We start from the raw sequence: 131,618 nt of genomic DNA on the forward strand, positions 1-131,618 counted from the left end.
CCTTGACATTGCTATTGTGCAAGTCTGACCAATCAAAAAGAATATGAGACATGGTTTCCTCTTCCTTTTTATGACACTGTGAGTTGAAGTTTAAATATGATCCAAAGTACAGTGCCTAACCTAAACTGTGCTATCATGGCTTGTTCAGCCTGGGCAGCCTCCACCACAGGGAGACCTGCTCATTGCCCCTCTTATGCTCCAAGACTCGGCTGGATTTCTGTACCTGTGTCATTTTTTCCATTTCTGTGTTCCTTCATTCCTATCAGCTATTAGTTACATCTCTATAACTGAAAGCCAAATGTCAGGATGATTTGATTTAGTTTTTTCAAAAAAAGAACAATGTTTAACAAGGTCTGTAATTTTTATCTAGGCAAGAACAATTTTCTTATGTTTTGATAATATGAACTAAAATAAATTAGTTGTTATTGGGCATATTGGCACATTTTAGGCCATGAATTGCCTATTAATCTTTTTAAGGTCTTTTCCTCTACCCAGCAAATCTTAAATGTGAAACTATAAGCGATAAATCCAAGTATTTAAATCAAATTGATTAGATGCCAATATCAAGACATTAGTCATCCTAAATGGGAAGGTAAAAACTGTAAGTTATAAATCATATGACCTTAGTTGAACAGAGCTACTACTAGTTTTTCATTTCCAGACAGAACACTTAACTCAGTACAACACAGCCATCAGTCAAAGTGTTGTAACTTCAGTGGCCGACTGATAGGGTAAATGTGTGTGCAACCTACTGAAAAACATGACTCGGGCAATTCACACAGGTCAATGGCTCAATGGACAGTACTACTGGTACTTGCAAATATGACCTTGTTATAAAAGGTCATGTGATCGAAAGCCCTCACGGACGAGAGACAATGTATAAGACAGTGAGGCAGGACTGCAGTAGAATAAGAGTCCATGAAATTGTGGCTTTATGAGTCCAGGCAGAGAGACTAGTGTGTTTAGATGGGAGTTTGGTCAAGAACAAGAAAGCATTTGAACTTATGTAGCCATTTGTGTAGTATCGAGAAGCGTGGTCGAGAGGCTAAGTGCGCTTGAACTTGGCTACCTAGAAGGGGGCTCGAGGTTCGACACCCGACTCGGGCAGAGTTGTGTTTACTGAGCGCCTAAAGGCAGCACGGAAAACCAACTCCTAGATACCACCTCCCGCCCACTGGTCCACAAATGAGATTGGACCAAAGCGCTCTGAGCATGCTATAAGCATGAAAGTAGCGCTACATAAAAGCTATAATATTATATTGGCTGTTGATGTAATAGTGATTAAACTACCACATTGCTCTTTGGGAACTCTGGTTGTCAAGTTTTTTGTGTTGGATGTGTTGTGTTGAGCAGTGTTTACAGAAGGCCTGATTAGGAGAGAGAAACATAACAATACAAATCATAGAACTAACATTTCAATTTATTTGAATCATAGCACCATTCACTATCTAAAATCAACAACTAGTAGCCTGGTATCAACATAACATTTACACTGGAGACATGTATTCTTCTTACAGGATTTTGAAATCAAAGAGACCTAATTCAATACTTGAACACACATGGCAGTGAAAATGTTGAATGAGACTAACATCTAGAACATGACAAGTGTGTGACTTACCCTAAGTAAAAGAAAAATGAAGTATACATGGAAGGTAACTCTACAAAGCTGTACAGAATATAAATATACATACTATACAAGGAGTTATGGCACATTGCCTGATAAACAGCAGTGAAATTGTATGTACAATTGACAAGAACAAAAGACATTATGTCCAACAACAAAACATAATGCATTATATCAAACAATATCAGACATTATGTCCAACAAAACATAATGCATTTATCTCTAAAACAAAGTCAAGAAGGTTATCTTAAATATAATGACAAAAGTGATAAAATGTTAATGGTTGTTTAAAAAAATATAGCAGACTTAAATTATAAATACATCTTAAAAATTCCATTATTCATTAATAGTAATAAAATATTTGTTTACAAAATAAAATTCTAAATTTTTTACACAAAAAGGTTTAAGGATTGCAGGCATTGATTTTTTTTTAAAACTAACAGAAAATATAGTTAATCAACCAAATAATTATTTAAAAATTAAAAGGCTATCACAATAGTGATGTGTAGACATGCTTCTACTGTAAGGCACTTACAATACAGAGGGTAGAAATAGATTTTGGAATAAATGCTAAAACAATGGAACAATCCGAAATATCTTGACCTGTGGCTACGACGAAGAAGAAATGGTGGACTGAGACAGAGATTTATTGTGCAGCATCTCAAAGACGAACGGCAGTTTACTCAACTTGAGCTTGACGAAGTCTGGAACTGTGTGCGACTTTTCAAACCTAAAAGAAATAAAAGGAGAAATATTTTTTTGATACAGTCGCAATGGATTAGACTTTTCAAACTCATAAATACATTTTTAAAACTTTTCATAGCACCAGAGTATACGAATTAGTGCCTAGTAAGTAGCTTTTCCATTCATTTTCCACTGCAGATGTTAAACACACCAGAAGCAAGTTTCTTCTTCTAGCCAGTTGCTGCTGAGCTTTAAGCAGTCTGTGCCAAGGAAAAAAAAGTGTGCTGTTTTCTTCAGCTGTGCGGCAGTGTCGGTTAAGTCGGGTTGCATTGGTAGTAGGACCTGTCTGAGGTGAATTAGAATAGGGCATTCAAAGAGGTTAGGGGCGAATGAAATGAAAAGGGTTTTAAACACTGCAGCCTCGGGTGATTCCTAAATGTTCAACTTGTGACTATGTAAAGGTTCCAAGGACTGTCAATGCAGATGGTGAAAGTGGATATAAGCTCCCACTTTCAAAGCAATGCTCTACAAACGTGCATCTAACTCTAAATGTCTCTGACAGTCATATCCAGCTCCTGGCCTAGTGATTTCCTCATCTTACTGGAACCTGTCCTTACAAACTAACAGGAGATAAGAAGAAAGAAGAGATTGTCTCTCAGAAAGTTGTAAAATGGCTCAAAAAACAAACAAACTATAGCTAACCTTATAACCACCCAACTCTAATGGGTACCTGACTTTAGTTGGGTAAAGTACAGGCGGTTGGTCATTGTGCTAGCCAGCCACATTAGCCGTAGACCACAGAAACAGACCCTATATATACAGCATGGTCTGAAAGGGGAACTTTATTTTACTTAACCTTACAACCATTGATGAAATGTTTTAAGAAAAGGTTCTTTGCAATAAAAACTGATCTCTAGAGGAAGACCAATCAGAAATTCCCTCACCAGGATATGTATAGATAGGACCAAAAACTGTTTAAAATTTATTGAGATGATTCAAATATTTTTAGTTTTATTCTTTAAAAAAATTCTGAGTCAACAATTGAGTTTTAAGTGAGGTTAAGATTTAGTCAGTTTGACAAGAACCTCTTGAAAATGAATGAGAATATCTAATGTTGTGACCAAACCAAGACATAAAGATTTAATAAGACACTAAATGCTATTTCAACTTATTACTGGACCCAATAAAATCTGGGATGGGTGGCTAGTGGTAATAAAAACTTGGTTACCTTACAAAGGGGCACAAGTTCAAATTTCAACTCGAGCTGAGTTGTGTTTACTGAAAGACTAAAGCAGCGGTTCTCAACCTTTTAAGCTCGGCGACCCCTCTTTACAATCCCACACTCTGCCCCCCCCCCTTCCCCGCTCAGACACACAGCAATAGAAGAATAGACAAAACTATTCATTTTTTCGATGGTCTCTGGCGACCCCTGGCAAATCTTTGCGACCCACAGGTTGAGAACCCCTGGTCTAAAGGCAGCCCCCCCAGTCCACAAATAAGATTGGAGTGTAGCGCGCTGTGAATGCTATAGACATGAAATATGCACTATACAAAAGCAATCAAAAACAAAACTTACTTGAATGTTTTGCCTTCAACATCAGTGAATAGAATATTAGTCCCAGCCTGTTTCACATTTAATTGCGTGCCATCTTGAAAACACACTGTGACCTCCCCGTTGCTGGTCTGCGTGGCCCAGCCCACGTCTGCTACAAAAACTGTAAGACTTTGCTGCTTTGGCTGAGTCCTACTGCTGCCAGACGATACAACAGAGGAGGGTGTAGAGTTGGTCTTGACTGTCTTGTCTAGAGTCACATTACCTAACGCTGTGCTGAGCATTGTGTCATCAAAAGGTGTTGACTGTGAAAATTACAAGGAGTTATGAGGCCAACAGTTCAAAACAATTTTACTAAAAAAAAAATAATATATATATATACATTGTGCTATAAATACATTATTGTAGAACTTATCCTCAAGATTATTGTTTAATTACTTAACTTCTCATAATTATTTATTATAAAATCTGTTTTCTAATGTAGGCTATTGATATATTTGAGAAAACCAACCTGAACTTTGGGTTGAGTACTTGAACAGGACTCCGTGACTCTAGTCTCACTGGATACTTTTGAACTTTTGGGGATTGTGCTTCTTTTGGGAGGTCTTAAGAAAGTAGGAAGTCAGAGTAAAGGTTTAAATTATCAAAATATTTATTTTAATATGATATAATTTTCTAAAAATGATTTTCCTTATATTTCAGTCTTGGCAGCAACATAAACAAAGATCAAGGTCACTCCTGCCAGCAGGATCCCAATCCTTCTTGTCCCATTCCTTTATAACAGTTATACAATGATACCTATACCTACTTTTTAATGACTAAATGACCTATCACAAGGTTAATATCAAAAACTTGCACAGCAAAAGTTAAGCAAAAGTTCTCTCAGAACCAGCAAGCGCTTTAAAACAGTTCATTCTATTTTATGGTCTCAATGCACTGGGAAGGGGGGGGGGGGAGATTTTAAAATCACTTAAAAAATTATGATTTCAGAGAATTCAATGAACCGAGCCTCACAGTCTTATTTTAAAAAGTCATCATAGTTTCTTAGGTAGAAATTTGTTTCACCAAGAGTCATGAGGAGCTTTGCCTTGATTCTTTATATGCAAAACTGCTCCTGGCAAATCTTCATATGCATAGAATTGAATTAAACCAGTACATTCTGAATTGTGGGTTTCTGTTTTGGGTTGTAGGTCAACAGAATAACCAGGTAAAAAAAATCACAGATGGAAAATAAAATGTGAGATAGAAAAACATTGTCCATAAAAATGCTAAAATAAAGAGATTCTACATAGCCACCAACTTCAAAATGAATTTACGCATGCAAGCATACTGGAAAAATTTTATAAGTTAAATATGCAATTACCTTCCAAGCGAAAGAGGAAAAATACTGCTATTGGAAGAAATGGTTGATTCCAGAGCTAACATATTGGCCTCAGCAGCAGAACAGTACTTGTAATGCTGAGGATGAACAAGTTTCCATGTTTTATAAATACAATGTTGTTTTAGAAATCAAATGTCGATAATATTTTTAAAAATTGGAAATCAAATGATATTTATTTATTTTATGGACAGTTAAAAAGATAATTTGAATGATAGAAGTGAGGAAAAAATGGTTTGTTTGAGTGCTGGCATGAGTCCCAAATAGCATGCCGAGTCTGGGAGCAACATGAGGCACCTCCCTTAGTGGGGGTTGGCACAGCCATGAACAAGTCATTATAGCACAGTGCAGGACGGGCCATTGTCCTCTCAGTTCAGGACATACTTCTACAGTACCCTAATTGAAGGTAGAATTAGGAAATGGTCTCATGTTCTTTTTGACTTCCCCAGGCTTGCTGATATCCATCTTAACAGATCTGGGAAGTCACAAGTTCTTGACCTGAATGGTGGTCTGTATGCAGAACAACAGGGTTTCTGTCCAGGGCTTTTGCAAGAGAGGATTTAAGCCTCTCGGTCCTAACTCAAAGGAGTTTTTCTTATGTGAACAAGGGCTGGTAAAGTAGCTAGTATTTAGAAGGTTTCGAAATATAAACTATGCGCTCCAGGCCAGAAAGGTAGAACTAAACAAAACAAATGTTGGACTCACCTTCTGTACCAAGTCCCACATTTCCAATCTGTCCTCATTCAATCTCGTAGGCACATCTTTCACCTCCAGAATCCTCGAGAGTCCATCTTTCTCTATGATTTTCAAAATGTTTTTTTCACGACTTAAATGAAACTTAACATCTGAAAAAAAAAAAGAAGTTTTTTTTAATTATATGTCCCAGTGAGTATAACATAAACTACAATAGTTTTCAGTGGGTCTAGTAATCATATTATTTCTATCATTGTAATGCAACAATCTGTGTTTGCACTAATGGGGTAGTGTTTGTACATGAGAAGATATAGTTATGATGGCTAAGCAATGTATCCAATGATATAGTCATTGTGCTATTCACATGACACCCTTGTTAACCGTCTCCCATAGAAACAAATGACCTTTACTTTAACATTTTTACTTATAATGTTTAAAACTAGCTGCACAATGTTTAACTTATTACACTGACCATCATAAAAGTCGACCCAAAAGTCTGGCTCGGGCGAGTTGTCCATCAACATGTATCTGGCCCTGTCTGTGTACATGATCACCTTGGGGGTCTTGGATCTGATGACTGCTACGGATCTACAGTGAAAGAAAGTTCAACACTTGATAGCACAAGACGGACTGCTGAATGATGCAACATTGGTGAAACGTAACTGTCGGTGAGGACAACATGATATCTGCTTCAACTATCATACTGCTGGTGAGACCAATGAGTCGCACAATTTCTCAATGAACTGGTTTCAATGAAAACTTTTAGACTATTATGTCAATCGTATAGACCTTTTTTATAACACGAAATCTACTATGATACTAGGAAGAGGACTTAAATTGATATATTGTCGACACCGACTGAAACATTGGTTTAAAAAATATGTCAATCTTATAGACCTTTTTTATAACACGATATCTACTATGATACTAGGAAGAGGACTTAAATTGATATATTGTCGACACCGACTGAAACATTGGTTTAAAAAATATGTCAATCTTATAGACCTTTTTTATAACACGATATTTACTATGATACTAGGAAGAGGACTTAGATGATATATTGTCGACACCGACTGAAGCATTGGTTTAAAAAATATGTCAATCGTATAGACCTTTTTTATAACACGATATCTACTATGATACTAGGAAGAGGACTTAGATGATATATTGTCGACACCGACTGAAGCATTGGTTTAAAAAATATGTCAATCGTATAGACCTTTTTTATAACACGATATCTACTATGATACTAGGAAGAGGACTTAAATGATATATTGTCGACACCGACTGAAACATTGGTTTAAAAAATACATCATGTTTTAACACAAAATTTGAACTAGTTTAAAAATATAGATCTAAAATCATTTCTGCCCCATAACAATGAAACAATCCATAACCAAACAAATAAACTACTGTCCCCAGATTTAGTTTTACATTGTAACAATTTCTTGATCCAATACAAGTAATTTGTGTAGATTCTAAACTTTTATACAAGTAAATAAGAGTTTAATTTACCTGGCAGCATAGCGATACTTGTCTAAATATTCTTTAGGCATGTCAGGATGTATATAGGTCTCGCAGTTGTCTGGTCCAGGGGGAGGCTGGTCCGAGACTGGAATAGCTTTTCCTCCTTTAGGTTTGTACAGTTTGACCTGCTCAGAAAATACAATGAGTTAATGTTAATTGATCATGATAATTCATGTCTCCATTTAATCTACTAGCGCAAATGGTTCCCTTGACCTCAATCAGAGCTATGTCTAAAGTAAAATTCTCCTTTCAGACCTTGAGGGCAGATGATGTAAAGTTCATCTGTTTCTGTGGCCAAGGTTAAAAGGGTGTCATGTGGCCAGCACAATGATCAACCGCCTTTACTTTTCCCCCAACTAATGTCAGGTGAGCATCAGAGCTAGGTGGACTCAGTAAAAAAAAAAAAAAAAAAAAAAAAAAAGGGGTAAAGTTTCCCTTTCCGATCTCGTGATCAATGGGGCAGATGATATTTTGTCATTTGTTTCTATGGCCAACAGTTAACAAGCAGGGTGTCATGTGGCCAGCACAATAAACAGCCGCCTTTATTTTCCCCATCTTAAGTCAAGTACCCATTAGAGTTCAGTGTACTCAGAGGAGCCCTAAAGATTCTGAAAGTAATAATCCCAGTCTTCAAACCCAGGACCTCCGGTTCAGTTGCCAAGCTCATTACCACTCAGCTAACATGCCTCCAGAGCTGGGTCTAATGACAGAATAATACTATAAAGACAGCTAGTCACACATGTGTAGCTCTAAGTGATCTATCTCAAATAGCATGAGTCTCTCTGAAATAGCTGAGTCTCTCTCAAGCAATATGAGTTGACCAATAAGAAAGAACAAAAATTCAGAAACTAAAAGAAATATGAAGTAGCATTTGAAATATACTCTGTGCTTACCTTCATTCCATCACTTGAGATAGCCATGACTTTAGACACCATTGCTTTCTGCCCTGACTTGCTTTGTTTGATAAACTCCAAGTAGACATCATGATTAGAGGTGATGTGAAACTGAAAGGATTCACAAGAACATCACAATACAATTACATTGAAGTAGTACCAGTAGGAATGTGTTCTTTTAAATAAGCTAAAATCTATTTCTCAAGCAATATCACACAGAGTCGGAGACTAATCTATTGCCTTACCACTACATTGGGTAACTCTTGGCGACAAGGAGACAGCCGTGATGTGTTGAAGGGAGCCACTGTTTCACCGCCTGGCTGTTTGTCTTTGAGAGATGATTTATAGGATTCCTTTGTTTGTCTATAAGTTTCAGTCTGTTCCTGGTTTGGGTTTGATACCTAAATTGGACCAATCAATGGCAAAATCAATAGATCCCTACTAAATTAAACTTTAAACTTTAAGTGTATAGGCAAATTTGAAGTCTGAGTAAGTATTTGATGATATAATCATAATAAAAATTTCAAGACAAGTATGGATCCCCATGTAGTGAATGAGTTTGACTTAAAGGTATTTACTTTAAATGATATCATCTAGTTCCAGAATGTAACATTTAAATAGATCCCGATGTAATAAGTGGCTATGATGAAAGAAACCAAGGTGTCATTTATTTAGATATGCTACTGAATGTTTTTGAAATAATTAAATTTTATGTACCAGGGTAATTCCCCATCATACCTTACATAGTCAAGAAATCTAAATTTTATTTTTGTAAATGACATTTTAAAATCTGAAAAACTAAATCTATCTATCTAAGTTAAGAGTCTATATCTAACTGGTTAAGTTGCAAACAAATATTGTTTTAGACTTTACAGTTTAAAGTCCATAGCTAAGCAATAAGCTGAATCTAGTTCATTCTTTTAACCCAACTCCCAAAACAGATTTCTAGATTTCTTTCGTTTACGGGAACGTCTTTTGTCTATTTTTCGCCCTATTACTTGCCAACCAAAGTTGATCAAATCCAGATCAAGATCTACATTTTGTTTTTAAATGCTGTTTTTTTTGCACTTCTTCAAGGCTGACAACTGAATGTTTATTTCAAATTACAAAAGTGAGAATTTGTTACCAGCTATGATTTTTTTTTTGGTCTGGCTTGTTGCCTTATAGCTAGCCATGTTATGTTAATGATTATGGAAATCTTGATGTGAAAATTCTTTTTAAATGCCAGGCTTCCCATACTTCCCTGCTAACACATTATGAGTATTAGGACAATACATTACTAACATTAGTCGAACACAATACCAGATAGTGTTACACAAGGTGGGGCATAAAGATCTCCCACATTTGGAGGGGGAACTGTATGGGCTGTAGTGGCAAGTAGAGAGTTGGGACAGGTTTCATTCATTATAACATTTTTTTCTTCTATTTCACAAGCCATCATAAATTGGACAGGTGAACATCGTGACTTTGTTTCAAGCCTATAATGAAAAAATCCTATCTTTAATAGCGACACTTTGCGCTCAGTCAAAATGTAGCTGTACCAGACCAGAAAACAACTTTGATAACCCACTAAAACAAAACTGTTTATATACTTTTCACAAATAATAAGCACTGTTTTCTTTTGGTAGATTCATTTATAATGTGGAAGATCTTAATGCCCCACCCTGTATTACTAAGAAATGCAAGACAAATAGTTCTTTCTACACATAATCACCTGGTGTGTAGTAGGATGTACCACTGCAGAAGATTTCAGTCTTGGATCTTCCAAAACTCCAGGTAGTAGAGGAAAGTGTTGACTTAAATAGTTCTGAACCTTGGAGACGAACTCCTGGGTCTGCATGTTGGATGGGTTTTTAAACATGTCCCTGGGTAGACTCTCATGAAGGCTACTGGCCACAGAGTCAAAGTTGAGCACTTTTTTTGTGGCGTTCAAACTGAAATCTGAGTCACTGTGACTTGACCCCGAGGAAAGTGATTGTAGAGGGTGGTATGCCCGATGGGGCCGTGCAGGGGCGGCGGGTAGAAGTGCTGGAGGGGGAAGACCTCCGCAGCTTCTCTCAGTAGCTTCATGGGACAGATACTTCCTTTCTTGAACTGAAGAGTTAGACTGTGACTCATTGGGAGGCATTCCATGCCTAGGTCTGTTTCCGTACACCTAAAAACAATGAAAAGATTCTTTATGGTCTCGTGTAAGATTCACACCAAGAATATTTACAAACTAGTTCAAAAACAACAACCTAATTTAACCTTAACAAATGCAACCGAAATCGGAGTCTTGCATCTTTGGGAGAAAGCTATAAAAGGCAAGCCATTTTATTTATAGTACACAGAACACAGGAAGAGTTGTTAAGCTATGTATTTTCAAAGATATTTTACAATGTTTGTCACTGTTAAATCAATTTTGTAAGCTCTCTAGCTTGTATCACAAAGTAATTTTTATTTTTTAAGTTGGCAACAGGGATATTTCAAAATGCCCACCTGGAAACTGCTAAGTTTATTTCTTTCAAAAGCTATCAGTCTTCCTCTTTTTTGTTTCATGTTTTTCTTAAGCTTTCCTTACAGTACCCCACCCACACACACAATTTAATTCTATGTTATTGTTTTTTATTTTGTACAATTTTATCCAGATCTTAATCAAAAACAAAACAAAAAGGAAATTATAGTGTATAATATTATAGCCAAAAAAAAATAAAAAAATTCACAAGAAATAATGATGAAGAATAATTTTCCATGGACATTTTTCAACACAGTTAAAATGCAGCATCTATTTTAACTTTTTTCGTAAAAATACAGATGTTACTTCAAAAACAAACAAGATGATTAAATCCTACCCACCTTGGCTTTATCTTGATGCAACGAGCAACTCTCACAATTTCGTTGTAACTCTTCTTCTGACCTACTGCAAAAACAAATAGTGGGTACTAGAGCTCAAAGTTCAATGACAAATTTGAGTTTATTCTAGTATATATAGGGCTTTTTTGGTGACGACACGCACCAGTATGGCATACCGGCACCTTTTTGAAATTTTTAAAAACTTTTCTTGTATATTAACGTATATTATTAATTTTTAGTAGTTAAAAGTTAGGTAATCAACTACTGAGTACCGACACCTATTTTTTTTTTTACAAACCCCCCCCCCCCCCAAAAAAAAAAACACTGAGTATTTATATATGAATCCCATAAAACCAACCTGTCTCTGACTGGAGGGCTGGTAGGATGGCTGCTGATTAGACTAGGGCTCTGACTAGCATGGCCCCTATCAGAGTCAGAATATCTCCCACTGCAATACTGCTCATTTTCATCTTCTAAAATTTGTGACTGATTGGGTAGTTGACGCCTGAGTGGGAACGCTGTCATTGGTTGATTCCTTGGAATGGAGTTTGCATTGCTGTGTTTCCCAGATGAGAAAGTTCCATGTCCACTGTCTATGGACATTTCTGTAACCTGCTAAAGATTTGCACAAGTAAGCTAACGCAACAATGAACTAACTAAACAATTATCTCTAGAACTAATAAAATTAGCTCCAGAACTAAACAATTACTTCTAGAACTAGCTAAACAATTACTTCTAGAACTAGCTAAACAATTATCTCAAGAACTAGCTAAACAATTATCTCTAGAACTGACTAAACACTAATCTCTGAGTGCATGCAATGTCAAATGATAGTTTTACAAACTTACCTGTGGGGCCTTTAGAACCAAAGGTTTAGATGTCATAAATTTATGAGCCAGGATTTCTGTAACAACATCAAACAATGTTTTTCTATATTTATATAATGGAGTCTAAATAGCAAGATCTTTCTTTTTAAATTACCAATGCACTTAGTAAACAAATGCTATATAAAAGTTACATTCATTTGATTAATAATATTTTACAGTCCAATCTTTTTTTTTTTTTTTTTGAAGGTTTAATTTATGTTTAAATCAGTTAAAAGTTAGTTTGATTGATGGTGGTACACTCAAAGTTAAATCAATAATCCTAACAACGAGTGGTATTCTGTCAGAGTGGTATTCTGTATAAACAAACGTACATAGGGGTATAAGCCTACTTATGAGTGGTACTCTTTATAAAACATACACATGAGATTTAGGCCATGTTGTGCTATCCTACCTATGAGTGGTATTAACCTACCTATGAGTGGTATTAACATACCTATGAGTAGTATTAACCTACCTATGAGTGGTATTCTGTCCTTTGGATTCTTACAAAGTAATCCTTGAATGAGATCCTTGGCTTCAGGACTTAAATGACTTGGCAGACGATATTCAGCAGAGATAACTCTGTTCAATGTGCTCTTGACAGCGTCTGTATCAAAGGGTGGTCTGCCCACCAAGAATGTGTATAACATACAGCCCAGGGACCAAACATCAGCCTCCAGACCATGGGCACTTCTCATGGCTATCTCTCTACAAAAACATGAGACACACATCTAAGCAAGGAGTACATTTTGATGTTAAGTAATAAAAAAAAAAATAAAAAAAGTAGTACCATTTTAATATAGAATAATGAGTTTAGCGTGACCATATTCATGTGGCAAGATACATTTAATGTGGTCATATTGATGGAAAAAAAGAAATTTTCTGCTTGGTGTGGCATGCTAAATATTAAAGTATTTTTATGTTTTATCAGGTGAACCTTATTTTTGTGGGGAAATCGTGGATGAATAGTAAAGTGCTTGGCTTCCAAACTGAGAAGTCCTGGGTTCGAATTCCAATGAACACTGAAATTTTGAATTTCAGGATTTTTAGAGCGCTCCTGAGTCCAACCAGCACTACTAAGAACCTGGCATCAGTTCGGGAAATGTAAAGACACCTGGTCGTTTTGCTGGCCACATAACATCCAAGTTAACCACGAGCGACAGAAACAGATAATCTGCTCCGTGGATTGCAAGGTCTTAAAGGGGGGGGGTACTTCACTTTTTTTTAAGCAGTTGAGTGAAACATTGGCAGAATTTAAGTCATTGGTTAATATGCAAGACTGAATTCATGACGCGTAGGACGTAATCATCTTCTTTTTTGAAGTAACGTCTGTATTATATAAGATAAGATATCCCAGCAGTCATGATGACTTACGGTGAAATGTAGTTGGGTGTCCCACACATTGTGAAATGTTTCTCTTCTGGTCCTTCAAGTTGGGTAGCTAAACCAAAATCTGCTATTTTCTATCAGGAAAAAAACAAAACATAATAGGATAACCAAATTACCTAAAACATCTTGGCATGGGAGACTTAAAAATTTGTATTAAAAAAAAAAATGAAAACAAATACAAACTAACCCCTATCATCTGTAAAAATTTCAACAATGATAAGTCTCTAGAGTATCAGTCAAACCAATCATGCACACTCACCACATTCATTTCTTTGTTCAATAAAAGGTTTGACAATGATAAGTCCCTGTGCAGAATCCCGTGAGAGTGTAAGTATAAAATGCCCTCCACAATCTGGCGCATGAGTCTTCGGGCTTCCTCTTCTGTGAATGGTTGTGACAAGGACTGTAAATAGCGCTGTAGCTCTCCATTGTGACAAAGTTCTAGCACCAGATAAACGTAGTTGGCATCCTCAAAAAAATTATAAAGCTGAAATACAGAGAATAGTTACCAAGTATTTAATTTAAAATACACAGCAGAAGTAAAATGTGTACATATAAAGTATACATCTTTCTTTGTTCATGTTTCAAGCTCAGTAAACTTTGGTCCAATCTCTTGTGTACATGCCAATAGCAGAGGAATTATTTGGAAGGTTTATATGCTGCCTTTAAGGAGCTCAGGGGCATGGTGGCTGAGTGGTCAAGCGTTTGGCTTCTGAACCAGAGGTCCTGGGTTCTAATATAGGTGAAGGCTTGGATTTTAAATTTCTGGATTTTTAGGGCACCTTGAGTCCATTCAACTCTAATGGGTACCTGACTTTAGTTGAGGAAAGTAAAGGCGCTTCGACCTTGTGCTGGCCAGCAAATACAACTCTGCTCAAGTTAGGATTTGAACTCACATCCCTCATATATCATAAGAATTTTTTTTCTACATATCAGAAGTTTCCAAAAATAGAACATAATTTACAAAGCATCTAGATATAGTATAAAGTTTAAAAATATAGTTTACAAACGTGCACTATTTAGTTTATAAACTAATAGTTTGGTGGTATAGCTAGCAAGTTCTAGCATACAGTAAATGATAGTTTTAAAAATACTGAGTAAGTAAATAATGTTTAGAAGTGACACAAAGGCCTTACATTAAATCATTTAAATACAAATTGCATTTAAAAAAAAAACCAAGTATAAATGAAATCTAATTTTTAAGTCCAAAATGTTTGTAAGAATCAACTAAAGGTTACTGTCTTCGAGGCTCAAAATCTGCCATTAAAACTTTCAGACTGTAAGCAAACGCAGTTTTTCTAAGTACCATTTAGCAGTCGTACAAAGCTCGAGGGGTGCTTGTTCGAAACTAAAAGATACAATATATCTCTCACCTCCAGGACGGATGGATGTTTTAGCCTGGAATGAATCTCAACTTCCTTTTTCACTCGCCCACTCATTCCGCTGGCTTTCATCCTTTTTTTATCAATCTGAAATATAGAAAAAAAAAAAAAAATTTTTTTTTTTTAAAATTATTGCTTTTATATAGCACTACTTTCATGCTTATAGCATGCTCAGAGCGCTGTGGTGTAATCTCACCTGTGTATTCATGAATACATTTAACTACTGACAAAAAACACGAGAACCAAATGTAAGTATAAAGATTTATAATAATGATAATGAACTATTTAGATATTACATATAATATACCTAATTACATATAATTATTTATGAATATAACATAAATTGAAGATAATATGTAATTATTGGCATACACAAGTACCAGACCTACCATTTTAATAGCCACTTCCTTGCCAGTCAAGTTGGATCTGGCTCTATAAACATTGGCAAAGCCACCAGTGCCAAGAAGGTTAAGCACTTGATAGTCCTGTGAGAAATAGAATGTTTGCATTTACTCTATTTAGAAACAACTTCATGTTACAGTGTTCATCTATTAGCAACCTCCTCCCCAGTGCTGAATAAGGGAATATCCTCAGATATGGTGGATACTGGAGAAATAAAATTTTAATGTAACTCTAGAATTTAGATGGATCACAATAAAAACCTTTTGTTTTTGCATAAAGTGGAATAACGGGGAAATCTACAATGCCTATAATTAGTATAATGTGCACCTTATCCATAATGAAGTATCCAGAGAGCTGCAACTCCCCCCCACCTCTGATGTTGTGTGCAATGCTAACGTTCAGGTCAAATAAAAAATATTTCACAAAATTTATAAAATATCTTGACTTTCTCTCCTAAGTGACGATACCATCGTTGATTAGACCCCATTAAATCTATAAAATATCTTGACTTTCTCTCCTAAGTGACGATACCATCGTTGATTAGACCCCGTTAAATCTATAAAATATCTTGACTTTCTCTCCTAAGTGACGATACCATCGTTGATTAGACCCCATTAAATCTATAAAATATCTTGACTTTCTCTTCTAAGTGAAGATACCATCGTTGATTAGACCCCATTAAATCTATAAAATATCTTGATTTTCTCTCCTAAGTGATGATACCATCGTTGATTAGACCCCATTAAATCTATAAAATATCTTGACTTTCTCTCCTAAGTGACGATACCATAGTTGATTAGACCCCATTAAATCTATAAAATATCTTGACTTTCTCTCCTAAGTGACGATACCATCGTTGATTAGACCCCATTAAATCTATAAAATATCTTGACTTTCTCTCCTAAGTGACGATACCATCGTTGATTAGACCCCATTAAATCTATAAAATATCTTGACTTTCTCTCCTAAGTGATACCATCATTGATTAGACCCCATTAAATTAACTTAATTTTTGAGTTTGTAAACTTGAATTTGTGCTATATAAAAAGGGCATACATTTATCTGTCAAGTACCCATTAGAATTGGGCAGACTCATGGATATCCTAAAAATCCCACAAGAATTAAAATCCCAGTCCCTAACAGAGATCCCAACCCGATTTCCCTCAGTTCAAAAGACAACCGCTTCACCACCATGCTCCAAAACTGGAAAGAAGGTTACAAGGTTGGTCAGAAAAAAAAAGTACAAATGGGGAAAAGTCCTTTCTCAATGAAGACTTATTGAGAGAAATAAACATATGAAGACTGTACAAATTAAAGATGAAAAGAGTGTATTCTAAGCAAGACCACACACATATGGTGAGCTTATCAAAACTGGAAAGATGAGCTAAATACTATGACGAGATCTGAAATTCAACCGAGAGTTACAAACTACCTTTCATAAACCATGCAACACTACATGAGACAAAAAATTATATATTGGACTACTTTAAGTTTACACAAACCAATTAACAATAAAACCTAAACTAATCAGGACTTTGAACAATCACAAAGCACCAGAACAATGGGGGAAAAGACCTTCATCCTCACATAAAAGAAAAAAAAAATGTGAGTGAAGAAGTGAATTCTTAGGGTGAAACAAAACTACACTGCCCTGTGCAGAGGCTTTTCTCTTGTAAATGTAATGTCACATTCTTTTTTGAAGAGATATATACTAGTGTTGTATCCTTTCTGAATCATCTGACATGCAGATTCAGAGATACTGTTGCTATATAAGTCAAACTGTATTAAGATACAATAAATGACACAGTGTAGATATCATTTTCTAGAGTTTAATTCTTTTAAACTGAAAATGGAAACAATAAATACAGGTACAGTACAAATAAAGGAGGCGCGGTGGCTGAGCGGTAAAGTGCTTGGCTTCTGAACCGGGGGTCCTGGGTTTGAAACCCGGGATTTTTACTTCAGGATCCTTGGGCACCTCTGAGTCCACCCAGCTCTAATGGGTACCTGACATTAGTTGGGGAAAAGTAAAGGTGGTTGGTCGTTGTGCTGGCCACATGACACCCTCATAAACCGTAGGCCACAGAATTAGATGAGCTTTACACCATCTGCCCTATAGACAAGGTCTGAAAGGGGAATTTTACTTTTTTTTACAGTACAAATAAACTAATCTATTTTGTACATTAACATTAATAAAGAAGAAAATCCAACATATCTTGGTGTAAAACTAGACCAAAGAATGTCTCTAAAACACTTTATGGCAGATTTAAAAGAAAAGGCATCACAAGGATTAAACATAATAAAACACCTAGCAGGAAAATCATGTGGAGCTGAAAAGAAAACCTTAAGACAGTTATACACTAGATATGTCAGATCTGTAATGGATAACTGTCTCTCCATACAAGTAGCTGCCAACAAAACCTATCAATCATCTTTAGATACAATCCAAAACCAAGCCTTGCGGCTAATTAGTGGAGGTATGAGAACTACTCCCACAGCAGCCTGTGAAATAGACTCCAATATTGAACCTCTCAAGTTAAGGCGCAACAGAGCAGCATTAGAAGCTATTGAGAGATACAGAAGGTTGGAGGACGATCATCCAAATAAATTACTAACACAGAGAAATAGGAAAAACAACCAAAAAAAGCAAAGGACTCTGATCCAACTTACCGACGAACTAGCCCTAAAACACCACCTACCCAATAACAGAGACAAAAATTACCAGGTTTTCAAACATTACAGCCGGACTAAACTACAAACAACTAACCATCAAAACACATTTACTAAATAACAACTTAACAAAAGAATCAAATCCACTGGAGCTCAAAGTAGGCATGCTTGAAACAATTGAAAGCTATCAAAAAACAGCTATCCATATTTATACAGATTCTATGGATCGGCTTTCAAAGCTACCATCAATGCTGGTCTTGGTGCCTTCCTGGTCTTCCCTAAAAATAAACACTTTGAGATAAGCGCACCCTGTGGCGATTACTGCTCAAACTTCCAAGCCGAAATTGAGGCAATTACCATAGTACTACAGACAGTGAAAAACAAATTATTTGAAGGAGTGCAACCACCATCAGATATTGTTGTCTTTACAGACTCCCAATCTACTCTGCAAGCACTTAACAGCAGCACCTCAAACAGCCCAAGAGAGTTGACAACACTCATTGTGATAATCCATCAGATGATATCAAAATTAAATATCAATATCACACTACAGTGGATCCCTGGACACATTGGCATCATGGGAAATGAAAAGGCAGATAAGCTATCAAAGGCAGGTTCATCTATGGAACAACCAGATAAACCTGTTAACTACCTCACCCTAAGGTCAATGTTAGTCAACAATCACAGAGAGGAGTGGCTCAACCAATGGGCATCAGGAAACACAGGCAGAGCCATGTACTAAGAAATTACTACGCCTAACAAACTGGACAGTATTAACTTCCTTCCCCGCAAAGAACAATCTACAATCTTCCAACTAAGAACAGGACACACACCACTATTAAATTACCACCTGAACAAAATAAACTCCACACAACTACCCCTTTGCAGACACTGGGCCCACCCCTTTGAAACCGTAAACCATATCCTCTTTGAATGCCCCTCCCTAATCCACCTTAGGCAGACCCTACTTCCACTACAGCCCAACATAACCAACACCCTGTACGGCAGTGCTGAACAACTGAAGAAAACAGCACACTTTTTTTCCTTGGCACAGTCTGCAAAAGAGCTCACAGCTCAGCAGCAATGAAGCTGGCTAGAAGAAGAAGTACATTAACTGGCGACAACTCGAGCTGAATCTCGAAGTCCCTAACTCTTACTCAAAAGAAAACCAACTACCTCCTTAAATAATCTGTCCCCAAAAATCTTTAGAAAATTCCTTCCATGCCGAAGCTTTCTTAACCTTCCCCCTTATTTTCTCGCCTTGTTGTAACCTCACCAAACTCATGCACCTTGCATTCATGAAACATTACATTATTGTAACTAGCCTTGACCCTGTGTTATGCCTACACATTTAAGCCTAACAGTAACTTTTAAAATAACAACAAAACTAATTACTAAGTAACTCGACAAAATATGCAGAAGAAATCTTGTTTGACAACTAATGAATACAAATTATTATGTTATCAATCTAAAATATATATACAAGAAAAATTGTATGAATTCGCAGCTGTAGTGTACCTCTGTAGACAAAAATTTGACCTATTCAAAGCCTATTGAAGGCTATTACTATTGTTAGCATCAATAGGAAATGTAACACAATAGCCAGGATTTTGGAATATGTTATGTAAGAGATAAATTTAGGTCTAGGTCTAGGGATGCATTACGTCAAAATCTTGTACTAACAGATATATTATATATAAAATATAATTATATATATTTATATATATATATATATATATATTAAATATAAGAATATAAGAAAATGTTGAAAATTGCAATGCAATATTTACTACATTCATGTCACATGTGAGAGAATATATTTCAAGCCCTTTCCAGCCAAGGGAATCTTATAGTGGGTAGTACTCAGACACTCAGAGTAGTAGCCTAGAAAAGAAGGCTAAGGCTAAGTAGTAAGTTAACTAAGTAGGCGTATCTACTATTAGATATCTATTAGTAATTCAATTTAATTAGTAACTAGATCTATAGTAGCTTCTTATATTAGGCACAGCTCATCAAATTCTCCTTTTAGAAACACGTCGCTTTTTTTGTTTATAATTAATTTGTTTTTATGTTTGGAGCTAAAAACGATGTTTCGGGACAGTGCATGTCCAATTTAAGATAAGTTCCTGTATTTTTGTTCCGCTTTTCCAAAGCAGATGGCAGTTTTTTAGATTCTCGGTAACCAAGTATGTAAAGCTATTGTTTAAACCTCCCCCGGCAATTCATACCCATATAAGGGATGAAGGCTATATTATGAGCCTGTTTGATCGTAGGCTGGTGGATCTATCAAAATAAGCTTCCAAACATCTTTAGAAAGACATTCCAATCACATTCATACTGTTAGCTGTTAAATAAAATTAAAAAAGGAGGTGTTTCAATGAATAATAATGAATTAAACACATTCTCCTATAGTGCACAAGGCAAAATCGTAATAAGAAATATTATTGGGATTAATAAATCTATGATTTTTTTCAATAAATAAATGTGACCTAGATCGAGATATCTAGAATATATAATTTATGAATGAAAGAAAAAGTGCGGGCTGCTAATTTGAAGCCAGAGCCCATGCCCACTGCAGGTGATCACGCCAGGCGAGCGCTGGTGGTAAGGAGAGGTATACACTAAGCGTGTAGTGTCACAACCTATCATACAGGCAGTGGAGGGAAGGGGGAGAGAGTCATGAAAAGAATTATAAGCATCTATGGGAGGGAGGGGATGTAACAAAACGAACATCCAAATTATGAAAAGAAGAGGGTCCTTGGATGGGAAATAAAAGAAAGAGACAGAGAATACATGTAGCCTAGTTGAAAATATCATGTTTATTAAATTATAATAATTAATTTAAAGATCTATAATTATATAGATTTATTTCTGTTTCTACACATAGATTATATAGGTAGGCATATATATATATATATATATATATATATATATATATATATATAGAAATAGAGAGAGAGAGAGAGAGAGAGAGGCAATATACTATAAATACATATTGCAGAAGTGAATCTACTTCTTTTAATACAATCTAAATAATTTTTAATTAACACAGATATAATTTATTAGCAATAACATAGTGGTGTTTCTTAACGGTGCTCGATGTGTGCTGAAGGAGAAAGCACAAAAACTGCGTTTATTATAGGAGCATGAAGTGACCTGATTTATTTTAAAATAAAATCTTGACTATGAGTGGAATTTCAAAGAAACACAGCTATTTTTATAGTCCTTTAGTTGCAGAATAAGAATCTGCTTTCAGTTTTTTTGTAAGTTAAACCGTCACCAAATAAAAAAATAAAATAAAAATTTGACCTAGTTCCCGAATACGGTGTGCCTAATGGCCTAATATAAGAATCTACTATAGATTATAGATCTATCCTTACATCTAAAGTCAGTGAATCCTTCTCTAGCATAAATAACAACTTAAAATTTGAAACTGTACATTAGTCTTAGACAAGACACAAGTAACCAAAGTAAACAACTGGACTAGACATTTACAGTTAGATCTATAGTTTACATGTTTCAACATGAACATGTCTTCAGAATTATCTGCCCTTCCCGAATTTCAAAATCTGAAACTGATGTAGATTGAGTCTCTTAGGTACACATTTGACTCTCTAGATGTCTTACCTCAATAGTTTCTGACATTTTGTAATGAAATGTTATCCTTCTTCTAAATCATAAGACGGTATCCATGAGAAATAAAATGTAACAAAGATACAACCTAAAGACATTTTCTAATAGAAAGCTCTAAAATGTGTTGCCATATTTTTCGAAGAACGCGCCGCATCAAAACATTTATAGGACCGCACAAAAGAAGAACTTGCCTTCAACCTTTTGCTATATATCTGGATCTGCTATATTTTAATTTTGTAACGTATTATAAATATTTAACATTTTACAAAAATATTTCAATAAATAATATCAGTTTTAAATTTGTTTAAATTAAATATACGCACTGTGTTAAAAACTAGATCTAAATGGTTGATGAAACACACTTTGCCCGTATGCTTCGCATTTACCTCTGATCTATATAGATCTATGGAAACAATAATAGAAGCTACGAATATCAGTTGTTCACAGCCATCTCAGACTTCTATTCCATTGTAAAAAACTAGATCTATATGGTTGATGAAACACACTTTGCCCGTATGCTTCGCATTTACCTCTGATCTATATAGATCTTTGGAAACAATAATAGAAGCTACGAATATCAGTTGTTCACAACCTTCTCAGACTTCTGTTCCATTGTAAAAAACTAGATCTATATGGTTGATGAAACACACTTTGCCCGTATGCTTCGCATTTACCTCTGATCTATATAGATCTTTGGAAACAATAATAGAAGCTACGAATATCAGTTGTTCACAGCCTTCTCAGACTTCTGTTCCATTGTGAACGACATTTACAATTTAGAGTAAAGAACTGTATTGGCTTTTACCACCTTCGCATATCTCGTAGTCTGTTGAGCCGTTGGGGCACCACACAAGATCTGTTGACAGTCTTTCTCCATTGCTCGGATAGATCAAATCTCTTTCAATGACAGGGTACAGAGGCCTAGATCTATATCTGTTCTTGAATGTTGTCTTCACATTGCTTTCACTGTCTGCCTCTTCTTTTTTTTCCTGGTACTGTTTTCCGAAGGAAGGTCTTTGCGAGCCCTAAGGACCTTATGATAGAGCCATAGGGTTTAAGTTTGCGTTTTTTTGACAGTAGTTAGCTGGTCATCGGCGGGTCCACTTGCTGTATTAATCTTTTTATTAGGCTATCTCTTCTTTTGTGATGTGATCTTCGTAAGGGATACAGGAGCGTCATTAGGGGTGTTTGGACCGCACCGCCAGGGGGTGACTCTCAAGCGAAGAAAAAAACGCACTTTGTCAAAAGCAAAAAAAAAAAAAAAAAAATGTCTGCCTGGTCGTGAAGTATGCGAGTTGGACTATCGTTTGGACTTCTCGATGGTCCCTGGTTCATGCCCTGCCCGCTGCCGTTCCCGTCGTCCTGCGGGAGGTTTGGACTAGGAAGCTTCAACTTTGAAGGAACATCCGAAACATGTCAAACATTTTACCAGAAAAACCACTCAAGCAGGTTTATGCACGTTTAATATATGGACTTGACTTGACTGGACTTGATAATGTGTCCCCCTGGCTCTGGGGGAGCATATAGTGCCGCAGCCATACTTCTCCACCGAACTCGATTCTGATTCGGAATATTTAGGGCGCCCCTGAGTCCACTCAACTCTAATGGGTGCCTGACTTGGGGGAAAGTAAAGGCGGTTGGTCGTGATGCTGACTACGTTAACCGTTGGTCAAAGAAACAGATGACCTTAACATCATATGCCCTATAGACCGCAAGGTTTGATAGGGGAGCTTTTTTATTTCTTTTAGCGCCAAAAACGTCGGTGCCAAACCAACCACGGCGCCGAAATAAAACGGCATCGCCGTTTCGACGCGAAAGGGTTAATTTCCCACGAAGCCCACGACCAATAGTTGCCAGGACAAACAAACAAACAGTGAATTGGTATAAGCTTTTAAAAAATAATAATAATTTAGGTAAACGGTGTGAAAGTGCTATTTATAACACGTTGTTTGTTTGTTGTTGTTTTTTTTGACAATATTATTATTTTTTTAATATTCGGTATGTGATAACTTGTTTAGATACATGAATTAATGTTATGAGTCGACAGTCACTTGTACTTGATTTTTCGGTTTGATATTCTTTTGTAGCAGTCTACTAATGGATAATCGTGCTAAGTGCACATCATCCATAATCATTTCATCGTACGGGGTGCTCCCGGTGCTGTGACAGTTCGCGTAACAAAATCCCTCCACTTTTCCCGGTCGACAGCTGTTCTTAGCAGGATAACAAGAATGAGGCCGGTCCATTCTTTTACGTTGCACACAGCTTTTCATCGGACGACCCTTTCTTTGTGCTCCCTCCACCGAATGATGAATGTTACTAAGACTAACACTGCTTTATTGATCTTTACGGAAATTTGTTGTGATTACAAGGACTCTTTTCTCATATAAAGACAACACAACAGAAAAATACACATAAATACAACAGACAACATAAAGAGTAAGCCTACACACAGGTATCCTGGTGCATTTCATGTTCCCTGATCAATGAGTGGCGGTGATAGAGTCTGACCGAGTGAGGTACGAACCAGTTTTTGTACCGCTTCGTTCTTGTTTTGATTGACAGCAGTCGCCCACTTCGCGACGACCTGGCGTAGTTCTGATGGAGCGGGTGGCCATTGTCTTCCAAAATTTTTTCGATTTTTTTAGGCACATTTGTTCAAAAAGTTCCTTTAAATGTGGTAATGTTGTGAGTGTAATTTTTGATGCTTATTTAATGATGTTTTCTAGACGTCGCAACAGTTTAGATGAGGCGTTGCCTTGCCAACAACTTATTCCGTATGTTAGCAGATTTTGTATAGTCGCGCCGTAAAATGTCTCAAGGATCTTCTTGTTTAGTTTAAAGCTATTGAGTTTGTATAGAAAAAAGAGTCGCTGGGCTGTTTTCTTTGTCAGAGTTCCAAGGTGGTCTTCCCATGAAAGCTTGTTGTTGATGATAACGCCTAGATGTTTATATGCCTTTACTTGTTCTATAGATGTAGTGTTTATTTGCATTTCACGTATAGTTTGTTTTTTCTTTCTACAAGGTAATCACAATTAACTTTCTACTGAGTGGGAGAATTAACCATATTAAACAAGTGCTCTTCAAAATTATTTTTTTTGTCTCTTTATAAGTTGACATAAAACATTTGGTCATGACATAGGCGTAGCCCGGGGGAAGGGGTTTTGGGGTTCAATCCCCCCCCCCCCGGAAAAATCATGGCTACGCCCGTGGGTCATGACTTTATTTTCGTTGTCCTGGGCATTAGATAGGGCTCCATTCGGGCTCAAACACACTCGTTTACATATGAAGGGGCCCTAACGACGTTGTTTGTTTGTTTTACATAATTCGGATGTTCCTTCAGAGTTGAAGATAGTTTACTTCCTAGTCCAAACCTCCCACAAACGTTCCTTTAAAGCAGTGGTTCCCAAACTTTTTTTTTTATCTCGTAGACCCCTTGCCTTGTTTTGTGGGTTGTGATAGACCCCCTGCCTTACTTGTATTTCTTTTTTTTTTTTTTTTTTGCTCATTCATCAACTACTTTTTTTAAAATACTAATTTCTAACTGTAGTGAATCGAAGAGTGAACAAGTAATTTAAAACTTCATTTCAAGTTAGAGAGATCTTTTTTTATTCAAATTCAATTTTAAACCAATTAAAATATCAATTAATATGTAGGATAACTGGAATCACCAAACACACTGGACATTTTTTTTTTCATCCGTTGCTATGGATACTATGTATCATATAGAAATGTGTTGTTTGTTACATGAAGTAGTCCTTCAAACATAAGAGATCTTGTAAGACGATCATTAGCCACCATCTTCTCTATATGATGTTGAAGACCTCTATATGATGTTGAAGACCTCTATATAATATTGAAGACCTCTATATGATGTTGAAGACCTCTATATGATGTTGAAGACATCTATATGATGTTGAAGACCTCTATATGACGTTGAAGACATCTATATGATGTTGGAGACAGATTTTGTGGGTCTATTCTAAACTTTATTTTTAAGCGATCGAAAGTTTTTCAAACCTTTATCTTTTTATCAGGGTGGCATTGTCTCAAATCATCCTCCAGCGTCATTGGTTTCATATTGTCATAAACTAGGCTCTTAAACAAGAGCTCGTTCGACAAGGAAGAAATGAAGCCCAACTTAAGATAATCAACGCTGTACAATGTAAATTTCTTTTTGTTAAACATTAGTTACATGCAGACAAAATGAAGCTATTTAAATAAGAATTGAAATTAAATGCAATAATTTTTCGTTTGAATAGCAGGATAAATATTTATAGTTAACGCACATATCATATATTAGTTTATGAAATGAATACATTAATGGGATGTCAAAATTAAAGTCACGACCTGCTCAAATGAAATCTATTATCGTAGACCCCCGTGGATATCTCATAGACCCCCAATTTATTATTTTCTTTTCGTAGACCCCTTAGAGGTCTTCGTAGACCCCTGGGGGTCTATTTAGACCACTTTGGGAATCACTGCTTTAAAGAGTATGATAATTACGTCAAATACAAGAATTCAAGTTTTTCGTGGTTAAATTTACTTGTTAATAATAAAATTAATCGATATCTAAAACTGTAATGTTGTATGCCCCGCCTCCATCCTCTTTCCCCCCCCCCCTTCCTAATCTAAGTAGGCCTAGGCAGGGCCGGATTTAAGACAGGGAGGCGAGGCTACAGCCCAGCGTGCCTCCATAACTCTAAATCCTGCCCTTTAAGTACGTATGTCTATGTAAAAAGATCAAGGTATCCTTTTGTAAAAAATGGAAGGATGGTGTACTGTAAACAATTGTAATCGACCACTTTTCCCATTCTTCTACGAAAACCAACAATATGTCTATATTATATGTATGGTGATAATTAGAATTTAGGTCTGGGTATATATAGGCCTAATAGTGAATGCAATGGTTTGGGGAGAGGAAATGTTTTTGTATTAATTAATTGACGAGATGTCGATTTGATCGGTTTTATAAGCAAAAAAAAAAAAAAAAAAATATATATATGTAAATTTCTTCTAGCCTAAACATATTAGAAATTTTGAAAATTTAATTAGCCTCCAAGAAAATAAAAAATTGTCAATCACTCGAAAAATGTTGGTGTTTAAAATATTTTAAGGCCCTTGGAAAAAAAGTCAGTGATTATTTACGCCGCCTATATGTTTTTTTTAATGTCCTTATGTTTGAGTAGAAGAAATGGATCTACGAGTTGGCAATTTTTCAAATAACCTAAACCTTTTAGGTTGATTCATGGTTTGGCTTCAAAGTAAACACGAAAAACAAAATAGATCTAAGTGTAGTCTAGATTTCTATAGCGTCTAGATCTATTTGGTTTCAACAAAAATATTTTGTTATGAAGAGAATCTTAGGCCTACGTTTGTTTACGGAACACAGAAAAACCACGACCTCCGGAGAATTTTATCGACATCCACCGTAGGTCCGCGTGTTTTCTAGATCAGCAGTTATGTTGATTCGCATTTTTTGTGTTCAACTATTTCGTTCATTTGAAGGTTTAGAGAACCACTTTCAATTAGACAATAGCGATAAGTAAATATTTTTTTTCTCCCTTTTTAAATTGAAGGCGTGGGTGATAAAAAAGAATGTCAATGGCATCTATCCTTTTTTAAAGATAACATTTAAAAAGATCTATGTTAATTAATAAATGCTGAACATACATTATTTTCTATGATAATTAAAAATGTGTCGGTGAAGCCATTATTTTGTTGCCAATTTAAAATATGAATTGGAAAGCAAAATTGTACAGAAGTATGAAGAGTCTCATGTTTATTATCTACACATTTTTAGTAAAGACGTGGCTCTATTCGTTGTAAAACATTTTGTTTTCTTCAAGCTGTCTGTACAGGAATATTTATGGGATGCGTTTACAGATTTACCTTTGTGTAAATATAATAGCTCACAATAATTTACTCTTCAGACAGCTAGTCATCTTGATGGTCGCGAGTTCGATTCCAACCGCTTGCGCCTCCAACCCATGTTTCCGCGGGAGGTTTAGGTTTGGATGTAATAATGTTATCGTATCCTATACATTGCAGACGTTACTTCAAAAAAGAAGATAATTACGTCCCACGCATTTCATGTGCCAGTCCAGTCAATGACTTAAACCAGTGATGCCCCCCAAAAAATGTTCAAAATGTATCTTTACCTACGTTAGGGCCGTCAACTTTTTCTAATAGATTACTAACAGGGAATTTAACATTTGTGCGTTCATGAAATAGAACTATAGTGAACGGATGTTTACTTTTTTTTAGTAGAACACGTTACCATTGCTAGCCAACATGTTTGTTTTTATAAAGAAAGTCTGGCTGTTTTTAAACAAACAAGAACAACAAAATATAAACAGAACTTACGCCATTTTTAAAGTGTAAAGAGAAAATTCAAATTCCCAATAATTTAATGTACAAGATTCTCGGGTTTGAAATAAAATAGTTTCAGGTCAATTTTTTTTTAATCTTTTCCATAATGTGGCCCGCGACACTAGAGTTGGAAATTAAAATGGCCCGCAGATTGAATTAGGTTGGGCATCACTGATTTAAACTCTGCTTAGTCGTTGGTTTTCCTGGCTGATTCAGGCAACACGTTCCATTCGGGAGGTTTGGACTAGGAAGTAATTATCTTCAACTCTGAAGGAACATCCGAAACATGTAAAACATTTTACAAACATTCTCTTCTGAAGGAACATCCGAAACATGTGAAACAAACAAAACCAGGCAGCTAACTTTACGAACAATACCGGTATCAGTAACTAGGCCTACGCGGTCGAAAATGAGCACAAATCTCATTTCTTATTAACTCGAAAATGGCATGTGGTCAGTTCTTTGCTTTGAAATGTCGATTGCGCTCAAGGCGCGGGTTTAATGCAGATCTATTCAACTTCGCAAAGTATGACTTTTTTTCGCAAATATATGTTTTAATTATATTGTAGGCCCCTATATCTATTTTAAATTTATTATGTAGCCGAGGTCTATTTAAAAAGAATGATATTATGATAATGTGTGGTGCCCCAACTGTTTATCAGACTGTTAGTTTTGTACATAAATATATTGTGCATTTTAGCGACGGTAAAAGTAGTGACTTGGTCGTCTTAGTTAGACGAATGACGTTGCAGAATACGGGTACAGACAGGAGAAGAATATGACTAGGGCTTGTAGAAAGATGTATATTGAATAGATTGCTAATTAAAACGACGGATAGAGAGACAAGACGAGCCTCCCCATCTGTAAATAAACATCAGTTGAAGTCTTCACAAGTTTATTAAGTATATTTAATTGTTGTGTCCCTTGGATATGTTCGGACTCGAGTTTAGAATAGTGCCGGGGTCGGCAACCTGCGGCTCGCGAGCCACATGCGGCTCTTTGGATGTGAAGCTGCGGCTCTTTCGTTCCATACGCAAATATTATTTATTTTATCGAATTTTTTTTTCAAACGTTCTTAATCGTTTAACGAAGATTAGGCACTGATTCTATCTTCAGCCACTTGTACTCGCTTTTCACCACACCCCTCCCCCATTACACGCGTCGTCACTGTAATCAGTCCGTCGGAAGCTCTTGAATGACGCCGTCGTCTGATGCTTCTATGTACGCTTTAATTTGTTTCACGTAAATGAGTTAGAAGCGAATTATCTTCTCAAAGTTAGAAGCAATCTACAAGTAATGCTGATCTGGCAAACGTTGGGTACCAGTACGTACCACTAGAAATTGCACAAAAAGGCAAACCATTTACATCTGGTATGTCAAAGATTGCTCTATACGTGTATCTGGAAAACATTTTCATGATTTCGAAAAAAAAAAAAAAAAAAAAAAAAAAAAAAAAAAAACTCAAAGCTAAACTAGTACAAGATAGAATAGCTAAAATGTCTTCAAATGTAACATATTTGCAGGTGGAATATATTCAATATTCTTCTGTCTTGTCACTTGCTATAGATGAATTTGCAACATAAAAGACACAGATAAGTTGACCCTATTGTCATGTATGTCTTCCCAAGTTCCAAAAGAAGAACTTGGATTGCTACCGCTCTGGAGACAAACTAGAGGGGATGATAGAGCGTATGCCGAGCAAAAATATCTTGAAGACATTAAAATCGTTTAACTAACAAATAGCAATTATGATTCTTCGAAACAAAATAAATTGCGAAATTCTTATGTTTCACTGAATAATACACCAAGAAGCGCTTTTAGACCAAACGATTCAGGCCAAAATAGTTGAGGTCATAAGTTCGGTAATCAAGATTGTTAACAGCATCTTGTCAAAAGCACTTAACCATCGTCAGTTTAAAGAATTCTTAAGCGAAATGGAAACTCAGTATTCCGATCTCCTTCACAATAAAGTGAGATGGCTATCCAAAGGTAAGGTGTTGAAACGTTTTGGCTTGTGCTTGAATGAATTAAATACATTCCTAAATGAAAAAGACATTTATCACCCTGAATTAGGGAACGGCAAAAGGTTGCAACAACTTTAATTTTACATAACAGCGAAATTAAATGAGCTGAATGTTAAACCACAAAGAAATGGAAACCCAGCCGATGTTAGGGTAGAAGATTAGCCTTCTTTTGAAAAAAAAATTATTATTGCATAAGAGCGGTAAGTTACTTTTTTTACAATGTCTAAAGAAATATCGCGATAAAATCAGTGCAACTGTTGACACGAATTACTTCAGCACAGTTAGAAAAAAAAATAATTCAAAGATGAATTTGTTGACAGTTTTCTATGACAGTTATAAAGAATTACAAACTAACAAAATCATTCTAGCATTACTAGTAAATCAACACATGTAGTAACGAAATCCACATTAATCCAATTGAAATTGATACTGGATTTCTAGAAATGCCATTGATTGAAAGTAAAACTTTGTGGAGTTCAAAATTTAAAGAGTTGAAAAGCAAGTTGGAAGAGTTGAAAGTCCAGAAATGCATGTACGTAACGCAACAAGTGGACATCTTTAAAACTAATTCCGCGAGTTGATTTGGCGCAAGAAATAATCTTCCAGTTTGCAACATTGAGGTGAAGATGTTGGCATTTCGAGTGCTAGATTCGGATCTACAGATTCGTCCGAGCAAGCGTTCTCTTGCATGATATTATTAAAAGTAAGAAGCCAATAAACAAATGAAAATTTAGAGTCGTGTTTGAAACTAAAAACAACAAGTTATGAGCCAAATGTATCCAAACTTTCTAAAACTAAAGCCATCGCTCCCATTGAATTTGTTTGTTTAATTGCTTGTTATTGAAGTACAAGTTAGTGTTGTAAATAAATGTTTAACTGCTCTATGTGCTACCAACATAAACAAAACAATTATCTAATAATGTCATATATATATTATCTACTTTTGCAGTGAAAACACTACTTATATGAGTAAATACATATTTTGTCTTATGAAAAAATTCTTTTTTTTTTCATTAAAACAATAGTACTATGAGTACTACGTATTGTTGGCAAGGAAAAAAACGTGGCTCATTAAAATTTAAAAATTTTGTAAATTGTAATTTTTGGCTCTTCCGACTCAAAAGGTTGCCGACCCCTGGAATAGTGAAATAGTATCAAACAGAAAACAAACAAAATCCAAGCCAGGGCATTTTTTTTTTGGCGACCCCAGAAGGAACTTTGAACTTTAATAATTCGCCATTAGAGATCTCGCCACTTGAGAGTCGCCCACTTGCCTGATTCGCACGTCTGTCCTGCCTGATTCGCAGGTCTGTCCTGCCTGATTCGCACGTCTGTCCTGCCTGATTCGCAGGTCTGTCCTGCCTGATTCGCAGGTCTGTCCTGCCTTATTCGCAGGTCTGTCCTGCCTTATTCGCAGGTCTGTCCTGCCTGATTCGCACGTCTGTCCTGCCTGATTCGCACGCCTGTCCTGCCTGATTCGAAAGTCTGTCCTGCCTGATTCGCACGTCTGTCCTGCCTGATTCACACGTCAGCATGAATCTTTAGAGAACTAACTTGCCTGCTGGATTAGCAAAAGTTTGGACTACAGCGGTGTTACATTAATATACGTTACCCAGAAAGTGTTCTTCGCTGAACCAGAGTTAGCTCGTGAGTGTGTTCGGACTCGCGTTAAGAATAGTCAGGGCCGGTCCTAACAGTTGCGGGGCCCTATGCGAAACTGATTGCGCGGGGCCTAGTCTGAGTGGGAATAAGGATAGTAAGTGAAAATTAAGATTTTGTATTAGAAAAAAAATCGACTTTGAATTTTATTCATTCTTTACTAAGTACAAAAATTGCTATCAAATTAACTTTACTTTACGGACCTTGCAACCTATGACATATTTATATGCCAGTGACTATAAAAGTAAATAAAGTATTGGAACTTCCGATTAAGGTGAAAATTCGCCCGATTATTACATTTTATTACATGAAAGCTGACAATGATTTTTTTTCTTTTATCGATTGGCGTTTTCCGCAATGAATGAAACCCACAAATGACAATTTAGTCTATTTTTCAGGAGATGTTTATGAGTTTTCAGGAGATTTTAATAAATTCAGATTTCCAGGAATTTTTCGTATATATTTTGCAATTTAATGATTACACCTAGAATTAGCGCGGGACCTATGAAAGTGCGGGGCCCACTGCGACCGCACAGGTTGCAGTGGCCTAAGACCGGCCCTGAGAATAGTGAAATAGTATCAAACAAACAACACACAAAATCCAAGCCATGAGGATTGGTGAAGGTGAAAGCGGCAAGAATTTCAAAACTGATTTCATTCTTAGTTCATCAAATTGATTTTTAGGCCTATAAATCTTTTGCTCGTCTAAGTTGACGTCTGCTGTCAGTCCCATTGTTCAGTGCTTCAACCCATCCAATAATATTTTAATAAATCCATTTATAGTGCTACCGAGAAATATGGAGACTAAAGTTGAGTCAGAAAACATAGATGTAATTCAGATAAAAAAAAAACAAGAAAAACATACAGGTTATAATTCGTGTAATTGTAGGCCTATATTTGTATAAATTAGTTTGGGTCAGTCATGTAGGTAATTAGATTGGTACTTTCATGCTTTAAGCTTTCTCAAATCGCTATGATCATATCGCTGGGGAAAGGGTGAGGGGAAAGAAGGGTGTGTCTGCTTTAATGTTACCGTGATCGGTTTTTAAATGCATTAAAAAAAAATCTACGACTTCAATTCGAACTCGGGGCTCGAGACTCCTCAAGGGGGGTAATTCAACTTATACCACCGCATTCATCGAGTACAATTACTTACCCTTGTTTGATACTAAACAAAATAATTAATTACCAATAGTTTATTAACTAATTGGTTATTTTTACAAAGCTTATATGAATCCTGTCTATCAAAAAATTTGTACACGTTATAAAAAGTCGTTATTTCTCCCACACCCATTCTCGGATCAAAACTAACAAATTAGTTAATAAATTAATGGTAATTTATCATTATGATTGGGTATCGAACAAGGCAGATAACTTGCAGGTCGCCAATTCTGTTGAAAATAATAATTGATATTGCTTCTGTTTAGAAAGTTGTGAGTCTTCTGGCTTGAAATGATGTTATTTGTAGTTGCGAGGTCTAATTATAAACAACAATACCAACAGATTAATATGCATTAAGTAATACTGCCTCTTTAGAAATATAATATTTATTCAAACAATAAGGGCAGAGTCCACTGTTGTCAGATCTAGAAAACAAAAAGTCCTTTTCTAAGCATATTATTACTACAAGAGGTCTCTCTCTCGTCCGTTATTCTGTCTATTTCCGTTCATAGTTTTTAATGTACTGTCGCGTCACTAAGGAAATTCCCCGATAAGTCCCAACTTCTACGCGTCTAACTATTTAGTCATTAGACCACACAAGATCTTTTGACCTTCTTCTCTGTCTTTTGCCTTGGACAAAATCTCCCACAATGGCTGGCCCGATCATTCCTTTATGTTATCGTCCCATTGTTTTCTTTTTCTGATTCTTCTTCTTTTTCCTGATACTGTTCCCTGAAGGAAGGTCTTTGAGAGCCCAGGGCAGTGTAATTGGAGGCCCTAGGCGAAGTGAATATGGAGGCCCTAGGCGAAGTGAATACGGAGGCCCTAGGCGAAGTGAATACGGAGGCCCTAGGCGAAGTGAATACGGAGGCCCTAGGCGAAGTGAATACGGAGGCCCTAGGTGAAGTGAATATGGAGGCCTTAGGCGAAGTGAATATGGAGGCCATATGCGAAGCGGAGGCCCTATGCGAAGCGGAGGCCCTATGCGAAGCGAATACGGAGGCCCTAGGCGAAGTGAATATGGAGGCCCTAGGCGAAGTGAACAGGGTGGCCACAAAGGAAATAGAAAAACAAAACAAACTAAAAAATATCGAAATTTACGCAATTAATCCTGTCTAAATCAAATCTCTAAATCAACAACAAAAAAAAAAAAGTTAAATTCCCATAGCGCCGATAGCACTAATGTGCATCATGGACGATTCATAATCACCAGACTAGAAATAACGTTTCGACATTTCAACAAAAGGAAGAAACAATGGTCTTTTTACACGTGCATTCTAACAAGTAGATCTAAACATTCGCGAATAAACACTGAATCGTTGTAGATACTTAGGATAGGATAGTAGACATAGAGCCATATAGAGTTCTTCTACATTTTTTTTTAGTCCTATGCGAGGTCCCCACATTCGGATGCCCTAGGCGTCTGCCTAGTGTGCCTATGCCTAAAGCCGGCCCTGCCAGAGGACCTTGCAATAAGAGTCTATAAGACCATAGAGTTTTAATTTGCGTTTTTTGTTAGTAGTTAGCTGGTCAACGTGGGGCCCAATCGCTGTACTAATTATGCAATAGTGACGTTAAAAGAATACCAAAATAAATTCAAACTGACGGTGCAGCAAAGGACAATAGGCTTATAGAACATTTTCAGCATGGTTTTCAAGAGAGTCTCCTCAGAAAATGTAGACCTACCTAAATTTACAATTACAAGATTTACAATTAGGTCTACCTGCGCGCCACTCTTTGGATAGTTAAATGACATTGCTGTTTTCCTGAAATTCCAGTGCCGATTTAGACAACCGGCTCAACCCTGGTCACACTGGTGGCAATTTAACCGAACTATACAATGCTGAAAGTGCTTCAAAGGAAACGAACCAGGTCCACGCGCGCTCATTGTTAAGATACAACTTTATTGGTCCAAAACAAGTGGAGATAAAGTTTGACTACGATTGTCCACCCCGGCATTACTACAATAATAATAGCAATAAAAATTAGATGCAAACACAAACAGCACACACACACACATTATAACTAATACTTATAGTAGGTGTAGGTATAGTAAAAAGGCACTTCCATTCTTTCTTCTTCCTGATGCTCCTCGAGGTGTCGGACTAATATGGTTATCATATCAAATCTTTTGTGTGAAAATTGAACATTCTCCAAGATGGTCTTTATTAGTCTTGTCTAAAAAGGCAATACTGGAATGAAAAGAAAAAAAAAGTCATTAACATATAGGCCTACGTATCCATATAGAGTCTTTCAAACTGTCGTAGGCATACAATTAAATATATATATTTGCTGTACTAGAGAGAATCGGCTGCCCAAATAAGTTAAGAAAACTAGTGTCAGCTTTTCACGAAAACATGCAGGGCACCGTTCAGTTTGAAAGTTCTTCCTCCAGGCCATTCTCCATTAAGAGCGGTGTAAAACAAGGATGTGTACTAGCCCCTACACTATTTGGCATCTTCTTCTCAGTCGTACTATCCAGTGCTTTTAAATCCCTGGAAGACGGAATATATATCCATAGCAGATCCGATGGAAGGCTCTTTAACCTGGCACGTCTTAAAGCCAAAACGAAAAGGCGTCGTATATTGATAAGGGAGCTGCTGTTTGCCGATGACGCGGCACTCGTATCTCACTCACAAGGAGGTCTACAGAAGCTAGTGAACGCCTTAGCAGCTGCTTGTCAAGAGTTTAGCCTTACTATAAGTCTCTCCAAGACCGAAATCCTGGCACAAGACGTCGCAGAAATACCTAAGGGAACCACACCCTTTCAGTGGTGCAGGAATTTACCTACTTGGGTTCAACAATTGTCAGTAACCTAGACTTAGACATCGAGCTGACAAAAAGGATAGGAAAAGCTACCACAGCATTGGCAAAACTCTCCAAGCGCGTCTGGGAAAATGGTAAATTGACCACAGCGACCAAAATCCTAGTCTACAACGCCTGTGTTGTGAGCACTCTCCTTTATGGCAGTGAAAGCTGGTCAACATACATGTACCAAGAGCACAGATTGAATAGTTTCCACTTGCGCTGCCTGAGACGCATAATGGGCATCTCTTGGAGGGACCATGTCTCCAATCAGGAAGTTTTGAGATTGGCCAATATGAACAGCATGTATGCTCTCCTGACACAAAGAAGATTACGCTGGCTCGGACATGTCACCCGCATGCCAGATGGTAGAATCCCGAAAGATATCTTATATGCTGAGCTTGTGGAAGGAGTCAGACCCAAGGGCCGCCCAAGACTAACATATAGAGATGTCTGCAAGCGAGACATGAGAGCCTCAGGCATCAGTGAAAGTATGTGGGAAAACATAGCCAAAGACCGGAGTGCATGGAGACAGGCTGTGCGTGCTGGGACAACCCTTGCTGAGAACAAAAGAATTGAAGCGGCTTTAATCAAGAGGGAAAAAAAGAAAGCTGCCCTGTCTGCTAGCCCTAAATCAGAGGCATACACATGTACGAATTGTGGCAAAGTCTGCCGTTCTAGAATTGGCTTGATTAGCCACACCAGATTCTGCCCCGTTTCAAGATTAAGCCAAAACCAGTGACTCACTTGGGCGCATCCATTGCCTTTCGAGACAAAAGGAGCCATATATATATATATATAAATAATCAATATATATCAATAAAGCTTTTTAAAAAAAAAATAGGGCCTACGTGCAGATCTAGGAGAAAGAAAGCGATTTTTTTAAATTTTATTTAGGTACAAAGAATGCTGTTAAAGATACGTCATTAGGCTAATTATTTTCGCAAATCGAATGTTCATAGTTTTCAATAACTTACTGTTTTTCTTTTAAAACAAATACCTAAGAAGATAAACGTTTGCTTTATGTAACGAGTGTATATTTATGGTAAAAGATAAAAAATATAAATAACATTGAATAATTGTCTGGAAAAACCGGGTTTAAATTTAGGAACACTTTTTCTGTTGTCACCGCTAACCTAATTACTAACGGAGGCGTTGTGCTTGTCTACCGATCCTGTTCACGTGTGTTCTAGAAATTTCACACACATCGGTATCAACAATTTTTACTAACCAGCCGGCAGTTTCATTTGATTCGTGCTACGGGAAACATTATTATTCATTGTAAACAACATTGTGATACACTTCATGTAAGTAAAGTCTATAGTGTAATGACAGTATATACTTTAACTTTAACGGTCAAGAGTAGAATCTATTACAGTTTTGAGTTTACAGTCTGAGTACTCTGAGTAGACTAAGTTTTAGTCTGACTTAGACTTATAGACTTAGAGTAGAGTCTAGAAGATAGTGATAAATTTGATAAATGATAATGTCAATAATCATAATGATCATAACTGAGTACTGAGTCAGTGAGTGATAGCGATAGAATCATAGATCATTAGATCTACTGATCTACTCGGCATTAGATCTTTAATCATTATTAATCTTTAATAATTAAAGTCTTAGTTATTCTATCTCTCTATTAATTCTATTATAATTATTATATAATAGTCTAAGAATAGAATTCTTAATTTAAGTCTTAAATTAAGAATACTAAGATTAGTCAATTACTCATTAAAGTCATTAGTTATCATTAGTATACTATAAGTATAGTAGTATTAGTAGTAATAAGTTAGTACTATAGTACTGAATTACTAGTGTAACTATAGAGTAGATCTATCTAGAATAGACTCAGTCAGACTGGAGTTGTAGATCTAACAATCTAACTAAAGTTTACTAAAGTAACTAATAAACTATTAGTTAGTATTAGATGTCTATGATGATGATCTATTCTAATCTAGATATCTGGAATCTGGATTATGTCTAGACTGCTCTAGACTAGACTACACTCTATACTCTATACTATAGAACTTGAATAAATAGAACTATTACTATTCTGGTCTGTAATCACTAGATTATTACAGATCTAATTCTAAACTTAAAACTATTCTAAAGTGACTAAAGGCTAAAGTCAAGTCAAAATTAGAATCATCTTATATTTTATATTAGATCTATAATGAGGTAAATTAATTCAAACATGAGGTAATCTAAATCTAGGACTCTCTAAGTCTAAGTCTAGAATCTAGGGAGTACTCTTCACTCTAGAAGCTTATACTTATAATCTAGATATCTGGAATCTCAATATATACTATATCAACTATATATATAATGGAATTTTTAGATCTAAACGTAAACGTAAATCAGACTTACGACTTTGCTCTCTCGTCAGTAGTAGTCAGATTGATTTAGATCAATATAATATAACTAATCCATTACTCTACATTAGAAGTACATTTTAAGATTAGATTATATTATCATTGATTATGATAAGGATCTAGATCTAACTAGATTAAACTAGATGTAGAAATCTTTGACTTTTGACACATTTTATGTGCTAATTATCATTATTGAATGTGTTTCTGTTAGATAAGATTTTGATAGCTAGATTTAGTGGTATAACATTTCAAGTTGAACAATCATAGAATAAAACATAAATTAATTCTAATTCTAGATTTAAAGATAAAATTAGACTCTAGCTAGACTCTATTGAATCAATCTACTTTTGAACAATTTACTCAATATATAATATTTTATCAAGAATAAAACACAGATCGAGATTTTCTTTTCACTGTTTAGTGTATTTTAATTACTGTGTAGAGTTGCTTCATTAGTTCTAATCTAGATCTTAACTTTGTTTACTCAATATACTATATAGATTTAGTTCTATAATGCAGAGAGATTCTAGCAGACCCAATTGTGGCTATTGCAAACTGGAATTCATTGTAAATCTCTCAAATATTTTTCTATACTAATTTAATTTTTTGATGGTTAAGGTGGAACTACCAGATGTCTAAAATGTTTTGTTTTTTTATAACATTAAACATCTATCATGTCTACTCATATTTGCTTACCACATACAACATATTTTTTAGTGGTTCAACTGATAACTTGTTAATTTCTAGTTAGAAATATTAGATTTTGATCTAATTAATTTAATTTAGTTACTAAAACCAAGTCTATTTACTAGGCCAAAATAATTAGATATTGAGCCTGATAGCTTTTAATAGTATCAGTTAAAACTATTATCTTTTTATCACTTGTGATTATATATATTATATCTATATCAACTAGTCATATTTTTGTCTCTATTTGAATATATCTGTAGACATTGTAAATGTGCTTGACTATTATACATATATGTTGAACTACCTCTAACCCTAAGAAGTAAACATATGGTTCTTAATGAATGACTTTCTTAATGATACAAAGATCATTTATCTGAAATTCTGTTTTTACTTGGTTTTTGAAGCTTAGAAGATTTTGTTTTATTTTTCAGTTAAGCCTAGAATAAAATTTAGGGGATGGAAATATTGTGATAGAATGTTAGATTTATTTTTGGTTATTAGGGTAAATACAGTTCTAAGGAAAGATTTAGCATTGAAGTTTCTTACTAGATCTCAGTGTAATTTTGTGTTAAAAGTCATTTAAAGTTTACATGGTTTATTTAGGGATTTAATTAAGTTAAAACAAATAATTTATTTAGCACCAGTTTCCTTTGTTTATTGGTGAATTTTATCCAAATCTTGGCATACTAATTTATTTATTGTTTTTTTTTTTTTATATTATTAATTTAAAACTAATTTTTATTTCAGATTTCAAATCTCTCATAATGTCTGTGGTGGGTATAGACCTAGGCACATATTCTTGTTACATAGGAGTAGCCAGAGCTGGTGGCATTGAAACTATTGCCAATGAATACAGTGATCGATGTACACCGTGAGTGACACACTTTCTTTTCACTGTATCAAATTTTTTTTTTTTTGGTTAGAATTGACTCGTTAAATATTTGATTTGAATCACAATAAATTTTTATTGTATTTCAATAGTTCTATCTCAGTGTTCTAATCAGACTTCATACTAACAGTAAGAGTTCAAAGAGTTAGCTTTCTTATAAATGTTTAAATTATCCATCAACTTTTTTCTGATTATTAGAAGTAAACACAATTTAAAAATGTCTGTCTCTAGGTCCTTTAGTTCAAAGAAATAGCTTTCTTATAAATGTTTAAATTATCCATCAACTTTTTTTCTGATTATTAGAAGTAAACACAATTTAAAAATGTCTGTCTCTAGGTCCTTTAGTTCAAAGAAATAGCTTTCTTATAAATGTTTAAATTATCCATCAACTTTTTTCTGATTATTAGAAGTAAACACAATTTAAAAATCTCTGTCTTTAGGTCCTTTAGTTCAAAGAAATAGCTTTCTTATAAATGTTTAAATTATCCATCAACTTTTTTTCTGATTATTAGAAGTAAACACAATTTAAAAATCTCTGTCTTTAGGTCCTACGTGTCACTTGGAGATAAGTCTCGGGTGATTGGTGTAGCTGCGAAACAACAGGCAGTCACAAATTTCAAAAATACCATTTGCGGTTTCAAAAGAGTTCTGGGACGCAAATTTGATGACCCTGTGGTACAGACAGAGATTCTGAAAAGTTTTAAACCCAATTCTGTGGCAAAAGACAGCAAAGGAGATGTCACATTTCAGGTAATGGTAATGGTTCTGTTCCGCTAGTTAGTGGCGTAGCTAGAAATTTGCAATCCTTTGGGGGGGGGGGGGGCTTAACCTCTTTGGGGGCCCCTGCATTTTGTGTAATAATTAATATTTAATGTAAAAAAAACAGTCATTTGGGGGCCCGGTGGTTTTCCGAATTCTCCCTCTCCCCACCCTAGCTACACCTCTGTCTTTCATACCCATAGACTTAGTCTTGTGGTTGTTTTTACTTTTCTTGCTTTCAAACTCCTGGATCTAAAACTAATTTAATATTGAATTCAATGGCATGTTAGGAACAAAGAGTCTAGTAATTAATAGAATTAGTGTAAAAACTTTTTATTGCTGTTATAGTTTCAACCTTCTTCAGTCACTGTTTTAGTAAGCACACTAACACTTGTTGATGTTTGTAATGTAGATGAATTACCTCGGTGAAAACCAAGAGTTCAGTGCCACACAGTTGACCAGCATGCTACTTAACAAACTGAAATTTACAGCGGAGGCTAACCTGAAAACTAAAGTAGTCGACGTCGTCGTCTCTGTCCCAGCATTCTACACTGACATTGAGAGGAGGGCGTTGTTGGATGCATGTCAGATGTCTGGTTTGAACTGTCTCAGGATTTTAAATGATACAACTGCTGGTACGTTCTTTTAGCAATGTGGAAATGTATGTTTTATTAATTTATATATATATTTCTTTAAAATTAATATTAATATTGACAAAGACATTGAATGGTAGGCTTTTAAAAAAACTTCAATTCAAAGCATCTATATAATTTCAGCATTTTTTAATTCTTTTTTTTTTTTTATTTCAAGTCTAAAACTTGTAAATGAAAAACCTTGTAGGACATAGTGTAGATTTTATTTTGTTCTACAATCTTTCCAAAGTTCTGAATAGAACTCCCACCTTCTCAGTCTATGTGTCTAGCAATGAATTAAGTGCTCATGCAAATAATGTTTGATTTTGATTGGATTGTTTCAGTTGCACTGGCCTATGGAATATACAAAACAGATCTGCCAGCCGAAACAGAAAAACCTCGTAATATTGTGTTTGTTGACTTTGGGCATTCATCACTTCAAGTGTCTGCCTGTGCTTTTAACAAAGGGAAACTTAAGGTAATCAGAAAATCATTCATTCTCAAGTCAGTTTTTTTTACTTATCCATCTGTTTTTATCTGGTTAGTGTCCCTCTGTATTTTGCTAGCTGGGTGTCATAATAAATTCTATGTTTTCTTTTCCTTTATCCCAAACTTCTGCTGTTCTGTGCTGATAAGGTTTGGATTAAAAATAGTTTTTTTTTTTTTTTTTTTTGTTTTTATTTTGGGTGTCGTGCATAAAATTGAAAATTGATGAGGCATCAACCTTATTTTTTTTTTTGGTGGCTAAATAAAGTAAGTTATAACTTTTATATATTGCTACTTTCATGCTTATAGCATGCTCAGAGCACTATGGTCCAATCTCATTTGTGGACCAGTTGGGGGGATGGGGTATCTGGAAGAAGGTTTTCAGTGCTACCTTTAGGCGCTCAGTAAACACAACTCTGCTCGAGTCGGGTGTCAAACCTCAAGCCCCCTTCATAAGTAACAAAGCCAGTTCAAGCGTACTTAACCTCTCAGCCATGCTTCCCAGGCTACCTTTGCTTGTTGTTCTTAGTATGTCACAAATTTTTGCTTTCTGCTTTTCGATCTTCTCAATTCATCCGCCCTGGTCTAATATTTGATATAAAAAGATTTGGTCTCTTTTTAGCCTTGCGATTGTTTCAGTGATAATTTTTTTGATGCCGTTGGAGCTACGACTTTTGTTTCCTAGTCATTGCCTCTGCCATATAACTCAGTTTTCCTATTTCATTATTCATGAGTACTTGTTTCTCTTCAGGTTTTAGCAACCGCCTTTGACAACCAGCTTGGTGGCAGAGATTTAGATGAGCTCATCGTCAACTACATGTGTGAAGAGTTTAAGAAACATTACAAGATTGACCCAAAGACTAAAGCCAAGGCCTACATTCGACTGGCCCAAGAGTGTGAGAAGCTGAAGAAGCTAATGAGTGCTAATGTCCAGCCCATTCCTTTGAATATTGAATGTTTCATGGAGGACAAAGATGTGCACAGCAGCATGGACAGGTACTAGTTATACTCAATACAAGCAGTGATAAATTGATAATAAGCACTAATTTCTAGTAGACAAAGATTGTATGCTTGTGAAACAGGATCACAGTTCTAGCTATTGCGGTTAGCTCTTTCTCTCCGTAATTATTTTTCCACATTTTGCCGGAATTCTTCATTTTGCTCTTTACTATTTCACTACCCTGTTATAATAATGTTTATAATATTTAACATTAATTTAATAAGGTCAAATCGATGATATTATCTTCAATTAGGCGAGAAAGAGTTAAATTATGGCACTGAGTTAGTGCCAGTTAACTAATGCAGTGTTGCCAACCTTAAAGATGATCTTTTTTTAATCAATATTTATTTATTCATTTTTATGTATTGTTTGTTGTTTTGTTTTTAGAGCCCAGTTTGAAGAGTTGGCAGCTCCCTTATTCCAAAGATTAGAAGACACATTGCAGGCTGTACTGGATAGCGCAAGTATGTCATTGTTTGATCAATTATTTCAAAAGTTGTTTTTAATAATTTGTCAGTGAGAGATACTTAATGAGTATTTTTGGTTTCATACATTGATAGAATGTTTACTAGTGTACCTGTATCTAGTTAAGAATATATGCCAGTATCTAGTTATTAAGCTTTCAAGAAGTATATTAAAATTGACAATTAAAAGGGTTAAGTAGTTAAAATTTTACTTTTTTATTATTTTTGTTTTGGTGTATGCCATAAGGTGTTTTGATTAAAACATAAAATCAACTTTTTTTCATCCCCAGAATTAAAACCATCAGACGTGGCTGCAGTTGAAATTATTGGTGGATCATCTCGTGTACCAGCATTTAAATCTATAGTTCAGAAAGTCTTTAGCAAAGAGCCCAGTACCACCCTTAATGCTGATGAGGCAGTCGCACGTGGGTGTGCTTTAATGGTAAGCATAGCAGACAAACACATGATGAAACACCTTCAATAGCAAAATAAAACTGTAACATAAACATCTTTACATATGATAGAAGTAAAACTATGACTTAAACACTATTAAACTCGATAGAATGAAACTTCATTGTTTCGTTGAGGTAACATTTGCACATTTCTCTTTCCAGTGTGCCATCCTTTCACCTACATTCCGAGTTAGAGATTTTAACATCACTGACACCCAGCCCTTCCCCATAACTCTGTACTGGCAACCTCAAGGACAGATGGACGAGGACAGGTTAGTTTTCAACATGTACTAGTTAAATAGAAACATTAAGTCCAACATAATTTTTCTATCACCTTGTATTTTCTGTGATGTGTGTTATGGGCTGAATGTTTTCATTTTTTACCTTTCATCCACAGTTCCCTGGAAGTGTTCCCACGATTTCATGCAGTCCCATTTTCAAAAATGTTGACTTTCTTCCGTAAAGAACCATTTACCTTGACAGCTTCCTATTCACCCAACAGTGGTGTCCCTTATCCTAATCTTGAAATTGGTAAGTTTTTTTTTTTTTTATTATTTAAAAAAAAAAAAGGAAATTAATGGTTTTCAAATTTTTTTTGAACTAAACTTTTAAAACTCTTACCAGAAAATGTCCAATTGATTAATTTCACCACCTTGCACTTGCAAAACACATCTTGTTTCATTGTATTTTTTTGTTGTTCTTTGTTGGCATTTTTCTCTTTTGTCCCAGATAATGTTATTGACATGTTAACCAATTATTAACGGACAAAGAATAAGATGCAAAAAAAAAAAATAAAGAGAATAATCTAGAATAATATTGTATTATTAATTTGTCTAGTCATGGCTAAGAGCCTTGTCTAGAGATGTTGATATTATTTAGAATGGGTCAACAGTCATATTTAGTGTTGACTTAAAAATCATGATTTTTCTGTATAGATGTTTATAGTTGACTTAAGCTAGTAAAAAAATGTTTTAAAGAAATTGAGATTTAAAATAAAAAAAGCTCTATGTAGTTGACTGCATCTAAAAATGTCAGGGTTATGATTTTCATATCAAGCTGTTCATAGTTGATCTAAAATATTCTAGAATGTTCATATATTAAGATTTCAACTTAAGCTATATGTAGTATACTTTGGCTATTTATAGTTTACTTAAAGCCTGTCCAGGAGTGTCAAGGTCATGATAATCCAATATAATTGTTTATAGTGAAATGATCTAGAATGTTCTAAAAATGATTTTGAAAATTATTTTTAGTTGACCTGACGGTAAAATTTTCTGTTGCTGTTGTGTATATGGCATCTGCAATTCGAGACTCTTCCTTTATGGTCTCTCTCCATGTGGATCCATCCAGTGCCACTTTTTTCTCATCATATTCAACAATGCATGATTGAATCATATCATTAGAATAAATATACTTGATTTAAAAAAAATGGTGTTATGCTAAGCTAATGTTATCATTTTCCAGGAACATTTAAGATCAACAATGTCGCACCCCAAGCAACCGGTGAGAGCTCTAAAGTGAAGGTAAAGGTCAGGATCAACACCCATGGTATCTTCACGATCGTCTCTGCCAGTATGTATGAGAAGTATGAAGGCTCTGATGATACAGACGATGTGAAGGACAGCATGGAAGTGGACGAAGATGGTAAAAAGAAAGAAAACAGTTCAGCGCCAGACTCAGTCAATGGTGAACAGGTAATGGACTCCTCTGAGATTTCATAGCTGAGATGTTCAGATTGTTATGATTGAGATGTTCAGATTGTCATAGTTGAGATGTTCAGATTGTCATAGTTGAGATGTTCAGATTGTCATAGTTGAGATGTTCAGATTGTCATAGTTGAGATGTTCAGATTGTCATAGTTTTCTACTCTACATCTCAGAACTGTGTCACATTCAAGTTAAAATGTTAGTTTGTGACAATCATGTGTACATAGACTCAGCTTCACATTGAAGTTAGTGGATGACTATTATGTGTACATAGACTCAAAGCACAAATCTTTGGCCATATTGTTATTTAGCTTGGATGTACTTGATATATTTAAAAAAACAACTTACTTTTAAAAAAAGATTCTAAACTAGAAAGATGATTCTCTATACAGTTTGGTGTAGTGGGCTAATTCTAAAGACACATTTCCTTATGGATAATAAAGATTTCTGTTCTTCTTATTCAGCCCAGTCCTACAGAGATGGATCAGTCGTCATCCGGTGAGCAACAAAATACTGAAGACAGTCAAGAAACGACAGACAAAACTGGAGATAACCCAGTAAGTCTTTCATGTCTTATAGTAGCCTGTTAATATGTTGAACTGAAAGACAAAATGTGTGTGTTTGAAGCTTGTAAAAAATACTGGCCGGATTTTTGTTGTTTTGACATTAGCTAGAACTCAGTTCATTTCACAGTTGATAATTTTGTTTTTCCAGTTTTGTAACTGAAATCTCTAACTAGTTTATTCTTGTTTCAATTGACACTTTCAATATTTGTTTCTTTAATAATGTTTTAGTAATTGAGCTAATCCACTGTGGATTTTTTTATTTGTCATTAAATAATAATATACCTTCCAGTGGATTACCAGTATATTAAAAAAAAGTATCAAAGATGTTTCATAAACATATTAAGTACTCATTGAAGGGTAACAGAAGGAAGAATTCAAACATTTCTATTTCAATGCAAAATACAAATGAAAATATTGTGACAAAAATTAAACCTGGATTAGAATTAATTTTAAACTTTTGGATAGATGATCTGCGGTGGATGAGTTTAAAAAAAACAAAACATTTGTAGATTGGTAAGAACAACTTGGATGGGATTAAAAAATTTTGTCACAACAATTAATTACCCTTTCTTATTCTTCGCATAGCTTATGTTTTAAAATGTTTTAGTAGGTGCTAGTTCTTGTTCTTCTTTTCAGCTTCTTTTCCTTATTCTAAATTTTACTTCCTACTTTTGGTCTGCTACTAAAACATTTTAATGAAGAAAAAAAAAACAAGAAAAAGAAAAAAAAATGTTTTTTGGGGGGCGGGGAAAAAGGAAGACAACTGGAGTAAGAAACAAAATTCCCTTGCATGAAAGCTGAAAAGAAATTAGCTGCCGTCTTGAAACCAGATGTAATTACTTGACCTTTACTACCAGTATGCCAATCATCATGTGAATGGCCGCACACACAAGTCTTCTCGTGACACGTTGCATTACAACCACCATTACACTCAGGACTCCCGGGAGAGCTGGTATCTTCATGGGACTATGCATGGGACTCTGGGCTTCAAGGAGAAAATGAAGAAGAGAAAGTTGCTGGAGATAAAAACTTTTTTAACTTTCCTTCTTCAGGAAAACAACAAGAAACCAGGCAACAAAAAGAACAAGAAAACAGTCAAGTCCATCGACCTTCCCATTGAATCCCATGTCCACCAACTTACAAAAGAGCAGTTGAATCTCCTGATGGAGAAAGAAGTAAGTACATTTTAGAAAAAGTTTAAATAGTACATTTTAGAATAGGTCAAATATTTCTCAATTCAATCAGTGGGGCATCGCACACATTTTTGCATCAAATATCTCTTTATAATCAGAGGGCGAAATTGAAATTTTTTTTTATTAAATTTTTTTATTTAGTCAGAGGGAGAACTTTTGCTTCAAATATTTCTCAAATTAGTTGGTGGGAGAACATGTCGCTTTTTGCATCAAATAAATCTTCATTCAGTCAGCGGGAGAACATAAAACTTTAAAGAAAATAAAATCTTAGAAGTACAGCTTGAAACTTTTTCTAGGAAATTTTGTGTATAAAAAAGGTAATTGCTCTGTAAACTCTGTCTCCACTGAGTAGTGCAGGTAAAAATTTCATGAATAAATTTTTAAAAATTATTTCAGACACTACAATTGTTTGTTCAATCTAATATATCTTATGTGTACAATGGCTTTATAAACTCTTTTTGGGTAAGAGTTTGGAGATTGTATTATGAATAATGTTGTATTGTATTTATTTTTCTTTAGAATCAAATGGTGATGCAAGACAGATTAGAGAAAGAGAGAGCAGACGCCAAGAACGCAGTGGAAGAATATGTGTATGAGATGAGAGAAAAATTGTTTACAGTTTATGAACCTTTTATCACAGAAGATGTAAGTTTTAGAAATGGTTTAGTCTTTCAGGACATTATTTCCCTTGTCAGTTACACATTTGAAAACAATCTGGCTGATGTCAATACCAGGCTTATACATAATAAGAACCTGATGTCACCCACGACCATCCAAAATAACGTGGTGGCGAGTTTCTCATATTGAGATAATTAAAATAATCTCATGACCTCTCCGAGGAAGGTCATTTTTATTTCATGCTAGTTAACCTGGTTTTCTTGTTCAAGACTTAAAAAGTTTAACTGACGCAGAGGTCATAGTGGATGGAATTATGTGAGAATGGCCAGATCAATGCCTTTAATTCACTGGCCATTTCCAATCATCTTTTCTGATCTACAGTTACGTTATATTTGCTGAAATTGATTTGTTTCATCTGTATTTTAATAGGATCTAATGCTAAAACTAAGATTTTTTGTTTTACAATTTTATCATTTTTTTAAATTATAATTTCAGGGTAATGTTATGTTTGAAATTCTTTCACTTTTTGATTGTTCTAAAATAAAAAACAAACTAACAATCTTTTTTATAAACAGTTGGAGTATCTAAGTAAATAGGGAGATGCTGCATTTGGGGGGAGGGGGGGTATTCTAAGTAAGCATTATGACTCAGCGGCAGAGCTTAGAAGTTAAGTGCTGTGCTACTCAATTACCTTGTTATTCATCCAACATTCTGCTTGTAGATCATGTCCACCAGACGGCTAATACTTTGTGTGTGTTTCAGGACCGCAGCCAATTTTCTCTCAGGCTAGAAGATACTGAGAACTGGTTGTACGAGGAAGGGGAAGACCAGCACAAGCAAGTTTACATTGACAAGTTGATGGACCTCAAGGTGAGGGTCACTTCTGCCAGTGTAGCAAACATTTAGAGCGACAATTAAGTGTGTGTTTGTGTGGGGGGGGGGCGCTCATTTATGTGGTCATATATTCTGACATTAGTTGGGATGTGGGAAGCGTGGTCGAGAGGCTAAGTGCGCTTGAACTTGGCTTGGCTACCTAGAAGGGGGCTCGAGGTTCGACACACGACTCTGGCAGAGTTGTGTTTACTGAGTGCCTAAAGGCAGCACAGAAAACCAACTCCTAGATACCCCCTCCCCCCCACTGGTCCACAGATGAGATTGGACCAAAAGCGCTCTGAGCATGCTATAAGCATGAAAGTAGCGCTATATAAAAGCTATAATAATAATAATAATGTGGGAACAGGTTCCATTATCACACTCCTTGTTCCAATTTAAAAAATTATAAGCAGATTTTTTTTTTTTAAGTAATGAAACATGAAGTAATACATTGAAATATATATTGTTTGCTTTCAATAACTTTAGAACAGGAGGAAAAAATGATCCATTTGTGGCCTTATACAATGCATTTATTTGTAAATTATTTTATACATTCATTGGAGAAACAAACTGAAAAAAAAGCTATACTGGTATATATATCTGGTTCTCATTCAATAAAATCTAGCTAAGTCTATTTTCTTGTTCTGTATGGGATGGCTAGAGCTCTGGTACAAAAGTCTAAATACTGGTATATATATCTGGTTCTCATTCAATAAAATCTAGCTAAGTCTATTTTCTTGTTCTGTATGGGATGGCTAGAGCTCTGGTACAAAAGTCTAAGTACTGGTATATATATCTGGTTCTCATTCAATAAAATCTAGCTAAGTCTATTTTCTTGTTCTGTATGGGATGGCTAGAGCTCTGGTACAAAAGTCTAAGTACTGGTATATATATCTGGTTCTCATTCAATAAAATCTAGCTAAGTCTATTTTCTTGTTCTGTATGGGATGGCTAGAGCTCTGGTACAAAAGTCTAAGTGCTGGTATATATATCTGGTTCTCATTCAATAAAATCTAGCTAAGTCTATTTTCTTGTTCTGTATGGGATGGCTAGAGCTCTGGTACAAAAGTCTAAGTACTGGTATATATATCTGGTTCTCATTCAATAAAATCTAGCTAAGTCTATTTTCTTGTTCTGTATGGGATGGCTAGAGCTCTGGTACAAAAGTCTAAGTACTGGTATATATATCTGGTTCTCATTCAATAAAATCTAGCTAAGTCTATTTTCTTGTTCTGTATGGGATGGCTAGAGCTCTGGTACAAAAGTCTAAGTGCTGGTATATATATCTGGTTCTCATTCAATAAAATCTAGCTAAGTCTATTTTCTTGTTCTGTATGGGATGGCTAGAGCTCTGGTACAAAAGTCTAAATACTGGTATATATATCTGGTTCTCATTCAATAAAATCTAGCTAAGTCTATTTTCTTGTTCTGTATGGGATGGCTAGAGCTCTGGTACAAAAGTCTAAGTACTGGTATATATATCTGGTTCTCATTCAATAAAATCTAGCTAAGTCTATTTTCTTGTTCTGTATGGGATGGCTAGAGCTCTGGTACAAAAGTCTAAGTGCTGGTATATATATCTGGTTCTCATTCAATAAAATCTAGCTAAGTCTATTTTCTTGTTCTGTATGGGATGGCTAGAGCTCTGGTACAAAAGTCCTAAGTGTTGGTAATTTTCTGTTGAACGAAACAGTGTTAACTGTAAGCACTACAATACTATCAAACTAGGAGTGAATGTCAAAGTGACAGATTATTGGGGTCAAAGTTTTGAACTGTTTCCTACAACTCAACACCTTCATTTCATATTTCAGAAATTGGGTCAACCAGTAGTGGACAGAAACAGAGAGGCCCAGGAATGGCCAGTGGCTAGAGATGAGATGGGATCAACTGTACAACAGATTAAGAAATTCTTGGACCAGTGGGCACAAAAGGTTAGTTCTATTGTCCTAGTGCAGCGGTTCTCAACCTTTTAAGCTCGGCGACCCCTTTTTACAATCCCCCACTCTGCCGCGACCCCAACCCACCCTCACACATACAGCAATAGAAGAGTAGACAATAACATTCCACATTTTGATGGTCTTAGGCCACCCCTGGTAAATTGTCAATCGACCCCCCAAAGGGGTCGCGACCCACAGGTTGAGAACCCCTGTCCTAGTGCGTCTCAATTTACTCATGTACAATAGATCTGTTTCAGTCTCCTTCTCGTTACTGTAAATCTGATTTACACTTTGAAAACTAAACTTAACACTGTATACCTTCATGTTAACTTTAAAAAGTCATAGAGTTCAGAGTTCATGAGATAAAAACCATTAAGTTGATATCATTTAACACTTTCTCTCCGTAATTATTTACCACATTCTGGTGGAATCGTCGCTGTTAGCGTCATTTACGAGAGAAAGAGTTAAAGTTATTCTATTGAAATTTAATAAATTCTATTTTAATGTAGCCCTATGTTGAGCTGACCCTTTTGGAAAATACACTTAAATTCTTTTATTTTTCTTAATTTTAAGAAAAATATAACAAAAACATTGGAAGACAATGAATATAAAATAAAAGTCAGCTTTAAAAAAAAAAATCTTATCTCTTTAATAATCAAGAATAATTAATTCTTTCAAGGGTTAACATCTACACACTGCATTATCTCACCATAGAGAACTTGGGTTCATTTGTAAACATGATTTAATGAATTAATGGTAGTCAATGACAATGTGTATTCATCATCATCATCATCAAACTCCATTTGAGTGAGGGCTTGAGAGGCTCAAATCGTCTCTTGCAAAAGCCCTGCACAGAAACCCTGCTGTTTTGCGTAGTGCAGAAATGTCCCCATACAGGTCGAGAATTTTTGGTTTCCCAGACCTGTCGAGATGGAGATCAGTAAGTCTGGGGCAGTCAAACAGAATATGAGGCACGGTTTCCTCTTCCTCCCTGCAGCGGGGGCACTGTGTATTAAATTTACTTCATAGTTAGAGTTAAAATCCAGTATTTAATGAGTTTCCTACTAACAAAATGTAATTGTGTGTGTGTCCAGGATGAGAAATACGATCATATAGAAAAGGCAGACGTAGATAAAGTGGAGAAATTGTTGACTGAGAAGTCGAACTGGTTTGGTCAGCGCCTGACACAGATGGCTCAGCTTAAACCTCACGAGAACCCAGTGGTGCTAGCGGCTCAAGTCAGGGCCGAGAAACAGGTGGGTAAAATAGACGGGAATGTTTCTGAAATCTAAGTGGTACAAGAATTTTAAAGATCAGGCTTTAACTGTCCCTTAGCTTGTTGGACTGTTTGGGCACCACATGATCTGTTGACCATCACTCTCCATTCCTCTCTGTCTTCTTGCTGGGATTAGAGTCCATTAGAGTTGTATTCTCATTTACTTTGTCCATCACTCCTTCTTTTCCCTGGTACTTGACAAGCCCTAAGGATCTCATTATATGGCCATAAATTGCGTTTTTTTAAACACTGTCAGAAGGTCATCATGGGGTCAAATCGCTGTGGATTCAGATATCTACTTTTGTAATGTGATGCTTAGAATGCTATAAAGAGGTTGCCAGCCCAACAGTTTACATCTTTACAATTTTGCCATTCAGAGGCTCTATATGAATCCTTTAATTCTTTGTCTTTATGATAAAGTATTGGGTTGGCAAGCTACATCAATTTTTAAAATCATTCTAGGAATAAAAAAAAAAGTAAATCTTTGGAGTTAAATAAGAATCAATCCCTTTCCAAACCTGACAGTTTTTTTTAAATCGAAATATTATATATAATATAATAAGGCCTGTCTTTGAGTCCAAAGATTAATACATGGCTATACAGCCCCAGGTGTGACCTACATATTTTGCCACATCCAGGGCAAGCAAAACCATTGTCTGCCACTTTTTTATGTGGCTGTGGAACCCTATTTTTGAGAGACACTCCTGTCCACAAATATCGCAGGTTAAGGTGGCTTTCGCATAGGTAGTTTTTTTTTTTACTGTCCATAGCTTTCTTGGTCTCTGTCTTTCCTTCTTGTGTATTCTAGGGCTATGTCTTCCCAATGGTCAGTATATATATATATATACTTTATATATATGTACTTTTATTTGTTAACTGTTTGTTTTCAGATCTTAGAAAATGTCTGTCATCCAATTATGAACAAAGCCAAACCCAAGGTAGATCCACCCAAAGAAGAGAAGAAAGACAAAAGTAGCAACAAGGCCGAGGGAGACCAAAACAACAGCAAAGAAGGAAGCACTCCACAGCAAGCTAGCAAAGAACCAGAACAAGAGATGGATGTGGATTAACTCTGGGCATTTCAATGGATGTGGATCAATGTGGACATTGTTTGAAGCTAAATTATTTCCTTCACGTTACTCATCTTGTGTTATTATTTGATTGTTTAAAAATTTTTTAAAATAATAAACCATTTTAGTCTGTTTTTTTTTTTTTTTTTTCCATTTGATTTGTATGTTGTTTTTGTTTTCCATTGAAGGATTATAAGTCTTGGGATCTCTGGTGCATGTTTCCAAGACAATGGATGTTACATACATGTTTTTTACATGAAACTTATCATTGGTATATACATAGTGTAATTAGTTGGCAAACTTCATCAGGGGATTACAGACATTAAGAAATGATTGACCTCCCTTGCACTGAAGCCCACATATCATTTTCTGTGAAAATATTATCTTGTGGCATATTAAGTCTTAATAAATCTTGATAGATAGATAATTGGCTTTAACCTAAAATTGTGAATTGGCCATGTTCTTGAATTCCATGATATTGCAGGTTTGCATTGGATGAAATGTGTATCAGTAATAATAAGGGTTAGGGTTTATATTCAGTCAAATAATCTTCGTAGATGTATAATTATGTTAATTGTACTGGCAATGTTCTAGAATTGCGTGAAGTGGCAGGTTTGCACTTGCAGTGGCTGGAATGCATGTTGTAATTAGTGATGCAATGACTCCCTTTGAAATAATTTGGTTTGAGATAGGTGAGGAACTTTTGGAATATTGAAGTCTGAAGGAGTTCTACAGTCAAGAAATATTTCAGTCAACTGTGAAACATAATTAATGTGTTGAGAAAGAAAAAGGAATCTGTTGAAAGTTGAAACTTATTTGGTTCAAGAGTAGGTGGTTAGAAAGCAATGATTTGTTAAAAACCAATTTGAGATGGAATCAGATTATTTCCTGCTTGAGAAACCACTTGGTTAGAGAGTAGGTGTTAGTTGTGAAATAAAATAAATTGTTGGCACAGGTTTGGTCAGAGTGCTTAGAAATAGACACTTCCCTTTTAACAAACTGGTTCGAGAGTATTAAGTTCATTGTTATGTTTAATGAACTCACTTGATTAGTGCACTTCTTTGTTTTCTTAATGAACCATTTGGGATAGAGAGTAGAAGCAAATGTTCTGTTCTGATGGAGCTAATTTATTTAGGAAGTCATTGTACTGAAGATGGTCTTCATTGAATAAAATGTTTAGTTATTGAAGTCGTTTTGTATTTTATAATTGTGTGTAATTCCACTTGCTACTTGTACACTAATCACATGAAGTGTAATAACACCCCCATCAGCTGCTATCATAAACAAGCGAGTCAGCTTAGGGAGATTGACATTTTGAAGATGCTGTGGTTTGACTTCAACTGAATGAGGTCCTTCAGACAAAGAGTGACCTCCTATAGAAAGCCTTTCCACTTGATAAGATATTATGGAGCTGAGTATAATAATCTCAGACCCTTTACAAACTTGTATTCACCATTAAAGTTAAGCTCATCTACCATTGTCAGAAACAACCTGCGTTCTATTTTACAACGCTTAAATTGACAAAGTTAAACAGTTTTGGGTTCGTGGTGAATGGAGTTTTTCAAAAGAAATTATTTCTTATCTAAGTGAAATAAAATGCTCAAGTTGAATGCAGCACAAAGCAAACCAAGATCTTTAGAACATGCAAGCTTACTAGAGTGACAACACACATTTCATTAGAATAACATATCTTAACCTGAAACAATTATGCTTTTACATCAAATAGCAATAGTCCATCATTGACACCATTATATCAACTGCTCTTTAGTGTCTGCAGTCATACTTGACTGCTTTTTTCTTTTTTATACCTGTACTTTGTACCGATAATTCTGGACTGCTGCTTGACAGTCAGATAATGTCAAATAAAGCAAAATTAAGTTTCTTGAATGCTTACTAAGTTTCACATGTTTTTAAAGAATAGTTATATCTACTAGATAGCATTCTTGCCACCTAACAAAATGTATTACTAAGATCTAATTAACCAACGCTCCATGTCTTGAATAACTTTTCTGAGATGTATATAATAATGTTGTAATCACTTTCAGATAATACTGTCAGCTCAGTCTATTGTACTAGTCAATGTTACATTGGCAGTGTTGAGACAGTTTTAGACTGAAGGGGTTGCCATGAATAGACAAGAAAAACTACTACAAATTAAAAAAAAAAAGTTTTTTTCAATTGGCTCTAGATAAATTGTATATGTACAAGACAATAATAAAAGAACTTAATTCTAAACTGAATATTTGTTTTCTATGAATGTTGTGACCTATAGTTCGTCCATCGTGGTTCATTGATGACCGCAGGGGGCTGAGGGCTTTGCACTGGGGTTTTATGCCTCCTCTTGTGAGCCCGGAATGTTCTGCTGCACACTGGGCAGGTTATTCCAGCTTGAACTAGTGTCGTGGGCCTTGCTTTTCTTCTCTGGCGTTTTTCTTCTGTCAGTGTTGTTCTCTTGTGTTGTGAAGCATCAGTAACTCTACTGACACTTGAAGTGATGTTATTTTGAACACTGGTTTCATACTGCCATTGAGTGAGCCTGACAGAAGGTGCAAAATTTAAACATAAAATTGGCATAGCTCATGAGAAATAAGATCAAATAATTGAATGAGCTTATTAATTCATGATTATGATAAGATAATTTGTATCTTATTTGTTATGTTGAACTTTCTAGGGCAGCACTTCCTTTTGTTAACTCTTTCTCTCCTAATTGACGATACTATCGTTGATTTCAACTCATTAAATTAATGTTTGATTTTATGAACAGCACTTTGTCTCATATAAAAAGAGCATGCGTTCCCCTTTAATTCTTTACCTAATAAAACATTTTCTGAGAACAAAAGAAAACATTAAAGCTTTATCGAAAAAGTGTAGTGAAATACCACTGAGCAAAATGAAGAATTCCTTCGGAACGTGGAATATAATTACAGAGAGAAAGAGTTAAAGAGCCTCTATTCAGTCTCTTTTGAAATCAAATAATTAGGATTGTTGGATGTGTAATGTACTACAGACTATTGTAATGGAGGTCCAGGGTTTGAATCTAATTTCACTGCTGCTGTGTGACTGAATCAACTAATTCCATTTGATCTTGTGTCACTTCAAAATGTACTCAGTACAAAGTACTTACTATTGCAGTCCTAGAAGATGTACTCAGTACAATGACTTATTGACAGCAGAAGATACAGATTGGTTTTTTTTTTATTCATCATTTTTTGACATTTTTAGAATGTATTGTTTCCAATTTTAAAGTCTTGCTTGCATTCAAGTGTTAAACAGATTTTCATTGCCTACTTGTTTCTTCTAGCACTTTATTTAGCACTGAAGTTTTTGTAAGACTATTGTCTTCCTCTTCTCTATAGTCTGAACATAAAATTTTAAAAAAGTTGTCTAGACCATTTTCTCTTTAGCATTCCATGTGAAATTGACATCTGTAAGTTGAATTTTATTCATTGATTTAACTGCTAAAGGAACAAAAGAGTCCTTGATCTAGTTTTAGTTATACCATTGTTCTTTCTTTTCTGTTTGCTGTGCATATTGTCACAATTCTCTAACTTAAAAGAGACAATAATATTTGATTGAAATAAAAAAGAAACAAAACAACTTCTAGAAATATACATATTTTTTTAATTGTGAAATTTCAACACAAGACACAAACATTGTTGACCTAACATAATAGATGATACCTAAATATGCTCTATGTATGGAACATGATCTATAAATAGAACAGTACACAAACAGAAGTGAGTATCATGTGTACATGAAAGCAAAATAAAAACTTCATCTTTAGGAGAGTTATAGCAGACTTGAGACACTTAAAAACATGAACTCTTCCACTGAAATACTTTACATTAAATACTTGCATTTAAATGGCTAGTTTTTATAATCCTTCTCAGAATATGTGGACTATGGGAAATAAAAGACCGGACAAAGACCTCAGTCCTCAACATTGACCGCAGTCAAAGTAATTCAACTTTCACCATACCCTCACATTACTGCAACAGAAAAATTTTTAACTGACTTACTGATTTCTGTTTCTCTTTTATCGGAGATTTCCCCAAATTCTCCATTCTAAACAATGTCAAGGACGCTATATTAAAGGAGCCCTGCTGCCAACTAAGTAACAGAAAATAGTTTTTCAAGCAAATATACTCATCAATTTAGTTCTTCGGTGCTAAAAAAGTGCACACAATTTTTCGTATTCCTTTTAAATGACAAAGTTAATCAACACTTTATATATTGGGTACGCAAGATACACCAAACAGCTGGCTATAACTACAATAAATGTAAAATGTCCATTACACTTAGACTGCTAGTAGACAATATATTTTTTAATAACAGCTCATTGGTTTTTTAAACAACATTATGTGGCTCTGATTTCTCTTGACGCTCATGTTTCAAATATGGATGACAGCTTTCAAAAATACATGGACCAAATACAAATAGTCAAAAGTACCTTGTGTGGCCAGCACAATGTCTGTAGAGTGCATTCTGGGACACACTAAATTTCTGAATGAAAAATTGTTTCCTTCACCGGGATTTGATCTTGAGGTCACTGGTACCGGTACCTAATGCGTGTAATTTAAAACTAGCTTTGTTTTTATGATAGGCTATTTAAAAAAAACAATTTTTCAGCATTTTGCAACAAACTCGGCTATGAATAGTTGAAAGGTCATTATATAGTTGAAAGGTCACTATATAGTTGTAAGGTCAAAAACAATCAAACACTTTTCTCTTTGTCCCTACAAGTCAATAAAATAAATGTTCCATCATGTTTTCAGTGTTGTCATGACAAGAAAGTTTCACAAAACTGAATTTAGCATTCAATAAAATTTTCAATGGGTTCTTAAAAACTCTAATCCTTCTAGTGAAGCAAAGCTACAAATCAAAATGTTTCATGAAATCTTTTTTTTTTTTTTAAATCAGCTACCGGTACATACAAATGTGGTCAGTGCACATGACTCTCTAAAAAAACCCTCTAGAAACGCCTTAACAAAATCACAAAAAGGATTAGGTTGCTCAAAATTTAAGACAAAACTAGTGCAGCATTTATATTCTTTTATTTAAGAAAAAAATTAATTAAAATGTCGCAAATGTAAAAAAAAAATAAATAATTTTTTAATTGACATAAGGGCTCTGTTAAACTTACTTTTCCCCCCCAATTTCTCCTTTCAATGATGTCAAACAAAACAAAGCTTACAAGTTAAATCTCACTTTAACTACAGGTACCTTAGGTACTGGTTAATAGACATGGATAGAGTTTATGTCTATTTGACAAGTGTAATGTGTAGAAACTTATACAGCAGTGACAACACTAGTGACATCTTTATCTAACTAGATTATAGCATGTAGGTCACGTGATCAGCACTGAACATTTCAGTTGACTCTTAACATAGTTTTAGCAAACCTTTAATTTTGAATAAAGATTATAGTTTATAAGAACACAGCACATCAAGTGTGTAGAGCACACCTAGCATGCATCCTCATTTTCATTGCATGGCCAGGAGCACAGTAGTTGAGCTTCAAGCAGTTAAACAAAATGAACTAAATGGAAAGCCTCATTTTCAGAATTGGACAAGATATAAAAACCAGGCATATCATTTAATATGCACTAGTGATACACAAACTACGGCCCACATCCAGCCAGTTGTATATAAATATTGCCAGATAGGAAACATTTCCTAATGATCATACTTAATGTATAGTAAAACTTTAACTGAAATGGGAAAGGCTTTCAAAGCTTTCTGATCTTTTTTTTTTTTTTTTTTTTTTTACATATTTTAGATTGAAGATTATTACATCCTTGACCAAACTTCCTGCAGGGTGGTGGGGGGGTGACGGTGGGTGGTGGATAGCAGGATTCAAACCCAGGACTACCCAGTCAAGAGCGCATACCACTTGACCAGGTAGCCTTCACTGGGAGCCTTCCAAGTCTTAAAAAACATGGTGAAACTTTAGAGAACAGAACTTTGCCGAGATAAATCTCAGCAGTAACTAAAATGAACATGCTGCTTACACGGGACTGTGGCACCACAAACAAACTTCTAGACAGAACAACATTTAAAATTAAATTTAAAAAAAATGTATCTTTTTTTTTTTTCAAGAAATTTACACAAAATATTTCCATCTCCGAACATTATTTTCTGGTCCTAGATGTACAACTGGGTATTGATCAGTTGTAAATATAAAATGCATACAATAATGTACAGCCCACTCTTGGCCTAGAAGATACCAACACCAAATTAGGTAATGACCTTGAGACTTCCTTCTTTCCTACGTGTCTGGTCAATAGATGACATATCAATATGATATATGATCAACAGATGTAAAGAAAAACAACAAGTTTGCCATCTACAAATAAACCCAGAATACACAGACGTGTGTACCATTAAGACAAATGTACAAATCAACAAGTTTCTATTATGAGTTATGATGGTGTTTAGATGATCATTAATATGCAGTAACTAATTAACACACACATTTTATTTAAAAACAGCTTTTTTCCCCCCTCAATAACATATCTAAAAGGTTTCAATCACAAACATACATACATACATATATATATATATATATATATTTATAACTGTCAGTTATCAACTTTAGCTATGAATAAAAGTTTATTGTAAATGTGACAGATAATCAGACTAAGGTAAATTAGCATTGATTTCATTAGAAAAGGGACACAAGTTAAACAAAAAATGAAATGTGCACAAGAGCTTAACACAAGTTTTTATGGAATCCTTTCTCACCTACTCTGGTTGGCATCACTAGCACTAACCAACATGAAAGATGAACTACCCTGCAAGAGAAACGCTTTGAAGTATTACATTTAACCAGTCAGTCAGAAGTCTAAAATCATAAGACTTCACAGTTAACCAATTTCCATTTGACAGGTCAGATGGAGATTCTTTAATTCCTAAATAAATTAAAGCTAAGGTAAACAAAAAAAAAACAACAAAAAAACAACAACAACTACTACACAGAATGTTGGAATACAATTACTGGGACTTAGTGGAATACCAACGAATGTTAAAGCCAAACAGCTTTGCAGATGTTATATAGGGCAGTGTCATCTAAAAGAGGCTCAATCAATGACAACATGAAATTCTTGCTAACAACCAAGGGAGAGAAATGAAATTGACGTCTGCAAACCAATGCAAAGAAGGGATACACCTTTTAAACACTAAAGGTGACCTTGAACACTTAAGTCATGGACACAAATCAAGTGGCTGTACAACAAAACTATCTTTTAATCTTCTTTTCCCAGACAGAAAAATGTTCTTTTCACTAAAAAAAACAATGTGTCTTGTTTTTCTATGCTGTGAGTCATGATTTCCAAATTTGACGAATTATAAAAAAAAAGATCAAATCCAAACCAATTTGTTACATTTTATCGATGGGGAAAACATTTGAAATTGAAACAGATACATTACACCAAACACACATCTCATCAATGTAACAGATAAACATATTTGTAAACCTCGCTCACGTCCTTGACACACAAGAATGAGAACACATGACCCTTGACCCCCAAGCCCTGTATGTACACATCCAGAAGACATTCAAACCCAAAGTGCCAGTGTCTCTACGTGCCAGGTCCTATCCATAAGGCAGAAAGAGCAAACAAGATGAAGACTACACCGCCTATTAATGTGACTGAAACAAAACAAGAGTTCATATCAAATGTTAATTAAAACATTTCACAAGTTAAAATAAGCTCATCTTCTAGAATAGAAGACTTTTAATTTAGCTGAATCTTTTTTGTTAAGCAGACAAGGGAAGCCAAGATCCAGATTCAAATCTACTAACTGGACAAGTAGGCTATTATTTAGCTATAGTAGCATGTAGCTACAGTAGCATGGCGAAATGCAGAAGGCAATTATTTAGCTATAATAATAATAATAATAATAATCTTTATTATCCGTAAGGAAATTTGTCTTACAATTTGTGCATTACACCAAACAAAAAACATTATAACTATAAGAAACCAAAGTGTACATTCACACCAGACTCACTCATAATTTACATGTGACAAAGTTTATACCAGATTGTTCTTATTTAATGATTTGATTGCCAGGGGAACAAAGGAGTGTTTGTGTCTGTTTGTCTTTGCTATCGGTGTCTTGTATCTCTTTTGTGATGGTAAAATCACAAAATCCTGACACAAAGGGTGATTCTTTATTTCGAGGATCTTGTTAGCTTTTTTATAGATGTTTGTCTCAAACAACTGCCCAAATGGGGTTTGTTTTTTGCCAATGATTTTGCCAGCAGCATTTAGGATTCTATAAAGTTTATTCCTATTTTTAATGGTCAGATTGCCATACCAGGCAGTGATATTGAAACCTAAAATATTGCAGATGTGAGCATGATAAAACATAGCCAAGGCCTTTTCGCTAACATTAAATGACGACAGTTTTCTTAGTAAACGTAATCTTTGCTGCCCTTTTTTGCTGGTATAATCAGTAGCTTGTAGCTACAGTAGCATGGCGAAATGCAGAAGGTTATTATTTAGCTATAGTAGCTTGTAGCTACAGTAGCATGGCAAAATGCAGAAGGCAATTATTTAGCTATAGTAGCTTGTAGCTACAGTAGCATGGCGAAATGCAGAAGGTTATTATTTAGCTATAGTAGCTTGTAGCTACAGTAGCATGGCGAAATGCAGAAGGCAATTATTTAGCTATAGTAGCTTGTAGCTACAGTAGCATGGCGAAATGCAGAAGGTTATTATTTAGCTATAGCAGCATGTTGAAATGCCAGAGGGCAATCGGTATGCTTTAATATTATGGGAGTATGATAGCAGGCAATCCGTTACCAAAATTAATAATAACAATAATAAGTACCCAGAAAGACACCAAGATAAAGGCACATTCCTAGTTTCATATGCTAGAACAAATTTGTACAAATGCTTTCTTCCTTAGTGTTATTAGAGCATGGAATGGGTTGGTTGCCTGAGTCAGCCAGGAAAACCAATAACTTGGCAGAATTTAAGTCATTGGTTAACATGCATGACTAGATTAACCTAGGGACATGTGCAGGACATAATCATCTTCTTTTTTTTGAAGTAACGTCTGTATTTTATAAGGTAGAGGTCTAGGTTATGAGGCTCTGTGCCAATTATGCAAAGACCTAGGAGAAAGTGATTGAAGGGGTTGATGGTGGGGAATGAATGCCAGCCTTCCAACCTCATGTTTTATTTGTGGGCTGTGTAGTTATGTGGCTGAGTGGCCTAAACCATTTGGCTACTTATCAAGGAAGCTTGAGATCAAATCCCAACTTGAGTTTTTTTTTTCTTTTTCAGCACCTTAAGGAAGCAATGTAGCATTTTCCCAGACACCCCTTCTCCCATAAAAGAGAATGGACCAAACCATAGTTAGTGCAGCGAGTATGTTTATAGCATACAAATTTTAAAAAAAATGTGCTATACAAAAGCACTGACAAGCCTTTGCAACCTGCTTGTGTATGGTTTTACATAGTAATAATGTAGTTCAGTGATTTCAATTATGCATTTCACTTGCTATATTTACTTCCTCCTTATCTAGACTGAGTGGACGAATTACTCAATCTGTGATCTGGTCATAATAATGTTTTTATATCAGTCACTTTGATCAGAAAAAGATTTTCCATTAAGTCCACTGGCAAGACATATATTAGTCCATGGGTCACAAACTATTATGAACCGCAATCTAAATAGTATCTTTACCCTTGAATCTCTATAGGCAGATACAATATATATTTCATTTGGTTTGGTGAAGAGGGGTCTGGGACAGCGCAGTAAAAGATGAGAATACTGTCTGTCACCATATGTGTTTTAAAGTTAAGATGTAGGCTTCATCCTTCATCCTCTCACGCACTTCTTCTTCTTCTAGCCAGCTTTATTGCTGCTGAGCTGCGAGCTCTTTTGCAGACTGTGCCAAGGAAAAAAAGTGTGCTGTTTTCTTCAGTTGTTCAGCACTGCCGTACAGGGTGTTGGTTATGTTGGGCTGTAGTGGAAGTAGGGTCTGCCTAAGGTGGATTAGGGAGGGGCATTCAATGAGGATATGGTTTACGGTTTCAAAGGGGTGGGCGCAGTGTCTGCAAAGGGGGAGTTGTGTGGAGCTTATTTTGATCAGGTGGTAATTTTAATAGTGGTGTGTGTCCTGTTCTTAGTTGGAAGATTGTAGATTGTTCTTTGCGGGGGAGGAAGTTAATACTGTCCAGTTTGTTAGGCGTAGTCCTCTCACACACAGATTTTTATCTTATCTCATATATCACAGATGTTACTTTAAAAAAAAAGTAGATAATTACATCCTACTGCCAGAACTATAACATAATCAAAGATGCAGCTAGAGCTGACAACTTACCTGTTCTAACAGATATCCTCTGTGCTATAAACCTTCCTCCTATCACAGCTAGACCTGTACATATGGTATGGCCAACACAGCTGCCAACTATTACGCCCAACACATTCTGAAAAAAACAACAACATGAGGGCATGAGATGGCTGTTTATTAAAATTTTACCAATAGAATACTAATAAATAAATAGACTAGGGTGTATATTACTGTGACTGTAGTGTTTGATTTATTGTATAGTGGCCGATGCTGGGCTACAATCTCTTAGTTAGTATACTCGTGTAGCATGTCACATTACTGACAAACTCCTGGTCACTTTGTAAATGAAATATGAATATTGAGTTGGCTTAATACAAATTTATTAAGCTTGGCATTTTTCTACGGAGTGAAAGTACGGAACAATCTTAAGGCACTTGACATCCAAATCAAGACGTCTTGAGTTTGAATTCCAGCGAAGGCATGGATGAACTTCAAGATTTTTTAGGATACCCCCAGTCCACCCAACTCTAATTTCTTCTTCTTCTTCTTCTTTGTTCTCATTGTTATGTTGGAGTGTTCAGATGAGTAGACCAATACATGAGATGAACTGCGCAGTGGTTTCCAAATCAGGGAGCTCTCCATATAGTTTCCTTTCTATTGGGATAATTTGGGGCCAATGTCTTATACGGGCCTCTTGGTAAAGAGAGCAGTTTTGGAGGACGTGGTCTGCATTCTCTGGTGATACTCCACATGGGCAGATTTCACTGGTTACAATTTTGAGCTTCCGGTGCATGTGTTGTCGCATTCTGTTGTGTCCGGTCCTGAGTCGAAAGATTAGACGTTGGTCTTGTCGGGATAGCTTATAGTAAGCGTCATCTTTCTTGTGATTTGGATGAGAGCTCATCCATTTCTCATTTATTTTATTTACGGTTAATTTCTTCAATTGTTCTGGATAGAGTGCAGAGTTTATTAGTGAGTTAGTCCCAACTCTAATGTATTGGGGGGAGTAAAGGTGGTAGGCGATTGTGCTGGCCATCAGTCGTAGAAACCAATAAGCCTTACATCATTGGTCCCCATAGATTGCAAGATCTGAAAGGGGTACTTTTACTTCTCTTTGCTAGACACCATTACATACACATATTAATTCTATGTTAAATAAGGAACTTGCCTCTCTAGCTCCCAGTATGATAGTTGCTATTTGAGATCTGTCGCCCCACTCTGCAAGAAAGGTCAGGGTCAGAGCCTGCAGGAAAACCGTGGACAAAATCCCAGACACAAATCGTCTTCCCGGCGACCGTATGATCCCAGTCTCGACATCTTGGGTTGGTAAATTTTGTTTTTCAATCTACAGTAAGACAAACAAGAGGCAACATTAAGAGTTGACGACAGTTCCCTTTACATAATGAACTTTTATAAACAGAGCTGTACAATAGTTTACCCTCCCCTTTCTTTTACAGGTTCAACAGCTACTTTTAACACTCCTCTCTCCCCTCAATCGACTGAGTAATGTTATGCTAATAGACACTATAAAAAACTTTTTTTTTATACTTTGCATTGCATATGTAAATTTGCTAAACCTCATTTATTTTATTAATTCTTTACATTAAGTTTCTTTTTTTTTTGGCATTAGTATTCGTAGAGAAGAGCATAACACAAGCTAATGCCATAGACTTTAACATAAATATCAAGAGACTACTCTATGTGTCACAACTAAATTTTCTCTTTTAGTATTATCCTGTGTAGCGCTCAAAGTATCAGAATTTATACAGTAACCATTTCTAAATGCAATGAAATAAAAATTGTGACAACCTTTTGGTCACCAGTACTGGAGAAAAACTTAATAGATTGTAAATGATCTAAAATCTATTTATATTCAGTGTTGGACGGGGCATATTTTAACAATAAGGTAAGTTATCAGCCCAGTGAGATATAGTTTATGATCCAAAGTATTTAATTGTTATGTAGTGTATGTATTGTAAAAATGAAACCTATATAGACATAATAGATAAGAAGAGTTAAGGTTCTAAAAAGGGTGAACAACAATTAGTTTAATTTAAAAAATACAATACAATACAATATATTTGTTGAGAAATGTGTTTGTTCATTAGTGCAGCTGACACAAATGAAATCAAAGGACTAGAAATGAATAAGCCTAATTCTCTTTCAAATAAAATTAATATTACTAGAAAATCTACATCAGTGATTCCCAAATGTTTTCCTTAACGGAACACTTCGCACATTTGGAGAATTTAGAGGAACACTTTGGTTCCTTTTGAGAAAGATTAGTTCACATGGCAGCCTAACAGTTAATTATTCAAGTAGTTCGTGGAAAACCTATACAGGCCTCATGGAACACTAGGGTTCCGCTGAACACAGTTTGGGAAACACTGATCTACATTATAAAAATGGAAACATTGAAAATGTCCAAGTTGGTCTGAGCATACAGATAATTATTTTTTAACACAAACTAATCAAAATTATTTGATTCTAGCCTAGCCCAACCTGCCCAGACCACACCTCTGATCCCAACCTGCCCAGACCACACCTCTGATCCCAACCGGCCCAGACCACGCCTCTGATCCCAACCTGCCCAACCACAACTCTGATCCCAACCTGCCCAGACCACACCTCTGATCCCAACATGCACAGACCACACCTCTGTATCAGCCCAGTGGTGTAACTTCAATCCTTGCCCACAATACAGTATGTAAACATGGACCCATACAAAACTCATTGATATCATTGCCTATATAAAGCAACACCAACACGGGGTGAAATACTGACCAGTATGATGAACATTTTTAGTGCCAGCATTATATATACATTAAAGTTATCACAAACCAAACATACATTTTTTTTATGGCTTAAAACAGCTTTTGGTTAATAATTTTTTTACAATAAATATGTAAATGAGACCATTTCTTTAACTAGAGTATGATCAGCATTATGAAGTGTTAAAGTTAAAAAAACAAAGCTGTTTTTATAGTCAAGTTTTCTGGAGCTGTAAAAGTTGAAGCATTGGGTTAAATTATAAATAGAATAGTGTCGCGTCTGCTAGTGGAAAGTTAATTGGCTAAAAAACCTAGATCTAGGTATTTTTAAGCCTACAGTACTGCTATCAATAATGAACACAAATACTTTAACACTCAGAACATGGAGTATTATAAGAAACTGAAGGCATTGTCTGGACAGGCAACATTAACACAAAATAATTGTAAAAATCTTGTAAAATAACAAAACAAAAGAAACCCGCTAACAATAAAGCAAAGGAAAGAAGTCACAAAAACAAAACACTCCGCTGCAAGTCAAACCGTAAAATTTTTAGTATTTAAAAAAATTACAATAAAAATAACAGCGAAACAAACTAAGTAAAAAAAAATAAATTTGCCCTCGTCTGCATAAACGCTTTAAATAGAAACAAAACAAAACAAACGTAAGTCTAAAAATATCGAAGCAATCCAATGATAGTTTGTTAAGTAGAAACTCTGTCAAATGAAGAGTTTTATCATCCCCATTTGTTGAACACCCGCCGAGTTACAGTAAAAAAAATCAAGTGGTTAGTTAAAGAAAAAAAAAAGTAGTAACTGAATTATCTTCCTGTTCCAACTGGGCGTGGCGCTGAAAGAAACACATGAAAGTAGGTCAGTGACGTTGTGGAACAAAAGCAGCAAGATTATAACAAACCAATATTCACATTTGACTTAGAGTAACACCATTATTAAAATAATTAAATTTAGTGGCAGTCCAGGACAGAAAACTAAAAAGTAAAGCAGTAAAAACACTGAACCATGCAAATACAAAACCTAATAAAATACTCAGAAAGACACAAAGATAAAGGCACGTTTCTCATTCAGTAAGCAAAGACCAATTCGTACAAGTGCTCCTTCTTCCCTAGTGCTATTAGAGCATGGAACTGGTTGCCTGAATCAGCCTGAAAACCAATGACTTTAAGTCTCTAATTAGCATGCAAGACTAGATTAACTCATAAATATGTATAAATTATGTTCTCTTTTGAAGGAACTTCTGAAATTTATACGTAGAAGAAGACTACCATGAGGCTTTGACCATGTCCATAAGCCAGCATATTCTTCTACAGAATTGTACAAATCAAAAAGAGAGGCTAGTTGACTCTGTAACAAATGGTTTCTCTCATCAAGAGAGGGAGAGGAAGGGAGGGAGAGAGACAGGGGGAGGGGCTTATCACAGGCCTCTCTATATTTGATTTGCATAATATCTTGATGAAATCAAGACAGGTGTAGCACTGTGTGCATAAAACTTTCATTATTATTATTATGTAGCACATAGAGACAAAATGCGTGCACAAATCTCTTATAACCACTAACCTATATACTCCATTAATCAAGCTAATGGAAAGCATTTTTTTTTAATAAACTACTTTCTCTGCGGTGATCAACATGGCCAGAGTTTTGTTGATAATTTAATTAATAATAGTGACTGTATGATCAAAACATCCACTCTGAAAACTTGATCACAAAACAAGATCCTCATGATACAAACAAAACGTTTATCTTCTTGAAAGTGGATGGTACTTATTGTTTTATTCATCTGCTGACAGCCACCAGAAAGATGTACATCAATTGGAAAGAATCAAAGGGCAGAAGAGGCAATCTGGCAATCTACTAAACAACCGATGCCTAACTCACCTCATCTTCCCGTCTCTTTAAATCAGCCTGGACCTCTTCATATTCCTCCTGACCTTCATCGTCTGACATGTACCAACCTGAAAATAGAGTCAAAAATACTTTCAGATATTACAGAGACACACTATAGTTTTAGATCAAAACCGCAGTCAATCCGAAACTTAAAAATAAAATTGTGACTCACAATGAAACATAAACTGCTAATGATGGAAGCGTGGTCGAGAGGCCAAGTGCGCTTGAACTTGGCTTGGCTACCTAGAAGGGGGCTCGAGGTTCGACACCTGACTCGGGCAGAGTTGTGTTTACGGCAGCACGGAAAACCAACTCCTAGATAGCCCTCCCAGCCCACCACTGGTCCACAAATGAGATTGGACCAAAAGCGCTCTGAGCATGCTATAAGCATGAAAGTAGCGCTATATAAAAGCTATAATAATAATACCAAAACTAAGTCAAAGTTTAGAACCCTCTGGGGTAAAGAACAGTCTGGAATACCAAAGCAAACATGGAGGAGATCAGAAGAACAAGAAGCAAAGAGGGCAAGATGGACATGGACAAGAGGGGCATTGCCCACTCACTGAGTTGATGGTGAAGTACTGTTGTGGCCCTATGCTTCACTGCGAGCCAAAAAGGATTTAGTAAGTAAGTAAAGGACCAAACACTTGATGTCAGTTAAACCAAACTAAGTAAACCAAGGCCTTGATGTCAGTTAAACCAAACTAAGTAAACCAAGGCCTTGATGTCAGTTAAACCAAACTAAGTAAACCAAGGCCTTGATGTCAGTTAAACCAAACTAAGTAAACCAAGGCCTTGATGTCAGTTAAACCAAACTAAGTAAACCAAGGCCTTGAAGTCAGCTAAACCAAACTAAGTAAACAGAGGCCTTGAAGTCAGTTAAACCAAACAAAGTAACCAAGGCCTTGAAGTCAGTTAAACCAAACTAAGTAAACCAATGCATTGATGTCAGTTAAACCAAGCTAAACTCCAGACTATTGCCTGGTACATACCACTAGATAAATTTTATGTCCCATGACTAACTGTTTTTTTTTTGTTTTCAACTCTGACAGAAGTGAATAAATAATTACTCTCAGCAAAAGTATATTGATTTTTTTTTCTTTGCTTGGCTTCGTTCCATTTGAGGTCATTGTGTAAAAAAAAACTTTTAAAAAATGTTAAGGGACAATTAGATATTAACAGCAGTATAAAACAAATGAGAACAAAGTTTAGGCAGTAGAAAACAGATAAGAACAAAGTTTAGACAGTAGAAAACAAATAAGGACAAAGTTTAGGCAGTAGAAAACAGATAAGAACAAAGTTTAGGCAGTAGAAAACAAATGAGAACAAAGTTTAGGCAGTAGAAAACAAATGAGAACAAAGTTTAGGCAGTAGAAAACAAATAAGAACAAAGTTTAGGCAGTAGAAAACAAATAAGAACAAAGTTTAGGCAGTAGAAAACAAATGAGAACCTTGGTTAGGCCAATAATAGAATATGCATCCTCCATTTGGGACCCCTCAACTCAAGAAAACATTAAGAAACTAAAACAGACACAAAATAGAGCAGTGCAATTCATAACAAACGAATATTCACATTTGACTAGAGTAACACCTTTAGTAAAATCACTAAATTTAGAAAGCCTTCAGGACAGAAGGCTCAAAAGTAAAGTAGCAATCATACATAAAACACTGAACCATAATCTTCAAATACAAAAACGAAGTTTGATAAAATACTCTGAAAGACACAAAGATAAAGGCACATTCTTCGTCCCATATGCTAGGACAAATTTGTACAAATACTCCTTCTTCCCTAGTGCTATTAGAGCATGGAATGGGTTGCCTGAGCTAGCCAGGAAAACCAGTGACTTGGCAGAATTTAAGTCATTGGTTAATATGCATGATGCGTAGGACGTAATCATCTTTTTTGAAGTAACGTCTGTATCATATAAGATAAGATAAGTTTAGGCAGTAGAAAACAAATAAGGACAAAATTTAGGCAGTAGAAAACAAATGAGAACAAAGGTTAGACAGTAGACATAAATGAGAACAATCTGGCAACTAGACTTACCTTCTCTTAACATCTTCAGACCAAATACTGCAAAGAGTGCAGATGAAATATAAAAAGTTAAAGCTCTTGGGATGACTGTTGTGGCATAGCCCACCATAGCTGCAACAGATGTAAGAAGTTCATATGTAAGGCAATATACAAAACATACACTAACATCAGGGGACTATAATCTAGCCTAGGAGTTACATTCCACTGAATAAAAAAATCCCCTTACTAACTTAAAGTACTGTTCTTAACTCTTTGACTCTGTAAGGACGCTCTCATCATTGATTTTACCCAGCCATAAAGCCCTGATCAACGCTGGAAATGTTGGTGTTTAAAAAATTATTTTTTTTCTCTCCCGTATGTTTTTAATTGGTTAAAACATTATCTTGAGAAGTTTTCCTTTGTTAAACATCAAGAATTTCGTTCTTTCAATGTGTTTTTACTGTGAAAGATCTTTGAAAGAGTGGGGTCTTAAAAAGGTACTATTTTCTTTAGATTTAGGTTCTAGATCATAGTGATAGGGAATAATGAGCTCAGAACATTCATTTTATGTGTTTTTTTTTTAAATGGTTTTAATAGAAAGTTATGTGGAAATATGAATAAATATAGTAAATAATTTTTTTTTCCTAATTTGGATCATTATATCGACTCAGAGCTGTTGACTTGTCTACAGTAGTCAGTTTTCATTTTTTCCAATAGCAATGACATGGATAATTAACTCAAAATTTTCCACTTTATGTGTTTTAGATGTGTTTTCTACATAAAGTTTTGTGATAATAAGGATAAATATGATATAAAAAATTGTTATTTTCAATATGGATCATACATTTTTTTTCCAAGTTAAGGTCTAGATCTAGATCCTGGAGGCTTTTTCGCAGTCGTTAAGTTGTTATTTTTAAACTTTAACCATTAATATAAAAATAATTTTTTGCTTTATAAAAATTGCTTTCCTTTTTAATTCTATACTAAATATATCATTTTCAAATAAAAAACAAAAAAGTTTTAAAAGTTTAATCGAAGCAATCTTTTCACACCGAAGGGCCAAAAACTAATAATATCTGCCAAGTGTGGAAAATAATTCTGGAGTCAATGAGTTAACACCAGTGAGAAAAAACACCTTTGAGTTTTTAATGTAAGGTTGTTGGGAAAACGATTAAAAAAATTTTTTTTTTTTTGTTTTAACTTTTTAGAAAGTGTTTTTTTTTTTTGTTTTAACTTTTTAGAAAGTGTTTTTTTTTTTTAACTTTTTAGAAAGTGTTTTCTTTTTTGTTTTGACTTTTTAGAAAGTGTTTTTTTTAGTTTTAACTTTTTAGAAAGTGTTTTTTTTTTTGTTTTGACTTTTTAGAAAGTGTTTTTTTTTTTGTTTTAACTTTTTAGAAAGTGTTTTTTTTTTTTGTTTTAACTTTTTAGAAAGTGTTTTTTTTTTTTAACTTTTTAGAAAGTGTTTTTTTTTTTGTTTTGACTTTTTAGAAAGTGTTTTTTTTTTTGTTTTAACTTTTTAGAAAGTGTTTTTTTTTTGTTTTGACTTTTTAGAAAGTGTTTTTTTTTTGTTTTAACTTTTTAGAAAGTGTTTTTTTTTGTTTTGACTTTTTAGAAAGTGTTTTTTTTTTGTTTTAACTTTTTAGAAAGTGTTTTTTTTTTTTGACTTTTTAGAAAGTGTTTTTTTTTGTTTTAACTTTTTAGAAAGTGTTTTTTTTTTTGTTTTGACTTTTTAGAAAGTGTTTTTTTTTTGTTTTAACTTTTTAGAAAGTGTTTTTTTTTGTTTTGACTTTTTAGAAAGTGTTTTTTTTTTGTTTTAACTTTTTAGAAAGTGTTTTTTTTTTTTGACTTTTTAGAAAGTGTTTTTTTTTGTTTTAACTTTTTAGAAAGTGTTTTTTTTTTTGTTTTGACTTTTTAGAAAGTGTTTTTTTTTTGTTTTAACTTTTTAGAAAGTGTTTTTTTTTGTTTTGACTTTTTAGAAAGTGTTTTTTTTTTGTTTTGACTTTTTAGAAAGTGTTTTTTTTTGTTTTAACTTTTTAGAAAGTTTTTTTTTTTTTGTTTTGACTTTTTAGAAAGTGTTTTTTTTTGTTTTAACTTTTTAGAAAGTGTTTTTTTTTTTTTTGACTTTTTAGAAAGTGTTTTTTTTTTGTTTTAACTTTTTAGAAAGTGTTTTTTTTTTTGTTTTGACTTTTTAGAAAGTGTTTTTTTTTTGTTTTAACTTTTTAGAAAGTGTTTTTTTTTTGTTTTGACTTTTTAGAAAGTGTTTTTTTTTTGTTTTAACTTTTTAGAAAGTGTTTTTTTTTTGTTTTGACTTTTTAGAAAGTGTTTTTTTTTTGTTTTAACTTTTTAGAAAGTGTTTGGTTTTTTTTTAACTTTTTAGAAAGTGTTTTTTTTTTTGTTTTGACTTTTTAGAAAGTGTTTTTTTTTTGTTTTAACTTTTTAGAAAGTGTTTTTTTTTTTGCTATCCGTCCAATTACCTGATAAAATCGTCATAAAATAAAGAGCGGCCAGGGCTCCCATCAAGACAGTCATTCTGGAATGTGTCATGGCCATAATGGCAGCAATGAAGAATGTCTTGTCACCCAATTCAGACACGACAATGACAGAGATGGAGGCAACGAAGCCATGTGTCAGGCCAAGGTTGTCCTTCTCTAGTTTCTTGACCACCAGTGGGCCAGCGTCATTCTGAAAAGATTCAAACTAATATAACCTTTCTGCATGTTTGAAATAGTCTGCTAATGAAAAAAAAAAAAAAGAAAGATTGAACATTTGCAAAGATACAACGAAACTCATAAACAAAGAAAAAAATCACATGATTGAAAATGTTTGATATATTGAATATTTAACACAAATGGATGTCTCTGACACTGTAACGGCCAGGGGCAGATGGGACTCACACGCCAAAGTAGTTTAGAGAACTTTAATCTTGGTTCAAGAAATAATATGTCAATAATAACCTGGTTTTCATTACTCCTTTTCCTGATACTCTTTCTTCTTTCAACACACATTCGCACCATTCCACATTCACACTACGCTGCACACGTAATAGACACATATTCAAGTTATTTGGTATCATAGCAACCAATGAGACAAACACGTGACATCTTGCCTACATTTCCATTCAGGTCAAAGAAAGTTAAAGAATGCAAACAGAGTTTTATTTACGTTTTTTTTTGTCATGGTCTTTCACACGACAAAGCCTAATATAGAAACAGATGGAGAACTGATTCATGAGTCTGTTTCAATTCATTTGTGTGAGCTTATTGATTGAAATCATTAATATTGTTTTTAGGAAAGGATTACTTCGAGAGTATTTATACTTCTGTGTTTCAAGTAAAATGTCATCTTCTTCTTCTTCTAGCCAGCTTTATTGCTGCTGAGCTGTGAGCTCTTTTGCAGACTGTGCCAAGGAAAAAAAAGTGTGCTGTTTACTTCAGTTGTTCAGCACTGCCTTACAGGGTGTTGGTTATGTTGGGCTGTAGTGGAAGTAGGGTCTGCCTAAGGTGGGTTAGGGAAGTAAAATGTCATCAAAACATTGAACCTCCAATATTGGATTACTGTTTAGTGCTTTCTTAATACAAAGTTCCCGGTTAAGTTGGAATATTTGTGTCACTAGACTCAACATTTAGAATTACTAATTATGGCCTCCTATGGTTGTGCAACAACCATGGAATATACAAAATAGATGAATGCCTGGGCATCACTGTCATATACCAGTTTTAGAACCCTTGCAACATTTGGTGACTAGTAGTCACTTAACTATTCCGTGCGGTCAGCACAAGATTTTTCTTGGTCGGGGAATGACCACGAGGTGAACACCTCCGTTGTTCTTAGACTCTCGCAGAGAGAGGAGTGGAGTGCTATGGATATTTTTTGACAGCAGAGTTATGTATAAGTATTGAAGTTATTATAATTGATTTGAATTCAGGACTTATTTCCTTGGATGAAATTTGAGTGACGGCTGAATTCGCCAATATCTTTTGTGAATTATTACATACATATATATATTATGTGAATAAAACCATGTCTGCTAACCTGGAGTCTATTAATAATTCTGAATGTTGTGGTTGGAGAGTTCAGTATGTTAGTGTTCTTACGCACTTGCAAATCTAGTGCGTGGGAGAAAATATTTAGTCAAGAACAACATTATAGTAGTACCAGAAGAGGTATCTACAACGCACACAGAGACATTCCCGTCATCACGCCTATAACCAAAACCAGGCCGTGACAATCACCCATGACTGAAATGATGTTGCCAGCATTGCAGTTCCCCATTCCCCAATAAAGTTGATTTGTTCTTTTTATTCCAAATCTTTCCAATCTGTTTATAATTTTAAGCATAGGATTTATGGATCTTTTGAATTTTTATTGCTGGATTTTTTGTTTGTGATTTACTCTGTTTCCTGCCAAGTTGGAGTATATAAGATAGACTAGAGATGAATATTACTTCTGAAAATGAGTATGTAGACAATTAGATAAACTAGAGTTTAGTCTCAAACCAAATGAAACAAGGTCCATGACCTCATTCAATGAACTATGTCTACAGACTGCATTTATAGAAGTGTGTGCGTGTGTAGAAGTGTGTGTGTATTCTCCAGAAAGTGTTTTGTGTTATTCAATACATTCAAAGAGGAAAGACAATCAGAAGATTCAAAAACTGATGTCTCTTTTTTTAAAACCTGTTGCTTCTCTGAAGAGTTAATTGAATCAGTGTGTGTGTGTGTGTGTGTATATGTGTGTGTAGTTAATTGAATCAGTGTGTGTATGTGTAGTTAATTGAATCAGTGTGTGTGTGTGGGGGGGGGGAGTTAATTGATTCAGTGTGTGTGTGTAGAGTTAATTGAATCAGTGTGTGTTTGTGGAGTTAATTGAATCAGCGTGTGTGTGTGTGGAGTTAATTGAATCAGTGTGTGTGTGTGGAGTTAATTGAATCAGTGTCTGTGTGTGTGGAGTTAATTGAATCAGTGTCTGTATGTGTGGAGCTAATTGAATCAGTGCATGTGTGTGTGTGGATTTAATTGATTCAGTGTGTGTGTGTGTGGAGTTAATTGAATCAGTGTGTGTGTGGAGTTAATTGAATCAGTGCATGTGTGAAAATTGAATCAGTGAGTGTGTGTGAGGAGTTAATTGAATCAGTGTGTGTATGTGAGAGGAGTTAATTGAATCAGTGCGTGTGTGAAAATTGAATCAGTGAGTGTGTGTGAGGAGTTAATTGAATCCGTATGTGTATGTGAGAGGAGTTAATTGAATCAGTGCATGTGTGAAAATTGAATCAGTGAGTGCGTGTGAGGAGTTAATTGAATCCGTATGTGTATGTGAGAGGAGTTAATTGAATCAGTGCGTGTGTGAAAATTGAATCAGTGTGTGCGTGTGAGGAGTTGGGGGGGAGGGGGAAGTAATTTTGTGGTATTCCAAACTTATTCTAGAAAATTTTGCTACAAAGTATCCCCTACCCAGAAAGCTATTTTTTTTAGCTGAATCTGGAGGGAGGAGGAGGGGGGAATAGTTTTGATGCAGAGACAAAGAACGGACTTACAAACTTGTTGCTCCAAAGCAGTGTTTCCCAAACTTTTTCTTTAACGGAATACTTTTCATTTTAGAATTTAGCGGAACCCTTCGCTTGTTTTAGATTGTCCGATTATTTCTCATTTGTTTAAATTAAAAATAATAAGAGTTTAAATATTTTCTAAATTTATCCAAATTTTTAACAAATATTTTGAATTAGAAAACTTTATAGTAAAATATACAGACACATACAGACATTAGCATCAGAAAAATAAAAGGTTTAATGACTTTGATGGTATTGTGTAATTCAAGAAATTAACTTCTGTAGACCAGCTCAATTCTCCTATCTGGTGGGGCATCAAGTTGCCTGTTTCTTGATTGATATCTTTACTTTGCTGCTTCTCACAAATAGGTTGTAGGAAACAGAAGAAGAAAGAAAGAAAATTGTTCTGAAATTGATTACGTTCTCATTAGACAAACTCGACCAGAAATCATTTAATGGTTGATCTCTGTTTCGAATTAGTCAGAATCTAGATCAGTTCAAAGGTCATAATTATGGTGTTTACCCAAAAGAGCTAATAAAATCAATGTTTCTTTTCCATTCACTTAGGAATAACTCATGTGTTAATTGTTAATTAGTTAGTTAATTAATTAGTTAATAGTTCTAATAATTCATGGAACACCTATTCAAACCTTAGCGGAACAAAGTTTTGGAAACACTGCTCTAAAGAACACAGAGTCTGATTTGTTAACTTCTCCATGGAGGTTATACTTTTACTTTTGGCTGCAGTTAGTTGTATCATTAAGTGTAAATTTTCATTGTTCAATCTGTGAGGCCTTGCGTTCATTTGCGCTAGATATTATCAATAAACTTGTAACACAATAGAAACTTTTTATTAAGAGTATGAATAGAATCAATAGAGAGAAAGGAAGAATCATTAAAGAGTCATTCAGAGTTTTAAGAGGATTAGTAAAGAGTCATTTAGTTTTAAGAGGATCAACAGAGAGTCATTTAGAGTTTTAACAGGATCAAAAGTCATTTAGATTTTTAAGAGTGTCAATAGATAGTCATTTAGAGTTTTAAGAGTATCAATAGATAGTCATTTAGAGTTTTAAGAGTATCAATAGATAGTCATTTAGAGTTTTAAGAGGATCAATAGATAGTCATTTAGATTTTTAAGAGGATCAATAGATAGTCATTTAGAGTTTTAAGAGGATTAGTAAAGAGTCATTTAGTTTTAAGAGGATTAGTAAAGAGTCATTTAGTTTTACGAGGATTAGTAAAGAGTCATTTAGTTTTAAGAGGATTAGTAAAGAGTCATTTAGTTTTAAGAGGGTTTGTAAAGAGTCATTTAGTTTTAAGAGGATCAATAGATAGTCATTTAGAGTTTTAAGAGGATTAGTAAAGAGTCATTTAGTTATAAGAGGATTAGTAAAGAGTCATTTAGTTTTAAGAGGATTAGTAAAGAGTCATTTAGTTTTAAGAGGATTAGTAAAGTCATTTAGAGTTTTAAGAGGATTAGTAAAGAGTCATTTAGAGTTTTAAGAGGATTTGTAAAGAGTCATTTAGTTTTAAGAGGATTAGTAAAGAGTCATTTAGTTTTAAGAGGATTAGTAAAGAGTCATTTAGTTTTAAGAGGATTAGTAAAGAGTCATTTAGTTTTAAGAGGATTAGTAAAGAGTCATTTAGTTTTAAGAGGATTAGTAAAGAGTCATTTAGTTTTAAGAGGATTAGTAAAGAGTCATTTAGTTTTAAGAGGATTAGTAAAGTCATTTAGAGTTTTAAGAGGATTAGTAAAGAGTCATTTAGAGTTTTAAGAGGATTTGTAAAGAGTCATTTAGTTTTAAGAGGATTAGTAAAGAGTCATTTAGTTTTAAGAGGATTAGTAAAGAGTCATTTAGTTTTAAGAGGATTAGTAAAGAGTCATTTAGTTTTAAGAGGATTAGTAAAGAGTCATTTAGTTTTAAGAGGATTAGTAAAGAGTTATTTAGTTTTAAGAGGATTAGTAAAGAGTCATTTAGTTTTAAGAGGATTAGTAAAGAGTCATTTAGTTTTAAGAAGGTTAGTAAAGAGTCATTTAGTTTTAAGAGGGTTAGTAAAGAGTCATTTAGTTTTAAGAGGATTAGTAAAGAGTCATTTAGTTTTAAGAGGGTTAGTAAAGAGTCATTTAGTTTTAAGAGGATCAATAAAGAGAAAATGTAACAAAAAGACTAACCTCCGTCTTCCCTTTACTGTCATGTTCGTTTTCTTTGCCTTTATTTTCTTTGCTTCCGGAATCGTCCTCAACATGCAGCAAATGTCTGTCTTGGTGCCACTGGTCTATATAGGCACCCACTGACTCTGGTACTGTCCTTTTTGCGTTGGCTGATAGTGTCACCAATAAAATGCTGAGCATTACCCATGCCAGCCCACAGATGAGACGTCTTGTCGCCATTTATGATAATGTGACTTACGCCGTGACCCACTTAGGCAAGAAAAAAACAAACAGCCTGACTGGTGAATAATAAGATCTTAACTGAGTGAAGATAGCATTCTTGTGTAATCCAAGTTATCCCAGGTGGCCTGGTGAAATAATTGAATGACAATATCCTGATGGAGAGTCAACACTAGACTGCACACAGATGGTCAGATGGACTGGAGAGAAGAAAAAAAAAAGGTACAACTTTTCTAGTCTGTCACTTTGGTAAGAAGAATGATAGCAGACGACATTTACTACTGGTTTTATAATGTAATGTGAGACCAATCAATAGGTGCTGGAGTTGGGAGAGAGATAGGTCACTAACACTATTTTGAACTTACAATTGAACAGTTTATCCAATTTAATAAGTACAATGACTGAATGAGACCATTATTCAGGCTTAATTTACCTTAATGAAGCCATTGCAGATTTTTTAAAGCAGCCATTATTGCTTATTGAAGCCATTACAATATTAAAGTGAAGTAAAAAGCAAAGTTCCCCTTTCAGACCATGCGGTCATGATATAAGGTCATCTGTTTCAGTAGCCCACAATTCATGATGGTTTCATGTGACCAGCACAATTACCAACCACCTTTACTTTTCCCCAACTAACGTCAGGTACCCATTAGAGCAATATGGAAAACAATCATTGTTGCTTACTAAAGCCAGTGCAATATTAAGAACAACTATTACTGTCAAAGTTACAAAGTTACCTTACTGAAGCCAGTGCAAAACAACAGATAGTCAACTGTTACCTAGACTGTTCTATGAAGACCATTACAATGAGATGTTTGTCTGGCCAGAATGGTTAATCACTAATGACAAAGACATGCAAACTTATCAGAGATCTTCCTTTAATCTCGCTCGCTCTCTCTCTCTCTCTCCCTCCCCCCCCAAATACAAAACATTCTAGGTAAACAGCTGGCTAATGGTTGACTTGACCAAAAGTCTAACAAAGGTTAAAGGTTAAGCTCACCCATTGAAGATTAAAGGTCAGCAAAGATTTCACCCAGACAAGGGCCATTGGTTTTGTCTAGTGCTTTTATAACAGTGTGGTATGTCATAACAGTGTGGTATGTCATACTAATAGTATACAACTGTATGACGCAACTTACTTTAATGTGTGTCATTTTAATTTGGACACTATGCATCTGTACACTGAAATCCAATTCAAATAAACTAGGTCCACAATACAAAAAGCCTCAATGCATAATATAATAATATTAATATAATACCCAAAACCACATTACATCATAATACACTAGACCACTTCATATAGACACTAGGGTTACATCATAATACACTAGACCACTTCATGTTATAAAATCCCCTGGACCTACGACTGTATCTCAGTCTACTCTATGGAGATGTTAATTTTAAAATAGGTTCAGTGAATGTTTGTTGTTTACTTGATTGTCCTCCAAGTTCCATTTTTCAATCGCTGATGTATATTTAGGCATATCCCCATAAACCAATTTATCCTTCAACAAACTTTTCTCTTATAAGCTTTAAAATCTTAACCTTTTGAACCCACCAGCCCAATTTATCGGTCTGTGCGTAAAAAATCCATGCCCCGCCAGACCGATATATCGGTCTCGTGCACCTTACCTTAATCATCAAAATTGTTTATAGCATTATTATTTCTCACTAAAACATTGTACTAGTTTAACAAGTGCCATTTTCAAAGATTCTCTAGAAAGTACATCATGCTGATAATAAGAAAATAAAAAAGTTTGTGTATGCTGGTATGCTGTGTATGCCCCACAAGTCAGGTGGGGAAAAACTGGAGAAATAAACTCAACTTGCAATGTAATTTTTTTACACGGAAAAAAAAAAAAGGAAAAATCCTTGAAAAAAATATAGTTTAATACTAAAAAAATATATTTATTATATTTGGGGAAATTTGTCTTACAACAGCATAACAAACTATTACAATGATGCAAGTGTAACGCATATATTCTTACCTAGTCTCACTTAAACACTACATGTGTGGATTTAACATCAGAAAATTAGTTTGTATTCAATAATTGAATCCAAAAATATAATTATTTTTTTTTACTACTCCGACTAATTAGCAAAAACTTTTTTCAAGGATGGAAATGATAAAAACGTGGGGTCATTTATTTTAAGCTAAAATTTCACACACGACATTGTCATACTAGTATGGCTGAGTTATGAAGTTTATAGAGTTGCATTAATAATAACACTAACGTTATGGGTTGGATCTAATTTTTTTCTCTCTGTTTTTTTTTTTAATGACAAGCTATGAATGTTTCGTTTACTGTAGATATTATTTGAACATAAAGTAGGAATTAATATTTAAAAAAACACAACATTTATATTACTTATTTAGTGTTTTAAAGATCTTAGACTTTAATTCTACATGACTAGATTGACATAGGACGTAATCATCATCTTTTTTTTAAAGTAATGTCAGTATTTTATAAGATAAGATCTAAGACTAAGACTGCTTTATTGATCCTTACGGAAATTTGTTGTGATAATAGGTGCTAGGTCAATCTAGTATTGCATGTTAATCAATGACTTTATAATCAAAATAATCAATTCTGTTAAGTCATTGGTTTTCCTGGATGACTCATGCAACCCATTCCATGCTCTAATAGCACTAGGGAAGAAGGATAATTTGTACAAATTTGTCCTAGCATATGGAACAAGTTACATGGAATGTGCCTTTATCCTTGTGTCTGAGTATTTTATTAGATTTTGTTTTTGTATTTGAAGATTATGATTCAGTGTTTTAGTGACTAAGCTAGAGAATCTAATTTTAAATCAACACACCTTGACTAGCAGGCAGAATAGAACTCAAGATTCTAGAGTCTATAGATCTACTCCATCTAGATTTTAATAGAATAGAATATAGATTAATAGATAAATGATCCATTCTAAATATCTATAGCTAGACTTTGTTAATATTATTTTTTTATTAATTAGTATCTAAATTCTAGATGAGCTCTAGATCTATATTATATTTAGATCTAGAGTGTACTTTATGTATTTCTGTTAGTATGTTTAATATTTAGCATGTAGAATGTGGACTAGGTAACTAGATTAGATCAGTAGATCTATTATCTGCGATACCCTATTATTAGTATTATCTAGATCTACAGTTTTCTAATCTACACTTAGATCTATATATATGACTATGTCACTAGTATATAATATACATGCTTCGGATGTTCATTCAGAGTTTAAGAAAATCTACATTCAAACCTTCCGCAGGGACTATTGAGACAAACAAACAATAGTCCAGAGTGCATACCGCATAACCAGGCAGCTAGCCTAGTACTTAATATGCCTTGCTTTTTATAATTATTAATTATATTTATAGATCATAGCCTATATTTAACTAGATGATAGATCTAGTAGTTCTATTCTTATAGATCTTTAACTCAAGTCAATCAAGATCTAGAACACTAGACATCTCTAGATCTATTAGTATTAACTATTCATTCTAATGTAAGTAGATCTAAGTCTAAGTTAAGTACTCAACTGTCTGTCTCCAGTCTCAGTTTATAAGTAGTAGAGTCTACTCTAGAATCTATCATTTATCATCTAGAGTAGAGAGATTCTAGATCTAGAATCTAGACTAGATTTGACTAGAACTAATATTATTTATATAATTATATAGATCTAGACCTAGAATTCTAGAATCTAGATCTATATAGAAGATTGGTTTCTTTAATGTAAATTCAATTGTAATTTTAAAAAAAACAATGTTAGATTATTAAATGTCAATCATTTAGTAGATCTAGTATTTTACTTTTAGAATCATTATCATTATGATGATTATCATCATTTGAATCAATTTGCTTTTTGATAATATCATGTAATATGAGCCAGACTCACTTAATCATCAAGTTGATTATCATCAAATAATGTATACTATAAGTCTAGATCTAAATCTAGTACTAGATCTAGATTACTATTACTAATGACTAAAATTAAACAGTCTTAGATCTTCTTTCTATTTTCAATTTTGTGCTTATCTTGATTTTGATCATTAGATCTATCATTAAATAAGTTATCATGAATTATTCATGAATGACATGATTATGAATGATTAAGTCAATTTAAGTTTAACTTAAGTAATCATCATTTCATTAGTGACTAGAGTCTAGTTAATTAGAATATTTTTAGTGATTTAGTTAAAAGAAATAATTCTAGATTCTATATATATATAGAGTCTAGATCTGTAGACTAATTCACAAATTAATGATATATTTTATTGATTGAAAACCCTAAGCCTAAGCCTAAGCCTAAATAGTAAATTAAATAATAAATTCAAAATTGGCTAAATGGCCTAATCCTAATTCCTACTTATAATATTAAGAGAACGTAGACACTGGGCAAAACTCACTTTTTAAGTCCAACAAATAAGCATGAATCATAAACTTAATATTGTTAACAGTGTTACTGTTATAACTACCTTCAGTAGACTTTAGCCTTAGCTCTGCGACATGACAATGGTGACACGCAAGAACATTAGATCTAGTTATTTCCCCTTTCGTTCTCTCTTCTATTTCCGAATTCCAAATTAACTTTTTTTTTTTTTTAAAGTCACGTGATAGAGCTATTTATAGGTTTGTTTTTTTTCTCAAAGAATGTATAATATCAGGTGACCGAGCCTCGCTCGGATGAATAATTTGGGAAGGATATATACCCGAAGTCATTTTGAGAATATTTTTGTACCAGGTGGCCGAACCTCGCTCTGTTAAATAATTTTGGAAGGTTATATACCCGAAATTATTTTGGGAATATTCTTGTAATTACAAAATGAACGATCGGATAAAGACTACTAATCTGTTCTGTTAGTTCTAATTGTAGGCCTAATTGTACATGTCGATTAAATTTAAAGTCTTTTAAGTCCTCCTACAGTCTAGACAAACTACAGCTCACGTCCGTATTATAGTTTTACTATCCATCTTTTGCGTAAAACTATTGTAGGCTTACTATTATTGGCTTGGAAGAAAGTCTTTGCAATGTAACTTCTCTACGTTATAGGGTAAAACATGCACTTAGTGACAAAGTAAAATGGCGCATTTTTTCTTATTAGACTTAAATCATGGCATTAGTTTTCTAAAGAAACGTTTCCGTGGGGCACCTCTGTTACGCCAAACAATATGCTCGTTACCCATACGGGATACGTGCCCTGCCCAGCCTGACTGTCGGACTATAGGAAGTTCATACCGGCTTTTACCATCCATCCATCCTAGTGGTGCTATGGCCTGCTTTTACACATACATCCATTCAGATCTCTCCTGGTCCTAACTCCAAGCTTTTTACCGAAGTTTATAGTTAAATCAAAAGAGGCTGCAGTGTACGCAAACTCGTTGACCGCTAGATGGATATCATGTTTAGTGTGAGCAAGTAAGGCGTAAAGAAGTTGTGTTATGACCATTTCCTTTGTTTTGGTACAGGAGAGGTAGACACTGAAGCATGAACACATGGTAATAATTCACCAGCAAAATAATAATAATAATAAGGCTTGTCTTAGAGTCCGAAAATTAATGAGGATTGCAGCTGTGACCTACATATCTTGCCACATCCAGGGCAAGCATAACCATTGTCCGCGGTGCTCGATTAAGATTTTCTTTTAGCGTCTGCGTCTGTCCTCGGCAGCAAATTTTCTTTTGGTCTCAAATGTATCCGCGGCCTTTGTATAGAGGGGATTCTTTAAGTCCGACAGTTACGCTGGACAGAGCAGTATCCTGAATGGGAGACGAATCTCAGACGAACGCATGCCAAAGGCAGTCTTTTTTGGTCAGCTAAAAAGTGGTTGACGTAACACCGAAACCCTTAAAAGACCAGCTTATGGCGCAAACTTGACTTAGCTGACATAGAAGAGAGCACATGGTTGCATGCAACCTCAGAACGAGACAGCTGGAGGTCACCAGCAAAATAAACAACAAAGTAAAAGGTATCTACACCGCTCTACACAATTAAAGTGTAAACAACTTATTAAGCACTTAAAACACAATAACTAATCATATATCGGCAAATTTAATTTCATTACTTTTCTTTCATAGTTCTATAATAAATCAATCTACAGTAAGATGGTGCGCAAATGTTTCATTAGGTCTATTGATCCTTTAAAACTCGTTATTGTTTGCAAAGAAATATTTTAGTATACTGCGGTAAGCCTAGTGACGTAAGCAGCGTTTTTCCCGTTTACGCCATGGAAATTTTTCATTCATAAAACATTCTAGCCAAAATTAATTTTTCGATAATGAGGCATTTTCAAACCGATATAACGGTCGACCTCGAGTTTTCCCGATGTGGCCAATGAGTTAAGAATTTTTTTCTCACTAATATGCACATACCTTGAAATTTTAAAGAAAATCGTTAGAGCCGTTTTTGAAATAAAATTTATATATATATATATATATATATATATATACATACATACAAGAATTGCTCGCTTAAGAGTATAGGATTTACAGGATAGGTCGATTAGTATATTAAAACAAACTACACTCTAGATTTATATTGGTATTTAAATTACAATAATATAGAATTATCTAGATCTAGATGTCGAGGTAATTTGAGTCTTGAAATGTAAGGCTATCTTAACTAGCTAATGCATAGATCTAGGTCTGTGCAGCTGTCTGACTCTTTTCAACCAAAAAATAAAATAAAGCAAAAATAATGACCACAACATACCCTTACAAATGAAATAGTCTGACTCTGTGGTCTTGATCTAGAAAATCTAGATCGAGATTTTGTAGATCTGATCTGATCAAATGTAGATCTAGATTTAGACGTCTAGTTCTAGTTCTCTGCATCCACATATTTTCCAAAGACACTGCTCTTGTGGTGTCTCACATCTTCTCTGGGATCCCTGCACTGAGTAAGAAATGAAAATTATTTTATAATTTTATTAATAAAATATTTATTATAAATTTATATTATAATTATTTTATTTATTAATATTAAATATTATCACTATCACTCAGTTACAGTACTATTAATCTTATATTATCATAATGTAGTATCAGTTATCAGTGATTATGATTATTTTTTTTTATTAATTATTATTATAACATTTTATGATTATAATAAAATCATTATAATAATCTTTATCATTCTTAAGGAAATTTGTCTTATAATTTATCATTAGACCAAAAAAAAAAACATTATTGGCATTATAATTAGATCTATATAAAACTAAAATATAGCCTACATTCACACCAGGCACACACATAATTAAATAATATACATACAATGATACATGCGAAAAGTTTATATCAGATAGTTTGATTATCTAGGGAACAAAAGATTTTTTGTGTCTGTTAGTCTTTGCTATCAGTGTCTTGTATCTCTGACTCTATTATGATTATCATCATCATGAATGATCATGTATTACATTACATCATGTATTTGTATTCTGTAAATCATGATTATTATCAGTATCATTCAGTATCATTATAATTGAATATATTGATAATTCTAGCTAGATCAATAATTCTAATTCTATGTCAGCTAGTCTATAGCATAATTATATAATATCTATTAGATTAATTTTAATTGAGACTCAGTATTATTAGACTTATTACATAATCTAGACTAGTGACATTCTAGAATCTAGATTAGTGGATGTTTATGATGATGATCTGTAGTGGAACCCAGCCAGGCCTGAATAAAGTCTATACAAAATAAGCTGTTGAAAACATAATGGGAATAATTCAATTAAAAGTGCTGCCTTAATATGGGAAACAGTGGATCACTTGTGAAGACAAGTGAACCTATCAGGTGGTGGGGGGGGGGGGACAACCTGCTGGAGACATAAGAAGCTTTACATAAAATTATTAAATATTTTTTTAAACATACATAAAAAAAAACATATCTTTCTATTTTTTTCATACTTAGGAAAATTGCTGATGGTGATAAAAAAAAGATAATTTGTGATATTTTAACAGTCCAAATGTCTGGGCAAAAAAACAAAACAAAACAGAAAAACAACTTATCAAGCATTTCCCCCACCTACTTCTTAAAAAAGAAACTACTCTATCATCATCCACATCTTCTTCCTTCAAAACCTTACCAACTTCTTCTTCTTCGTTCTCATTGTTATGTTGGAGCGTTTAGATGGCTAGACCAATACATGAGATGAACTGTGCAGTGGTTTCCAAATCAGGGAGCTCTCTATATAGTTTTCTTTCTATTGGGGTGTTTGGGGCCAGTGTCCTATACGGGCCTCTTGGTAAAGAGAGCAGTTTTGGAGGACGTGGTCAGCATTCTGTGGTGATACTCCGTTGGGGTAGATTTCACTGGTTCCAATTTTGAGCTTCTGGTACATGTGTTGTCGCATTCTTTTGTGTCCGGTTCTGAGTGAAAGATTTGATGCTGATATTGTCAGGATAGCTTATAGTAAGCGTTACCTTTCTTGTGATTTGGATTAGAGCTCGTCCATTTCTCATTTGTTTTATTTACAATTAATTTCTTCAATTCTTCTGGACAGAGTGCAGAGTTACCAACTAAATGTTTTGTTTCTTTCCTGCTTCAAGCTTACACAAAACATAAGCTCTACTTTTCACACTTTTGACACCATCCATTCTGATTATGATACTTCCATTACTACTGTCACTGCAGGCACTATTACTAACCATCCTTTCATGTGTCATATCTGTTTCCTCCATTATTGGTGATGAAGTGGCAAGCATATATCTTCAACACTTTTTCTTTCTGTTGGCTTGCTTTCGAGGAGCAGCTTTAGGATAGCCCACAAATATATCTGGTGACCTTAACATCTTTTACTCCAAGGAGCAAAAATGTTTTACATGTTTCTGATGTTCCTTCAGGGTTGAAGACAATTACTTCCTAGTCCAAACCTCCCGCAGGACAACAGGGGATGGGAGCGGGCAGGGTTTGAACCCTGGACCATAGATAAATCTGAACGACAGTCCAGCGCGCAAACCGCATGACCAGGCAGCAACATTGAATAGTTATAATAGTCTCACTTTTATATTAAAGCTTACATAAAGAATCACAAAAAAGTGTGTGTGTGGGGGGGGGGTTGAATAGTATCTTTATTCATAATGTGGAAGGTGAGGGGGGATTGAATGGCATGCCATTACGGAAAATGTATAAAATATTACGGATTCATGGTAAGAATTTTTTAAAATTCCAACTTGATTGCACAATAAGACTAATAGTCTTTCATACACACACACACACACTATTGGTTATACTTCATATATAAAGCTTACATAACTTGACAAGTCACCCAGATACAGTCGCTATCTTTAGATGTATACATTTAGATAAAGATATTAATGAAGAGTTCAAAGGTGATACAATACTTTAATTACAAAAAAAAAAATTTTTAAATTAAGGGGTAGGTGTTAAAAATGTTCCAGTAAACAAGAATCGCAAGATTTGTCCAAACATGAAGAAAAAGTTAGTGACCCTGTCTCATATCCTTGCGGCTTGGCTTGAAAGAAACATACAGTTCATAGCTTTCGGCAGTATAAGACAGATAAAAAGAAAGTACCTCTTTCAGACCTTGCGATCTATTGGGCAGTTGATGTAAATGAGGCCATCTGTTTCTATGGCCAACTGTTAATGAAGGTGTTATGTGGCCAGCACAATGACCAAGTGATTTTACTTTCCCCAACCATTGTTACTTCTAGAAATTCAAATTCCCTGTCTTCACTGAAATTTGAACCTGAGATCTCTCAGTGCAGAAGCCTAGGGCTTTACCACTCAGCCACCAACACCACCCCCCACATGACATATAGTATATGGCAATTCTAAATACTTGTAATCCTGCAAGTTATCTGTCCTTGCATATTTAACTTTTCCTGCGTTTTAAGTGTTAAGTGATGAATGGCCAAGTTATATACATTATTGACTGTCCTCATGATGGACCTGAGATTAAATCTTGGCCATTCTTTCCTGTGGGATTTTTTTGGCTAAAATATGATAATCATTCAGAAAGACACAGAGATAAAGGCACATTTTTTATTCTATAAACTAGGACTAATTCATACAAAAAAATTCTTCCTCACTAATGTGGTTAGAGCATGAAATCATCCAGGAAACTCAGTGGCTTAGCAGAGTTAAACTCTTTAATTAACAAGCACGACTGAAATATCTTCTTTTTTGATGGAACGTCTGTAATTTTTAAGATAAGAAAATTAATTTTGATTTTTTTCTAAGAAAAATTATGTGTTTATCTTAAATTTTTAAATAAATTCTACTCAGTTTTGAACTTGGCATTTAATGCAACTACACAACACACATGTCTGTGAGTTGAACATCTTTTTCATATCTACCCTATAACCCCTGTGTCACTTCTTATTCTCCAGGTCCAGTGTTTTTTGTGTAATGAATCCCTCAGCTTCATCTGCCTCCGTGCCCAAGAGGAATGACCGAGGTCCTCACACGAGTCCTATCATTTGGCCTCAACTTGTTGGCAAGGTAACGACCAAAGATTTACTATCTATTCAAAGATGGATCTAGAATTTTGAAAAGGGTGGGGGGATTTCTGATACCTTCCCCACCAAACACCTGGATCCTCCTTTGCCCCACCAAACACCTGGATCCTCCCTTGCCCCACCAAACATCTGGGTTCTCCCTTGCCCCACCTGATAATAAATCTTTCACCTATCCTTTAGTCTTTTGGACCAGGTTTTGTCGACTGTCTTTCTCCATTCCTGTCTTTTGCCTTGGACAGAACCTCTTTTGATGGCAGACCCATCCATTCTAATATGCTGTCTTCCCATCGCTTTCTTTGTCTGCCTCTTCTTCTTTTTCCTGGTAACATTTCCCGGAAAGAAGGTCTTTGTGAGCCCTGAAGACCTTGTAATATGGCCATAGATCTTTTAATTTGGGTAATTTGCGTTTTTCTGACAGTAGAACTAGTTATCAGGTCATCGTGGGGTCCAATCGCTGTAATAGCTTTGTCTCATTTTTATTTGTGATGCAGTTTTTAAATGTGATTGGACACTATTATTAAGTCTTTCATCCTGTCCTTTTTCCCATTCCTTTTTCATCCATCGTTAGGCTACGCCTCATGAATTAGTGGTCAATTGTTTTATTCCTTCGATGGTTCTCTTTAAATTAAACTTTTTTTTTTTTGTATTTCAGAAATTTGAAGAAGCATCTGAAGCAATCAAGAGCAATAATCCATCAATTTCTGTAAGAGCTTTTCATTTTTCTAGGGCAGACAACTGTAGCCTTTATATTGGCAAAAGTCTAGACCAACAAGTAGCTTATTTCATGAAGTGATTTTCAAATGCATGATTCCTCATTATTTCATCAAATGGTTTTCTTTTCTTTATTGACATAGAGTCATTCTTGTTTCTGGATGCACTTCCAATAGATAAAAACTGACAATTTAATATAATACCAGGGTACTTCAATGCTAACCTGTTCTAGAAATACGAAATAACAATTATTCTACATAATATCAATACATTTTGCTGTAGGTATCACATTAAACATTGTAATGAACATGATAGCAGAGTTATAAGCATATCCATGTTCTAGATGTGCATGTTAATTACAGAGTTTAAAAAAAAGTAAAGTTCCCATTTCAGATCTTGCGATCTATAGGGCAGATAGATAGTTAAGGTCATCTGTTTATTAGGCCAACGGTTAATGAGCAGGGTGTCGTGTGGCCAGCACAATGACCAACCGCCTTTACTTTCCCCAAGTATAGTCAAAATCCCAGTCTTCATTGAGATTTAAACCCAGGACCCCAAGTTTGGAAATCAAGCGCTGAACCACTCAGCCACTGTGCCACCAATTACAGAATTAAAGTGTAATAAATTATTAACTCTAATAATCATTTTCTTTCCTGGCTGATTCGTGCAACTCAATTCATGCTCTAATGACAGTAGGGGAAAACAACTCAGCCACTGTGCCCCCAATTACAGAATTAAAGTGTAATAAATTATTAACTCTAATAATCATTTTCTTTCCTGGCTGATTAGTGCAACTCCATTCATGCTCTAATGACAGTAGGGGAAAAAGAGCACTTATAAGAATTGGTCCTTTATGTATCTGAGTATCTTATCAGATTGTGTTTTTGTATTTCTAAATTATGGTTCAGCGTTTTATGTATCATTGCTACTTTACATTTTAGCCTTGAAGTGTCTCTAAATTTAGTGATTGTAAAATGTTTGACATGTTTCGGATGTTCCTTCAGAGTTGAAGATAGTTTACTTCCTAGTCCAAACCTCCCGCAGGACGACGGGGGATGGGGGCGGGCTTGGTTTGAACCCTCGACCGTCGATAAATTCGAACGACACTACTTATTGTTTGAATCAGACAGTGATTAGCTGTATCTCTTGTGCTCTAGTTCACTTACTCTCAATTGCAAATAATTTTTGAATGCAGAAAATCAAATCAACAGATTCATTTGAGATAGAACTTTGATAGAAATGATAAAACTGTCATGGAATCCCCATATTGATGAAACTCTAGAAAACATTAAGAAACTGGAACAGACACAAAATAGAGCAGTGAAATTCATAACAAATGAATATTCACATTTGACTAGAGTAACGCCTTTAGTAGAATCACTAAATTTAGAAAGCCTTCAGGATATAAGACTCAAAAGTAAAGTTGCAATTATACATAAAACAATGAACCATTATCTTCAAATACAAAAAAACATCTAATAAAATACTCAGAAAGACACAAAGATAAAGGCACATTCCTCATTCCATATGCTAGGACAAATTTGTACAAATGCTCTTTCTTCCCTAATGCTATTAGAGCATGGAATGGGTTGCCTTAGCCAGCCAGGAAAACCAGTGACTTGACAGAATTTAGGTCATTTGTTAATATGCATGACGTGTAGGGCGTAATCATCTTCTTTTTTGAAGTAACATCTGTATTATATAAGAAATGGAAATGGGAATAAAGAAAAAAAATCAATAATAAATAAAAAAATATGTTAGGAAAAGAAAAATCCCTGTTGCAATTGAGAAAAGTGTAAAAATCACCTAAGAAATATGCACTGACTGCTTTACCATAAAGTCTTACATTTTAAAGAGTTTATAAAGTAAAGTTTATAAAGTAGTTTCCTAATCGTAACCTATACTGTCATCATTATAAGTATAAGATCAAAATACAAAGCTCGCTTATTTCTTTAATAGTTTGATCAATTAAACTATGGTACCTTTTTCAATCTGGTGTGATAAGAAACCATTAACATTTTTTTTTGTTATTATAATAATATTTACTATATAATTAGTTGAAGAATTTTTTTTACTGACCTTTTAATGCTGTAACAGATAGGAATGAATCCTGATGTTAAACTTTTCTTCCTGTTGATGATAATAATAATAATAATAATAATAAGCTTGTCTTTTGAGTCTGAAGTCCAATGAAAATTGCAATATGTCACTGGGTTACACTGTGCAGACATAACCATTTTTGTGTCTTTTTGCCCTCAATTCCTGTCCTTGGCAGTAGATTTCCTTTTGGTCTCAGATGTGTGTCCTGCTGCCTTTGTACAATATCCCCAGCTGTATCTTTCAGAAGCGGCCTGTTGCTGGCTGATATTAACTTGACATATAGTGATAAGCAGGGCTTTCAAAAATGGATCAGTCGTGTGAAGGGGCAATCCTTATTCTTGTTGGTTTTTGTCTTCTTCTTCTTCATCGTTCTCATTGTTATGTTGGAGTGTTCATATGACTAGACCAATACATGAGATGAACTGCGCAGTGGTTTCCAAATCAGGGAGCTCTCCTTGGTTTTGATTTCACTAGTCTCTGAGACTAACATGTGATCATTGTCGTGCGCATCTTGCTTGGTATTTTCTTTTGAGCACCATAAGGTTTCGAGAGTTTCTGTTCCTAAGGGTGCGCCTTGTTGTCATTACGTTTTTTTGGCCTTTGTTGGGGTTGTGCTGACTTAGCTGAGTTGCGTTCTTTGGTGTTTTCTTCCCCAGTATTGGGGAGGCAGGCTTGGGACTCTGTTGGAGTCAAGCCTGATAGTGATTGTATGGTCTGGTTGTTGCCTCCATGGTTTAGGTTGTGGGCTTCTCCGGGCCCTGATCAATGGTGCTATTGAGAATTAAGGTGTAAGGAGTAATATGTTTGAATTATATTTGCCTTGTAAATGCTACTAGATCTATTATTCATTTATCATTATATCATAACATTTCATTTGCTTATTAAATTTATAAACTTACGATTTTGTTGTTAACTAATACAAGTTAACTGATCGTTATCGTTGAACAATTGTTGTATTCACTAAATGTTAAATTGAAAACGTGTATTCAGTGTTAACCAGTCACTGCTGCGATGCCAATATTATTTGCTTGGGTTTACACTGTCGAGGTGGGGAACCTGGGAGTTCGAGGAACTTATGTCTACCCCGAAGTCAACGAGCTGAAATCCGAAAAACCCACCCTGACAATCATTGAAAAGTAACACACCATTTAGATGACAAAGACAAATTTTACTTTTTTTTGTTTTTGTTTTATAAGATTCATAAGTTCTTTCATAAATGATGACAGGCAATGGGGTAGCTTGGAAGTAGTCATCAATAGGGGTCGGGGGGGCATGACCTCTTTAGGGGTCACTGCATTTTGAAAATTCAACATCATGGCATGAGATAATGGTGTAATATTTAAGATTTAATGTAAAAAAAAATAATTTTATTTGGGGGCTCGGGGAGATTTTCTAATTCTCCCTCCCCATCCCACCACCATAGCTACGCCACTGATGACAAAGTATGACGGTGGACAGGTTTTGAACTTAAGACCATTGCAACGACAGTGCCATGTGCATACCACATGACCAGACAGCCATCCTTGATAGGAGGTAGTGGGAATTCAGACATGGAGACAAAACAATAAGTCGCAGCTTTTCATGGACATGTTACACATTTTTTACATGACTATTTGATGTAATAATTCTGTTCTGTTAAACACATTCAGTTTTATCCGAAATTTTTTTTTTTAATTCCCAGATTCAATGTGTTACCAAGGATACCATACTAACCATGGACTACAGACTGGACAGAGTCAGAATCTATGTAGATGATGAAGGTATCGTGGCCAGGGCACCAAAGATGGGCTGAACGCGCTAGGAACAAAGTAAAACAAAAAAAAACAAAAAAAAAACTACTCCAGGCCTAAATGAGGAATTAAAAATTTAGTCTCAAAAGCTAGGAATGTGTTTGTTTTTCTTATATACCTTCATCTATCCCTTGGTCTGTTGGGGCACCACACAAGATCTGTTGACTGTCTTTCTCCCTTACTCCCTATCTTTTGCCTTGGATAGAATTTCTTTCAATGACAGGCCTGTCCATTTTTTATGTTGTCATCCATCACTTTTTCCTGCCACTTTTCCCTAAAGGAAAATCTTTGCAAGCCCTGAGGACTATGTGATATGGTCATAGAGTTTAAGCTTGTATTTTTTGACTGTAGTTAGCAGGTCTCATGGGGTCTAATTGCTGTAGTAATCCTCTTTGCAAGCCCTGAGGACCATGTGATATGGTCATAGAGTTTAAGCTTGTATTTTTTTACCGTAGTTAGCAGGTCTCATTGCTGTAGTAATCCATGTGGCGGAAATGTTCTCACTAACAGGAGAAGGGGCAAAGGCGAGTAACTGGCGCCTTAACCAGTAAGCTTCGGACAGGCTCGTTAGCCATGGCTGGCTACCCACCTAGGAGAAGGAAAACTCTTAATTCAAACCTCTGTTGCCTTGCAGCTATACCCAGACACGAGAAAGGCTTCGGGAGTTAACCCCGAGGGGAAATCAGGAGTTAGCGACCCTAAGGCAATTTGCAGCACCCATTGCTACACCCTGGCAGAACTTGCGACGCCGCTGACCCCAAACTGTATCAGCACTGCCATTCCTTTGGATACATCAGCTGCGTGGAGAGGGGGGGGGGAACTGAGGTGTAGACGACATCGTTCCGTCCAAAGCTAATGCCCAGGCATTCGCGACTGAAGGAAGTCATAGATACCTTAGATGCATAGAGCAATACCTTAGCGAGGCATAGAGCGAACTTATGAGAACAAATGCTTTGTGCACCATGAACTTGTGTGGTGATAGTCCTGCTTCTCCAGATTTGTGTTTAGCTTTTCAAAAGCTTACCAATTGCTAACTTAAACATAGGAGAGCGCTCTTCGTTTCTTCATTACTACAGTACTGTGTGTTTAGAAAGATGCATCGAACTACAAGTATGCCTAACAGCAATATGCTACAAACACATCTAATATAATTACATAATACCTACATAATAAATGTTCTATAATTAAAGGCCATCCATGTGTCACCATTTCTTCTCTCTGACTTGTATATATTTGATTATATCTGTATTATGCAATCTTTGCCAAGCTAATGGATGTAACAGATGGGATAGCAGCATGAACATTCCTCATCAGCTTGTGAGAATGTGTAGGTGAAGACTTATAACTCAATGAGTTTCTGGTATAAAAGTTCAAACGTTTCATGCAGACACATAATGGAAAAAGTAGTTTAATAGCTTCTTCTTCCTCGTTCTCATTGTTATGTTTGAGTGTTCAGATGACTAGACCAATATACAAGATGGACTGCGCAGTGGTTTCTAAATCAGGGAGCTCTCCATATAGGACCTTGTTCTCTTTCTGTAGGGCTGTTTTGGGGCCAGTGTCTTGTTCGGGTTTCTTGATAAAGAATGCAGTTTTGCAGGGCATGGTCAGCATTCTCTGATGCTACTCCGCAAGGGCAGATTTCGTTAGTTCTAAAGTTCTAATGTTTAGCTTAAATGCTATCTCATTCTGTTTATAATAACTTGATCCGATGCCTTTATTTGGTAGACTTTTTGGTTCTTATCTTACGAATTACAAACTTTCCTTGAAAATTGAAGATAATTCACTTCCTGCGTATCCATGTGTAAACTCTTTCTCTCCTAATCGACGATACCATCGTTGATTATGACCTCATTAAATTAAATTGATGTTTAATTTTTTTAAAACTTGACTTTGAACTATATACAAAGAGCAAGCATTTCCCTTTAATTTTATACCAAATACAACATTTTCTGATAACAAACAACAAAGCTATTGAAGCCCAATCATAACAAGGTAGTGAAATAGTAATTATCAAAATGAAGAATTCCTTACAAAACGTGGAAAAATAATTACGGAGAGAAAGAGTTAATCCAAACCTGTATGTTAGAGACTTAGCTCTGTCATTGGTTTTCCTGGCTGATTCAGGCAACATGTCCCATCCCCTAATAGCACTTGTTCGAATTTGTCCTAACATATGGAATAAGAAATGTGCCTTTTATCTTTATGTCTTTCTGAGTATTTTAATTATTAGGTGTTTTTGTATTTGTAAGGTTCAGTGTTTTATGTATTATTTATTGTTATTTTACTTATGTACTATTGTGATGGCCTTCTTCAGACTGTCTTGAGGTCAACTCTAGATGACTGTTGAATTTCAACCAATTATTCTGTAAGCGTTTGAGTTTTATTGTTCGGGTGTATTCAATGTAGTTGATCAACAATACAGAATAAACAAACCATCTATTTAACGAGTGAAGAGATGTGGTCAACACTGATGAACAATTCATAACATATTTATTCCAAGAAAAGGCCACAGTATAAGTCTCTGTCAAAATAAACACGTCTTTACCCTAGAGAATTCTATCGCTAATTAATTTCCCAGCCTCTAACCCAAAATATCCCAAGCGTCACTAGTCCCGTTCAATAGACGTCTCCTATGATGCGTCTCTAACTAACTAATAATATAAATTTGGTGCCTAACACTATTCTGTCCTGTGATGTCTCTAAATTTAGTGATTTTACTAATGGTGATGCTCTATCCAAATGTGAATAATCGCTAAAAAAGCTTACAGACTCTAGTATTTCTAGTATTTTTTACCAAGCTTATATCAAGTCACTTCGTCCCTCTGTCTGTCTGGTACAAATCTTGTACACATTATTTCTCCCACTTCCCATTCTCGGAGCAAGTTGAACTTCGCACAATTATTCATTATCGATGACAATGCATGAATCAATTCAAAAATTAAAAGCAATTAGTTATTTAATTAGACGTAGCCTAATTAATTAAATATATATATATATATATATATATATATATATACTAGACATATGTTACCCGCGACCCGCGGGTCTTTATTTGCGCATTACTGTCGATATAGTCACTGAGAGTGTTTTGTAAACAATTAAACGAAATAATAATGTAATAAGTAAAGCGAATGTGTCAATGTAAAAATAGTGTGAATGAAACTATCAAATCAAAATAGCTAATAGGCTTAATTAAATCCATTTTTTTTTCAAATTAAAACATTTGCTTGTAGGCCTACATATATTTGATTAAAATTTGAGATGAATAGACTAAATTTTATATGTTCATGTGAATAAAGTATAAAGTAGATCTTGAGGTAGACGTAGATCTAAATCTACACTAATCTAGAGTTCTGTGCTGCGCATGCGTGAACTTTTTTTCATGAATGAATATAGGCCTATCTCAACACGGCTACGCAGCTTTAGCGAACAGCGAACGAATGTATTAAAAATGCTTCAGAAAAACAAATTTGAATGTTAATTTGATTAAAATATCAAATGAATGGACAATAATTAGTATGTTTATGTGTTAAATCATAAAACTATTTTTGCGAAAAGAAGTTTTATCATCTTAGAGTTCAGTAAGAGTTTTAGACCTAGGCCTAGGAATAGACTCAGACCTCAGAAGAGAGATGTGTTAATGTGTAACCATTTGGTAATGTCTAATGAAAGAATGTTCGCCAGGAAATCTGTAGATATCAGGAACTAATTTATGTAAAAAATGCTTTTGAATAATCTAGTGGATTGGATTTATATGTATGTTAAACTTAGCTAATGACTATGCATGACTAAATGCATGACGCGTAGGACGTAATCATCTTCTTTTTTGAAGTAACGTCTGTATTATATAAGATAAGATAAGATAAGATCCTTTCACGTTATTTCTCTTTCGCTACGAAAATAAAATTAGGTTTGCGAAAATGGGTTTACCCGAAGTCGATACATTCTTATCTATTAAAAACGAAAAGAGCGATAGCTTTGTTAAATGAATGGGATTATAAAGTAACAATAAAACGAAATAATTTTTAGTACGCGATTCATGAATGAATATAGATCTAGGCCTTTAACTCGGCTTCGCAGCTTTCGTAAACGAATGTAGCTTTAGAAAACCAAATTTGAATGTTTATTTGATCAAAATATGAAATGAATGGACTTTAATTAATATGTTTATGTGTTAAAGTATAAAACTATCTGTGCGAAGAGAAGTTTTATCATCTTAGAGTTGAATTAGAGTTTTAGATCTAGGGATGGGATTATAAAGTAAACAATTAAACGAATTAATTTTTAGTACGCGATTCATTACGGAATTGTCTAATGAAAGAATGTTCGTCAGGAAATCTGTAATCACAGATATAAGGAACTAATTAATGTAAAAAATGCTTTTGAAACACAAAATTGAAGGTTAATTTTATTATATAATGAAATCAATGGATCTTCTTTTGTATTTTCATGTGTCAAAGTAAAAAACTATCTGCGCAAAGTGTATTTCTTAAAATTAGATCTAGGTCTAAATCCTTTCTATCTTTTCTCATGTCAACATTGTAGACATGACCTAGATCCATAAAATACTATAGCTGTAATAGAGTCGGACAACTTTATTTTTTTTTAGGGTCTTAAGTTTGTTTTAGGGCTACAAAACATACACTACGGTCTAAGTTGGTACCCAAGGAACATTCCTGCCTAGTTTTATCAAGATTGGTCAAGCGGTTTTGATGTCTATAAGTAACATACATACATACATACATACCCCTCACATTCTACTTTATAATATAGATATATTTTGCTTCTGCGGTTGAAAAAGAGTCAAAGCATAAAAACTCTAAAGGGGATTAAACGTGACCTCCGTGAGCCCATATCGAAGGTGCCGGTTTAAACAACATTATTACCGCCCTTAACAGTTCTTTAATTTTTAACAATAAAAAAAATCTGACACCGGACATTCCTTCAAATGAACACATTCATAGTGATTCAAACTTAGTAAAGTAGAACCAGGTGACCGAGTCTCTCTAGGTGGAATAATTTCTTAAGGAAGGATATATACCCGAAGTCATTTAGGAAATATTTTTCTAATCACGAAAATGAACGATCGTGTCAATACTACCAATTTGAAGAGTTGCTTGTGTGTTTTGTTACTTCTCAATGTAATTGTACAAGGCGATTAGAATATAAGTCTCTTAATACCCCCAACAGTCTAGACAAACCACAGCTCACGTCGTGTCGTTTTACATTGTATCTTTTGTGTACAACTATTGATATATATTATTACTGCATCAGTGGATTAAAGACTTTCTGATAGGGAGAGAACAAACTGTAATAATAAATGGCTCTAAATCAACACCGATAACAGTAAACTCAGGTGTACCTCAAGGAACAGTCTTGGGTCCACTACTATTTTTAATTTACATAAATGATTTACCAAATTGCATTACTTCAGGAACAAAAGTCAGATTATTTGCAGACGATTGCATAATATATAGAACAATAAAAACAACACAAGACACAGATATTTTACAAAGAGAATTAGATGAATTACAGAAATGGGAATCAAATTGGAGCATGTCTTTCCACCCAGAAAAATGTCAGTTGTTAAGAGTAACAAAAAAAAACTAAAACAAATTAATTCCACTTATCTTATTCATGGCAAACCAGTAACACAGACTAAAAACGCAAAATACCTAGGTGTTATAATAAATGAAAAACTGTCATGGAATCCACATATTGATGAAACTACAAAAAAATCAAACAAAGCATTAGGATTTATTAAAAGAAATTTCTATAAATCAAATAAGAAAATAAAACTAAAATGTTATTTAACCTTGGTTAGGCCAATAATAGAATATGCATCCTCTGTTTGGGACCCCTCAACTCAAGAAAACATTAAGAAACTAGAACAGACACAAAATAGAGCAGTGCGATTCATAACAAACGAATACTCACATTTGACTAGAGTAACACCTTTAGTAAAATCACTAAATTTAGAAAGCCTTCAGGACAGAAGGCTCAAAAGTAAAGTAGCAATAATACATAAAACACTGAACCATAATCTTCAAATACAAAAACAAAATTTAATAAAATACTCTGAAAGACACAAAGATAAAGGCACATTCCTCGTCCCATATGCTAGGACAAATTTGTACAAATACTCCTTCTTCCCTAGTGCTATTAGAGCATGGAATGGGTTGCCTGAGCTAGCCAGGAAAACCAGTGACTTGGCAGAATTTAAGTCATTGGTTAATATGCATGACTAAATGCATGACGCGTAGGACGTAATCATCTTCTTTTTTGAAGTAACGTCTGTATTATATAAGATAAGATAAGATATTATTGGCTTGGAAGAAAGTCTTTGCAGCGTATCTTCTCAAATGTTAATGTTCAGACATTTAATACTGTAATTAGTATATTCATTATGGCTTTAGTACGAAACATCAAGTGATGCAAAATATCTTCGTTATTGGGTAAAAATGCACTTTGTAACAAAGTATTTTTTCCTAAGAAACTTAAAAACATTGCGGTAGTATTCTAAAGAAGCGTTATTGTGGGGCGTCTCTGTTACGTCAAAATGAATTACGCACACCAAGAGTTGCGATAACATGGAAGCCAAAACGAGGAAAGCGCAAACAGGGACGTCCTTGTATTACTTGGCGACACACCTTCATGGAGGACCTCAGAACAGTGGACACCAGGTGGGAGGAGGCTTCAGACATTGCCAGTGACAGATCTTTATGGAGACAGCTCGCCGCCCAATGCGCCGAACGGCGCGGGAGGACCTAAGTCTAAGTAAGTCTGCTACGGCGATCACTTTTCAGCTCACTAAAAAAAAAAAAAAAGATTGCCTTTGGCACCCTGCCCAGCGTGACTGTCGGAAATATAAGTTCGTACCGGCATTCGCAAGAACATCGCTTTTAGTATTGCAGTCTCGCCACCGTATATCCACGATGGTGTGTATATGCAAACATCTTTGTTGAAAGCGTTCAAGAAGTTTTAGTTGCTTCCTCTAAAGTACCCATGTCACAGATCCACTTTGAGGGGGTGTGAGAACCACTGCTTGGTAGACACTGATTTTTGTAGGCAGGCGGGGTGATTTATTTCGCCACACTACTGCTTGGAGGCGGCCTAAAGCACTACTGACCCTGACCAGACGCTTATCAACCTCCCTTAAAAGCAATGCGTCATTTTATAATATATGCTTACAAGAATTGCTCGCTTAAGAGTATAGGATATAGCTCATTACTTCTTTAGGCCTACAGGTAAAAATTTTGAGTCATTAAAATAACTTAGGCCTACGTGATTGATTCAAAATAATGGATTCGATTTCACTTAATATAAGCAAGTTTTTTTTTAAAGGTATTTCTTATATTTAACTTTTTTTTTCCACACAAACTCTTTAAGGATCTTTTTGTTGTTGTTTTTTAATTTAAAGTTGGGCGGGGTGGTGGTGGTGTTAAATTGTCAGGGAATAAAAGTCAAACGGACACAATGTCGCTACCTTGTCTTTGCTGTAGGCGTAGCGGCGTGGGTACGTCCGTGTGTTGTAGGTACCTCTTCTGGTATGGCTATAATGCTCCTCTTAGCGATATACTTTATCAGACGCACTAGATTTGCAAGTGCGCAACATTACTAATATACTAAGGTCTCCAATGACAACATTTATAATTACTGATGAACACACTGGTAGCAGACTCAACGTTTATTATATATATAGGATAAATTACAGAAAATACTGGCGACTTCAGCCGTCACAAAATATACACCAATAAATACTGGCTGTCCATGCCATGTGGAATAAGTAATCACATCAATGAAATGTTCAAAATATAAATCCAAAGAAAACTCTCAAGTTAACATTAAATCAAATTCATTAAGGTACATATTACAGACAGAGAAAATCGTACATCCACTCTCTGCTGGAGTTCTTCACTAACTAACTTTGACCCTTATTTCAGAGTCCTTTAATTTATTCACATAACCTCGTGCTTGCCCGCACGGAATGTTACAATAGGTGACTGAGTGTCACTTCATGTCACAGAGGTTCTAAAACTGGACTGTGACATACGCCCCACACTCCAAAAAGATTTTTGACCAAAAATCTTTGACAAATATATTTTGCATTAATATCACTGTACAAATATATATGAGCTTAGTCCATTATTCTATCAAGTGCTGTAAGTTCACTCCAATTGCTCATATCATCTTATATAATCTTAGTAATTATGTATAAAATCATATAAATTACTGAGTCCAAAAAAAAAATCATTTATATACTTATACTTGATTCACTGAGAGCAAAATCACTGAAATATCACACTAATTGTAATGAAAAGTACCTCCATCAAGTGTTAACAAACTTTATGCATACATTTGTACTGAAAAAAATTTGTACAAACAATCACATGCTACTCAATATAAAAAAGGAAAAAATATACAAGTTATTCCACATCCAATATTTTACTATAATTGTAGATGCACAACATTATCAATGTGTATCATTTGACACACTGAGTACATTTACTCAAAATGATTACAGAAAAAAATTTCATATTTATTTACAACTGTGATGTGCTGTGTCAAAATATTATTCTAAGTTTTGCCATCATCAAGAAAAATAAGATAAAAAAAATTTTCAGATACATGTCAATCCAGTTCAAGGTTGACCTTGCATAAGACTATTATAAATAGTCTGAGTGTAGTATTGAAGTACAATAGTAAACAAATTTCCATGTTTATAAACATTCATTGTAGTATTCAGGTGTGTAAAAAATTTTAGACAATATTTACATCTGTGAGTTGTTATGAAAAAAAATATAGGTCAACAGTTCAAGTAGTTCACTGTTGTTTACATCTCATTGTTTACATTGCTGTGCACAATCAGTAATGAAATACAATATATACACACAAAATAAACACATCTGGCATTTGTCATATTACAAGTTGACAATAAAATACAATGAGTAGAAAATAGATGATCTGTTATTGATCATAAGCATAAATGTCATCATGACCCAAAAGAAAAGTGTAACACTAAAGTGTCATAACTTATTTTAAAAATGTGTAGAATGTTAATTTAACTTAGTTGACTACTACTACTTGTTTCTAAGTGTTTTGTACTGCTTATTTACTCTATCAGAATGTCCTGGCTAATGTGTTTAATGTCATTATTTTCACTTGTTTCATTTTCATGTATTATGTATCTGGATAAAAAGTCAGCTATTACATTTTCATGTCCTGGAATGCTTTCTAAATCAAATTTGTAATCTGAGAGAATGAGTGTCCATCTGTTTATCCTGTCATTTTTTAGATCTTTTCTTTTTAGTGCCAGTAATGGTTTATGATCACACTTGATGCTAAAAAATCTACCTAACAAGTAATTCTTGAGTTTTACAACTGACCATACAATGGCTAATAATTCTTTCTCAATCACTGAGTATTTTCTTTCTGTTTCAGACAGTGTTCTACTGATGTGTACTATTGGCTTAAGAAATGACTCTCTTTGCTGTAGTAAGCATGCCCCAATACCAGTGTTGGAGGCATCAGTGTATAGTGATAGTGTTGATGTTGGGTCAATACTGGCTAGTTCTAGCTTCTCATTAAATTTATCTTTTAAGTTGCTTAATGCTAATCTACTTTTTTCATCTATACAAATTGTGTTTCCATGCTTCTTTTTAGTAAATTCAACAAGGGGCTCAATTATCTGTGCATAATTTGGAATAAACTTTCTATAAAAGTTGCAAAGTCCTAATAATGATCTCATGTCTTTCTTAGTCCTAGGTTCTTTTATGTTTTTAATCTTTGTTAGGTTTGTTTCAGTGGGTGTAATTTTGTCATTGGTAATGCAATATCCTAAGAATTGGATTTCAGGCTTGGCTAGGTTTAATTTCTTGGGGGCTAATGTCATGTTGTGTGTTCTTAGTCTTGAAAATATTTGCTCTAGTACATGAATGTGTTCCTGTTGTGAGTTGGTGAAAACACAAATGTCATCTACATAAGACAATACATTATTTATGCCTTCTAATAATTTTGACATGCATTTCTGAAATGTGGCTGTACTATTTATTAAGCCGAATGGCATGACATTCCAGACATAGATACCTTCTAGGCCTGGCATAGTGCATTTGAATGCTGTATATTCCTTAGAGTCAGGGTCCATTTTAATCTGCCAGAAGCCTCTGTTTAAGTCCATTGTTGTGAATAGGGATGATTTGCTTAAAGTTGTAATTATGCTGTCAGTGTCTGGTAGGGGTTCTGGGTCTATGACTGTGCATTTATTTATTTCTCTAAAGACACAGCAGATTCTTACTCCACTGTCTTTCTTTTTTATAATGACCATGGGTGATGCATATTTACATGTTTCTGATCTTTCTATCTTCCCATCTTTAATTAAGTTGGTCATTTCTGTTCTAACTAAGTCCTCATATGCTTTGGGGATACTATAGGCTTTTGTCTTAGTTGGTAGTGCTTTGTTGAGTTTTATTGTGTGTTCTATCAGATTGGTACATCCTAGCTTTTGTGTAATTACATCACTATATTTAACTGTCAAGTTCTGTAACATATCATTTTCAATGTTTGGACTACTGTTGTGTGTGGTGTTTATGGTGCTTACTATATGTTCTTGTATGTTGTGTTTGGTTTCTAGATCAGGTTCAATTATGTCTGTGTCAGTTATTTGTCTCTTATCCAATTTTACAAGTTTGTCAATATTGAGTTTGCATTCTCTACCATCTTTATCAATGATGTACACTTTGTTATTAATTCTCTCTATAACTTTAAATGGTCCCTCATTCTTATCTTTACAGTGTTTGTTTTCTATCTTAACAAAAACTTGGTCACCTACATTTAGTGTTCTTAGTTTTCTATTTCTGTTTTTTATTTTCCTATGCCTTTCTAGATTTTTGTCCATGTTTATCTCTGCTAGTTTTATTCCTTGTCTAAGCTGTTGTTTGGTCTGAATTATCCAAGGATGGTACTGTTCTATGTTTTCTAAGTCTAACATGTTGTCAGCCCATAACTCTAACGGTCCTTTGGGTTTTCTGTTAAATACAAGCTCATAGGGGCTGAATTTGGTGGTTTCATGGATGCTAGTGTTGTAGGCAAATATAGCATAACTAAGAGTCTGGTCCCAGGTGCTCATTGAGTCTCTTTCTAGCTTATATATCATCTGTTTTACAGTTCTATTCCATTTTTCTATGACTCCATTTCCCTGTGGTGAGTAGATAGTGCTATGGACTAGGCGGATGTTAGTCATTTCTGCAAATGCTTGGTTAAGGTGGGACTTAAAGTTTGATGCATTGTCTGACAGTAACTTATTAGGGAATCCAAATTTTAGAAAAAGTGTTTTTAAACAATTACATATGTCAATAGCCTTTATATCTTTTAGAGGAAATGCCTCTGCCCATCTAGTGGACATGTCAATGATACCCAAAATATATTTATTCCCTTTACTGCTGGTTGTTAGGGGTCCCATTATGTCCATGGCAATTTTGTCCCAGAAATAGTGAGATTTATCTGATTTCTCTAATGGGGCTCTAGTTACTGTTTTTTGTTTGGCACATTCTGTGCAACTGTTTACATAGTTCTTAATGTCCTTTCCCATCTTTGGCCAGAAGAATTTGTTGGCTATCTTAGCATATACTTTCTTTTTTCCTAAGTGTCCTGCTGTGGGGTCATCATGTGCCATATTTAATATTTTAGCTCTTAAAGTTTTAGGGATCAGGATTTGAAGTCTAGTACAGTTTTCTTTCCTGTTATATCTAATGGCTAAGTTGTTAATTTCTATGTGGTGGTTATTTAAATTTATCTTGTTATAATCTTTGCTTAAGAGGTCTTGTATTGTGGTGTCATTTTTCTGCATAGCTATTAGTTCCTGCCTAGTTATGCCTATTTCATTGAGTAATACAGTGGGGCATTCTATTTCTGGTGTTATTTTTTTTTGTGATCTGGTTTGAGCTAATAGTGCCTCATGTTTAAATAGGGAATATTTTTGTCTATCTTCCGCCCATTGCATAACTTCTTCTAGTGTTGGATCTTTTACACCATCTACATTGCCTATTATTAGATCTTGTGCTGGGGTGTCCATGACTATGGCTTCTAGTTCTCCTGTAATCCAGGGTGATTCTATTAGGACTTTAGCGGTCTTGCAAATATCGAATTTTTGTATATTTGCATAGGTCACTTTTACTGTATCTTCTAGATACTGTCCTGGTTCGACTAAAGAGGCTTTAACTATTATTGCCGTGGCTCCACTGTCGCGAATTGATCCTACTTCTTTAGAATTAACATAGGATGGAAAGACTTTTATTTTGGACTTATTTGCTTGCATGTAGGCTACATTTTCCTCTCTATGGGTGTTGGTGTTATTGCCACTGTTGTTTCTATTGTTTCCTCTATTGTAGTTGTTTGGGTGGTTGTTTGTGTGGTTGTTTGTGTGGTAGTTATATTGGTCCCTTCTAGATTGCCTGTTTCTGTTATAGCTATTGTGTTGGTAACTGTTTGCAAAACTTCTTCTTTCATTGGGACTTGCACTCTGGTGTAGTCTATGTGGTCTATTATTGTAGTTATTGTTGTTTTGTTTGTAGCTGTTTGGGTTGTAGAAACTAGTGTAGCTTCTGTATCTGTAATTGTTATTGTAGTTTATAGGAGCTTTGCATTGGTTTTTTACATGACCTTTTCTCCCACAATTGAAACAAGTCTTGGTGTTGGACCATTTGAATTTGTCATTGTTGTTGAATGTTGTTGCTGTGGCTACTAGTTGGTGTAGGTCTCTTTTGTCAATCGTGTGTCCAGGGTGACTGTCTTTAAATAGATTTAGATTCGTTATCAGTTCAGTCTCTGTCTTGATCTTTTTTTCTTTGAGGAAAGTAAATACTAAGTCTGTCACGTTGTTGAGGACATTGTCAATAAGTAGCATGTCTAGGATTTGTGTCGGGTCTTTGATGTCACATTTTGCTAGCTCTAACCATTTTATCATGTTAGTCCTCATGTCGAATATTATCCTGTTGAAGTCCCCATCTTTTTTCAATTTAGTGTCCCTGAACAGCTTACGATAGAAATCTGAGTTTTTTCCAAAGTGTTCTAATAATCTAGTCTTTACTGCTGCATAGTCTTTCTTTTGGTCTACAGTTAAAGTGGAAATGATGTTGAGGGGTTCTCCGGACAAATTTGCTAGTAGGTGTTTGGCCATGTCCTCATTGTTAAGACTATAGGTTGAGGCTATATGCTCAAATTGGACTAAATAGTTTTCAAGTGTTTCATCTTTTGCATTATATTTGTGGAATTTGGAGATGAATGGCTTTGTTGTAGACAGTTGGGTATTAATGTTGGAATTTGTTTTGGCAGCTTCTAGTTTAGCTAACTCTACTTTGTCCTGGCTTTCTCTTTGTTTAGTTTCTAGTTCTTTTAATGTTTTCTGATGAGCTCTTTCAGCAGCTCTTTCTTCCCTATCTTTATCCTTTTCTATTCTATCTTTTTCTTTTTCAGCTTTTTCTAATTCTTTTTTGATAAATTCCTTTTTCTCATCCCCTTCTAGTTCCATGATTTTCACTAGCTCTAAAATTTTGTCATAGGAAGACATGTTTAATGCTTTGTGTAGTTAATTAAGTGAGAAAAGAAAAATGTACTGTGTTATACTTGTCAATACAGTGTGTGTCAATTATTTAACATGTGTATATTACACAATAATATAAAAAATTCAATGAATGGTTACAATGTAATGAAAGAATGTAGATAATTGTGAAACAAATGTATAGATCTAGATCAAAATTTACTCAGTTGCTCAATTATAAACTATTCAAATTCAATAGTCATAAATTTCAACATATGTTATACATGTGTGCTGTTGTGCCAAAGTAAAATAGTAAAAAAATGTAAATTAGTAAAAGAAAGAAAAATATATGTACAGTATAAGTAAAAAGGACAAACACAGAAACAATATAGAGAACAACACAGTCTGCTTTTAAAGAAATTAATAAAAAGTAGAAATGTGACAGGAGAAATACAGATATATGGCTACAGGACTTTTAAACAAACAACAATATAGATACAGATTAAGTACACTGACAGAAATACAAACAAGACTCAACAGCTAAATAAATAATTTCCCACTATATTCTATGACCTCCGTACCAACAAGGAGAGCCTCAAACGCATTGGGCCTTATAGAGGTTAAAGAACAAATAGGATAGACCCTAATAGATCCTATTGTTATGATAGTTCATACAATAGTCCCTCTCCAGCCACCCTTAAAAGAACACTTAGAAAAATGAAATCAAAATATGGCTCCAAAATGCCAAGAGTTATCAATTACTAACTCTACTAACAATCAAGTTTAATTACTGCTACATCAAAGCAAAATCCATGTACTTTATAATCATATGCATGTATTTAATTTGTTAATAGTGACTTACAGACTCTTTTCTTGTCGACTAGTGTAGTTTAATCCTCTTATAGCTTGGGTGGTTCGCTAATAATCCATGTATAGGTAATCCAATTTAAGAATGATAATCCGTGTATAGGTAATCCAATTTAAGAATAATAATCCTTGTATACTATAAGTAATCCAATTTAAGAATACACGTTACTATGAGCATTAAAGTGGTAGAAGAAAAAATAATCCAGTTCAATGCCATAAGATGGCTCAAATGCTCAAATGCTCTGTCAAGTAATCCAAAATAATAATCCCCAATGATCAGGAAGATCACAAGTAGGTACGACCATATCAAGGTGCGAGTGTGCCAATGATGAATAGTGGCGAGCACTAGATTCTAGTGATGAAGCGGTGCATCTGTCATTAGTGTCATCAAGCGATGTCTTGAATGGTATGGCTCTTTCTTTCAGACGAAATCTGTAGCTCTACATAGGAATCGAGTCGTCTTCTGTTTTCGGTTTCACACCGGACAGGTGTCAGAGGTAGATCTAGGAACAGGGTTGGCGTTGAATGGATCTCAGGATGCAGGTGTTACTTGAATGGATCTTGTGGGCAGGCTGGATTTCGTACTTGTTTAGTTAGCCGCCATCTTGAGAAAAAAGTACCAGTCTAACGTGTAGTCTTGCGCTGTTTACTATAGAGGCGATTGAGATCCTTTTAAGACTCCTCTACTGGTCACCAAAGGCCAAATGTTGTAGGTCCATACTGTTAGTTAACAGCCATACTGGCCACCAAATGTCGCTACCTTGTCTTTGCTGTAGGCGTAGCGGCGTGGGTACGTCCGTGTGTTGTAGGTACCTCTTCTGGTATGGCTATAATGCTCCTCTTAGCGATATACTTTATCAGACGCACTAGATTTGCAAGTGCGCAACATTACTAATATACTAAGGTCTCCAATGACAACATTTATAATTACTGATGAACACACTGGTAGCAGACTCAACGTTTATTATATATATAGGATAAATTACGGAAAATACTGGCGACTTCAGCCGTCACAAAATATACACCAATAAATACTGGCTGTCCATGCCATGTGGAATAAGTAATCACATCAATGAAATGTTCAAAATATAAATCCAAAGAAAACTCTCAAGTTAACATTAAATCAAATTCATTAAGGTACATATTACAGACAGAGAAAATCGTACATCCACTCTCTGCTGGAGTTCTTCACTAACTAACTTTGACCCTTATTTCAGAGTCCTTTAATTTATTCACATAACCTCGTGCTTGCCCGCACGGAATGTTACAATAGGTGACTGAGTGTCACTTCATGTCACAGAGGTTCTAAAACTGGACTGTGACACACAAAACGAAAGCTGATGTTGTATTTGCCACTAAGTCAATCAGTTGAACACTGGTCGGACTAATAAAGATTTGGGGCGTTTCGCCTGAATTGACCTCTGAGGCCGGTACGTGACGTTTTGGCGCCGCCGTTTTGGCCCCGCCGTTTTGGCGACGGGACGTTTTGGCGCGAGCCGTTTTGGCGACGGGACGTTTTGGAGCGAGATATCATTTGACGATAATTTAACAAGCACGTAGCTTTTATAACAATGTTTATTTCACTCTACCATAATAATGTATCTATAGTATGAATTCTAACACCGTTCAGCGAATTGTTTTTTTTTTTAATTATAAAGGTTTTGCTTATTTCATGAATATAGGCCTATAATAAGTTAGATTTCTGAATGGTAATGACATGCTATATGTGAGTTCTGCTAATCACACTGGATGACATTTTTGGATTTCTTTCCAAAAGATTTTTTTATTTGACATTAGTGTAATATACGAACTAGCCAAGAGTCACACTTTAATATAACAAAAACCATGTTAACATCTAAAGCTCTATTACGCTGAATGACGACAATAACTCCACACATAGTAAAGATCAAGACACGGAATGTGGTCAGTACAAACTCTAACGTGAAAAGATATATTTTGAGAAATTGGGTAGGGGTGATTTGGGTGACACATCTCGCATTGACGCAGGTAGAGTTAAACAAATGAAGACAAGACCAGCACCGAGCACTGGTCGTTGGCGTCATGCGTCTGGCGATTAACTTCTTGGGAATGGTTATTACATGTGACACCTATCCCGGCCCCTCTCTTCTGCTCACATTTCACTCCTTGTATATACTCTTTCCTCCACCCCTCGCCTCTCTCACGCGATTTTTGTTTTTAATTTTAACGTAATATCTTAAAAAAACTTTTTTGAAAATAAAAGTGTGCCTCTTAATAAGCACACATACACAAGCCAAAATGTTTATTAAAGAAAATGGTGTGAAAAACAAACACACATTTACATTAATAGGTGAAAAATATGTCTTAACACAAACACTCATGCAAAACATAGATATGAATAATTCTTTTAAAAGAAATAATACAATAAACGTACATAATGTATTTCGCGCCAAAACGTCCCGTCGCCAAAACGGCTCGTGCCAAAACGGCGGGGCCAAAACGGCGGCGCCAAAACGTCCTGCTTCGCTCTGAGGCAATGACATCCAGAGTTTTCATGTACGACGAAGTTCCATTGTTTTATATAGCACAGAACTTACCGATGTGATTTATTTTAGTTTGCTTATTTTGATTATATATTTGAATTTATGCGTATTTTAAATGATAGCAGATTGATTATTTTAAAGAGATTTTATATGTGAATAAGAAATCGTTCAACAATTTTTTATTCACTAAAAGCCTAATTACTTTTTTTTGTGTGCTTTAAGAAAACATGTATGAAACATTGGTCTAATTATATATTAAAGAAACACTTTGCTTATTTCCCCTTTCTATTTGCAACGGAATAAATAATATTCGATTGGTGATAGGCCTACAAGACTACAAATCTGTCTTGTTGAAGTTTTGGTTAATTACTTATTTTGTTTTCATTTTACTCATTTTGTATGCTGTTGGTCGAGTCATGTGAGGTGTATGTCCTAAGATTGAACAATAACAATAATCTCTGTTATCCACGAGGAAATGGCAATAAAAAAGAACAGACTACGTTGGGCAGGTCACTTCAAAAGAATATTTGAAAACAGAGGAGAAAAAATTGTATACCGACGAAAAACCATAAGGCAGGCGACCGCAAAGGCTGACCACGAATACGATGGATTGAATGATCTGAAGGCAGATTTACAACAGCTTAGGGGTTCGGGCAAGGAGAAGAAAGGCTTAGAATGAAGGGAAGTGCCGAAGTAAGCCAGAGCCTTCCATGGGCTGTAGCGCCACTTCGATGGATGAGGAAAATTCTGCATTAAACATTAGAAAACAATAAAAATATATAAACTGAATAACTCGTCCTCTGTTTGGGAACCCTCAACTCAACATTAAGAACTAGAGCAGACACAAAATAGAGCCGTGAGATTTATACTGTTATAAACCTGGTGGTGGCACAGATGGGGGTAGTGGTGTGTGAGTAGTCAGCCGATGCAAATCGCCCCAGGCCAGCACTAGGCGAGCGGTCAACGGTGACGAGTTACGACGGTCAGCCGAGACGAGTTTTAACATGACGGTTCGGGAAGGATCGGCGTCGTGAACAGAGCTCATGAGTGTCACGTGGGATGTAGTCATCTGACCACCCAGAATGGTCGAGCGGCGTTCTGTCCGGAGGTGTCGCAGTCGAGACGGTTCAGAAAGGAGGTTCAGAGCCCGGTTCACTTCAGTCCGGTCGACTACAGCATAGTTCGGTGTGGTTCAGCGGTGTGGTTCTGTACGGAGCATTACGACGGTTCAGTGCGGAGTACTATCAAGTACTGTTGAGACGAACGGCGTCTTGATCTTGGTCTGCGATTCGAGTCCGACACTACGAGCCTAGTGTGTGAAGTCAGTCCTGAAATGTTGAACCCAGTGCAAGCCCGGAACGAGACGGAGAGGCCAGTGCAAGAGTTGATACGGCGGTACGGTGTTATCGGAGAAATATTTGTACAGTGTATGTGTTGCCAATTGTACAGTATTGGCTGTGATTTATTGGACATTAGCTGTTACGTTACTTTGGAGCTCTGAGTTGTCAAGTTCTTTAAGTTGGTGTATGGTGAAGTTTGCAGAGAGCCTGGATAGTGAGATTCGTAACAATACGAAACGAATATTCACGTTTGACTGAGTAACGCCATAAAATCACTAAATATAAAAAGTTATTTACAAATACCAAAAAAAAAAAAAAAACTAATTAAAAACTTAGAAAGACACAAAGATAGAGACTGATTTCTTTTTCCATATGCTAGGACAAACTTTTACAAATGCTCCTTCTTCCCCTAGTGCTATTAGAGCATGGAATATATGGGTTGCCTGAATCAGACAGGAAAAGTCTCAGATTAACATGTTGTAACGAACTTTGGTTAGTTCTTGCTATAGACAAATAGCTCGATATACTAATGGTATGATTCTCCAATGCTGGTCCTTAAGACGTACAAGTATTATACAATACACTCGACGAAGGAGTATAGAAATGGACCTCAATCACCAATCCTAAACAAACAACATTTAGTCACGTGATCTTATTGATAAAACAACGAAAAAAAAAACGGTCACGTGACAACCATCATGAATTAAACACGAGATCGTAAATTATATAGAAGAGATAGAGTACCACGTGGCTAAATGTTGTTTGTTTACGATTGGTGAATGAGGTCCATTAGTATTTATTTACAGCCAACAATAGGTTACACATATAATATTGAATACATAATCTTCAATAACTAAAATGTTCCCAAATTAAATACTACAGGGCGCTTAGACTAGATTCAATTAACATAGGTCATCAATGCCACAACATAGTATTACCCCAAAAAAGTCAGTTCACACACTGCGGAAATAATATCCTCTCAATACAACAGACAACAATCAACAACACCCTACCCAGACCAGGTCAGTTCTCCAACTAACTAGACCGACCGGATGGCTGCCTGGTCGTGCGGTTTACATGCTGGACTGTCGTTCGGACTTATCGATGGTCCCGGGTTCAAACCCTGCCCGCTCCCATCCCCTGCGGTAGGTTTGGACTAGGAAGTAATTATCTTCAACTTTGAAGGAACATCCGAAATAAGTAAAACATTTTACAAACAAACATTTTTACCGACCGCAGGAAACATTATTGCCCCCCCCCCCTTGAAAATCCCGTGCTAAAGCAGTTCCCCCTCACAACTAATAAAATAAACAAACACACACACAATCTCACATCTTACACACCCCCGCTCTTGACACGTGTACGACTGGGATGTAACTAGCTTCTCTTTTCAAGTCATGTCTGTAATTTATAACATCTTCAAAGGCGCTTACGAATATAATGCTGGGCTTTCCTTTTTTTTTTTTTGTTGATAGTGGCAAAAAAACAACAACAAACAAACAACAAATCTGGTCAATGGTTAAGTATCAATGCATTTAAAAAAAAAAGAGAGACCCAGGGCTGATGTAATAATAACACTAGCAGGAATACAAAAGTGTCAACCTGCTAATAAAGAAGAAAATGATAGAAGCGAAAAAGAGAGAAATAATGTCAAGAAATGTAAAAAAAAAATGCTGGCGAAGGACCTCACCATCTCAGGGAAAAAACAAATATTTGATGAGATTAAGGGAATACTGCTCAGAATGGTATCATTTTGGAACGACGTGAGATCCAGTGTTACTACAACTCCCTGAAGTAACCAACTTGGATGATTATCTTTTTCTACTTTCAAAATAGCAGCGGTGAAATTCCTTTAAAAAAAAACGGGGGTGGGGAAATCAGCCGGAGTTGGCAGTATTACTGATGAACTATATAAGACAGCATTACTGATGAACCATATAAGACAACATTACTGATGAACTATATAAGACAGCAATACTGATGAACCATATATACAGCATTACTGATGAACTATATAAGACAGCAATACTGATGAACCATATAAGACAACATTACTGATGAACTATATAAGACAGCAATACTGATGAACCATATAAGACAACATTACTGATGAACTATATAAGACAGCAATACTGATGAACCATATATACAGCATTACTGATGAACTATATAAGACAGCAATACTGATGAACCATATAAGACAACATTACTGATGAACCATATAATACAGCATTACTGATGAACCATATAAGACAACATTACTGATGAACTATATAAGACAGCATTACTGATGAACCATATAAGACAGCAATACTGATGAACCATATAAGACAACATTACTGATGAACCATATAAGACAACATTACTGATGAACCATATAAGACAACATTACTGATGAACCATATAAAACAACATTACTGATGAACTATATAAGACAACATTACTGATGAACCATATAATACAGCATTACTGATGAACCATATAAGACAACATTACTGATGAACTATATAAGACAGCATTACTGATGAACCATATAAGACAGCAATACTGATGAACCATATAAGACAACATTACTGATGAACCATATAAGACAACATTACTGATGAACCATATAAGACAACATTACTGATGAACCATATAAAACAACATTACTGATGAACTATATAAGACAACATTACTGATGAACTATATAAGACAACATTACTGATGAACCATATAAGACAACATTACTGATGAACCATATAAGACAACATTACTGATGAACTATATAAGACAACATTACTGATGAACTATATAAGACAACATTACTGATGAACCATATAAGACAACATTACTGATGAACTATATAAGACAGCAATACTGATGAACCATATATACAGCATTACTGATGAACTATATAAGACAACATTACTGATGAACTATATAAGACAGCAATACTGATGAACCATATAAGACAACATTACTGATGAACTATATAAGACAACATTACTGATGAACTATATAAGACAACATTACTGATGAACTATATAAGACAGCAATACTGATGAACCATATATACAGCATTACTGATGAACTATATAAGACAACATTACTGATGAACCATATAAGACAACATTACTGATGAACTATATAAGACAGCATTACTGATGAACCATATAAGACAACATTACTGATGAACTATATAAGACAACATTACTGATGAACCATATAAGACAACATTACTGATGAACTATATAAGAGAGCAATACTGATGAACCATATATACAGCATTACTGATGAACTATATATACAGCATTACTGATGAACCATATAAGACAGCAATACTGATGAACCATATAAGACAACATTACTGATGAACTATATAAGACAGCAATACTGATGAACCATATATACACCATTACTGATGAACTATATAAGACAGCAATACTGATGAACCATATAAGACAACATTACTGATGAACCATATAATACAGCATTACTGATGAACCATATAAGACAACATTATGGCTCCTTTTGTCTCGAAAGGCAATGGATGCGCCCAAATGAGTCACTGGTTTTGGCTTAATCTTGAGACAGGGCAGAATCTGGTGTGGCTAATTAAGCCAATTCTAGAACGGCAGACTTTGCCACAATTCGTACATGTGTATGCCTCTGATTTAGGGCTAGCAGACAGGGCAGCTTTCTTTTTATCCCTCTTGATTAAAGCCGCTTCAATTCAACATTACTGATGAACTATATAAGACAGCATTACTGATGAACTATATAAGACAGCAATACTGATGAACCATATAAGACAACATTACTGATGAACTATATAAGACAGCATTACTGATGAACTATATATACAGCATTACTGATGAACCATATAAGACAACATTACTGATGAACTATATAAGACAGCAATACTGATGAACCATATAAGACAACATTACTGATGAACTATATAAGACAGCATTACTGATGAACTATATATACAGCATTACTGATGAACCATATAAGACAACATTACTGATGAACTATATAAGACAGCAATACTGATGAACCATATAAGACAACATTACTGATGAACTATATAAGACAGCATTACTGATGAACCATATAAGACAACATTACTGATGAACTATATAAGACAGCAATACTGATGAACCATATAAGACAACATTACTGATGAACTATATAAGACAGCATTACTGATGAACTATATAAGACAGCATTACTGATGAACCATATAAGACAACATTACTGATGAACTATATAAGACAGCAATACTGATGAACCATATAAGACAATATTACTGATGAACCATATAAGACAAAATTACTGATAATCTATATAAGACAGCATTACTGATGGACCATATAAGACAGCATTACTGATGGACCATATAAGACAGCATTACTGATGAACCATAAAAGACAGCATTACTGATGAACCATATAAGACAGCATTACTGATGGACCATAAAAGACAGCATTACTGATGAACCATATAAGACAGCATTACTGATGGACCGTATAAGACAGCATTACTGATGAACTATATAAGACAGCATTACTGATGAACCATATAAGATAGCATTACTGATGGACCATATAAGACAGCATTACTGATGAACCATAAAAGACAGCATTACTGATGAACCATATAAGACAGCATTACTGATGAACCATATAAGGCTGCATTACTGATGAACCATATAAGACAGCATTACTGATCAACCATATAAGACAGCATTACTGATGAACCATATAAGACAGCATTACTGATGAACCATATAAGACAGCATTACTGATGAACCATATAAGACAGCATTACTGATGGACCATATAAGGCTGCATTACTGATGAACCATATAAGACAGCATTACTGATGAACCATATAAGACAGCATTACTGATGAACCATATAAGGCTGCAGAAACTGTGATAAACGCACTTATTAAGATTTACAACAAGATCTGGTGGTCAGGAGAATGGCCCAAGTCTTAGACCCAATCAGTTATCATCACTCTACTAAAATAAGGCTATTTGCAACACAAATCGGAAAAAAAACACACACACACAGCTGCACTATCATTCTTATAAGCCATCCCACCAAAGTCATGTTAACAATTATACTAAACCGTCTAAAACCGGTATCAGACAAAATTATAATCAGAGGAACAAGAGGACCGCAGCACATCAGAACAAATTCTAAACCTCAGGATAATCTGTGACAACTACCATCAACACCAACAGAATCTCTCTAATGTCTTATTTTAAAAGGAGGCTTTCGACACGGTCTGGCAGAAAACATGGGCCGGACAGCTGAAACTAATGAACGAAGAGGAAGAGTTACAATATTCAATAGAACACAAACGATTTTAAATTGTAGGCCTAGTTATTGTGGTCAAGAACACAAACTAGGTCAGTGTTCAGTATATGATGAAATGTGTCATAGGAGAAGTATTTTTTGGTTGGTGTGTAAAGTAGTCAAGTCAGATGGTCAGTCTGATTCCATTAAGAAAATGTTTTAATTTTTTAAAAAATAGCCTTCATATAGCGCAACTCTCAAAGCATGATCAGAGTATGATATGGTTCAATGACTTCTGTGTACTATAGCGCTCTGTAAACACACAGCTCTGTTCTAGTCAGGTCAACTTGAGCCCCCACGCGGCACCTTCGGCGGAGGTCACGAGCCACGTCTATGCGTTTAAGCCTCTCGGCCACACATCCCACAGGCTCACAGAGTTAAAGCAACAAGTAGATCTTGACAATCATTAATCTTGAAAATAAAAAGTTGCATTTATCATGGACCCGAAACGCTAGTCACCATTCTTCTCATCTTATAAATTACAGAAACCTGGCTAAATAAAATTATTCCCGACACATCAATAGACGCTTCATTTGTACAGAACAGACAGAACAACAGATAGTGGCGAAACAAGAGGAGGAGGGCTGGCCATTTATGTAAATAAACAGTATTGCTGAGTAAACAATATTTCAATCAAAACTAAAGTGTGTACGACCGATATTGAACTACTATGTAACAATCTCAGGCCATACTTCCTGCCGAGAGAGTTTAAACAAATCTACGTCATACTTGTGTATATACCACCCACAGCCAACACAGAGAAAGCTACAGAACATACACTAGACATTGTAGGCTATTTTACATGAAAAGGCATGATTTTGTTTCCACTACTTATGGGAGATTTCAAACATCTTTCGTTAGCTCAACACTTGCCAACATAAAATCAATATGTTAATTGTCCCAGTGGCGTAGCAAGGTATCCGTGGGCCTGGACTCGAGAATATTGTAACTCTATTGGCGGCGCAATAGGGTTAACTGCGTGTGATCATATGTGATACAGGTCAGTAATACAGTTTAGCGTGCTATATCGAAGGGCAAGGGACAGTACTGGCATGAACTTTGCACGTGAATAAGGCCCGTGTTATGATCATAAGCCGGCGTGGACCAGAGACACAGTGTGTAAGAAAGCGGCAGTTCAAGACAGGACACGGAGGAGACCGGGACTTTTAGTCTGCCATGAAGTCGGTCCTGGTGGAGTCCTCAAGTGAATGTACGAGTCCAGAAAGAGATAGAGACAGTAGAGTTTAGTTCGGTGATGTACTGTGTAGCATTAGTAGTTGTTGATTGTGTTTGTTGCCAATTGTCTAGTATTGGCTGTTGTCTACTTGACCATTATTAAAGTATCAGATTATTTGGAGCTCTTGTTGTCAGGGTCTTGTGTTGATGTGTTGTGTGTTTAGCAGTGTTTACAGAACGCCTGATTAGGAGAGAGAGAAGATCGTAACAATATCTTGGTGCCCCCCACCCTTCCTCCAAATAAAACGAATGTTGTGTGTGACAGAACAATTGAGTAATCTATATGTATGGATGTATTAACCAAAAAGACAATCCAATACTTTGTGCTTTATGTAGACCTTGCTGCTCTCTTTCCAACGGTTTCAACGTAATGCTGACTGCAATTACAATTTTGCACTCCACAATAAGCTGAACCAGTTTGCGGGCCCAGTCTGGGTAGGGATAAGTAGTGATGGGAACTAAACTAACTTTTAAAAGTTAAACTAAAACTAGTTTTCAACTAAAATAAAGTAGTTAAACTATTAGTTTATCATGAATTTCAGAAGATAAACTAAAGAAAGTTAATTAAACTATAACGAACTTTTTTTTTGGGGGGGGGGGGGCGGGTTTAACTAGACCTATATAGATATAATCATCCGACTGTATGCCTACGGTTCGATCTCATTCTTTTAACATTCTAGTAATATTTATCTATGATAATATCAGTATTAAGGAATGTTTTTTTTACATAAACGTTAATGCACAATAAAATAAAAAGTCTTAATAAATATGTGTGCTTGTATTTTTGCCTTTAGAAAATAATGGTACTCTTTTTTTTTTTAAAACTATATTAACTTATTATATAACGGAAAATCTTACTTATACTGGTAAAGTTTAAAATCTCATTTAATAACATAGATTTAGAATTTCGAATATAGATCTAGTATCCAAAGAAATAGAAACGAAATCGTTGGAGTTTTAAAAACATTGGACCTGTAAAAATATTTCATAGTGTAAAATACATGCTTGACTAACCATGCCGATGTGCTATTTTCTTGTCTGACCACTAAAAATACAACTAACACTATTGCATAACCGTAACGCGCTCAAGAGAAAAAAAAAACTGGGTGATCTTGTCATTATGGACTGCACACTCAGTACACTATATACACTATAACATGTACGTCTATCTGGCCAGGTTGTTAAAATCAGTCGGACACACTGTCTATTTACTTTCTGGGCAGGGAGAGTGTATAACTATTTTAGTGTAAAGATATATCTACGAATATGCTTGACTAGCCACGCCAGTGTGTTATTTTCTTGTCTGACCTCTCCACATTAAGCAAACACTATTGCATAACGCTTAATGCAGGGTAGTCTTACAGTATTATCGACTACACACGTTACAGTACACTAGGTCTACATGTGTATGTCTAGCTGACCAGGTTGTTAAAATCAGTTGAACACAGTCTATTTAATTTACTTTATGGTCAGAGCTGGGTGTGGATTAAGATTTTTTTCTAGAGTTGGTTACCCTAATGCTTTTAGATCTATATAAACCTAGCTGTTGATTTAGACTTAATAGATCTTAATAATAAGTCTTAAGACTATAAAAGGGTGTATTTGATGTCCCTGCAGTTAAAAAAAATTGTTTGCCGCAAATGAATTGATTAAAACCACTAAATATTGACCTAACTCACTAATCAGATTCCCACTAAAAACAGAAATTAAACACCTCCACGTGGCTCACAAAAAAATTCGGAACAGCCCCATTCATATTACTCCATAGAAGCTTTTGGTAAAACATGTTTAACATTTTATAATACTGCTACTTTCAAGTGCAAATATTTACTCCCATAACTTCAACCTGGATCTTACTTTACCCTCTTCCAATGCAGACTGTCTAACTAGTTGTTAACTGCATCATTTTTGTTTTGATAATCAAAGTTATTGATATCACATAACCCTGACCACATGTTGAAAAGTTTTACAAAATTTAATTAGACTTTTTAGTTAGTAACTAAAAAAAAGTAATTAAACTACGATTTTAACCAAACTTTTTTTTTCTAGTTAAACAATGGCCTTAACTGATTTTTTTTTAAAGTTAAACTAAAAGTTTCTAACTTTTTAGTTAACTTTTGCCCATCACTAGGGATAAGCATAATATCAAATAAGATTTTGTATTAGAAAATACATTCGTCTTTGCAATAAATTTTTATTAAATGACCTCCCCCCCCCCTTTTTTTTTATCGCGCGTAGGATTGGCAGCCCAAAATTTACCATTTTGTCTATTTTTCAGGAAATTTTTATGAGGTCTCATGAGATTATAATAATTTCTTGAGATTTCCAGGACTTTTTCGTATATTTGCTATTACAGAAGATTTCCATAAGGCTCTAGAAAAAAACAAGAGTCCATGAAAGCCATGTTATTATATAATAAAAGTTATATTGTTTTAATTTAATATTTTACACCTAGAAGTAGCGCGGGCATATGAAAGGGCGGGGCCCACTGCAAACGCATAGGTTGCAGTGGCCTAAGGCCGACCCTGAGCTGAACAATGTTATCGAATCTTTCTAATTGTCCTCCGAGGGCTGTAGCTTCTATGCGTTCTTTTTCTTTCGAAGAACACAAAGTAATTTGAGTATTCAGCTTTAGTACATCAAAATATATGAATCTCATTTACTTAGAGCATTCCCTGATGACCACCTAGTGGGCAAAAGTATTTGAGTGTAATGTAAGCTATGCTCTTCCTATTGGATTTAAAACGCGCCCATCTTGAGATGCTGTGAGCAAAAAACAAAACAAAACAACTAACAAACAACAACAAAAAAAACAACAAAAAAAACAAAAAACACATACCAAGTCATAAAAATCTGGCACGTCTTGAACTCAGCAGACGATATCATTTAGGACAAGGCTTAGGTCGTGTTTATCACAGTGAAAATGCGCAAGCGGCTTATTTTGATGAAGCAATACCCGAAGACCATTATAGGCCCTACTATCCACTTATATTGGAAGAACCATCATCGCTTTAGCCTAGCAGTTTATTTAAGGATACATGGGGATTATTCATTACTTGGAGCATTTGTCCAGCCAGTTCTGCAGACGTCTGATTCTCACAAATATGAAAACATAGAAATAACTCTCTAATTGCTACATTTTGGGGGTATTCTGTTATCGAAGATTGCAAAAGTTTTTTTTTTTTTAAATCATGCTAATTTGATCAACTTTTTATATGTCTTGAGTGCTCTCAACAATGAAATAGAAAAATGGTGCGGATTGGACCTCAGTATTTATTCTAAAACTGCATCGTCCAACAGATCTATGATCTCGTTTTGAATTTGTGCGGCTTTGTTGTCCTGTTCAATTTCAATATCCATAACAGTTTTAAATAAAACCTGGTCAGAGGTTGTTCTATAAATATATGGTGTCAACTTTCTTTAAGAACTACGAACCACATACTAAGCATTGGTCAGAGAAAGACACTATTCCATGATTAATTTGGATGGCTGCCTGGTCGTGCGGTTTGCGAGCTGGACTGTCGTTCGGATTTATCGACGGTCGAGGGTTCAAACCCTGCCCGCTCCCACCCCCCGTCGTCCTGCGGGAGGTTTGGACTAGGAAGTAAACGATCTTCAACTCTGAAGGAACATCCGAAACATGTAAAACAAACATTTAATTTGGACATCTCTGTATCTTCTAGATCTTTGTTATAAACCTGCTCCTCAATTTGGTTTCGCCATTCCTTGTAACAGAACAAACATATTCAACATTAACGAAACATGGTGTTTGGTTTGCTTGCTAAATATTTAATGTAATTTTTTTTATCTCCCTTTTTTTAAATATTCTTTTCTAATGATCACATTAACATTTTTTTTTTTACACAATACGAAGACAGTATGATGAAGACTTCCCAAATGAGTGTTTTACACTATTGCGCTTCTTTGGCTCGGATACAAAGTTTTGGAATCACATCTGTTGAGACGGTTTGTTGGATACAAAGTTTTGGAATCACATCTGTTGAGACAGTTTGTTACTCATAAGAACTTGAAAGTCAGTGAGAATTTCATACTGCATATAAACTCCATTTTGATTACTATTTCTCAGTCCAGGAAAAAATTATAACACATTTTAAATACAGACACATAAAGAAACTGATTGAGCTTTGAGAAATTTGAATAATTAGCAGCTGTGTCAAAATTTTAATTCGTGAACATCAGGACTTTAGTGTCCTCCGCAAGTTCTCACTAACTTCTCACGTGGGCCCCAACTAGTCAAGAGTCATGGTCCCAAGTGCAATGAACCCCTTTACGCCATTGTTGCTACTCCTACGGCTGTGGGCTCCTAATGATCGTGGGCCCGGGTTCATTGAACCCCTTCGCGCCATGGATGCTACGCCATTGAATTGTCCAACAAGGCACGATAAAACTTTGGACATCTGTTATAGCAACATAAAAATGGCGTACACACGTCGAACGTTATTTCCCCTGGGAGAGTCGGACCACATAATGATCCATCTTACACCCACGTACGAACCGGTTTCACTATATTGTTATTGGTACAGTGGTTACGCTGAGGTGGTCAGTTTTGTAGTCAAAAGGAATTTCCATTTGATTGGACCAATAAAAATTATCTTATCTTATATTAGTTATCTTTTGGAGAAATGTCTGTAATTAATATAGGTTATTTCAAAACAGAAACTTATTATGTATACATTATGTATATGTGTTAATCTAGCCCTTGTCCTGGCTTGCATTTTGAGCGTTGTCTGTTTCATAGCCTACTGGTTCACTTCTGTAAACGCCAGTCCGAACACATCCAAGGGACACAACAATGAAATATACTTAATAAACTTGTGAAGACTTCCACCAATGTTTATTTAAAGATAGGGATCCCGGGCATGCTACCCTAGGCTGCCTCATAGTGGCGCCCGGGTGGAAACGATCGTAGGAGGAAGCGATTAGACTCCCGGTGGGGTTCCTAAGGGGGGTGCGAGAGCATCCTGATTGCACTGTGCGGAGTTGTAAAAAAGCTCCCACAACCTTGTCACAATCCAGGCGCTGTTCCTCAAGGGGGCCGTTATATAAATGGCGTGTCCCGCACGGTTAGCCTGGTATAGAAAAGGAAAATGGCGGGGGTCTTAGTGTACGCGGCCTCTTGCCACGAGTCTGACCCACCCGCCAGACAGAACAGTGTACACCAGCGATGCCCAAACAACGGCCCGCGGGCCAGATCCGGACCGCGACGTGCTTCTAACCGGCCCGCAAAAGCATTGGAACAAAATGTAAAAAAAAAAAAAGACAAAAATGAAAAAAATAATTTATTTTTCTTTTTAAATTAAAAAATTAGAATGTTGAAAAAATATTCTCTTTCATTTAGGATTCTCACTCATTCTTTAATGAATTCCATCTTTATGTTTGGTATTTTAATATTCATAGTAAATATTTTTTGTATTGTAAGAAAACAAGTGTTGTTTTTTTTCAATGGCGATAAAACTAGACAGCTATTTTTACTTCTTGGAAAATTCCGCTACTGTCTTGAGCTAGCCGTGTCCTTGACACCTTGTGTGTGCAACAAAGAGCATCATCGATGCATCATTTTGGGTTGCGTACTTTTGATATCAAAGCGATTGGTACCGTAGTGTTTAACGTTTGTGATTGAATGAAATGGCAGAGCGTAAGAAACGAAAAGTGGACTCTGAATGTAGAAACTTTCAAGAAAAGTGGACAGAGCTTTACTTTTTTGTGGACTAGGATAGTAAGCCAACATGTTTGATTTGTAAAGAAAGTGTGGCTGTTTTAAAAGAACTAAAAGGCATTATGAAGCCAAACACATAAACACATATGGTGGCATTCTTGGTTTGAGCCGCGAAGACAAGATTGGCAAGTTACGACTAGAGATTGGGGGATTGACAAGAATATTTAACAAAAAAAGACAAGAAAAAGAGTGCGATAAGGGCCAGCTAAAGAGTTGCTCACATCTTAAGTAGAGTAATGAAGCCTTTTTCCGATGGCGAATGTGTAAAAAAGTGCTTGCTAGCAGTGATGGAAGAAATATGTCCTGAAAAGAAGAATACAGTAGAAGCTGTCAGCATTTCTCGCATGACAATTACAAGGCGAGTGGAAGATATGGGGGTAAATCTTCATTTACAATTAAAAGACAGAGCAGCAGAATTCGAAATGTTTTCTATTGCTGCTGACGAGTCCACTGACATAACTGATACTGCGCAACTCTTGGTATTTATTCGCGGTAAAAACATCAATTTTGATATAACAGAAGAGTAAGCAGCTATGCGGAGCATTCATGGTACTACAACTGGAGAAGACCTGTTCAAAGAAGTGTCAACCATCATAGAGGACCTTGCTCTTCCTTGGAATAAATTAGTTGGAGTGACTTCTGATGGTGCTAGAAATATGGTTGGATGTCACAGCGGGCTGACAGCATGAGTTATTTAAAAAGTTGTTGAGTCAAATGGAACTGAACCCCTGCGGCTTCACTGCATCATTCACCAACAAAATCTCTGTGGAAAGGTTTTGAATCTGGACCATGTGATGATGATTGTGCTCAACACTGTAAATTTCATCAAATCACAGAATCACAGAACTTTCAACGATTTTTTGACAGAAATAGAGTCCGAATATGAAAACGTTCTATTTCACAGTGAAGTGCGGGGCTGGTTAAGCCGAGGAAAGGTGTTAAAACGTTTTGTTTTTTTTATTTGAGACACGAAATTGAAATATTTATGACCGATAAATCAAAACAAGTGCCACAACTGAACGACCCCTCATGGTTCTGGGATTTGGCTATTTTATACTACATCACATCAAATCTAAATGAACTCAACACCAAACTTAAAGGGAAACACAAATTGATTTCGCATGTGTATGCAAACATATGTGCTTTCCAAAAAAATTGCACCTCTTCATTCAACAGGCGGAAAAGGTGCATCTTGTCCACTTTCCAAATTGTACCACTCTACAAAATGATAAGCAGCTAAATATGTCTTCCCCTAAAGAAAGAATGATCCAACTTCTGAGGCTCTTGATGAATAATTTCAGTAAAAGATTTGTGGATTTTCAGAATTTAAAAAATGAAATCCGTCTTTTTGAAAATCCGTTTGCTGCCGATGTGTCAAGTGTCCCGACAGATCTGCAACTGGAACTGATTGACTTACAAAGCCAGACATCCCTGCTTGACAAATTTCAAGTGATGCAGACCATTGACTTCTACTCTATGTTACCTGCAGAAACTTTTCCAAATCTTCGAAATAAGCGCTAAGGATGATCACAATGTTTTCAAGCACTTATTTGTGTGAACAAATTTATTCAATGATGAAACAGGCGAAAACTAAGTTACGTAATCGCCTCACTGGACTGATGAACATCTAGATTCAGTGCTCTGACTTGGTGTTTCATCTATGCAGGCATAAATATTTAGAAGATGGTTTTGGATAAACTTCACGCATCACAATAATTTATGTAAGTAGGTCCACAAATAAAACTTTAAAAAGCTTATTGTATTGTTTTTTCTTTTTGGTGTTATGGCCCGCGACACGAATGTCGAAAATTAAAATGGCCCGCAGACCGGATAAGGTTGGGCATCACTGGTGTACACTGTTCTCATTCGGGCCGGTGAGAGGGAGCTTTTCACTTTTGCTGGCCTAGAGTTCCGAGAGCCGAAGTCTCAACTCTACCTGACAGTTTCATGGAGAAGAAGAAGAACAGATGGGGATGATCGTTGTCTCTCTATCCGTCGTTTCAATTATCAGTTTGCTAAACATCTTTTTACAAACCCTGGCCTTCTCTTCTCGTGTACCCGTATTCTGCAACGTCATTTGACCGACTACGTCACTGCTTTTGCCGGCAGCTAAAAACATTGCACACATCACACAATATATTTATTTACGAAACTAACATAATCTCTAAACTAAACTAGGTCAATACACCATGGATGTAAATTAGAGAATTAAACTCAGCTAAGTTGTTGATTTACCAGGCTGATTCAGGCAACCCGTTCCATGCTCTAATGGCACTGGGAAAGAAGGAACACTTGTATGACTTTGTCCTAGCATACTGAACAAGAGTTGTGATTTTTTCAGAGTGTTGAGTATTTCATTAGGTGTATTTTTGTATGTATATCTTATGGTTCAGTGGTTTATGTATTATTTCTACTTAACTTATTTACTAATTCTCTTTGTATAATGTCAGTATCCTCAGCACTCTCTTATATTGTTTTTTATTGTTCTATTTATTGTCCATCCATCTGTAAAGAGTCCATCTTTTGTTCCTGAACTAATGTAATTGTAACTTAAATGGGGCTTCTCCCATTGTTCTCTTAGATTGAATAGTAAACACATTGGCCTCCTTCGGTCGTAGAACGACTATGGTTCATCTCACACATTTAAGTGAGATGAAAGCCTGGGCATTGTTTATGGTCGGAACGATGTCGCCCACACAGCAGTTCCCCCCTCTCCGCGCAGCTGATGTGACCAAAGGAACGGAATATCCGATACAGTTTGGGATCAGTAGCGCCGCAGGCTCTGACAGGCTGTAGCACGGTGTGCCACAGTCTGCCTAAGGGTCACCAGCTCCTGATTTTTCCTCAGGGTTGTCTCCCGAAGCCTTTCCCGTGTTTGGGTATAGCCGCAGGGCAGCGGAGGTTTGGATTCAGAGTTTTCCTTCTCCTAGATGGGTAGCCAACCAAGGCTAACGAGCCCCTCCTGCCCGAAGCTTACTGGTTTAGACGCCAGTTACTCGCCTTTGCCCCTTCTCCTGTCTGTGGTAACGGTTCCGCCAGGCTCAGTATCTGAACCACTCGTGAAGGCCAAGAGTTGGACTGATTGTAAGAGGCTGTTTGAGACTCATGCCATTTTGAAGCACTTTATAGGTAATGATGGGCTTAAGACCATTACCACTTCCGGCGTTAACAACCTTGCGGAACCTAGATTGAATGTATAACCAATAAATGACCTAAGATTTGTATTGTTATCCTTAGAGATGACATTGTTTATGTTTATCACTATTCATCTGTCAGTTGAGTTTTGGGGCTAGCTGTTTAATTTTAATATACTTTTTTATAAACTCTTTCTTCTTAAGTTTCTTTAATTTTTGTAAAATAAGTTTTTTTCCTGTTTGCATTATTAACTCTTTCTCTCCTAACTGACGATACCAGCGTTGATTCTACCAGAATGTGGTAAATAATTACGGAGAGAAAGAGTTAACCCCTAGAGCTTGCAAAGTCTGAGAGGGTAACCTTTACTATTGTTTTAATTGACCTTTATTGGTCTATCTATAATAATAATAATACTCATTCGTTTCTAAGATAACAATAATAATAATAAAATAAAATTTATTTATTTATTATTCTGGAGTAAATTTATTTTCCTTTAGTGTGTTACACATACAAATACATTGATGTAAACAAAATGTACATTCAGGCAAGAGTTTTACAGTTTTATTGTAACCTTTACATGTGAAGAGTAGATTTTAAAAAGTGGCTAATTTTGTATAAAATTGTAATCCTCAAGGGAACAAGAGTTTCTGTCTGATGTATACATTCAAGAAGAATAGCATGTCAAGAAACTAAAACTTTTAACCCCATAGTACCGGTATTTTTCAGTACTTCCGAAAAATTATTTTTTTTTAACGGAGCATTATGCATCAGAACACCGCTTATTTTTTTAGCTAAGCTGAATCCTCATATCTGGTGTGGTGTTAAGCCTGTTTATATACTTTGACTTGACCCTTCCATATCACTCTCATTACACTTTAGTTTCAATATTTGGTATTGCTCAATTTTGGATTCATTTGGATGCATTATGCATCAGAACACCGCTTATTTTTTTAGGTAAGCTGAATCCTCATATCTGGTGTGGTGTTAAGCCTGTTTACATACTTTGACTTGACCCTTCCATATCACTCTCATTACACTTTAGTTTCAATATTTGGTATTGCTCAATTTTGGATTCATTTGGATGCATTATGCATCAGAACACCGCTTATTTTTTAGCTAAGCTGAATTCTCATATCTGGTGTGGTGTTAAGCCTGTTTATATACTTTGACTTGACCCTTATATATCACTCTCATTACACTTTAGTTTCAATATTTGGTATTGCTCAATTTTGGATTCATTCTAGATCAGTTCAAAGCTCATGGTACTGTTGTATGATTTTGTTTCTACCAAAAAGAGCAAATAAAATCAATTTTTCCTTTTCTGTATTTACTTAGGAATTATTTTCCCTGTAGGCCAACTTGTTAGAAACTCAAAAAATTCATGGAACACCTATTCAGACCTAATGTTCCACAGAACCCAGTTTGGGAAACACTGACCTATATCAGCCAAGAATAAGACTTTCTTGATGCATTAAAATATGAATATTTTTATTGCACTGATCTTATCCAATATATAATGTCAACATATCAAAATGATTTCAACATGTATTTTTTTATAAAACAACAATTAAAAAAAAAATAAAAAAATAATAATATATTTACAGAACAATTTACAAAAGAACTAATACACCAACTGTGTATGATTATCAAAATGGTAACATTTTCACACACAGATGCAGATTACAACTACACAATGAATGCACATGAGAGTAATACAATAATATTTTGTTCAGAGTAGGAGTGAATCAAAGTGAACATTACATTGTAGCTTATGTCACAACATTGTAGTTACATAAAGAACAATTCTGAATGTAAATACATACATTTTCATAACTGGTATTGAACAGTTGATCTAAAGAGATAAACAAGTTGATCTAACATCTAAAGAGAAAAACAAGTTGATCTAAAGAGATAAACAATTTGATCTAACGTGATAAACAAGTTGATCTAAAGAGATAAACAAGTTGATCTAATGTGATAAACAAGTTGATCTAACATGATAAACAGGTTGATCTAATGTGATAAACAAGTTGATCTAATGTGATAAACAAGTTGATCTAAAATGATAAACAGGTTGATCTAAAGTGATAAACAAGTTGATCTAACATGATAAACAAGTTGATCTAAAGAGATAAACAAGTTGATCTAAAGTGATAAACAAGTTGATCTAAAGAGATAAACAAGTTGATCTAAAGAGATAAACAAGTTGATCTAATGTGATAAACAAGTTGATCTAAAGAGATAAACAAGTTGATCTAACATCTAAAGAGAAAAACAAGTTGATCTAAAGAGATAAACAATTTGATCTAACGTGATAAAAAGTTGATCTAAAGAGATAAACAATTTGATCTAACGTGATAAAAAGTTGATCTAAAGAGATAAACAAGTTGATCTAATGTGATAAACAAGTTGATCTAAAATGATAAACAAGTTGATCTAAAGAGATAAACAAGTTGATCTAATGTGATAAACAAGTTGATCTAACATGATAAACAGGTTGATCTAATGTGATAAACAAGTTGATCTAATGTGATAAACAAGTTGATCTAAAATGATAAACAAGTTGATCTAACATGATAAACAAGTTGATCTAAAGAGATAAACAAGTTGATCTAAAGTGATAAACATGTTGATCTAAAGAGATAAACAGGTTGATCTAATGTGATAAACAAGTTGATCTAATGTGATAAACAAGTTGATCTAAAATGATAAACAGGTTGATCTAAAGTGATAAACAAGTTGATCTAACATGATAAACAAGTTGATCTAAAGAGATAAACAAGTTGATCTAAAGTGATAAACAAGTTGATCTAAAGAGATAAACAAGTTGATCTAAAGAGATAAACAAGTTGATCTAACATGATAAACAAGTTGATCTAAATTGATAAACAGGTTGATCTAATGTGATAAACAAGTTGATCTAAAGAGATAAACAAGTTGATCTAACATCTAAAGAGAAAAACAAGTTGATCTAAAGAGATAAACAATTTGATCTAACGTGATAAAAAGTTGATCTAAAGAGATAAACAAGTTGATCTAATGTGATAAACAAGTTGATCTAACATGATAAACAGGTTGATCTAATGTGATAAACAAGTTGATCTAATGTGATAAACAAGTTGATCTAAAATGATAAACAAGTTGATCTAACATGATAAACAAGTTGATCTAAAGAGATAAACAAGTTGATCTAAAGTGATAAACAAGTTGATCTAAAGAGATAAACAAGTTGATCTAAAGAGATAAACAAGTTGATCTAACATGATAAACAAGTTGATCTAAAGAGATAAACAAGTTGATCTAAAGTGATAAACAAGTTAATCTAAATTGATAAACAGGTTGATCTAATGTGATAAACAAGTTGATCTAACATGATAAACAAGTTGATCTAAATTGATAAACAGGTTGATCTAATGTGATAAACAAGTTGATCTAAAGAGATAAACAAGTTGATCTAACATCTAAAGAGAAAAACAAGTTGATCTAAAGAGATAAACAATTTGATCTAACGTGATAAAAAGTTGATCTAAAGAGATAAACAAGTTGATCTAATGTGATAAACAAGTTGATCTAACATGATAAACAGGTTGATCTAATGTGATAAACAAGTTGATCTAATGTGATAAACAAGTTGATCTAAAATGATAAACAAGTTGATCTAACATGATAAACAAGTTGATCTAAAGAGATAAACAAGTTGATCTAAAGTGATAAACAAGTTGATCTAAAGAGATAAACAAGTTGATCTAAAGAGATAAACAAGTTGATCTAACATGATAAACAAGTTGATCTAAAGAGATAAACAAGTTGATCTAAAGTGATAAACAAGTTAATCTAAATTGATAAACAGGTTGATCTAATGTGATAAACAAGTTGATCTAACATGATAAACAAGTTGATCTAAAGAGATAAACAAGTTGATCTAAAGAGATAAACAAGTTGATCTAAAGTGATAAACAAGTTGATCTAAAGTGATAAGTTATGTTCTTAATGTTGACATTGTGTTTATGTGTATGTTATTAGTATTTTAGAATTATTTCCCTTGGTAAGAAAATTCATCATACTTTGTTGTGCCTAACCTGTGTTATGTGAGAGTGTGTTATTAAAGAGTATGATGTACCCGGCGCCTAGTGTTAGCGTCATCGCTTATTGCGTTCAGTGTTCCTTAGTGTAATATTAGATTTATACGTGTATTCCTTAAGCTAATACTTAATGGTAAAAGTAAAAAAAAACAAAACTTTATTAATACCCAAGTGGAATGTAGTCAGTACAAAATGTATTCATCTGTAGCTTAAGTTTAAATACAACCGTTAAAGAAATTCCAATTATTCAATGTAAAGGGTTCCATTTGGACTTTGTTGTTTATTTATAGCGAACTCGTTTGTGGTTTTCAAAATATATTATTATTAAATATTTACAGCATATTTTCCCTGTTCTGCAAGACTTAAGATTTTCCAGGTTACAGATGTTACTTCAAATGAGAAGATAATTACACCCTAAGTATAAACCAAGGAGTTATACAAACTTAAAATGATGGATAACTAAAAAAAAATAAGAAAAGAAATTCCTTTCCAAGGATTTATACAAACTTAAAATGATGGATTTAAAATGATGGATAACTAAAAAAAAAATATAAGAAAAGAAATTCCTTTATCAGCGGGCATGGAATGTAACACCCAAGGCAAGGGAGGGAACACTTATAAAAGTCCTCTTATTGGAATTATCTCTAGGAATATTTCAATATTAAAAGTAGTGCAACATATAAATACATTAACACAAGGAACAAGTGTCAGGGGGGGATCTCTAGTGGGTGCTCTCATCAACATATAAATACATTAACACAAGAAACAAGTGTCAGGGGTGGTCTCTAGTTGGTGCTCTCATCAACATATAAATACATTAACACAAGAAACAAGTGTCAGGGGTGATCTCTAGTGGGTGCTCTCATCAACATATAAATACATTAACACAAGGAACAAGTGTCAGGGGTGGTCTCTAGTGGGTGCTCTCATCAACATATAAATACATTAACACAAGAAACAAGTGTCAGGGGTGATCTCTAGTGGGTGCTCTCATCAACATATAAATACATTAACACAAGAAACAAGTGTCAGGGGTGATCTCTAGTGGGTGCTCTCATCAACATATAAATACATTAACACAAGGAACAAGTGTCAGGGGTGATCTCTAGTGGGTGCTCTCATCAACATATAAATACATTAACACAAGGAACAAGTGTCAGGGGTGATCTCTAGTGGGTGCTCTCATCAACATATAAATACATTAACACAAGGAACAAGTGTCAGGGGTGATCTCTAGTGGGTGCTCTCATCAACATATAAATACATTAA

The 131,618-nt window shown here is 35.0% G+C and overlaps 4 protein-coding genes across 11 annotated transcripts; 2 read left to right on the forward strand and 2 right to left on the reverse strand.

The window, feature by feature from the left end:
- Positions 1-1,399: 1,399 nt before the first annotated feature.
- On the reverse strand, positions 1,400-21,704 carry LOC106061949 (serine/threonine-protein kinase PLK4-like). Of its 3 annotated transcripts, none has more exons than XM_056038078.1 (19): positions 21,520-21,704; positions 15,210-15,305; positions 14,812-14,907; positions 13,698-13,925; positions 13,424-13,512; positions 12,525-12,757; positions 12,032-12,087; positions 11,542-11,798; positions 11,187-11,250; positions 10,066-10,506; positions 8,597-8,752; positions 8,352-8,462; positions 7,447-7,583; positions 6,404-6,519; positions 5,944-6,083; positions 5,224-5,318; positions 4,372-4,465; positions 3,885-4,165; positions 1,400-2,354 (listed from the first exon to the last, which is right to left on the reverse strand). In XM_056038078.1, the coding sequence occupies exons 1-19, from the start codon at positions 21,535-21,537 to the stop codon at positions 2,234-2,236; spliced, it is 2,829 nt and encodes a 942-aa protein (XP_055894053.1). In that variant the 5' UTR covers positions 21,538-21,704; the 3' UTR covers positions 1,400-2,233. The 3 variants fall into 3 exon arrangements, with proteins under 3 accessions (XP_055894053.1, XP_055894052.1, XP_055894050.1); XM_056038077.1 differs by lacking the exon at positions 21,520-21,704 and adding an exon at positions 21,273-21,424 and having other exon boundaries at positions 11,542-11,795; XM_056038075.1 differs by lacking the exon at positions 21,520-21,704 and adding an exon at positions 21,273-21,424.
- Positions 21,705-36,681: 14,977 nt separating this feature from the next.
- Positions 36,682-52,667, forward strand: LOC106052914 (heat shock 70 kDa protein 4-like). The gene is made up of 18 exons (XM_056039728.1): positions 36,682-36,856; positions 39,359-39,482; positions 40,046-40,250; positions 40,672-40,894; positions 41,236-41,369; positions 42,129-42,373; positions 42,765-42,841; positions 43,132-43,283; positions 43,456-43,565; positions 43,691-43,824; positions 44,758-44,987; positions 45,464-45,556; positions 46,618-46,740; positions 47,278-47,403; positions 48,139-48,246; positions 50,061-50,180; positions 51,281-51,442; positions 52,353-52,667. The coding sequence occupies exons 2-18, from the start codon at positions 39,376-39,378 to the stop codon at positions 52,530-52,532; spliced, it is 2,529 nt and encodes an 842-aa protein (XP_055895703.1). The 5' UTR covers positions 36,682-36,856; positions 39,359-39,375; the 3' UTR covers positions 52,533-52,667.
- Positions 52,668-53,864: 1,197 nt separating this feature from the next.
- Positions 53,865-77,460, reverse strand: LOC129927910 (transmembrane protein 165-like). Of its 5 annotated transcripts, XR_008779564.1 has the most exons (9): positions 77,242-77,460; positions 71,998-72,205; positions 69,557-69,655; positions 67,501-67,577; positions 66,422-66,454; positions 64,005-64,181; positions 62,867-62,972; positions 57,676-60,182; positions 53,865-55,068 (listed from the first exon to the last, which is right to left on the reverse strand). XR_008779564.1 is itself a non-coding variant. In XM_056039729.1 (8 exons), the coding sequence occupies exons 1-8, from the start codon at positions 77,458-77,460 to the stop codon at positions 54,971-54,973; spliced, it is 1,017 nt and encodes a 338-aa protein (XP_055895704.1). In that variant the 3' UTR covers positions 53,865-54,970. The 5 variants fall into 5 exon arrangements, 4 of the variants coding, with proteins under 4 accessions (XP_055895704.1, XP_055895706.1, XP_055895705.1 ...); XM_056039729.1 differs by lacking the exon at positions 57,676-60,182; XM_056039730.1 differs by lacking the exon at positions 53,865-55,068 and having other exon boundaries at positions 56,131-60,182.
- Positions 77,461-77,594: 134 nt separating this feature from the next.
- LOC106079425 (uncharacterized) lies at positions 77,595-92,587 on the forward strand. Of its 2 annotated transcripts, none has more exons than XM_056039733.1 (4): positions 77,595-77,682; positions 87,813-87,924; positions 88,594-88,644; positions 92,434-92,587. In XM_056039733.1, exons 1-4 carry the CDS (start codon positions 77,648-77,650, stop codon positions 92,542-92,544), a joined length of 309 nt encoding a protein of 102 aa, XP_055895708.1. In that variant the 5' UTR covers positions 77,595-77,647; the 3' UTR covers positions 92,545-92,587. The 2 variants fall into 2 exon arrangements, with proteins under 2 accessions (XP_055895708.1, XP_055895709.1); XM_056039734.1 differs by lacking the exon at positions 77,595-77,682 and adding an exon at positions 83,952-84,352.
- The last annotated feature ends 39,031 nt before the right edge of the window (positions 92,588-131,618 follow it).

This window comes from Biomphalaria glabrata, chromosome 8, assembly GCF_947242115.1.
Source record: "Biomphalaria glabrata chromosome 8, xgBioGlab47.1, whole genome shotgun sequence".
Classification (NCBI taxonomy): Eukaryota; Metazoa; Mollusca; class Gastropoda; family Planorbidae; genus Biomphalaria; species Biomphalaria glabrata.

Excerpts from the sequence above, each read along its gene's own strand:
- LOC106061949 (XM_056038075.1), bottom strand. The coding sequence starts at position 21,302 with ATGCTAGAGAAGGATTCACTGACTTTAGAT. Across the intron at positions 12,088-12,524 it reads GGACAGAATACCACTCATAG|AAATCCTGGCTCATAAATTT; the intron begins GTAGGTTAATAC and ends ATGTTGTTACAG. Across the intron at positions 7,584-8,351 it reads TCTCAAGTGATGGAATGAAG|GTCAAACTGTACAAACCTAA; the intron begins GTAAGCACAGAG and ends TTTTCTGAGCAG.
- LOC106052914 (XM_056039728.1), top strand. The coding sequence starts at position 39,376 with ATGTCTGTGGTGGGTATAGACCTAGGCACATATTCTTGTTACATAGGA. Across the intron at positions 41,370-42,128 it reads TTAACAAAGGGAAACTTAAG|GTTTTAGCAACCGCCTTTGA; the intron begins GTAATCAGAAAA and ends GTTTCTCTTCAG. Across the intron at positions 48,247-50,060 it reads ACAAGTTGATGGACCTCAAG|AAATTGGGTCAACCAGTAGT; the intron begins GTGAGGGTCACT and ends TTCATATTTCAG.
- LOC129927910 (XM_056039729.1), bottom strand. The coding sequence starts at position 77,460 with ATGGCGACAAGACGTCTCATCTGTGGGCTGGCATGGGTAATGCTCAGC. Across the intron at positions 67,578-69,556 it reads TCTGAAGATGTTAAGAGAAG|GTTGGTACATGTCAGACGAT; the intron begins GTAAGTCTAGTT and ends CTCTATTTTCAG. Across the intron at positions 55,069-62,866 it reads GAGGATATCTGTTAGAACAG|GCTCACTCAATGGCAGTATG; the intron begins GTAAGTTGTCAG and ends ACCTTCTGTCAG.
- LOC106079425 (XM_056039733.1), top strand. The coding sequence starts at position 77,648 with ATGGTCAGATGGACTGGAGAGAAGAAAAAAAAAAG. Across the intron at positions 87,925-88,593 it reads GGCCTCAACTTGTTGGCAAG|AAATTTGAAGAAGCATCTGA; the intron begins GTAACGACCAAA and ends TTTGTATTTCAG. Across the intron at positions 88,645-92,433 it reads GCAATAATCCATCAATTTCT|ATTCAATGTGTTACCAAGGA; the intron begins GTAAGAGCTTTT and ends TTTAATTCCCAG.